The sequence below is a fragment of the Arabidopsis lyrata genome (genome assembly GCF_000004255.2).
Source record: "Arabidopsis lyrata subsp. lyrata unplaced genomic scaffold ARALYscaffold_1, whole genome shotgun sequence".
Classification (NCBI taxonomy): Eukaryota; Viridiplantae; Streptophyta; class Magnoliopsida; order Brassicales; family Brassicaceae; genus Arabidopsis; species Arabidopsis lyrata.
Window position 1 is genome coordinate 15,095,627 of NW_003302555.1, and position 123,070 is coordinate 15,218,696.

Here is a 123,070-nt window from a genome sequence, read left to right on the forward strand (position 1 = left end):
CTGGCCAAATAAAAGAAGCTTTGATCGAACTCCTAAGGAAAAACAAAGCATCATTTGCATGGTCAGCAGCGGACATGCCGGGCATAAATCCGAGTATAATCTGTCATGAACTGAACGTAGATCCAGGCTTCAAACCGGTGAAACAAAAAAGAAGAAAGCTTGGAGTGGAGCGAGCAAAAATAGTAAACGACGAGGTGGATAAACTCTTGAAGATAGGATCCATAAGAGAAGTGCAATATCCGGAGTGGGTAGCAAACACTGTCGTTGTCAAGAAAAAGAATGGGAAAGATAGGGTTTGCATCGATTTTACAGACCTGAATAAAGCATGTCCTAAAGATAGTTTCCCGCTCCCGCATATAGATCGACTTGTAGAGTCCACTGCTGGAAATGAGCTGTTAACGTTCATGGACGCCTTCTCGGGTTACAATCAGATAATGATGAACCCCGAAGATCAAGAAAAGACGTCATTTATCACAGATAGAGGTATCTACTGTTACAAGGTAATGCCTTTTGGTTTGAAAAATGCAGGAGCAACTTACCAACGATTGGTGAACAAAATGTTTCACAATCACCTCGGGAAGACTATGGAAGTCTACATAGATGATATGTTGGTTAAATCATTGAAGAAAGAAGATCATGTTAAACATTTGGAGGAATGTTTTGATATTCTCAATAAATATCAAATGAAGCTTAACCCGGCGAAGTGCACATTTGGAGTCCCATCCGGAGAATTTCTTGGCTATATCGTGACAGAAAGAGGGATTGAAGCCAATCCAAATCAAATTAACGCCTTTCTGAACATGCCATCTCCAAGAAACTTCAAAGAAGTACAACGGCTGACTGGGCGGATTGCGGCTCTGAACCGTTTTATCTCGAGGTCAACAGATAAGTCGTTGCCTTTCTACCAAATTCTAAAAGGGAATAAAGGATTTCTTTGGGATGAGAAGTGTGAAGAAGCTTTTGGGCAGCTTAAGGCATACTTAACTACTCCACCTGTACTGTCCAAACCGGAAATAGATGAAAAACTTTACTTGTACGTGTCAGTTTCAAACCACGCGGTTAGCGGAGTCTTGGTTCGGGAAGACCGTGGGGAGCAGAAACCAATTTACTACGTGAGCAAGTCAATGACGGATCCGGAAACCAGGTACACAATGATGGAAAAGCTTGCACTTGCGGTAGTAACTTCGGCTCGGAAGCTGCGTCCATATTTTCAGTCCCATCCGGTTGAAGTATTGACTAACCAACCACTCCGAACAATACTTCATAGTCCAAGTCAGTCCGGACGTTTGGCGAAATGGGCGGTGGAATTAAGCGAGTACGACATAGAGTTCAAAAGCCGGATCAGTATGAAGGCTCAGGTCTTAGCAGACTTCCTGACCGAACTACCAATACCCGGAACGATAGATCAGCCGGAGAACCAAACTTGGAAATTACACGTAGACGGGTCTTCAACAAAGCAAGGATCCGGAGTGGGAATTAGGTTGGAATCTCCGACATCAGAAATTCTAGAACAATCATTCCGATTGTTATTCAATGCCTCCAACAACGAGGCAGAATACGAAGCCCTTATTGCCGGACTTCGACTAGCACAAGGAGTTGGAGCTAAGGAAATATTGGCATATTGCGATTCGCAATTAGTAGTTAACCAATTTAATGGAGATTATGAAGCTAAAGATTCAAGAATGGAAGCGTACCTCGAAGTGGTAAAGGATTTATCTAAGAATTTTTCGAAATTCGAATTAATCCGAATACCTCGGGGAGAGAATACAACTGCAGATGCACTTGCCGCTTTGGCGTCAACATCAGATCCTGAGTTAAAGAGAGTTATTCCGGTAGAGTGCATCTCGGAGCGAAGCATTCAAGACAGCAAGGAAACCCTCGTTGTTACAAGGTCTCGAGCAGCGGCACGCGACCGTGGCGAACCAGAGATCGAACCGCCACCCAATAAACGAAGGAAGTCAAAGGGATCAAATACATCTAACAAGGAACCCGTTGTCCTAGCTGAAGAAATGATTCCAGAAACGATGTTAGGAACCGAGCCATTACTCGAGGAGAATATTCTTGAGCCAAACGAACATCCCGAACCAGAGCCACGGATATTTCACAAAGTTGACCAAATTCCGGCTAAAGACTGGGGGGCTGACTGGAGGGAGCCAATAAAGCACTACATCACGACAGGCGAGCTCCCAAAGAATAAATGGCAGGCCAGGAAAATGAAAGTCGTTAGCGCGAAATTTTGCCTATCAAAAGATACGTTATATAGGCGAGGTGTTAGTGACCCTTACCTATTATGCATTTTTGGGCCCGAAGTCGAAATCGTCATGAGCGAAGTGCATGAGGGATTATGTGGAAGTCATTCATCAGGAAGAGCTATGGCTTTTAAAGTTAAAAGAATAGGGTACTTTTGGCCCACTATGATCACAGATTGTGTTAAGTTCGCCCAAAGATGCAAGCGTTGCCAACTCCATGCGCCATTAATCCATCAACCGTCAGAGTTATTCTCCTCCATTTCCGCCCCATACCCGTTTATGAGGTGGTCAATGGACATCATTGGACCATTGCACAAATCAACTCGAGGTGTACAATACCTTTTAGTCCTTACGGATTACTTTTCGAAATGGATTGAAGCTGAGGCGTATGTTGGTATCAAGGATTCGGCGGTAAAGACCTTTATTTGGAAAAACATTATATGTCGACATGGAGTTCCGTACGAAATAGTCACTGATAATGGACCACAATTCATTTCACACGAGTTCGATGCCTTTTGTGCGGATTGGGGAATCAAAGTTAGTTATTCTACTCCACGATATCCGCAAGGAAACGGACAAGCTGAAGCCGCGAACAAGACAATATTAAGCAATCTCAAGAAACGCTTAAGTCATCTAAAGGGAGGATGGTATGAAGAACTCCAACCCGTCTTGTGGGCCTATCGTACAACCCCTAGGCGACCTACAGGAGAAACTCCATTCTCTTTGGTTTATGGCATGGAGGCGGTAGTACCAGCTGAACTCAATGTGCCCGGACTTCGTCGAACAGAAGCACCGTTAAATGAGGAAGAAAATTCAGCAATGCTTAACGATTCATTAGATACCATAAATGAAAGGCGTGATCAAGCTCTAATTCGGATCCAGAATTACCAACAGGCAGCAGCCCGGTATTACAATTCAAAGGTTAAAAGTAGGCCGTTCTTCGTGGGAGATTACGTATTAAGGCGCGTCTTTGACAACAAAAAAGAAGAAGGAGCCGGAAAACTCGGTATTAATTGGGAAGGACCTTACATTATTACCGAAGTGGTTCGAAACGGTGTTTATAGATTGAAGGATCTAGAAGACAATCCAGTGAAGCGACCTTGGAATGTGATCAACTTAAAGAAGTTTTATATTTAAAGCTATATGCATTATTTTTGTACATGAACTACGATTTGGCTTGATCCCGAAATGGGTACGTAGGCAGCTCGAAAACGGGTTCAGCTATTAATAAAATTTTTTGTTTTATTTCTTTATTAAAGGAAGAAGGTTCGGCTATGCGAACATACAAGAGATTGGAAATAAAGCGTTTATTCAAAAAAAAAAGGAGGGCGAAGTGTCCCTCATCGTACACTTTGAACTACGAAATCCTCGTTGACGAGCAGAACACTTCAATTCCTTGACCAGCAAGATCGAGGATTGACATCATGCAGTCCGGAATTCGAGCAAAGTCAGAGATTCCAAGCTCAATCCACTCTCCGGGGTGAGATTCAAGGATGTGAAGATTTCTTGACACCGTAGTAAGCCTGCGCTGCATCCGGTTAATCCTCTTCCGGAGCCTCCTCCTTTCCGACGTAAGCTTCTGGTGTTGAAGTTCAAGTGCCTCTATGAACGCCGTCGCTGTTCCTTGGTCTCTGATTGGGAGATCCCTGATCAAAGCACATGGGGCTCGGATCTGAGATCTCGAGAGGCCGCGAAGTGGGGAAGGCTGCCAGTCGGGCTCACTTGGAACATCTTCAATCATCATTCCGATTCTGGAGAAGTCGGGCATAGATTCTGAACAGCGTAGATTGAACTCCATGCCTGCTAAAATAAAAAATGGTGAGGAGTAAAGGAGAGTTGAACCTATAATTTATAGGAACCCCATATCCTTGGCAAGCTGCGGATTCTATCCAAGGAACGGAGTGATTCGCGGAGAGATTCATGCCCTCAAACAGATCCTGCATTAAAATGTGCATCTCCGAGAATATTTTAAAAAAGGAAAGTAGCAAATATTTCCATAAATAAAAAAAGGGCCGAAGCCCATTACGAGTCTTTGTTTTAAAAAAAAAGGGGAAAAGAGTGAAGAAATTGGAGAACATTTATGGGAGAGGCTCAGGAACAGGCTCCTTCATCGCCGGTTTAGTCCTCGAAGTGGACGCCTTGTTTTTGGCATCCACTTCGGAACGATCCCGAAGACGTTTCCGACAGTCGCTGGCCTCCTCCTCCAAGTCCTCTTCCTCTTCATCGTCGGATGGAGTGACGAAGACGGGGGCGTTCACAGGGCCCGGGACTCCTCTAGCGCGGAGATACATCCGAAGCATCTTCGGGATCTCAGCAACGGAGTCGAAGTTCCGCCACTCCCATTGAAAGGGGTCGCTTTCCAAGGCCCGTATCTTCCTCTCCACTCGAGCGATGCGAGCCTCAAGTGTTTGCCTTTTGAGGCCCAGCCGCTGCCTCTCTTCACATAGGCGACGGTGCTTGTCGGCGACCTAACAAAAAGAAAGTGAATAATATGAAGCAAAAAGTTTTTAAGTCAAAAACTTTAAATATTTACCTTGTCGATGAAGTCGCAAGCCTCTTTCTTCTCCTTTGAAGGGAAGTGAAAGACGGCGTGAGGAAAGAGAACGCCAGCCGGTTCAAATCCGTCGCCGGACAAGAAAAGCGGGCTGCCGGGAGCGATGGGGGCTACTTCTTCGTTTTCCATCCTTAACATATTTCTCAAGTGAGATTCTATAGTCATGTTTAATAAAGCCTAGAGGTAGGTAAACCTTTATTTATAATGATTTAGGGTTTGTCTTGGAAACATAAACTCATTAAATGATAGCGTGCCCAAGTGGTTTAAACCATTTTTGGAAAATCGAGAAAAGGCAATTATTGCATTAAAAGACGAGCCGTTTTCTTGGAAAAGGAAAAGGCAACCGTCACATTAACTACAAAAGTTTCTAAGGCTCAAGCCCAACAAGTTTACCGAGTTGACTAAACCCGAAGTGGGGAACTCGCTTTAAGCCGAGCTCAGTTCTCGCATTCTAAAGAGAAAGGTCTGATCAGCCTAAAAATCTCGAAAGCATTGCCACAAGGCCACAAAAGGTTAAAAGCGGACTTTGCAAACCCGCATTTAATTTTAACCAAACCCCCTTGGGACACAACCTAGAAAGGTTTAAAAGCCTCCTCAGGCAAATATCTTGTTCGAAAGAAAATAATAATAAAGCCTCCTTAGGCAAAAATAGGTTTGAAATTAAGTCTTAAAAATAACGGGACAATCCCCAATTTAAAGTGGACACAGCCACTACGGAACAGCAGCCACCTCGGAATCCGGCTCGACAGTCGACGCTTCATTCGCGTCCTTGGCAGCTGCTTGATCAAATGAAGCTCCTTGACCACCCTCCGCAGTACAACCAACCCCCGGAGTAACCTCTGGTACCATTGGAGCTGCGGGCGGGACAACGTCTTCCGTCTCACTTGAGCCTAGGAATAATAATTCCAGTCAATCAAAGGTGCAAGAAAAGGAAAGGTAATAAATGTCAGGAGCCAAGCATTACCTGCCCAGTCTAAGCCTGATTCGCTTATAGGAGGCGATTCGGTGAAGAATTCCTCGAAGTCCTGAGGGTTGAAGGTCGAAGTAGGAAGAGCGGCCAAGCGACTCCGCTTTTCAGAAAGATTAGCCGATAGTTCGGTTCTCTCTTGATCCTCGGAGAAATCTGCATCATGGATTTGATCCAGCAGGATCAGGTTGCTCTCGTGCTCCTTGATGTCAGATTCCAAGTCAGACCTAGCCTTCTCAGTCTGCATGAATCGGATGGCCCCTTGGATCAACTCCATCCCGCGTCCCTTGACCTCTTTTCTGGCTTTTGATGCCGACCTCGCCAACTCGGAGTCACGCAATTTGGCGATCGCCTTGTACTTCGCGTGGAGCTCGATGAGTTGGTTGTTCAGGGAATCAGCGTTTGATTCGGACTCTTGAAGCCTACCTTGAATACCAGAAAATTCTTCCTGGAGTTTGAAGTTCTGGTCGTACTGACCCTGCAGCTCCCCCTTTATCTGCGCAAGCTCGGATGTTAAATTGTCGACTTTGTCCTCCAGTTCATGCTTAGAGCCGGCAGAAGAACTGAGTTCGGCCTCAAGGGCGGAGAGTTTCTTTGTCAACATGTCCATCTCCTTCTCCCGGCCAATGATCAACCCTTCGTAATGTTCGATCATGTCGTTAAATTCGCTTTGAGCCTGGCGTTATGCATGAACCCGGGATGACGAGTCAGTTCGCAGAATGGCAATACAATAAAAAATATACACAAACGAAAGCGGGACTAACCCGAGATGAGTGATGCGCGTGAAGCAGATAACGTTCACGAATCGCAGGGCGCCATTTGTTGAAATCTGGCAAGATCGAACCCGAACGGGTCTTGAAGCATCGGAAGACACTGCCTTCTGTCTCCATAGCTGCGAAGAAGGAAGAGTTATAAAAATTGGAACTTCAATAAAGACAAAAGTTTAAGTATGAGTAAATCAACAAACCTGAAAGCGATTTGACTTGAGGTACAAGAGCAGGCTTCAGCCTCGAAGGAGCATCTCGAGACTCAGAATCTCCTTTTTTCGGGGATGCGCTCCGGGCGGTCTTTCCACTGTCAGGCTGGGAAGAGGAGGACATGTCAACCGGTCGTGGAGGACCCATTGGTTCAGCAGGAGGGGATGACCGAGGTGAGCGGTCAGTCCGGGCCCTTGACGATTCCCTCTGCGGGGAAGGGTCACTACGAGAGGATTTGTCTCTCTTTCGGCGAACCAAATTCTTAATTGGCTCGTTACTAAAATCATCTCGGGAAGGACGGGGTGAATCGCGGCGAGGAGATCGATCCCTCCGAGGAGAACGTGAGTCGCGACGATCGCGACGAGGAGTGAATCTGAAGGAAGCGACAGATCGAGCTCCCTCGGTGCTGCCATCATCAACCAACAAGGTTCTACTGTAGTCCTTCTTGTCTATGGAAGTCGCGAGAAACTTTTTCTTCTCCTCGCAAGCCTCAGCCATCGGCTTGGAAAGCAACTTACGCTTGGCCGCAAGGGCCCGAGATGACATTCCCTGGGTAGAAGGAGGGGGAGGAATTTGGTGAAGGTGACCAGGCGGACTCATCCTGAGTCTGTGGTTAGCCTCTATGAATCGTTCGAGAGTGAAGGAATTCCAAAGGGTTTCCCCTTCAAGAATTATTTTGAAGAATTCGATGAACTCTTCAGATGGGAGATTGGAAGCGATGAAAGCTGCGAAATGAAACAACGATGTTAGTTAATAAAGATAGAGAAACAACCGGGAAAGATACGGGCGACCTAATCTCTACCAGATTTCGCCGACCACTTCGAAGGGAGGAAATCTGCAAGATTTCCAATCGAAGCGGGAGTTTTCCTAATCAAGAACCAAGGATGATGCCAATTTTCATCCTTGTTTGGGAGATGCGAAATGATGTTCCTGTTGGCGTTAGGATATGCTGAGAAATACCCCGTTTTCTTCGACGAGCTTCTCACGCTTAGAAGCTCGTTTAATTCGGCAACTCCGATAGCGTAACCGGCCTCCGCCGCGATTGTTATAATGCCGAGAATAGTACGAAGAAGATTGGGGGTTAATTGAGGAAGAGCAATTTCAAGGGCCGCTAGGTATAAAATTAGGGCTTCGGGAAGAGGAAAGGTCAGCCCGCAACCTTTGAAATAAATCTCATACACACAGAAGTAACCATCGCGATGGTTCTCTGGAGATTCTGTGGGGGAGGCTATTTTTGCCTCCGCCATAATTTCCGGCGAGATCCGGCAAAGCTCTCTCAATCGCTCGAGGGATTGAAGAGTACAAGTGGACCTATAGTGCGGACCGGCAATGTCACCAGGGCGGGTGCACTCGTCGTTACTAGAACGCCTCTCATCGAAAGACGGAGACTCGGGTCTATCGGAATCAGAAGTCATTGTGAAGAAAAAGAAATTCAAGATCCGGCGAAGAAGGGTTTTGGTGAAGAAACGAAGAGAGAGGTTTTGATTAAAGTACAAAAGTAAAGAAGAGAGTAATGGTGAAAAGAAGTTACCTCAAGCTAATGATGAAACCGCCTCGGAAGTCGTGTGGGTAGTGGGAAGGTTTTTCCCGTTTTAATAGTAATTAATCAATATACGGTCATAATGATGACAGATGTCACTCGGTTAAAAATGGCTACTTGCCGAAATTAAAGGAGTGATGGGATTTTCGGCGGGAAATCATAAAGATTTTCGAGCGCAATCTTTGGCCACTTGAGCATTTAAAGTCCTCCGAATTGGAATAGCACTTCGAAGAACTTGGGGGGCTAATTGTTGGTGTCGGATCCCGCACCAGAAGTACGAGACCAACCAAAGATTGCCACGTAGTCAAGCGGGTGGCCCATAAAGGATGAAGCCCATTGGGCCCATGAACCGAGGGGACGGTCGAAGTGGTTGTCACCACTTCGAGAGTCCGAAGTGACTGCACTAAGACGTGAGTTCGGAGTAGAAGATGCGGGTAGGTCGGCTCGAGGACACTTGGGCCAAAAAGGCGAGGCCCATGAAAATCAGAGTCAACTCAAATTCAAACGTTGAGCATTAAAGTCGAAGAATCAAAACGGACACATTTAAGAAGGAATAATTGTACTTAATTGTCCATTTTAATGTCGCTTATCTATGTATAAATATAGAGGCCAATGGCCATGTAAAGTGGATCTTCCTCTCAAGAGAGAAATATTATAGCAATTTTCGTATCAATTTATAAGCTTTTTACATATTTATTTTTGTCCCTCAAGAATAATCTTTCCCACCTAACAAAATACTTGAGTGTGTGAATCCGACATCCACAAGTGAGACGATACAAGAGAGAGAAAGAGGGAAGAACAATACAGAGAGATTAAGGAGAGACAGAGATTGAGATTGATTCTAATCTTCTCCTTCTCCAAAATCAATTTTTGAGAATTTCAAAGTAGGTTTGCTAGGGTCTCTGTAGAGGTGTGAATACAGAGATCGATTGTTGTATCCTGCAAGATAGACGCCCACAGAAAGCTACTAACACCATTGTAGGGGCGAAATTCTGTCTTAGGAGATTGCTTATTGCAAGCCTCAATCAATCTACACTACAAGAAAACATGGGATTAGCGACTTAATTCGGCGACTAATTTTGCAGTCGCTACAGCTAGTGACCGTTTAGCTACGTTTTGGCGACTAAATATGAACCAAAATACGATAGTCGCTAATTAGTATCTAATATGAGACTGATTTATATTGTCGTTATATTGTCGCTAAATATGGCGACGGATTAGTTATCGAATATTTAGTCGCCAACTGGAGCGACTCAGTGGCTACGAATTAGCGACTGCGTAATTCTAGTTGGACATTCAAATTGGGCCAAGAAACCCAACGACCCAGTAACATTAGCCCATAAGCCCAAGTATATATTTCGTTTTCCCTTCGCAGAAAACCCTAATCCTCTTTTCCCTTCGCAGACGACTAATTCTTCACTGAAGAACCCTAATTCCCCATCAATTCTTCTCTAAACCCTATCAATCCTTCATCTTCTTAATCCTTTTTTGTATCTTTCTCGATGGCTCCTCGTGGTGGAAAAAGTAAGAGAGGAAGAGGAGGAGGAGGAAGGGCTCCGAAGGTTTCCCCAAATCGACCTGTCGCCAATCGACCCACTGCTTCTGGGACGTCAAATCGAAGACCCAATACTCTTCCTAGCCAGTATACCTTCACTCCGGCGAATCCTGAAGCCCCAGAGACTCAGCAAAGTCCGGTAAATCATGTAGCCCTAGAGTCTCAGCCTCTGACTCATAGAGACTATCCTCCTCCGACGCAGCTGTTCCAGTCCGGCGATGATTCTCCTCGAGGCTCTGGGTCGTATCCATTTCGGGCATCTGGATCTACTCAAGTTCGAGGGTCTGGATCTGTTCAAGGACGAGGCTCTGTAGGATCTATTCATCGTCTAGCTTCTCGGGTCGAATCAACCTCCTGCGCCGGTTCAACCTCCTACGCCGGTTCAACCTCCAGCGTCGACTCAGCCTGCAGCGTTAAATCGACAAATACCATCTCGTCAACAAACACCTTCTCCTCAACCTCGAGCCTCTGTATCGCATCATAGTTCTCAGGCTCAAAACTCACACGAGGAATCTGAAGATGAGGAAGCTGAAGGTGAATCTGAAGAAGATGTGTTGAGGGATTCAACACTCCCAGAAGATGTCCTCGCAGATTTACATGCTACACTTCTCATCCCAGGCCGTGAGAAGTACACCACCGTCATCTCTCCCAACCTCGAGCCTGAAACCACTTGGTAAACATTTTTAATTTTGATTGTATATAGGTCTGATTGTATATAGATTAGGTAAATAGGTTAGCTTGGTAAACATTTTCAATACTTAAGTAGAGTCTTCTTATTGTTCTGCATGTTTTGGTCTTATAGTCTGTTAGGTTTGCTTGTTAAGAATTAGTTTATATATTGGTCCGCTTGTATAGTTTGAGTTAGAGTCTGTTAGTATATAGTATTAGCTTTATTGGTCTGCTTGTATAACTTAAGTAGAGTCTGCTTGTATAATTTGAGTTAGAGTATGTTTGTATTTGATTAGGTCTACTTGTTTATAGATTATGGATGGTATCAAAGCTAACTGGTTTATGTGATTGTAGGTTTGGTAATGACAATGGAAAGCTGACCCGGAAGATCACTAAATGTTTCACAAACAAGTTTGATGGGCCATATTATAGTTGGAGCTGTGTTCCTACTGGTAGAAGAGAAAGATACTTCCTCGAATTCGCGGTAAAATTCTGTCTCCTCTTATACTTATGTAATTACACTTTTGTTTTGTTTTTTGATCACTAACACCAAACTCTACTCTTGTTTTGTAGAAACTACACACCTGACATCCCTCAGTGACAGGTGTTGTTGAAGCTAAATTCTACAAGATTTGTCAGCTGCGGATGAAAGACATGGTTAGCAAGGCATGTTCAAAACGAGAGAGGCCTTATTGGATCGAGAAAACACTTTGGATAGAGATGTGTGCCTATTGGGACACTGAAGAAGCATTAGCAAAGAGTTCAACCACATCAGCAGCTAGGATGTCTGACCGTAATGGTCTTGGTCCTCACAAGCATGTTTCTGGTCCAAAGTCGTTTTTACAAATAGAGCAAGAGATGGTACATTTTGACCTATTTACTTTGTTTTAGTTTTAGATTACTTAGTTACATTCTGACCTATATATTTACTTTGTTCAGGAAGTTGAATTGGGAAGACCTCCTACTATTGGTGAAGTTTTCATCAGGACTCATACCAAGAAGGATGGGACTTTTGTGTATAGGAAGGCGCAGGAAGTCCATGAAACATATCTCAAGAACAAGGCAGCTAAGTTGGCTGCCCTTCAAGAGAATGATGAACAAGTGTGGATGTTGGATTCACACACTCAAGTATTTTATTAAGTGGGAAAGATTATTCTTGAGAGACAAAAATGAATGTATAAAAACTTGAGAATTGTTACGAAAGTTGATATCTATTTCTCTCTTCCGAGGAAGTCCCCTTTACATGGCCATTGGCCTCTATATTTATACATAGCTAAACGACATTTAAAATGAGTAATTAAGTACAATTATTTCTTCTTAAATGTGTCCGTTTTGATTCTTCAGATTTAATGCTCAACGTTTGAATTTGAGTTGACTCTGATCTTCATGGGCCTCGCCTCTTTTGGCCCAATTGTCCTTGAACCGACTTACCCGTGTCTCCTATACCGAACTCGCGTCATCAGTGCAGTCACTTCGGATTCTTGAAATGGTGACAACCACTTCGACCGTTCCTTCGGCTCGCGGATCCAATGGGCTTCATCCTTTGCGGGCCATTGTCCTGATTACGTGGCGATCTTTGGTTGGTCTCGTACCTCTGGTGCAGGATCCGACACCAACAATTAGCCCCCCAAGTTCTTCGAAGTGTTATTCCAATTCGGAGGACTTTAAATGCTCAAGTGGCCAAAGATTGCGCTCGAGAATCTTTCTGATTTCCCGCCGAAAATCTCATCACTCCTTTAATTTCGGCACTAGCCATTTTTAACCGAGTGACATCTGTCATCATTATGACCGTATATTGATTAATTACTATTAAAACGGGAAAAACCTTCCCACTTCCCACACGACTCCCGAGGCAGTTTCATCATTATCTTGAGGTAACTTCTTTTCACCATTACTCTCTTCTTTTACTTTTGTACTTTAATCAAAACCTCTCTCTTCGTTCCTTCACCAAAACCCTTCTTCGCCGGATCTTGAATTTTTCTTTCTTACCAATGACTTCTGATTCCGATAGACCCGAGTCTCCGTCTTTTGACGAGAGGCGTTCTAGTAACGACGAGTGCACCCGCCCTGGTGACATTGCCGGTCCGCACTATAGGTCCACTTGTACTCTTCAATCCCTCGAGCGATTGAGAGAGCTTTGCCGGATCTCGCCGGAAATTATGGCGGAGGCACAAATAGCCTCCCCCACAGAATCTCCAGAGAACCATCGCGATGGTTACTTCTGTGTGTATGAGATTTATTTCAAGGGTTGCGGGCTGACCTTTCCTCTTCCCGAAGCCCTAATTTTATATCTAGCGGCTCTTGAGATCGCTCTTCCTCAATTAACCCCCAATCTTCTCCGTACTATTCTTGGAATTATAACAGTCGCGGCGGAGGCCGGTTATGTTATCGGAGTTGCTGAACTTAATGAGCTTCTGAGCGTGAGAAGTTCATCGAAGAAAACAGGATATTTCTCAGCATATCCTAATGCCAACAGGAACATCATTTCACATCTTCCGAACAAGGATGAAAATTGGCATCATCCTTGGTTTCTAATTAAGAAAACCCCCGCTTCGATTGGAAATCTCGCTGATTTTCTCCCTTCGAAGTGGTCTGCGAAACCCGGTAGTGATTAGGTTGCCCGTATCTTTCCCGGTTGTTTCTTTATCTTTATTGACTAACACCGTTGTTTCATTTCGCAGCTTTCATTGCTTCCAACCTCCCATCTGAAGAGTTCATCGAATTCTTCAAAATAATTCTTGAAGGGGAAACCCTTTGGAATTCCTTCACTCTTGAACGATTCCTGGAAGCTAACCACAGACTCAGGATGAGTCCGCCTGGTCATCTTCACCAAATTCCTCCCCCCCCTTCAACTCAAGGAATGTCATCTCGGGCCCTTGCGGCCAAGCGTAAGTTGCTTTCCAAGCCGATGGCTGAGGCTTGCGAGGAGTAGAAAAAGTTCCTCGCGACTTCTATAGACAAGAAGGACTACAGTAGAACCTTGCTGGTTGATGATGGCAGCACCGAGGGAGCCCGATCTGTCGCTTCCTTCAGATTAACTCCTCGTCGTGATCGTCGCGACTCACGTTCTCCTCGGAGGGTTCAATCTCCCCGCCGTGATTTACCTCGTCCTCCCCGAGATGATTTTAGCAACGAGCTAATTAAGAACTTGGTTCGCCGGAAGAGAGACAAGTCCTCTCGCAGCGATTCTTCTCCGCAGAGGGAAAAGTCGAGGGCCCGGACTGACCGCTCACCTCGATCATCTCCTCCTCCTGAACCAATGGGTCCTCCACGTCCGGTTGATATGTCTTCCTCCTCCCAACCTGATAGTGGAAAGACTGCTCGGAGTGCGTCTCCAAAAAAGGGAGACTCTGAATCTCGAGATGCTTCCTCGAGGTTAAAACCTGCTCTTGTCCCTCAAGTCAAATCACTTTCAGGTTTGGTGATTTACATACTTCAACTTTTTGTTTTTTATTAAAATTCCAATTTTTTACAATTCTTCCTTCCTCGCAGCTATGGAGACAGAAGGCAGCGTCTTCCGATGCTTCAAGACCCGTTTGGGTTCGATCTTGCCAGATTTCAACAAATGGCGCCCTGCAATTCGTGAACGCTATTTGCTTCACGCTTACCACTCATCTCGGGTTAGTTCCGTTTTTTTTTTTTTTTTTTTTTTTTTTGCATTGCCATTCTGCGAACTGACTCACCATCCTTGGTTCGTGTATAATGCCAGGCCCAGAGCGAATTTAACGACATGATCGAACATTACGAAGGGTTGGTCATCGGACGGGAGAAGGAGATTGACATGTGGAAGAAAAAATTCTCAGCTCTTGAGGCTGACCTCAACTCTTCTGATGGCTCTAAGCACGATCTGGAGGATAAGGTCGATAGGTTGACGTCGGAGTTGGCGCAGGTAAAGGGGGAACTGCAAGACTACTATGACCGGAATTACAAACTCCAAGACGAACTGTCCGGTGTTCAGGGTAGACTTCACGAATCCGAATCAACCGCCGACACCCTGAACAACCAACTTATTGAGCTTGACGCGAAGTACAAGGCGCTAGCCAAGTTGCGTGATTCTGAGTTGGCAAGGTCGGCATCGAAGGCCAGAAAGGAAGTTAAGGGACGCGGGATGGAATTGATCTAAGGGGCCATTCGCTTCATGCAAACTGAGAAAGCTAGGTCGGACTTGGAGTCAGACATCAAGGAGCACGAAAGCAACTTGATTCTGCTGGACCAAATCCATGAAGCTGATTTCTCCGAGGAGCAAGAAAGGACCGAGCTGTCGACTAATCTTTCTGAAAAACGGAGCCGCTTGGCAGCTCTTCCCACTTCGGCCTTCAACCCGCTTGACTTCGAGGCATTCTTTACTGAATCACCTCCAATAAGTGAATCGGGTTTAGACTGGGCAGGTAACGCTTGGCTCCTAAGGCTTTCCTTTTCTTACCTTGTACCTTTGATTGACTGGAATTATTATTTCCAGGTTCAAGTGAGACGGAGGGCATTGTCCCGCCCGTAGCTCCTGTGGTACCGGAGGTTACTCCGGAGGTTGGTTGTCCCGCGGAGGGTGGTCAGGGAGCTTCATCTGATCAAGCACCAGTCAAGGAGGTGAATGAAACTCTGGTTGCTGAGCAGGAGCCCGAGGTGGAGATCGCTCCGTAGTGGCTGTGTCCACTTTAAATTGGGGATTGTCCCTTTTTACTTTAAGACTTAATCTCGAACTTACTTTTGCCTAAGGAGGCTTTATTTTCTTTTGAACAAGATATTTGCCTGAGGAGGCTTTTAAACCTTTCTAGGTTGTGACCCAAGGGGGTTTGGTTAAAATTATATGCGGGTTTGCAAAGTCCGTTTTTAACCTTTTGTGGCCTTGTGGCAATGCTTTTGAGATTTTTAGGCTGATCAGACCTTTCTCTTTAGAATGCGAGAGCTGAGCTCGGCTTAACGCGAGTTCCCCACTTCGGGTTTAGTCAACTCGGTAAACTTGTTGGGCTTGGGCCTTAGAAACTTTTATAGTTAATGCGACGGTTGCTCTTTCCCTTCTCAAGGAAAACGGCTCATCTTTTAATGCAATAATTGCCTTTTCTCGATTTTCCAAAAATGGTTTAAACCACTTGGGCACGCTACCATTAATGAATTTATGGTTCCAAGACAAACCCTAAATCATTATAAATAAAGGCTCACCTACCTCTTAAGCTTTATTAAACATGACTCTAGAGTCTCACTTGAGAAATATTTTAAGAATGGAAAACGAAACAGTAGCCCCCGTTGATCCCGGCAGTCCACTCTTCTTATCCGGCGACGGCTTTGAACCGGCCGGCGTTCTCTTTCCTCACGCCGTCTTTCACTTTCCTCCGAAGGAGAAGAAAGAGGCCTGCGATTTCATTGACAAGGTATATGTTAAAGTTTTTGATTTAAAACTTCTTGTTTCGTCTTATTCACTTATTTTTATGCTAGGTCGCCGACAAGCACCGTCGCTTGTGTGAAGAGAGGCAGCGGCTGGGACTCAAAAGGCAGACGCTCGAGGCTCGCGTCGCTCGGGTGGAAAGGAAGATAAGGGCCTTGGAGAGTGATCCCTTTCAATGGGAGTGGCGGAACTTCGACTCCGTTGCTGAGATCCCGAAGATGCTTCGGATGTATCTCCGCGCTAGAGGAGTCCCGGGTCCCGTGAACGCCCCCGTCTTCGCCGTTCCATCCGACGATGAAGAGGAAGAGGACTTGGAGGAGGAGGCCAGCGACTGCCGGAAACGCCTTCGGGATCGTTCCGAAGTGGATGCCAAAAACAAGGCGTCCACTTCGAGGACTAAACCGGCGATGAAGGAGCCTGTTCCTGAGCCTCTCCCATAAATGTTCTCCAATTTCTTCACTTCTCTTTTTTTTTTTTTTTTTTTTAAAAAAAAAAAAAAAAAAAACTCGTAATGGGCTTCGGCCCTTTTTATTTATGGAAATATTTGCTACTTTCCTTCTTTTCCAAATATTCTTCGAGATGCGTCTTTTAATGCAGGATCCGTTCGAGGGCATAAATCTCTCCGCGAATCATTCCATTCCTTGGATAGAATCCGTAGCTTGCTAGGGATATGGGGTTCCTATAAATTATAGGTTCAACTCCCCTTTACTCCTCACCACTTTTTTATTTTAGCAGGCATGGAGTTCAATCTACGCTGTTCAGAATCTATGCCCGACTTCTCCAGAATCGGAATGATGAATGAAGATGTTCCAAGTGAGCCCAACAGGCAGCCTCCTCCACTTCGCGGCTTCTTGAGATCTCAAATCCGAGCCCCATGTGCTTTGATCAGGGATCTCCCTATCAGAGACCAAGGAACAGCGACGGCATTCATAGAGGCACTTGAACTTCAACACCGGAAGCTTACGTCGGAAAAGAGGAGGCTCCGGAAGAGGATTAACCGGATGCAACGCAGGCTTACTATGGTGTCAAGAAATCTTCACATCCTTGAATCTCACCCCGGAGAGTGGATTGAGCTTGGAATCTCTGACTTTGCTCGAATTCCGGACTGCATGATGCCAATCCTCGATCTTGCTGGTCAAGGAATTGAAGTGTTCTGCTCGTCAACGAGGATTTCGTAGTTCAAAGTGTACGATGAGGGACACTTCGCCCCTTTTTTTTTTAAACGCTTTATTTCCAATATCTTGTATGTTCGCATAGCCGAACCTTCTTCCTTTAATAAAGAAATAAAACAAAAATTTTATTAATAGCTGAACTCGTTTTCGAGCTGCCTACGTACCCATTCCGGGATCAAGCCAAATCGTAGTTCATGTACATAAACAATGCATGTAGCTTCTAAACATAAAACTTCTTTAAGTTGATCACATTCCAAGGTCGCTTGACTGGATTGTCCTCTAGGTCTTTTAACCTATAAACGCCGTTTCGAACCACCTCGGTAATAATATAAGGTCCCTCCCAATTAATACCAAGTTTTCCTGCACCTTCTTCTTTTTTATTGTCAAAGACGCGTCTTATACGTAATCTCCCACGAAGAACGGCCTACTTTTAACTTTAGAATTGTAATACCAGGCTGCTGCCTGTTGGTAATTCTGGATCCGAATTAGAGCTTGATCACGCCTTTCATTTATGGTATCTAGTGAATCGTTAAGCATTGCTGAATTTTCTTCCTCATTTAACGGTGCTTCTGTTCGACGAAGTCCGGGCACGTTGAGTTCAGCTGGTACTACCGCCTCCATGCCATAAACCAAAGAGAATGGAGTTTCTCCTGTAGGTCGCCTAGGGGTTGTACGATAGGCCCACAGGACGGGTTGGAGTTCTTCATACCATCCTCCCTTTAGATGACTTAAGCGTTTCTTGAGATTGCTTAATATTGTCTTGTTTGCGGCTTCAGCTTGTCCGTTTCCTTGCGGATATCGTGGAGTAGAATAACTAACTTTGATTCCCCAGTCCGCACAAAAGGCATCGAACTCGTGTGAAATGAATTGTGGTCCATTATCAGTGACTATTTCGTACGGAACTCCATGTCGACATATAATGTTTTTCCAAATAAAGGTCTTCACCGCCGAATCCTTGATACCAACATACGCCTCAGCTTCAATCCATTTTGAAAAGTAGTCCGTAAGGACTAAAAGGTACTGTACACCTCGAGTTGATTTGTGTAATGGTCCAATGATGTCCATTGACCATCTCATAAACGGGTATGGGGCGGAAATGGAGGAGAATAATTCCGACGGTTGATGGATCAATGGTGCATGGAGTTGACAGCGCTTGCATCTTTGGGCGAACTTAACACAATCAGTGATCATAGTGGGCCAAAAATACCCCATTCTTTTAACTTTAAAAGCCATAGCTCTTCCTGATGAATGACTCCCGCATAATCCTTCATGCACCTCGCTCATGACGATTTCGACTTCGGGCCCAAAAATGCATAATAGGTAAGGGTCACTGACACCTCGTCTATATAACGTATCCTTCGACAGACAAAATTTCGCGCTAACGACTTTCATTTTCCTGGCCTGCCATTTATTCTTTGGGAGCTCACCTGTCATGATGTAGTGCTTTATTGGCTCCCTCCAGTCAGCCCCCCAGTCTTTAGCCGGAATTTGGTCAACTTTGTGAAATATCCGTGGCTCTGGTTCGGGATGTTCGTTTGGTTCAAGAATATCCTCCTCGATTAATGGCTCGGTTTCTAACATCGTTTCTGGAATCACTTCTTCAGCTAAAACAACGGGTTCCTTGTTAGATGTATCTGATCCCTTTGACTTCCTTCGTTTGTTTGAAGGCGGTTTGATATCTGGTTCGCCGCGGTCACGTGCCGCTGCTCGAGATCTTGTAATGACGAGAGTTTCTTTGTTGTCTTGAATGCTTCGCTCTGAAATGCATTCTACTGGAATAACTCTCTTTAACCCGGGATCTGATGTTGACGCCAATGCAGCAAGTGCATCCGCAGTTGTATTCTCTCCCCGAGGTATGCGGATTAATTCGAATTTCGAAAAATTCTTAGATAAATCCTTTACCACTTCGAGGTACGCTTCCATTCTTGAATCTTTGGCTTCATAATCTCCATTAAATTGGTTAACTACTAATTGCGAATCGCAATAGGCCAATATTTCTTTAGCTCCATCTCCTTGTGCTAGTCGAAGTCCGGCAATAAGGGCTTCGTATTCTGCCTCGTTATTGGAAGCATCGAATAATAATCGGAATGACTGTTCTAGAATTTCTGATGTTGGAGATTCCAACTTGATTCCCACTCCAGATCCTTGTTTTGTTGAAGACCCGTCTACGTGTAATTTCCAAATTTGGTTCTCCGGTTGCTCTATCGTTCCAGGTATTGGTAGTTCGGTCAGGAAGTCTGCTAAGACCTGAGCCTTCATACTGATCCGGCTTTTGAACTCTATGTCGTACTCGCTTAATTCCACCGCCCATTTCGCCAAACGTCCGGACTGACTTGGACTATGAAGTATTGTTCGGAGTGGTTGGTTAGTTAATACTTCAACCGGATGGGACTGAAAATATGGACGCAGCTTCCGAGCCGAAGTTACCACCGCAAGTGCAAGCTTTTCCATCATTGTGTACCTGGTTTCCGGATCCGTCATTGACTTGCTCACGTAGTAAATTGGTTTCTGCTCCCCACGGTCTTCCCGAACCAAGACTCCACTAACCGCGTGGTTTGAAACTGATACGTACAAGTAAAGTTTTTCATCTACTTCCGGTTTGGACAGTACAGGTGGAGTGGTTAAGTATGCCTTAAGCTGCCCAAAAGCTTCTTCACACTTCTCATCCCAAAGGAATCCTTTGTTCCCTTTTAGAATTTGGTAGAAAGGCAACGACTTATCTGTTGACCTCGAGATAAAACGGTTCAAAGCCGCAATCCGCCCAGTCAACCGTTGTACTTCTTTGAAGTTTCTTGGAGATGGCATGTTCAGAAAGGCGTTAATTTGATTTGGATTGGCTTCAATCCCTCTTTCTGTCACGATATAGCCAAGAAATTCTCCGGATGGGACTCCAAATGTGCACTTCGCCGGGTTCAGCTTCATTTGATATTTATTGAGAATATCAAAACATTCCTCCAAATGTTTAACATGATCTTCTTTCTTCAATGATTTAACCAACATATCATCTATGTAGACTTCCATAGTCTTCCCGAGGTGATTGTGAAACATTTTGTTCACCAATCGTTGGTAAGTTGCTCCTGCATTTTTCAAACCAAAAGGCATTACCTTGTAACAGTAGATACCTCTATCTGTGATAAATGACGTCTTTTCTTGATCTTCGGGGTTCATCATTATCTGATTATAACCCGAGAAGGCGTCCATGAACGTTAACAGCTCATTTCCAGCGGTGGACTCTACAAGTCGATCTATATGCGGGAGCGGGAAACTATCTTTAGGGCATGCTTTATTCAGGTCTGTAAAATCGATGCAAACCCTATCTTTCCCGTTCTTTTTCTTGACAACGACAGTGTTTGCTACCCACTCCGGATATTGCACTTCTCTTATGGACCCTATCTTCAAAAGTTTATCCACTTCGTCGTTTACTATTTTTGCCCGCTCCACTCCAAGCTTTCTTCTTTTTTGTTTCACCGGTTTGAAGCTTGGATCTACGTTTAGTTCATGACAAATTATACTCGGATTTATACCCGGCATGTCCGCTGCTGACCATGCAAACGACGCTTTGTTTTTCTTTAAGAGTTCGATCAAAGCTTCTTTTATTTGGCCAGTCAAAGTTGCTCCAATTCTAATTTTCCGGTCCGGCTTGTCTTCTTCCAGTGCCACTTCGACTACTACATCCTCTTTCTTCTGCCCACTAGGAAATTTTGTTTTTAGTCCTTCTTTCGCGGACTTCGTTAATTGCTATTGAATCTTCATACGGTGGCTAGCTAAGTAGCATGTTCGCGAAGCTTCTTGATCTCCCCGAATTGTTTCCACCCCATTTGATGTTGGAAATTTGATACATTGATGGTATGTAGAGGGAACTGCTTTCATTCGATAAATCCAGGGAGTCCCAAGGATGATGTTGTAAGCTGCGGGCTTATCGAAGACGACGAAGTCCACAATTTTCGATACTTTTTTGGCAAGGACCGGTAGCTTGATTGTCCCGAGAGACATGGCTGATTCGCTAGTGAATGCAACTAATGGAGACGGAGGTCCTACTATGTCTCCTCGGCTGATTCCCATTTTTTCTAGAGTACTTAAAAAGATCAAGTCGACCGAACTGCCTGTATCTATAAGGATCCTTGATACTTCGAAGTTTGCGACATCAAGAGTAATGACTAGAGCATCGTCATGCGGTCTTTCGAGATGCCGCGTTTCTTCTTCATCGAATGATATTGATGCACCCTGAAAATCGACTTCTTCGCTTAAGCTTGCTTTGAGTAAGACATTTCGTCGATGCTTTTTGATTGAACTTATTGAATCTCCGCAAAATCTGGATCCTCCTAGAATCACATTGATCTTCCCCTTCAAACTTCTTGGTTCTTCCTCGTTGGATAACCTTGGTCTTTTGGAATCTTGATCTTTGGAGTTTTCCTTTGCTTCGTGGTATTCCTTCACAAAATCTTTTATATCGAATTTAGAAAGATCACCACTAGCCCAAAGCTCTGCGAGGTGCTTTTTAAGAACGCTGCAATCCTTGGTTAAATGTCCGGTTACTTTATGAATGTCGCAATATAGACTTTCATCACGGACCCAAGTGTTTGATCTTCCTTTCCCTTGGAATTGCTTCCCGACGGAATTGTTGAAGGGTTGCGACCCAAACTTCCTTGGTCCTTTGCTCTCTCTAGGCTCGAACTTCTTGGTAGGGACGGTGACTGCCGGCTTTTCTTGTTTATTCCGTTTGGCAAAACTTTCTTTTTCGTCTTCTACCTCCATCCAATTGTTTGCACGGAAGAGTGCATCCTGAATTGTATCTGGTTTATGAAGTATTAAGTCTTCTTTAAACCTTGAATCATGTCGCAATCCCTTTCGTAGGGCACATAAAGCTGATTGCTGTGAGATTCTTGGGAGTTTTGATAGCACTCCTTTGAATTTGGTGATGAAAACTCGAAGTGACTCATTAGATCCTTGCGTCAAGTTCCAAAGATCGGCATCCGAAACGCTTTTATCCATAAGGATAGAATATTGCTTTAAGAACACGGCTGACAGTTCGTCGAAATTGCTGATCGAACCCGGCTCTAATTGGGTGAACCACATTAGAGCTTGGCCACATAGATTCTCCGAAAACAGCTTGCAATAGCCTGCATCCTCATCAGCTTCATCCAACTCGACTCTTCCTGCAGCGATCAGAAAGGCTGCAAGATAGCTTTTTGGATCCTCCAATCCGCTGTAAGGGTCCAACTTGAGCTTCCGGGAATCTTTGATCCTCAAACTTGCAATTCGCGGGATAAAAGGGGTTCGCCTTGCTTCTTCAATGACTCGATTGATGTCTGGCTCCGAACTTGTAGCCTGATGAAATTTTGATTTCATTTCTTTTAATTCCTGGCTAACCTTCCTCATGGTCTCGAACTGGTCGAGGTTCTCCTGCTCGTACTGAGCTGCAAGTTGTTCTTCATCCCCGAGCTGCGTCTCTTCTTCCGACGTCTGAGCTACATTATTAGTAGCACCGGGAGTTGTTTGTCCGCTGGTTTCATTTCGTGCAGCGGAACTTGGCGAGTTGAATATCCCTCTTCGGGTTCCCACCGGGTTTCTTGCACTTAAAGAGCGAACACGAGTTTGTATATTATTGACGTTTTGGCTAAGAGATACCTGGGATGTTTGCAACGTATCGACGGCCTTCTCCACATCCGAGAACTTTTGTGATATGTCCGACATGGTTTGCTGCATAGCTTTGAGGGTTTCGGCCAATGATGTTTCAACGGCGTCTCCTCCGGACATTGTCGCTTATCTCGGAAATGTAGAAAAGAAAAAATCTGACCACTCAAGAATCCTTCTCTCCCCACAGACGGCGCCAAAATGTGGATGTTGGATTCACACACTCAAGTATTTTATTAAGTGGGAAAGATTATTCTTGAGAGACAAAAATGAATGTATAAAAACTTGAGAATTGTTACGAAAGTTGATATCTATTTCTCTCTTCCGAGGAAGTCCCCTTTACATGGCCATTGGCCTCTATATTTATACATAGCTAAACGACATTTAAAATGAGTAATTAAGTACAATTATTTCTTCTTAAATGTGTCCGTTTTGATTCTTCAGATTTAATGCTCAACGTTTGAATTTGAGTTGACTCTGATCTTCATGGGCCTCGCCTCTTTTGGCCCAATTGTCCTTGAACCGACTTACCCGTGTCTCCTATACCGAACTCGCGTCATCAGTGCAGTCACTTCGGATTCTTGAAATGGTGACAACCACTTCGACCGTTCCTTCGGCTCGCGGATCCAATGGGCTTCATCCTTTGCGGGCCATTGTCCTGATTACGTGGCGATCTTTGGTTGGTCTCGTACCTCTGGTGCGGGATCCGACACCAACAACAAGCAGATGGGACTTCGCGACGATCTGAGCTATCTCAAGAGGAGGATGATGAGATCTTCCTTCAGGTAAATAGTCTGTTATTTATGGTTGCTTTTGTTATGCAGTCTAACTGTGTAATACTCTTTCTTTTGGTATGCAGTCTACTGTCACAAACGACAGAGGAGAATACTTTGGTGTTAGCAGCCTCGGGGTTTACATCAACGGGAAGCGCAAGTACCCAGGAAGCAGTTCTTCTTTCACAACACTCCAATCACAGCTTGAGGATGCTAACCGGAAGATAGAGGAACAAGCATCGCTCCAAGTAGAACGTGAAGCAGAGGCTTTGCGGGTCGCAGCTGAGCAAGCAGCTGAGATCAAGCATTTGGCGATGGTGAAGAAGTATTTGAGCGAGACTGACCCAAAGTTTATGGCCTTCCTCAAGTCTCAATCTGCTGCCACTGATACTACTACTGCTGCCACGACTGCTGCTGCCACGACTGCTGCTACTACTGCTGCTATTCCTACTGCTCAACAACCATAGGTCCCTCCTTCTCTAAACTTTCCCTCCTTCTCTGAACTTGCAAACATTTGTGTTGCTTTGAAAACTTGTGTAAGTTGTTTGGTTACTTGAACTTGGTTCTTATGTTTATAATGTATGTTTATGTTGTGTTTTATTTTACAATGTTCTTATGTTTTAAATAAAAGTCTTTTTGCTTATAAATTGGTAATAACAATCAAATTAGCAACAATTTATTCTTCCAAAATTAGCATTCTAAGTCGATAATAATCAGTCGCAAAGTAGTATCAATTCAGTTACCAAAACATTTAGAAAATAGTCGCCATGTAGTGACATAACAGTCGCTAGATTCGTCACAAAACAGTCGCCAAAAGAGTCGCAAACTTAGCGACTGTGTGACGACTGAATAGCGACTGCAAATAATGGTCGCCTATTAGTCGCCAAATAGCGACTGTTATGCGACATATTAATTTAGCGACGCAAAGTTCAGCGTCTACGAGTTTTAGTCGCCAAACAGTCGTAATTATGTATTTAGCGACGATTTTGTTACTATTAGTGTAGTCGCCAAAACCATGTTTTCTTGTACGTTGTTCTTACGTTGAAGTAGAGAAGAGAAAGACAGTGTACATACTCGTGTACGTATTTCAGGTTTCAGTTCTCTACTTGTTATTTATTCAATAAAGTGTGCGTATTCGTGTATATGTATTGTGATCTGCATCTATATTTCTGAGACAACAGAGGTCCAACACTAAAGTCCAATCAGATAGACATATATATGATCAATTTCGGATTTCTACCTAACTTACAATCATAATCTCTAATTAATCATTTTTATTAGGAATCTTTACAAAATGTTTTCAAGATACTTTCTCACAATGCCAAACCGTAGGATAGTTAAAACACAGCTACAGTTGACTATTCGAATCGAGTATACACACATGTACACCGCCACTCGTAACTCAAATTAAACCCTAATCATATTGAAACTATGGGAAGAATTAAAGAGCTAATCATAAGAGGTCATCATTAATCAAATTACACACACATAATCAATGATGACCCGTAAAAAACTTGTCGTATGTAATAGTTGGCTAATTAAAGAGTAATAAGAGTATGCTAATCGACTCTATGGGAAGAATTTTGGACCAAAATAAAAATAAAACCTCTTAGTAATATCTTTTTTAATTAGGATTTTTACATTAAACGACATTTGAACATTAACTTTGGATCCATGACAAACGTCTATCTTGCCTATCTCTAGAGATGGGACTGCTTGTGCATCGAGATAGTAGCTAGTACTATTGATTAAGGGGAAAAAACCCGAAAAATATCCCATCTATTTTTAATTTGGACGTTTAATACCTAACTTTTTTTTGTTGGAAGAAAAATAACTTCTTTAATTATAATTGGTCGAAAAATACTTTATCTTTATATTATTGGTAAATTCAAACCTCTGATTTAACGGTCGTTAACGGACGTTACGGTATCAGTAAACGACGTTATATTATAACAAAACAAATAGCCGAAAAATGCTTCATCTATTTATTTTTTGATTTTTAATACCCAAACTTTTTGGTTGGAAGAAAAATACCTCATTTAAATATATTTTTGTCTAAAAATACCTCATTTTTGAATTGTTAGTATATACAATATTTATACAAACATTTACAAATATATTACTTGATCTAATGGTAACACATATGATTTTTAACCCTCATAGAACTTCTTTTGATCTCCTATTTTCTTTAATGAATGACATACAAATTTAAATACATCATTTGCTTCACTCCTACAAATTTAAATACATCATTTTTCATTCCTAAAGGCATCGTTGGAGTTAGAAGGGTTTTGCAACTAACAAATGAGAGATTCTGCAAATTTAAATACATCATTTTGATGATGGAATGTAACGATTCTGCAACTAACAAATGAGAGATTGTGACAAAGATGACGACGACGATAGATTTGTCATTTTTGTGGTCGTGGAGTAGCATAGTTGCGGAAGTGGAGAAGAATTTAGGTAAAAGTGGAGAGATGAAAGAAATGGTTCGAGAAAGATTGAGTTTTGATCGTATTAACGAAGTAATATTGAGTTTTGATCACACCAATATATTTGTAAAATTTTGAAAATAAATTGTATATATCTATTTATATAGACAGGGTTAATATTTAACGTCGTTAAATGTTTCTGTAATATTGTTAACGATTGTTAAGTCGCATACTTGAATCCACTAATAATTTAAAATGAAGTATTTTTAGACAAAGATATTTTACATGAGGTATTTTTCTTCTAACCAAAAAGTTGGGGTATTAAAATTCCAAAAATAATTAGATTGAGTATTTTTCGGCTATTTTCTGTTATAATTTAACGTCATTTACTGATATCGTTATGTCCGTTAACGACCGTTAAATCAGATGTTTGAATCTACCAACAATTTAAAAATAAGGTATTTTTCGACCAATTATAATTAAAGAAGGTATTTTTCTTCCAACAAAAAAAAGTTAGGTATTAAACGTCCAAATAAAAAATAGATGAGGTATTTTCGGGTTTTTTCCCATTGATTAAGAAAAAGATAATTATCAAATTATGTTATTTTATTCTATTGCATTTATGATTTGTTAAAATGCAACAAGAGAAAACTCATAGAGATCGGTTTCAATCACTTGGTGCAACAACATTTATTTCCGAAAGGAGAAGAGGTAAGACATTGTCCGGATGAGAACCCAGCCTTCCTACAGTCCGCGGAACATTTACCATTCCCGTACGTTGCCGAACACATCTGCTTGCATTGATCATGAATTCTCCCTGTAGGTTTGATCTCTGCATGTCCACAAAGTCACCACATGAAAATCATATATAATCATACATACATATCAATGTTCTTGCTTTCAAATGATGAAACCTAATTAAAAATAACAACATATACAAATAGAAACATACCTGAAGCCAATACATTGTAATTGGACACAAGAGCAGCCAATATTATTAAGAATAAAAAAGTCACTAAATTCTTTGTGATGCCCATTTAAATTTTTCTTTACTCTGTTGTATCAAGTGTAAAGTGTATTAAAAAAAATATATGTTCTGTGATTTTCTAGAATGTAAGTAAGAGCTCAATTTATAGAACATTTAGGTTCTTTGATTGTAATAAAGAAAAGGTTGGCATTTCTCTTTCTTACCATTGATGGATCTTCCATATATATACACCAACAATATTTTATTTTTATAAGGGGATGTTATTGGTTTGTGATTTAAATAGTGTTTTAATTACTTTAACTGTTATGTAGAATCTGTTGTTATTTAACCAAAATTTTATTAACTTTTTTAAAGTTTGGTGTTATTAGTTTTCTATTTGTAAAAGTATTCTAAAATCTTCATAAATCTGGGGTTATTGGATTCAGAATTTTATAAAGTCAATAAAAGCTTTTTGTTATTCAACTAAAACAAAAGAATCTCTGATTGTTAATGAATTAAACATTATGTTATTAGTATATTATTTACACTTTTCTTCTCAAAATAAAATAATGAAAAATATCATCAAAATAGAGAGATTGTTTGAGAAAATTTACAAGATTATGAAAAAACTAATCAACAAGATTATAAAAAACTCTATAGCAATCATTTAGATTCTTTCATTTATTTACTTTCTATGATTTTATTAGAGTCATCAAAATACTATTTAAATCACAAACAAATAACACCCTTTTAAGGATTTGTTTCTTAACATTGCTGGATATTCTTTCACATATATACTAATCATATTTTATTTTGACTATAAGATATTTTTCTTTTAAAAAATATATTTAGTAAATCAATCCACAGCTATTTTTAAATACAAAGATGTCCCTTTTAATTTTAAAAATCAAGGTTAACCAGATCCTAGAATAAATCTAGACGAATTAGTTGAGTAGTAATGCGAAAACCAGGTCAGGAAAATAATTGAACTGCATTGTGAGCCTTTTGCATTGAAGAGTATATAGAAACCTTGTTCCGAACGCACAAGTCGGTTGTCTTGTTAATATTAACCGGTCGAGGTTGAATCTGCTTAAAATTGACCAAGTGGGAACATACAAAAGTGATTTCAATTATTCATCACTTATGGATACCAATGTCATCTCTATAAAGGACAAACAAAAAGGTAATTTTCAAGCGAGAGCTACTGGACATGTTTTTTAACCAGGTTTTGGAAAAGTCAGATTGAAATAAAATTATTTAAAATATTACTTATTAATTTATTAATGTTTACATACGATAATAAAATTTTGTATCTCTAACAATATATTTTTTTCCTGATTAATTAATCGGTGAATAATCTAGGCCGAAACCCAAAGTAATCGTATGACCTATGGAAATTTGAGATTTTTCACCACTAAAATTATTTATCGGTAATTAAGCTCTGAAATAAAATAAAATTTCTGAGACTCTTAAGATGAATCGATCCCTTACCTAGTTACCTATGTCCATAGAGAAAATACACATTTCAAGTGTAAGTCACTAGTCACCACAATTTGATTTTCAAATATTTTAAAAATGCAATAAACATAGTTTTTAACAACAATTAGTGCAAAGTTGTTTGTGTCTAGCAATATTAATTCATGCAGTTTATAATGTATAAGTCGAAGATGTGTGGTCGAATATATGTCAAGAAGATGTGTGGTGCAATTTTGTCGGCATAACCCAAATTTTGAGATTGCTTTCATAGATGTCTTCTTCAGAATGATTACTACTAGTCCTAATCAGAATGTTTGAAAACTATATAACGGGTCTGATTGGTAACAAGCTGTTAGCTGTTAGCTGGAGCGGTTAGCTGGAGCTGTTAGCTGTTAGGGAATAGTGCAAAGCTGTATAATGTTAGGGAATAGTGCAAAGCTGTACAAAAGAATAAAACACGAAAGCTGTACAAAAAAAATAACGCAGAACAAATTTTAAAAATTTATTCTGATTGGAAACATCATAGCAGTACACATAATAAATAATATTAAGAATTTAGAAAAAAAAATTACATAGAAATGTACTTTAGTATATAATTACATATGAAAATTAAGATTATATAGAATGAACAATAATTTATTGTTAGAATAATAATATGAATTTACTAGTCCTATAATAAATAAAAATTTTCTTCATTTTGAGAAATATAACATTCCAAATTAATTGTTTGAGAAAAAAACCATTATTTCTAATGATATTTTTCATAGGCTGTATTATTTACTTTTTCGGAAATCTTTATCTGAACATTCGAGACTTTTTTTTTTTGCATTATACATAGTTACAATTATATTTTATAAAGTTTAATTATGCGGTTAATAATACGGTTAACCGTGCGGCTAATCGTACGGTTAAATAACGGTTTTGATACGTTTCCGGTATATTAACGGTTACGGTTAGTACATTTTTTTAACCGTAACTAATCTAGTTTTACGGTGAATGGTTATGATTTTTAACCGTTTTATACAGTTACGGTTGAAAAACGGTCCAGTTATGATCTAAAATACGGTTACGGTTAGCTTTTGGTCTAGTTACGATCCAAAATACGGTTACGGTTACGGACCGTTTCTCAACCGTAACCGTATAAAACGGTTAAAAACCATAACCGTTAACCGTAAAAAATAATTATTTACAGTTAAAAAATATATTAACCGTAACCGTTAATTAACGGTAAACATATGAAAACCGTTATTTAACCATATGGTTAACCGCATAGTTAAAACTTTAAAAATATAATTGTAACTCCATATAATGCAAAAACAATTATCGAATGTTCAGATTAAGATTTTCAAAAAAGTAAATGATACCGCATATGAAAAAATCTACGTTATAAAAAATGGTCTTTTTCTCAAACAAATATGTTATACTGTTATTTTGCTCGAAATGAAGAAAATTTGGTTTGTAACATACTTTTTGATTTTATGAAAAGTATTATAATAAGTTAGGTAACTCGTAAGATTTCGCCTCCGATATTAACCGTATTGTAGTCATTAAATAACTATAACCGTAATTATCCGTAACCGTATTTAACCGTAACCGTTATAACCATATTTAACCGTAACCGTTATAACCGTATTTAACCGTAACCGTTATAACCGTATTTAACCGTAACCGTTATAACCGTATTTAATCGTAACCGTATTTAACCATAACCGTAATTAACCGTAACCGTTTTAATTTGTTTTTGTTTTTGTCCAAAAAAAACTGTTTATGTTATAGTGTACCGCTTTTCATAAAGTTTTTGTGATTGGTAACTGTCAAAGCTGTACAAAGCTGTACAGCTTTATTTTTGTTCACCAATCAAAGCCAACAACTCTATTGTTTTGGTAAAAATTCAAATGGTAACAAAAATTTGTGAGATTATGACATACCATCTGTTCTAGTCTTATGGGCTCCCATTGTTTCAATATTTTTCCAGAATCGTAGACAGAATAATGACCCTCAATTTATTTTGTTGTAAAAAAATAGTAATTTTAGGGAAACTCAGCAATCTTTTCACAGTGAATGTATATTATTATATGGGTTACTTAGTTCAGGAAAAAAAATATTTTCCTGAAAAAGTTTGAGCAATTTAGATCAAATATTGATTAAGATTAATTTAAGTAAAATTTTGTTCATAATTCTTAAATTATTTTGAATGAGAATGTCTTTTTAGCTTTCTTTGTCATCTTTCTAGCTCTTTCAAATGTTTTAGACACATATCTCTTCCAAAAGGAAGTAAAGTAATCCATAAGAATTTTATTATTGTCCTGATCATAATATTTATAAATGCATGATTTTTTAAGCATCTTAATTTTACTTGTTAGTGTATTGGAAAGGAAAATGATATATAAATGGTTTGGTTATTTATCAAGCAAAAATAAGAAACAACCAAGGGTTTAACTATTTGGTAGCCCACTATTCGATTCGGTCTCTTACCACCAACAATGCCCTACGCCCTTTTGAAACTGAACAGCCCACTCCGACTTTGATTGCTAAAATGTTGATGGCTATGTTCTCCACCGACATGCCGAAGCATCAAGCTGATCTTTAATCTCACAATTAATGCAAGTCTCCTTATATACGATTTGGAGACAATGCATGACATATTCTATTTAACTAAATCACAGCCAGGACTGGCCCGTGACATAAGCCACATAAACCATGGCTTAGGGCCCAAAATTTTTATTGCCCATTAAGTTTAACTTATTTTTACAGTTTTTGATTTATTTTTAGTAATTAAAAAAGGTAAAGAAAAAACAGTTGATCTTCTCGACAGTTTGTCATACTAAATTAGGGTTTCTTGGTTTTTGAACTTCTAGTTTGTTTGGTTTTGATGCTTTATATTTTTCTTATACTTTTGAATTGAATTTCTATTTCTTTCGTTTAAGTTGAAGAAATAACAGTTGATATTAAACTATTATTATATAGAAATTTAAATAGCAATTTAAAAAGAGAGAAATTATTTTTTTTGCGTAGGATCTTAGTAAACGTCGGACCGACACTGATCACAGCATGTAGTCTCTCTCATTAGGACATCGTTCCAATTCATTCGAGCCAAATTGGATCTATTATCTTGCGTTTAAACGAATTCTTGATCCATATATAACCATACACGACTGGTTTAGTGTGTTCCAATCGGCATACTTGCACTCAACTGTTGCAATTTATCTTTCAATTTTCATTATGAGCCTCTTATTGTCCTACATTTTGCTCGTGGTAACTCTTTATAAACTATCCATTTGTAACCCAACCTTTTTATAGTAATATTAGTCAGAAAATCAAAAAGAGAAAAAGAAAACTAATGGTTACGCAATTTGATAAGTGATAATTGGATTTTCGTATTTGCACTAAAAATATATATATATATATATATATATATATATATATATATATATATATATATATATAGCGTAAATAAGTATTATATCTACTTATTTACGACATATATATTCTATATGCACGAGAAAAACGATATGAGGATTTTCCAAGGAAAACGAAAAGATAACATAGTTACACCAAAAGTCGAATTAATGCATATAGAATATATATGTCGTAAAAAGCGAGAATCTTATAAAGCTGTCGTTATTGTTTGGCACACTTTACTTAGATGAAAGTCAAAATAAATATCACTTCATTTATTATTTACAAGTCTTTTGTCAAAATGACAATGATACTTTATCCAGATAAATGGCCGTGTTATACGCGAGTTTTGTTCATGCAATAAACTTATATAAATTACTAATTATTACAAAACATTTTTATGAATATTACAAGGCATTTTAGTTTTGAATCAAAACAATTAAAAATTAACAAAATTCAAAAATAAAAATATAATAATTTTTGAATCCTTATATAAAATAAAACTAAGGTTCTATTACTATCATAAACTAACAATATTATAATATTTACAGTATATATATATATTACTGTAAGGTTTTAGTTTTTTTTTTTAAACTAAATTTTTGTTAGACTTTGTCTATAATTTTTATTATATCAAACAGTTGTTATTTGTGTTGTCAAATATTGTATTGTAACACCGTCTATAACTGTCTATTTAGAGCATCTCCAATGATGTTCTATATCTTGTTTTAAACTCTATATTTGGAGCAAAATCATTCCAATGGTGCTCTATATCTTGCTTTAAAAATAGAGATATGAATTTGGAACAACACTATTTATATCTCTATTTTTAGAGCACAACTTTTTTATTTACAAAGTACTCCCTCAATTTAATATAGTATCATTTTATACATAAACAAAATTATATAATTAAATTACATACATACATAAGTGTATATTAAAAATCATAGTTACTAAATTAATTAAAATTTAAAATATAACAATAAAATTTATTAAATTAGAAAATAATGTCATCACAAATGATAAACTAAAAGTACATAAAAAAGATTAAACTTGTCGTTAAAAAAAAACTTAACACACCATAACTAGTGATTTAATAATTCGGTAGGTCACTTCTGGATCGACTAATGATGATGCTTAAATAAAAATATATTAATCATTCGATCTTCTATTTATGTGTTGTAATAAAATTTAATTTTAATAATATGGTTATACTAGATATTTGTTTAAAAACTAACTAAGTGGATAGAATTTGCAAACTTTGAAAATAAAGGACTATGTGAAAAATTAAACAAAATATTAAAAAAGGAATATTAATTTTAGAGCAAAAGATAGAGCCAACTATTGGAGCAAACCTCTGCTCTATTTTTAGAGAACCCCAAATTTAGAGGAAGAAATAGAGACAACGATTGAAGATGGTCTTATATTTTTTAAGATATAGTCATATAGTGATATTATAAGGATTACATAATCTTTATAAAAGGCTATTTTAGTTTTTATCATATATATGGATCCACCATGTGCATTATCAAATTCTACCGAATATTAACACTCATTATTGGTTTCATGATTCGCCAGTATAAACTAGGCCTGAGATTTATATCCGCTATCTGCGGATATCCGTATCCGTATCCGGTTTTCGATCCGAAAAAACGGATATCCGGCAAAACGGATATGGATAGTAAAATGACGGATATTCCGGATACGGATAATCCAAAAATTTGGGCCGGATAACGGATATCCGGCAAAAAAAAAAAAAAAAAAACTTTAAATGCCTTATGAGTTCATTTTTCAAGTGTTAAAGCCAATTTTTTAATTGGGCAACCAAGCAAGGAGTTATTTATTAATTAATGTGTGGTTGACAAAAAAAAAAAAGCCAACTTTTTAATTGTTTTTTTTTCTTAATGTTAATAAATAAATCATACGACAAAAAATAAAAAAGAAATTTTTAAGAAGGATTTAAGAAGTTGATTAATGTTTTTTTCTTTTAAGAACACCACTTAAATCTTTTAAACTTTTTGCTACTTTAATAAATTCTTTGTTAATGTTTTGTATGTATAATCAACTTCTAGCTATTTTGTGAATTTTTTAAGCTTCTTATGTATGACATTAATGAATTTAGGATTTTAAAATACTAATTCCGGTTTGTCCAAAAAAAAAAAACACTATTTCCGGATATTCGTGGATATCCGGATTTTCAACGAATATCCAGAATTCTGAATACGGATACTAAATTGGCGGATAATGCGGATACGGATACGGATACGGATATCTTAAAAAAACTGGATATCCGCTCCGTTTACAGCCCTAGTATAAACGTTTAATGTGATAAAACACGAAATGATTAATAAATCTTGATATTAACGATATATATATCGTGTGGTTTATACAAAATACGGCCATTGTCATATCATATTTTGGATTTAAATTCAGTAGTGTGCATGCAGGAAATGTAGATTAAAAAAATGAATGATGAAAAATGTAAGGGATGTGAAAGTTATACAGGTTAGCTTTTTTTTTTTTTTTTTTACATCTCTACCATTTAGCTTATAAAAATAAAATAAATGTAATATAGACGTTAGAAGTACGCAACGGAAAGAGTCGTTATTCAAGTTTTCTATATATAATATCATTCTTTAATTTTCGTAAATTATGATTATAATATTTAAATGGTTTGCCCTCTACCATTATTAATGTTTTCACGACTTATTTGGAGGCGATTCAAAGCGACAAAAAAAGAGTTTGATTTTTTCTTTATCGCTAATTTCACGAAATTTGAATGTGAAAGCAGATAAACTGGCACGAAATGTTCGTACCTTACCGCATCTTTCTACTTATGTAAACAATATTCCTAAACATTGGCTAATTTGAGTCAATCCAATAAAACTGTTGACAAAAAAAAAAAATGATAAACCCCAAAATCAAGACATGATATCATAGAGCATATGAGACATTTTTAACAAACTTTATTTTTTATTACATGAAAGTAATATATATTTTATTATTTTGTGTATGTGTATGTATATTTGGATAGATAATCATACAGATAAATGAAGAAGAGGGTCTAAAGACGAAGGAGACGAAGAAGACTCTGTGAAACTACTCCAGAGATCGACATTATCATCATTATTCCAATGAAGATCCCATCGCTGCATCATAGTATCACCAATTTCTTCTTCTTCATCAAAACTCTTACGATCACACGTGTGACGACCATTGTTCAATTGCCAAGCCACAAGCCGGTCAAGACTAGCCCAATTACTGCAAACAGGTCTGCCGGTTATAATTTTCTCTTGAACCGGAGAAGAACCAAGTTGGTTTGAAGTCATGAAACTATTGTCGACCGGGCTCTCAGATTTGGGTGTCTCAAGACTTGGAAGTTGCGTGAATAAGACATCGTCTTGATGTTGAGTTTTGGTCGTTGTTTGCCTCTCGGGCATGCAAATGTTAGAACCGGTACGGTCCATGTAGAGAAGAACATGATCTAAAACGGTGCTGTTTTGAGTGTTGTGACAGGTGGGCCTCTTCTCTTCCTCCGTGTCATCAATTGAAGAAGATAGAGTGATTTTAGGACAATCGTCGATCTTTTGATAGTTCTTCTTCCTGAACACTCGACATACCACCCAACCTTCTTCGTTGTAGTTCATTGGATCTTCGGTTACAACATCAGAATAGCCCTGATAATGGAACAAATCAATCTTATGAAATGCAATAAGAGATGACTAAATCTTTGACGACATAAATGCGACTTTTTTTTTGGACATGCAACCATTGATAAACATTATTTGTTCAACGCTTTTTGGTCGCATTATAGAGCCGTCTTAAACTATTTTAAGCCTTATGCAATTTATTTTATAATATAAATGTATATATAATGTGTTAATTTCCATAAGAAATTATTTTATTTAAAATCAGAATCATATTCTATTACTTTAATTGCACATGCTAAAAGACGGCTCTAGCTAGTACTAAATGAACCAAAACCTTTTATAGCATGAAACGAATATAGCTAATTCTTTGACTATAACTTAGGAATGGTTTCTTCCAACCTAAAATGAATATTGATGATAGCTATACACTTACATTCGACATTGGAGTATCGTCGAGGCGATATTCATGCATGATCCAATCGGATTTCTGACCGTGAGGAGCTCTTCCTTTGTAGAATACGAGTGTCTTCCTCAATCCAATCCTCCGGATGCAACTGCAGATGATCTTGTCACGTCCGGTAGCTTTCCAAAATCCAGCGACTGTTGCCCGGTTTGTCCTGGTCCCGGTTGGATACTTCTTGTCCTTGTGGCTGAAGAAGTACCAGTCGTTTTGTGGCGTCGAACCGATTCTACATTCCTCTGCATTTGCATAACAAAATGATTCAATAATAAAGAACAAAGAAAGAGAGAGAGATTGGTAGAAATGAAAAATGTTCTTCTTATTAGGGTTTATTAATGTTAGAAGAACCTTGAATATCCCAAGGCTCGAGCTTGTTGAGATCAATTTCACGAATGACATCAAGATCGATCTTCTGAGAGTTAACTTTCTTACGGAGATAGTAATGGAGAAGTTCTTCTTCGGTGGGATGGAATCTGAAACCTGGAGGCACTTTTGATTGTCCATTAATAGACAGATTTACCTTATTATCCGCCATTGACGATGATGGCGATATCTTTTTGGGGTTTTGCTCTACAAGAGTAGAGAAGTTGTATGATTACGAGTGGAAGTGGTTACAACTTAGAACAAGAAAGCAAGAGATGAGATTATTTATAATGGTGGTGGGACTCGACGAGACATAGCCCCCAAAAGGGGGAAATTATTATTTAAATAAAGAAAGTTGTAAATTATCATGCATTAAAGTGCCTTTAAGGAATTAATATATAATTTAGTTAACAACTTAACATATGTTTCTTTGTTTAAATCAAATTTGATCATACGTAGGTTCTGACGTAAGACTTATTTCTTTTGACGTGTAATGTCATGCATGTGTATGTATAAAAGGAAAAAATACTGACGTAAATAAACGGGTTTAGTGGGGGAGAAATCTTTGTTTTTCTTGCAATAATTTATTATAGAATTTGAATTTTTAATGCATGAAAATATAAAGTATAGATTTTCATATAAGAAAATAAATTACATTATCTTCTAATATAAAAGTTACGTACATTAAAATAAGTTTCAAATAGTTATTATTCAGCAAAAAAAAATAAAGAAGTTTCAATTATTATAATTAAGATTAAAATATCACACACTCGTTTCATGTTAATTTGTTATCTAACTTTTTCCATGTTTTTGGTGTATGCTCGTTCTTTTCGATGTATCATAAAAAATACATCACAAATGTTTTTCAGAATATATCATCTTCCATTCTAATATCTTGTGTTAGCTATTCAGACCATCTCCAATGAGGATGTCTCACCCAGTGTCTTGCAATTAAAATAATGAAAAAATAAAAAAAAAGAGGAGAGAGAAGGAAACACGTTTCTCCTGCCAAATCTTGAAACACTCTTAGAAAACAATTTTGTCAAGTGTTTTAATTTGATTGGTGTAATTTAATTAATTATTTTAAATATAATTAAAAAATAAAATCATAATAACAATAATATTTTTTATTCCTCAAACACTCTTTTTTGAGACACTCACTGATGGAAATGCTCTCAATTAGACTTATATGATAATGAGTATATATATAGATCTTGTCTTTACTTCCATGTTTTTAATCTTTTTTTTTTTTGCCATGAGATCAAATCCTTGGATTATACAATTTTGAAAAATCTAAACAAAAATTATTTTCAGTGAATATTTGCATTTTTAGCAAAAAGAAAAAGAAAAAAAAACCCTCGATGGTTTTCTTTTTTGGAAGATTTTCAATGTTTTAACTGTAGTATCTTTTTGGTGTAACTAAGTGACAAAAACGTGATGAAGTCAAAGAAATTGAAACAAGCGGAGGAGAGGAGGGGGACATGCTTTTTGCACAAACTGTGACATTCCATCTTCATTTCATCATCAATTCACCTCTGCCTAGTGTCCAATTAGTGCATGTATATTTCAATCTAGCTATTCATCTTAAACCGGAAATAGTTATAAATCAGACTTACCTTTCATACAATAAGTTTTAGTGAAGAAAAATCTAACTAATGTATCATTTACTGTTCCAAAATTTAGCAAAAATGTCACAAAACATATATAAATCTTTCCAAATGTGCCATAATGGTGGACAACATTTTTGTCTAACCAAATTTTTGTAAGTCGTTTCGAATTCTTGTCCACCAAAAGTCTGTTGTTTCAAGGGTGGACAAATTTTTTTGTCCACCAAATATTTTCTCAATATGTTGTTTCAAAGGTGGACAACATTTCTTGTCTACCAAAATTTTTTGGTTCAAAGTCTTGTCCACCATTATGACACATTTGGAAAAATAAATGTTTTGTTGCAATTTCTGTAAGTTTTGCTACAGTATATGATACATTAGACCAAAATCCCTTTAGTGAATACCAGTAGTTCTATAGTTATGGGATGTACCAAAAAAAAAAAATTAAAATAAAGGGTAAGGTTATATAGCGATCAATATTTAACTTTAGATATTGAAATAGCTAAAAAGGAATAGAGAGTAGGAAAGTGGGAGTGACAAGTTGGAGTATCCACTCCCAACTAAAAAGGCGATGGTTGGATTATGTACACACATATTTGAATTAATTAGCCATATTTTTTATGAAATTGTTTGTATATATTCAACCATTTAACATAAATATATGTGTATATGTCTAATTTATGGACTTAGTTATTGGAATTATGCGTAAGGATATAATATGATTTACAAATCGAGGCTGGAGCAATGGCATTTTAATCGTTTTCTTCTTATATAATTGTAAAATAAAAGTTGTTACCCTACAAGCACTGTACTTATCATTTGTCTGTTGATGGGATCTTTGTGTTTCAACATTAATAATGATGTTTTATTTCTCTAAATTCTATGCTTAATCATGCTTTTGGGTACACAATTGATGGATTAACTAATACCACATAATGATTAACCACATTTGACCTCTCATTCTTTCACTTTTTCCATTTCTTTATTCTAATTTTAATTGAGTTGAGTGTGAAGTTTCACCTCGTAATTTGTTGATTTGTTCCCATACTAATATTGATCTATCATTTGGTCATTCCCTTTTGTTTAATCATGTCCCATGTTCACATGTATGTTAATAATTGATAAACTAGTTTGGAAAAAAAAAATACCACAAAAATTAATTCACACTAAAGTTGACATATATTGAAGCTTGAATATTTAATTTATTTAACATGCTAACTAAATTGTTGAAGGCGCTCCAAAGTTGATCTTGCTGGAGGAAGTTTTTTTTTTTTTTTTTTTTGATAAACTGCTGGAGGAAGTTATAGAGCTCACATCACTAGAAATCGTTGTGGAGAAGATGGATGTGACAAAGGATGGAACCGGTTTAGCCAATGTGAGGATTTGTTGGTTTTGATTCTTGGTTTAGCCAGTTTGGTTCAAATGGTCTAATTATTTGGAATAGAAGAGAAGTGTTGGGCGCGTATGTTGTTGTGCTCAGCTTGAATTATTATTCTGTTATAAAAATTCATATATTTTAAGAACATATCAACGCAGCTTTGTCTTCTTCTTTGCTTTATTCTTCTTCTTTTTTGTAAAAGAAACATGTGAGAGAGAAAAACAAGAGTGGGAGAGCTATAATTTGTAAATCAAACTAGGTTTAGTGGATGATGCAGAAAGAGTTATGCCAAGATGTACTCATGTAAGTGAAGATCTAGTGGTAAGGGAGAATTGGAGAAATGTTGGAAGGAACTAAACCAAGTTCGATCCACCCTGAAAACAAAAATCACATTTGTGTGGAAAGTCTGGGCTTGGGCATTGGCCCAAGCAATTCACATGGTATCCGGGATCATGCTAACTGGATACCCCCGGGCATTAGTCGGAAAGCATTCCAAACTTGGGGTTAGGCAGTGTGGTAGTCCAACACCTAGGTGTTGGCGACGAGTCCACATGGTAGCACTTCGGTGCGTTCCCCCGAGGCCGACCGGATCAGCCGATCGGGTATATCAAAAAAAGAAAAAAAAATCGTTTAACAGAGAATTCTCGAGAATCAAGGTTCCAAACTCTACTGTTAAAAAACCGTGTAAGAAAATAACCAACTGGCCCAAGCATCTATGGTCTAGTGGCAGAGGAATATTTGGAAAATGGTGAAACTCCCAAACCTGAGTTCGATTTTCCCTGGAAACAAAACATTTGTTTCTGTGAGTTGGGCCTTGGCCTGCCTGACTACCCCCTGACATTAGTCGGAAGACATTCCAAACTCGGATCAGGCAGTATGGTGGTCCAATTCTGGACCTCATGGATCTCATGAATCTCATAGTCCGTTCGACCCGAGTCCGTTCGGAGCTCATGGTGTCCGTTGAATCGGTTAACCGTTGAACCGCGGGAGAAGTCCACTCTGTAGTACTTCCGTGCGTTCCTACCGGGGCTGACCGGATCAGCCGATAGGATTTATCAAAAAAATAAAAAATAATAACCAACTCATGGTGGTGGAATGGCCAATCTTCAAAATTGTGGAATTATGGTCAAATTATTATACTGTGATTTCAATTTTCAGGTATATATGCATGTATAGCACTAGATTTTACCCCGCGGTACACCGCGGGTCAATTTTTTTATAACTAAAAATTATTTAGCAAAATTTTAAATTGTATTTGTTTTGTTAATATTGTTTATTTTGTTTAGTGTTTCTGATTTTATAATTAAATTTTGATTTTAAATTCTAAGATTTCATCCATAGTATATTGTTTAATATTAATATCGATCTAAACCCGTTGCACCATATAACCCCGTCCCGTAAAATTAAACATCATTTTTTTTATTTTTTTTGAATAATATTTTTATCCACTACGGGTCGCAGGTTCATGCGGATAAGCCCGTGGAGAGTTGCGGGTTTGCGTGTCGACCCGCCAAAAGAGAAGCTATCTTTTGAAACCTTTTGTTTTATTTAGAGGTTTTGAGAAAGTATCCCTAAAAATAATTTTCATTATATGAAAAAAAAAAAAGTAGAAGAAATTGTAATATCAACATTCCCGATTTTTTACATCACTCGTTACTATTAATTTTTTTCTTTTTTGCAGATAAAAATCAGAAGTTAACTAAGTCGAGATTTTTAAAAAGATTGTGTAGAGATTTTTGGTAAATTGTTGAGAACATATTTGATTTCAAAATCTTTACTTAAATAGATAAAGAAAGATTTTGTACAGACTTTTGCTAAATATATGAGAAATGAATTTCATTTAACAATCTTTACTTAAATAAAACAAATCTAAATAATTAATGCTAATGGCATGCCATTGTAAATACTTCTCAACTTCAGGATTTATTTGCTAATTGTGATCCAAAAATGTATATATAGATATGTAAATGTTTTAAATGACAAAGAATACTCTGCTCTTCCACAAATTATGAGGATTAGTTTGAGTTTCCGTTCAAGATTCTCATATTATTATATTTTGTTTCCTTCAAATTTTAATCTCACCAAAATTCAATTAATACATTTGAATGTGATGAGTTGGTTATAGTTGCATATGGTATGATTGGTGATGAAAGAGAGTACTATGTAATTCCATCAAATAACGTTTTGAATGATTAACTGATTAGTGCTTAGTTAAATAGCCATAGTCAATAGTTAATAATTAAGTGAAACTGCATTGGTTGGTGAAGCATAGCAAAGTTTGCATGTCAAGCAATTCCGACAAAAGTCATGTAAACCCATGCTCATACTGACGTAATTACCCACTTTCTGCTTTTATTTGAATTACAAAATATCCACGTAGTTATTTGAATAGTTTGGATATACATCTTGCATGAGCAATATCTACGTAGAATTCGAATTCAATTGCATTTTTATGATACAAATTAAATCCGTAATATACGACAAATTAGACTGGAGTATATAATATTGTGAGTTTTGAATTTAAATAGAAGAGACATCCACACATAGTTTCAATGAGTAATCAAATTATTTTGACTTATAAATAAAATTATGTGGTTCATAATTTCTAAGTGTAATAAGTCGCAAGTGTTCGTTTTTCTTGCTCCTTCAAATGTCTTTTTATGTCTAGCTCTTTAAGCTTCATGTAACACATGCTTATTTTATTTTTTTTGTTCTTTAATAAAACATAGCTAACTAAAAAAATCATCTATATTGTATATAAGTATTTTGTGGTTAGTTATAACTCAGATATTCACATATAGTCAATTATATATATGACATATAACTCTAGATCATTTGAATTTAACTGAAATCAAATAATCCTTCAGCACAAATAATGGCGTTATTGATGATGCTGATACATATATATAGGTATGTATATATATATATATATAGGTAAGACAGTAATGGATAATGCAGTAAAAATAAGCGTTTGTTGGGTAAATTATATATAGTGTAGTAAACTTTGTGAATGTGTAGAATCATCTCTTGAGTAATTTAGAGATTTGGAGAATGCATCGAAGAGATTTTCCATCGCGAAGCAGCTGAAACGCATCGTTTATCTTCTCAAATGGAAGCTCATTGGTAATAAAAGGTTCCAATTTCACAACCTACAAATCAAAGATTCCAATTAATATCACCAAAACGTAAATTAATTCGATTATTATTATTTTATATTTTAAAATTATCATAGAATCTAAAGATAAAATTTCAGACCCCTTTCATGCATTGTTGGGCGAAATTTGGAAGCTGAGATTTGGGCTTGAAGCCGCCAAAAACAGAACCGATGATTGAACGGCCGTCGAAAAGCTCCATTGGGTGAAGAGGCAATGTTCTAGGCGTCGGATAGATCCCCACAAGTACCGTTGATCCCCAACCCTATCATCGAAATAATGTTTCTCATTTACTTCTTTGTCAAGTAATCAACTTGTTAATCAAGTAAACCAAATTAAGATTTTGATCTCAATTCATAATATTATTTAGGACTTACGACGTGAGTGGATAAAAAGGCTTCGCGAAGAACATCAACGTTTCCTGTGCATTCGAAGCTATAGTCCACACCTCCTCCCGTTATCTCTCGTATCATCTTTTGTGAAATGGTTAAAATTTTAGTTAACACTAACTTCTTTATATAGTTACTGAAATTTTAGTTAACACTAACTTCTTTATATAGTTACTGAAATTTTTTTCGTTATGAAATTGGTGTAATATACCTGATGTACTGGCTTAGTTAAGTCTTTAGGGTTTATGAAGTCTGTTACTCCCATCAGCTTACCTGCAATATTTGATTGAAGTAAATCAGTAATATGGTGGTTATATGGACATAGTTGTAGACGAGTAAACTCCTCAAAATCTAGTACACCTTATAATCAGTCCATTTGGTCTCGTAAAATATCATTTTGTTTCTGGTTCAAGATCGCGTATAAACGGAAATTATTGCATTCGCATTCCTAAGTTATTTGCTTCACTTTTCGAGATGCTTAATTCGATTAGGCGAAAAGAGATCAGGCAATTTGGTTTTGTTTTTCGAATATCAACCTTAATATTAAGAAAAGGAGAAGCAGCATTGATAAAAAAGAATTAGAGGACGTACCTTTCTCAAATTTGGAAGCATTAGCATCAACACCAATGATCCTAGAAGCTCCTCTTGCTCTTGCACCTTCAGCAACCTTCAGTTTTCATTCATGAAATAAATACATCATTTTGGAGTCATATATATAAATGAAAAATTGATTGATATATGCATCAATGAATTAATTAAATTTAATCTTACAGCGAGTCCAACAGAACCCAATCCAAAGACAGCAGTGCTTGTTCCTTCCTTCACTTTTGCAATGTTCCAAGCTGCTCCAACCCCTATTTTTTTTTTCCAAAACGACGTCGTAACATTAACAAGGAAACACCTCATGACACTATGCATGCTTCTTATTTTTACCTCTTATATACATGAGGTGGTAAATGGACCACGACGATATGTAACATTAAAATCCAAATTTAATTGAAAGAGACAAATTGAAATAACTGCGTTTTGGAAAGGGAAGTGAATGTGTTTATGAAGCAAGGCCCTATCTTCTCCTATATATTGATATACCATTTCTAAAACAACGCAAATTCTCAATGTTCTGGACAAAATCCATGAATTCAATTGCTATATATGATAAATTAGTAACTAACCAGTTGAGACACCACAGCTCAAGAGGCTCATTTGCTTGAGAGGAGCATTAGGATCGATCTTGACGACACAAGCCGAGTCCAAGACGGTGTATTCGGTGAACGTGGAGGTGTTAAGGAAATGATATATGGGTTGGCTCTGGCTTGAGCGACCGTCCTTGTCTGTTGTGGTTGAGAATCTCGTCCCTCCATCACTCACCATCACTCTCTTCATAGGATCCACATGATATCGCTCACAGAGATTACTCTCTTCTCTCTTACACACTCTACATTCACCACATTCTCCATTGAAAGTCGGAATCACATAGTCTCCTTCTTTCACATCTTTCACTCCTTCTCCAACACTCTCTACAATCCTATTAAATTAACATATACCCGAAACACAGAAAACATGTTTAGTTAGCGACACTGGTAGGTGGTTATAAAAGAGTTTAGATATCGGGATATACCCGACAGCTTCATGACCAAGAATCCTTGGAAATGCTCGTTCAGCTTCGTTCTTTTACACACCGAAAAACGATATTTTTGATTAGATTGTAATCAAGAAAGAATGCAAGTTTTGTACTGATTGGAATATAAATGCATATGAGTACCGTGCCGTTCCAACATCCGAGATCGGTGTGGCAAATGGAAGAGTAAAGGATTTTGAGCCGGACTTCCATTTTCTGAGGAGGATCCACACATATTTCTTGTATTACAAGCGGTTCTTTTGGACCCCATACGACAGCAGCTACATGCACCACATACATTCAGCATTACTATCATAATCATCATGCATCAACATCATATCTCATTGGTGAGTAATTAATTACCTTTGCAAGTGATGACCTTCCCTTGAGTCTCTGCCATCTTCTTGATATTTATTTTTTTATTAGATTTGTCTTTTATGAATGTAGATCTATATATATACAGAATTCAGATCTATATATGTCTAAATATAGTGAGGATATTGAGTCACATGTATAAATATCCAAATCGAGTCAATAATCCCGAGAGAGGTGGCTTTGATAAGATTGATATGACCAATCTCTTTACATAAACCATCATAATGCTAATCTCAATGCCAATTAAAGACCGAATTAAGCAATGGTATATTAAATTTTGTTTGTGCTCCAACTAACTTATATTTCATGCATAAATTAAAACTACTATCTTCACATAAGATTTGTGAACTCTTAGCATTGAATACTGTCATTGAATACCGCCTATCTTCGTGATTTACACGGCGTCACGTCAAATTTATGTACATTGTTGTAAGAGTATTTAGTGTTTCAAACGTCAATGAAACTGTATAGATTTTCATAAATATAAAATACAATAATTGCAAATTTGTTAATGTATGGTGGAGAAAATAAGTGGTAGGTTTTTGCGGGGACTACTTTACTTGATATTAAATGGCTTTCAATGGCAGAGCAATCAGAAAATGGACAGAGTCTGGTGACAGAAGTGACTAGAATTTGGTGATGATGTGTAATGTATGTGCACCAACAGCTAAAACCATTAAACTCGTGTGTGGTTGCAATGTAATATTGGGATTAGAATCAAAGATGTACACTAGGCGCATAAAACACTTAAATTTTGGCTCGAATGCTTTAAATCATCTCCAATGTATTCCTCTATTTTTAATCTTATTATTTACTCTATTTTAGAATAAGATATAAATTAGGACTTGCGAGAAATTCCTTGCTAAAAAGCATGTCCACCTCATGAATTTGCTAAATATTTGACCAAAACTTAAATATTCGGTGTTAAATCTAAATACATATATAGAACTAAACAATCTTTCATGCCATAAAAAGTAAAAGCTCATTTTATTAAATTTATTTAGTTATTTCAGTCTCAAAAACCAAGACATAAATAATTAAAAAGGAAGGATTAAAATAGAAATAGAAATGGCCTCTGTTAATGTGGAGAAACACATTTTGCATGGATCTTCTAACTAACCGTAGGAGTAGCGAAATTAATATGAGCATCGGTCATAGGAGTTAGGAAGCCAAGACTTGTGAGTTTTTGAACACCGTAATTGGATCTTACCGTCAAATTATACGCACATTTCTCTAGGTTTGTTAGTCTTATAAAAGTTTAATAAGCTCAAAATATCACAAATTCTAACAATCTAGAAATATACTAAGTATTAGAGATTATTTTAATGATTCGCTGAATTTTTGGTTTATCCAGTTAAATCACAAATCATAGTATTGATTTTCTTTCAACATACGCAATTATATCTTAATAAACTAAACAGGTTTGATGCATTCAACACCTAACACATTCAACATCTTTTCATAAGTGTATATTTACCTTATAGTTTTGGGGTTGGGAAGATTCGGACATCCTAGGGGATTTAGCCGACACCAAAGAAAAACAAAAAAACTTGATTTAAAACAAGATTTACGAAGAAGAAAATATATCTAAGTTAAAAAATATATATATATATATATATATATATATATATATATATACATATAAGTTTTTATTTTTAAATGATCACTTTGTTACTTTTATTTTCAATATAATACTAACAATAATTTCTTTTTAGAGTATCTATACTCCATAACTACATAAGAATGAATAATTAGTTCTCTCTCCTCGTTACTATTTGGCATTCACTGGAATATGTAAAAGACAATACCATCCTTAATTTATTTATTCAATGTTTTATCTCTTTTCTTTTATTTCTTTCTTCTTCAAACACTAGAACACAACTTTAATAATGAAAATTAAATCAGACTTTTTTTCTGCAGAGAACCGAAGAGCAAAACCAATGATTTGTGTGGTTCACCTATGACAATAGTGCTTTTGATTTGGCAAAGATGAAGATAAGGGAAGTTTTTGTTTTGTTTTTCTGCGAAGGTTGGTTAAGTTTATGCGGTAAAAAATAATGGTAATTGATGGTGGTTCTGATTTGACGATGATGAGATTTACCGATGATGATGATAACAATGATATTGTTGGTGGCGGTAAGTATAGAAAGAAGAAGATGAAAGAATATTTTGTTATCGTGTTAAACCAATAGATAATCATTTAACTCATCATATATTCTTACTCAGATATTTGACGGACAATCTATTCATAATTAAATAAGAAACGTCGATAACTATTTTATTATATTGTTAACTAATTTGTTATATGCGGAGGGGCATTTTTGTCCAACTTACAGAAGTTGAGAAGAGAGAACTAATAATATAAAAACCATGGGTATATTTCTTAATTTTTTGGTCAATTGTGATTTTAAATTAATATAGCCCTTGTTTTTATTGGTTAGTGCTTCTACCCATTTTCGGATTTTCCTAATATAATCAATAATGGTTTTACTATTTTGTTTAAATAATACATAAAATCATTAGGAAATTTATAATACTCAAATTGGATATTTGGCCCGTTCAATTAATTTCAATTTTTGTTTATAATATCTACATAGAAAAATATAAAATAAGATTGGATTGCTTACTGACCGAAACGATCTAAGTAGGTGAACTGGAATAGTACAATATTTAAAACGATCGATGTCTTGTATCTATCTCAATAATATTTGGATGAATACTTGAAAATAAAATCTCATTCATAATTTATTGTCAAAGAGAAAAAAAATTCTCATAAATAAAGATAAATTCTCGCTTCACCAATTTCCTAAAAAACAAAAGTCACAGTACAAAGTTAAAAAAATCTTGAAATGCACAAACATTGAGTAATCGTTGTACCTAGACCGCATTTCGTACTTCATGACGTCACAAATTCAGAAAACCACCAAACCCTTTCCTTCTTTGTAATTATTTTCTCGGAATTTCCCAAAGTTGACTTTTTGGATATTAAGAACTGACAAAACAGCTGTACTAAGTTGACTTGTTTTTTATCTACATACTCCTACACAACACAACTGTGTTTTGTTCGGACAAAACTAAGAACATCAAAATTTGATTCAAACTCTTTTTGTCATAAAATCATTTTTTTTTCCGACCCCAAATAAATAAAGAAATCATGTTTGACTTTCGTGAACCAATAACACGATTGTAACTGTAAGAAGTAAGTTTGGGGATGTGATACTAATACGTTTTAAGCTCTTTTTCTCTTAAGAGATAAATAAAAATTCTCTACGAGGTTTTTTTTTACCCAAAAGATTCTCAGGTAACGGAAGAAGAAAGAAGCATCATCAGATCCCAGAATTACATTTTCGAAAACAAGAGATGAGAGATGCAGACAAACATCTTTACATGTCTGTGTATGCTGTTTTTAGACGAGACAGCGATATATATATTGAGACATGAGATATGTGGAAACCTGTAAGCTAAGATCAATGCATTGGATGCCTCGGTGATCTCGGACGAACAGGCGTCTTTGAAGGACTCACCCTGCGAAAACCCCGTCACAAACACGAAAAAGAGATTGAATTGTGTAGCGATGATCGTTTTGTTTCACTGACCTTATTGGTAAAGAACCAAGAACAACTCCACTGCAGTTGAGAGCCGCTATTGCGCTTTCAGCCTATGAAGATATAAACGATAGATTACTCAGAATATGACTTAAAGAAATCAAAGAATCGTGCAGAGGTGTATCCGATGTTTACCATTACGAACTCTACAAAAGCAATACGAGTTGAGTGTTGGTAATCTCCAAGCAGCCTCAGGCGATAAACCTGTATTAACAACACCTAATCAGTGAACTATTGCACAAACGAATAACAATTTTGTTGCATTTTTAGAAACTACAAGATTTGTTCACCTCTCCGCAGAAGGATTCGAAAAAGATCTTCACATCTGATTGAGTCACCTGTAAGCAATTTTTACACTTGTGAAAGGGAGATACTTCATCAGTTAAGGTTAGATAAGAGAAACGATTCAAGGGAGTCACCTTCTTGTCAATGTTAGTACAGTAGATAGTTCTCGCACACATCTCACGCTCATCTTCAGTCTGCAAAAGACACGGCTAAATCATTTTCCGAGTCGCAAACCACCAGAAACTTTGCATAGTAGAAGAAAATCTCACCCTGGGCAAAAATGTCGGGTTAACCGGTGCTATAGCTGTTTTGGATGGCAGAACTTTCACAGGATAAAATCCCAACATAGTCCCCGATAAATTCAGAGCAGTCATTGCACCCTCTGAAAAAAACCAAATTGCCAACACAAGACACTTAACCACTGTAGTACACTGATGATACTCCAAAACTGACATAATTCATGAAATAATACCTTCATCAGTGAACTCGATGAATGCAAACCGAAGCACTGAGTTTGGGTCACCACATATGCGACAGTCAACAACCTGCAAAAATTAAACACAGTTAAAGCACACAAGCAAGCACAAAGATAGAGTTTATCGATGAGAGCCTCAAGGAAATATTTTCAACCTGTCCACAGCTCACAAACAAACCAGCAAGCTGCTCTTCAGTGACCTATAACACCCAAAACACACTGAAAAAGTCAAGATCAAAATTCTTGTTGATCGAAGAAGAGAGAAAAGGAGCAACTTTTCAACCTGTTGATCGAGATCAGAGACATAGACGGTTCTACGGATAACATCTTCTCGTTGAGCCATGCTTGTTCGAGCATTCATCCTTCGTTTCCCTTGACCAAAGCTCTTCTTCTACATCACACACACAACATACACATACACACACACAATCAACACGAATGATATGGATTTATAGTAGTCTCATTAAGCAAAATTAAAACTTTCAAATGTACAATCTTTCTATTTCAATGATCTCCAACGAAAATGAAACACAACTTTGATCCAAAGCTATGAATCCTAAACTAAACAAAACAACAAAAAATCCTTTGAGAAAACCATCAATTAACAAAAACCCAAAGACAATTCAGTGAAATGAAACCTCAATTCACCCAAAGATCACAACTATGAATAGGAAAATCGACGAAAACCAGTGTCTCTTACCCGTCGAAAACCACCGTTTTCATTACCGTAGCCACCATTTCCAGTACCAGAGAAGCCATTGTTACGGAAGAAGGAACCAGCAGAAGTGAAGAAACCACCATTAACACCGTTAAGTCCACCGTTACCTCCTTGTTTAGTCAGAGAAGGAGGAACAAACTCTTCAGCCATAGGATTAAGCTTAGAGAAAAGCTCCTGAAGCTCTCTCATATCACGCTTAAAGCTTTCACCACCGTCAACGCCGTCGGATCTCGCCACGTGTGACCCGATCTTGCTATACAGACCAACATCACCTTGATCGTGCCGAAGAACTTGATCGATCCTAGAGTGATGGTTCTGATCATCGGAAGAAACGCCGGAATCTTGACTTGTCATTGAAGAAGGTGGAGAAGACGGCGGCGGCTGGATCACGACTCCTCCTGCATCAGCAGCAGTAGCAGCTGCTCCAGTCTCAACAACCGCCATGATCAGAGAGAAACCCAGATATCAAAATCGGAAATTTAAGGATAATTGAGAAGGAATTGGCCGATCGGGTTTTATGATTTGAGGAAGAAAAAGAAAGGAATCAGCATAAGGTGCTCTCGAGGAAGAAGAAGAAGAAAGAGAAGAGAGAGAAAAAGGAAATAAAGAGAGGATTAAAGAGTGATTAATCAGAAGATCGGTGATAATTAATGGTATTTGATCAGAGTGATTAAGTAAGGATTCGTTGAGAAACCAAACTGGTAATGAGTTTAACTTCACTTTTTGTGTTTTTAACTGCGGTGAAAAAATGAGTGTGATTGGATAACGTAGAATCCGACCGTACCGGAGAGTGGAGTGTTTGGTCTCTTTTATTAGTCTATTCTTGGACTCAACTACATTGTAGGGAGCCAGGGTAGAAAGTCCAGAGTAGAGAGTTCAGAGTAGAGAATAGAGACCTTAAATCTATGTGTATATTTTATGATTGAAAAAAAAAAAAGATTTCTCGAAATTATCTGTTTAATTATTTATTTTTTATTTGATTTATCCTTAATCGATATTTTTTAATACTGAAAAAACGAAAACCAAAAATACGGATTTATGTAAAAATATATAATACAATAGAAAAATACGACGATAAAGAATAAGGATACACTAATATTTGATTAGAGATATTAATAACAGATTTTAGTACATAATATAAGTTTAATTGGGTAAAAATAGCGGTATTTTATTATATATAAAACTTGATTTTCAAAATTGTTAACTACATAATCATAATAAGTGTTAAGTCTATCGATAAGATTTTGATTTGTGAAAAAAACTTCAATTAATTAAATTTAGATACTCACTCCATATCATTTAGTGATATTTTTTTAAAATTTGTTTCATTTTAATTTTTAAGTGATGTTTTCAACTTTTTATGTAAATATTTTTTTACCTATAGTATTTTACTGTATACAGACATACAGACATGTAAAGATGTTTGTCTGCATCTCTCATCTCTTGTTTTCGAAATGTAACTCTAGGATCTTGATGCTTTCTTCTTCTTCCGTTACCTGATAATTTTTTGGGTAGAAAAAAACTCGTAGAGAGTTTTTATTTATCAATAACATATTTGCTAAGGAACCTTCTTTAAGAAAACTATCAGGGACTTTAAGACCCAATTCCCAAGGATGTATTTGAGACAATTTGACTTGAGAATACATTTAAGAAGAAGTCTTTCCCAACCAAATATCAGCCCAAAAATCCTTCACAAAAAACTTTTGGTGACCTTAGTAGTCAATCCAGACTTCGTGAGGTTTATATTGAGTCTTAAAATGGTCATTAAATCTATGGTTATAGACACATGTGTGTGGTTATATACACAAATATATATTGTCTAAAGGAAAAATATCAAAAAAAATTCTCAACTGTAATAAAATGCCAAACAAAGGCCCAACTTTGGCTCATGTAAAATAATTTGCTAATTTTATTGACTTTTATTTTAATTGTTTTTTTTTTTTTTGTTGATCTTTTATTTTATCTATAAAAAATGATTTGCCTTCAATCCACATAATGTCAAAAACCAATTTTAGTTTACAAGATTTGGCGAGACTAATGTTTCCTTCAAACCTCACGGGCTTTTCATCCTTACTATCCATTTGTTTTCGTCATCTTTTTAACCCTCACCAATTTAACCCTATCATCTTCTTTCTTAAACTAGTGTATATCTTATTCTCTATCTCCATTGTTTTCTTTAGATTTTAAACATTTTTTTACCCGTTCTAATTAGATCATTGCGCCTTAAGTCAAATCGTTCCTATTTTGCACTTAACTTACATATCTACTAGTGAAGTTTGGGATTCAGTGTTGAATTTGCTTATGTTTCTCAGCAATTTGACTAACTATTCCGCTTTCTTCCGCCTTCAAATTCGTTTTTTTTTTTTATCACTTTTGAAAATGGAGTTCTTTTGGAGCAATATAATAAAATATGCTAAATGCTAATAATGTGGAGCAGTCTAAAATGTATATGGCCCTAAGTCCTAATCAACACTCCTAATATTATTATAAACCAAGTCAAAGCAAGTTTCATAAGTTGGAATAAACAACATATTAAATGGGTCTGACTTCTGAGCCCGGCCCATAATTACATAAAGCCCAAAAAGAGCTCGACGGACTTGAGACGGTAAATTAATTTTGTTAATTGCCAGCGACGGACTTCAAACGGAAAATTTTGTTATAGCTTCTTTCTTGTTCAGTTCCGCTTCCGACAATCAAACACCACTTCTTTGGATGATTTGGAATCTCTGTTTCAGCTTCTCTGTTACTGCCGCAACTGGAGATGCATAAGTCGAGTTCTTGTTTCTGTCAGAATCTGGAGTTTAATTTCGTCAGGTGATACGGTTCTTGTTCTTGAAATCCTGAGCTTTGATTCCTAGGGTTTGTTAGAATTGGCGAATTGGGTTGTTATAAAAATAGGGTTTTTTTTTAGTTTCGTTTTCATAGCGTCTTGTTCTGTGTAGTTTAGGCTAAGAATTATAGAAATTGGGGGTTAGGGTTTTGTTAGATTAGAGTTTGCGAGATGAGAGGAAGATCGTATCGGTTTTCGAGTACGGATCCTCATGAGGATTGGGGTAATGAACTTTGGACTGTGGATTGTGTTTGTGGTGTGAATGACGATGATGGAACAGAGATGGTTAAATGTGATGATTGTGGTGTTTGGGTTCATACTCGTTGTTCTCGTTTTGTTAAAGAAGAAGAGCTTTTTACTTGTGATAAGTGTAAGAGCAAGAACAATGTTAATGATAGCGAGGAGACTGAGGTTGCTCAGTTGTTGGTTGAATTGCCTACTAAAACCTTGAGAATGGAGAATTCGTGTACTCGGGGTGTTCCGCCGAAGCGTCCTTTTAGGTTATGGACTGAAATTCCGACCGAGGAAAAGGTTCATGTGCAAGGAATCCCGGGTGGGGATCCGGCTCTTTTTGAAGGGTTGTCGTCGGTTTTCTCCCGGGAGCTGTGGAAGTGTACTGGTTATGTGCCGAAGAAGTTTAACTTTAAGTATAGAGAGTTTCCATGCTGGGATGAGCAAGAGAAGGATGAGATTGAAAATGACGGTGCAGGGGTTTTGTTTTCTATGTCGAAGGAAAATGTGATTGCTGCTCCTGTGAGTGCTTTGGTTGGAATGAAGAGCCTAGATGGTAAAGGAACCAATGATTTGAAGCTTGGTTGTGCAAAAGACGGCAATAGTGGGGACTCTGGCGAAATGGATAGAAAACATTCTCAGGGTGCCATGAAGAAGAATAAGAGGTTGCTTCGTCCTATGATCACGAATAAACGAAGAAAAGAATTGTTCGGAGCTTCAAAAGAGCGGATGAAGAAGAAGGTTGAAGGTGCAGACAAAGAAGAAGATGATAAGAAAGGGTTTGTCGGTAAAACAGGTCAGTGAAACAACTTTTTGGACCTTATGACGCTATTAGCAGACTTTCATTTGCCATTATGTGCTTCACTTCTAGAATCTTATCTCCATTGTTCTTAAAAACCCTCTTTTTGTTTTTTTCAAATTACTAGGAATTCGACCTGCCAGTGATTCTAAACCATCAGAATCTCGTAAGGACATAGAAGCAGAAGGTTTTACAAGCGACATTGGGATCACGAAGAGTGTAAAGGCCAAGAAAGCTTCTTTCGAAGAATCTAATAGTGGTGGCCTTGCTCTAGAAACTGGCGGTGATGAATCTGGTAATACAGAAATTGGTGTTGAATGCTCCAGAGAACAGAATCTTTCTGACGTTCATGCCAATGGTGCTGGAAAACAGGAAGAGAAAGCTGGTCATCATTTTCGAATTGTGCTTAAGAGCTCTGCATCTACTGATCCTTCTGTCCTCGGAGGAAAAGATGTTCCACACAATGAGGCTAATAAGGAGGAGGAGGTATGTCTTAGATTGGCTTAAACTTATAGCAATATGAATTACTTTGAATGATTCTTAATTAGATCGATATTATTATATTGTTAGGGGTTCATCTTGCAACAAATATTGAAGTTCTTTCAATAATTATCATCAAGTTGGTCTAGGTCAAACCTATTTGATCTCTTCGATATACATGGCCTCCTAGAAAAGGCCTAAATTGGATCTATAATGAGTTATTATATGATTAATTTGCGGTAGTAATAGGGAAGCTTAAGTAGCAAGAAGTGCCTTGATTTTATCAAATAAAAAGATTTGATGTCTTGTAGACTGTAACAACTGTTTGAATTGGCAATTGGGTTTTTTTTTGTACTTTTGTTGAAAGGATTTTACTCTTGCTTAAGAAAACAATGGGGAAGCAACTGATAATTTGTAATGGCGATTTACTTATTTTACAGAGACAAGGCACAGTAGCTGACGTTCCGGAAGATAATGCAGTTGATTCTTCTGAAAGTTCCCAGAAGCCTTCTCCTGTTTCCACGGTTGGTAAAACACGAGAAGGTGAAGAAAAAACACACAGTGGGAAAGTCAGTTCTAGAAAGAACAAATTCCAAAAAGAAACAGCTGATACTGGTGCCAGTGGAGCTGTAGGCCTGCAGACTCTAGACCCTATGGATTCTAAAGTGTCAGGGAGCTCTGTATCTCAGATCTCTGGAGCTTCTGAACTTAACAAAATGACACCGGGCAGTTCACTTCCTGATGATCACAAACCGCAGCCTGTTGATGTGGTATCAGAAGGAATAAGTAGTGGCAATAGAAACAAAGCTATGGAATTAAAACGAGAACTGGTGGTTTCGGAAGCAGAAAAAGATATTCTGGAAACAAAGCCTGAATCTGGTTTATTTCAAGAGCCAACAAAGCCTTTCAGACCTATTCCCCACACTGTTTCAGGAAATGGTAGGCCTAAGATGGTAGTATGCATTGGAAAAACATCGTCAAGTTCAGCCACGGAAAAGTCTTCCCGCTCGAAGCAACAACCATGTGATGATGCTGATGCTAATACCAATGATGAGGACTGTGTTTCCAGTGATGTGATCCGAGAGAGAGATGGGGATGATGAACCTTCAGAGAAAGCTCCGAAACATCCTAAATTTTCTATTACCTCTAAGAAATCGATGCAGCATAATCGTATTTCCCATTCTTCAGTTTCCAAGACTAGAGAGTCTTCCTCTGCTTCAAAGACATCTTCAGCAGCTCGGATTAATGGTGGTTCTTCCGAGGCTCCTAGTAAACATTCGCTTTCAGGGACCTTCCCGAAAAATGAAAAGCCTGGACAATCAATATTCCAGTCATCAACTAAGAACCCTGTGCAGTCTATAATTTCCCTTGCTCCAAATCTGAGCGATGAAGAGGTGTGTGAGATGGAATTCTTACTCTTTTTGTTTGTCTTCCCTATTCTTCTACTGTTTGACATGTTTTGTTTGTTCCATTAATGACCAGCTTGCGTTAAGACTGCACCATCAACTCAATAGCTCTCCGCGAGTTCCTCGTGTACCACGCCTGAGACAGCCTGGTAGCTTGCCCCTGTCTCCAACCGCTCCTAGTTTTAAGCGCACTTCTAGTTCTGGTAGCAAGGATCACACAACGGTATGATATAAATTCTATCTTATCTTTTAGCCTATGCTCTCTTTTAGGCTCAAGCTTGTTGGCTGATTATGTATCTATTTGGCTAGTTTTCCAGAAGGAAAAACAAGGATGCATCCAAAGAAGGTTACCGCAATTTACGTGATGATGATAGATGCAGTACAAGGAGTGCCAAAACGCGTCGCTCTCCTGATAGGAGAACACAACAAGACAGTGGAAGCAGAGGGGGGAGTTTGTGTTCCAAAGGGGAAGAAAATGAAACCCCCAAAACCTCTTCTTACTCCTCTCGGAAAGTACTTCTCCCGCCAAACTCGGCTACAAGCACAAGCAGCGGACCGTGTTCATCCAGCGAGTTGAATGAGCATAATAAGCCTTCTCCACACAGTTCCCCTAGGAATAACGGCACTCCAGTACATCGAACTTTGCCAGGCTTAATCAATGAAATCATGAGCAAAGGCAAGAGGATGGCATATGAGGAGCTCTGTAACGCAGTCTTACCGGTATTATTACGTCTCCTTACCAAATATTTCTGATCTGAGACATATCATACTCTAGGTCACAGATTAGCTGTTCTAATGTGTTGTGTTGGTCTCGTTCTTGTAGCACTGGCCTCACTTGAGGAAACACAACGGAGAACGATATGCATATTCAAGCCATTCACAGGCTGTTCTTGATTGCCTGAGGAATAGGCATGAGTGGGCTCGTCTGGTTGATCGTGGCCCCAAGGTTTTTTGACTAACCCTACATAATGTTTCTTTTCTGTTGTCTTCAACATATAACCTTAAAAGAAAATGATCTTAATATTTGCGGTTGTTTCAGACTAATTCAGGGAAAAAGAAACGGAAGCTTGATGCAGCAGAGGAGGAGTCAGATGAGAACGAAAGCAGTAAGGGAAGAAGGAAGAGACTGCATCAACATCACTCTCAAGGAGAAGAATTTCCTAAAGGAAAAAGGAAAGCAAGAAAACGGAGAAGGCTCTCGCTTCAAAGAAAAGGCATTAAAGTGTTGAGAAAAAAGAGAAACCAAGAAGAAGACGAGGTAAGCGAAGAAGATGAGGAAGGTGCGTTCTCGGAAACAAGTGACGAGAGCATCTTCTGCGAAGAAGAAGAAGAAGAAGAAGAGGGCCACGCTACTGCTACTGGTACTGGACAAGTCTCTGCTAGTAGCTCTGAGGAAACTCAAGCCACTTCATGAGCCTCATTTCTCTTCTCTCTATGTAATATATAGAAAGTATATGTGTATGCATTATGTAGCTCTGTGTATTATACCAAAAAGCTTTTTTCTCAGTAGACAATACTAATAATTTAAGCTTGTCTAGAGGGACATATTGGGAATGGGATGATCTTTTTGTGAGCTTGTATTTACGTTTTTGACTTTTTGTGGTAAAATATAAGTTAGGAACAAAAAAATCTAATTTGATGTTTGTTTTCTTCCAAGATACTTTGCTATATAGGTTAACTCTTTAAAGAAAAAATGGTTGAAAGGAATAATATTTTCACTGTTTATGATTCCATCTAAAATGAGAGTAAAATTCATGATTATTGTTTTGGCAGTTCTATTTAAATGAGAAATTAGTTTTATATACTTCTGATTTGCAAATTCTTTTCCTATTGGTCATATTTCTTTTGATATATATTATTTTGATGTAAACCAAACTCAGTCCCTAACCAACACAGAGACCAAAGAGAATGTCACTGCCTATGTGGACACTACATCTTGTGAAAATACAATGGAAGCTCCTGACAATGGTTGCGGCAATATATCGAATTTACCGGTTAAGTACTATCACTACTACTGCGGGAGCACCTTCAATATTTGTGAGCTGTAATAATGTTTTTGTGGCATGATATAAAGTTAGGAACAAAAAATCTAACTTGATGATGTGTGCTTCTTATTGTCTTCTTGAAAATAAAGACTTTTAAGATTCAATTTAAATGATTGATCAGATATAATATCTCAGTTCGTGCTATTAGCATTTAAAAGGAGTTCTTTTGAAAGTAAATGACAATGATATGCAGTTTTTAAGATAGAAAAATCTATATTATTATATCTAACAAAGACATCTTTTTTCACTAAATCAAAGACAATTTATATATTTAACAGAAATAAGCCAATTGTAGAAATAGTTTATTATCCATATTCCTCTTCTGGCCTCTGCAAACTTCCAAAAGAGATAGGAGGAAGTATTCTAAAATGCAATTTTCTAACAAGGTAATATATCTATTTTTCATGAAAAAAATACCATTTTTATTACTGAAAAAAAAATGAAAAAGTGTCCAATTTTTTATAGGATGAAATTGAATTTACGCAAACTAAATAGGAAAACTTAGAGAAAAAGGCAAATAATAATATATACTTTGCTTTACAAATGTTAACTCTTTAAAGGGAAAAATTTCTGGTAAGGAATATAATTCTCAACTGTTTATAATTCCATCCAAATCTAGTAAAATTCAATATAATTTTCTTATATAAAAAGATAAAAAAAATGTTAAAGTAAGAAATAAAAATCAAAGCATAGTGACATTAATATGAATATATATATCGGTTAAAAATAATAATAATAAAAAAATGAATGAGAATGGCCGTTGTTTAGTGAAGACGATCAAAAGACATAAAAGGGATCGTCGTTTCTCTTCTTATCATCTCTGCCGATTTCTCTCCGCCGTGGTCCGTTTTCTCTCTCTTTTCCTCCAATCTAGAGTCTCTCCGATTTGACAATTTCTTTCTCTTTCTAATAATTCTTCTTTGTTCACAGAGGAAAAACTGCTTATCTCGATTTCGCTTTCCTTCAATTTCTCGAATTTGTTCTGTTTCTTCCGATTCCACTGTACGTTGACATATTCCCGATTGGCAAATTTTGAATCGTCATTGACTTTTTCTTTTTCTTTTTTTTTTTGGTTTGACGGATCTTGATTTTGTTTTTGTAGTTTGATTCGGATACGATGACAATCCCTGATTCTGAATCCACCGGAGTTTGTGAAGTTCCTTATTCTCCTGAGGAAGAGAGACGTATTGTGACAGAGCTTAATAACGAAGCGGAGGCTGATTTGAAAGAGGGAAACTTGTATTTCGTTATCTCAAATAGGTCTTTGTACATTGCGATCCCTTGTCCTATGTTGTATATCCTTAGACCAGATTTGGATGTATTTCAACGTTTATCTGTTGTTATCACAGGTGGTATACAAGGTGGCAGAGATTTGTTGGCCTACTAACAGAAGAGACTTCAGAAGTTACCAGGCCTGGTCCAATTGATAATCATGATATAATTGATAGTGAAAGTGATGCTAGTGATCCGCAGCTTCGTATCATGCTGGAGGAAGGCGTCGACTATACTCTAGTTCCTCAACAAGTTTGGAGAAAACTCGTTGAATGGTGATTCATGTTATAATTCACCAGTTTATTGGGTTTTTGTTTTGAATGATGACATGACCAACCGTTCTCCTCTTGCATCTACTGTTGAGGGATGCTTTCAGTGGGCTAATTTGCTTCTATATCTCTCAGGTATAAAGGAGGTCCTCCATTACCAAGGAAGTTGATCTCTCAAGGATTTTACACTAAGAGCTTTAGTGTGGAGGTTTACCCACTCTGTCTTAAGTTGACAGATAGTAGAGACGAAAGCACTACCATCATAAGGTTGAGCAAACAGGTACGATGCCCGCTGCGTACCACCTTGCGTATGTATTTTAGGCTGTGAACAACTATAGACCATTTGGAGTGTTTATGAAATGGGAAAGACTATGTGCGATTATTGTTTATATCTGATATGGATTGTTGATGTTCCAGGCTTCTATAGGTCAACTTTATGAGATGGTTTGTGCTGGAAGAGGGGTAGCAAAAGAAAAGGTGTCTACTCGAAAGCTTTTCTTTTCTTCTTTGTCTTAGGCGATGATGATATACCTCATTTTTTTATTCAAAGATGTATTGGTGGCTCAATATTTGATTTTGTGTAAGCAGGCTCGCATCTGGGATTACTTTGAGAAGAAGAAAAGTGTACTCTTGGATCCTTCATCTGAAAAAAGCGTGGAGGAATCAGGCCTTCAACTAAACCAGGATGTAAGTGTGACTTGAAAACTCTCTCAGTTACATGAAAGCTTTTGATGGATTGCCTTTTTCTCTTACTTTATTATTGTTTATACATATAAGGTCATTGTGAATTTTTTTTCTCATGAACTTTTTATTGGCTGAAACTCCTTGGATAGATGCTTTTTGCCGTTGGTCTATGTTTGTTCTCAATATTTCTGTTTAATTTCGAGCTCTTAAATTGTCACTGAACCAACATCTCGTTTTGGCTAGCCTTTATTTACAATAATTATATTTGTTTAGCATTGATGTGTGCATTCCATGCAGATTCTTCTTGATGTTGATGGTTCTGCATCTTCTCAATATGACATGAGCTTGGCCGGAAATGAATTAGCTCTGGTACCTCTAGAGCCTACGAGGTCAGATGCTATGGATATTGTGCGTGGTGGGGGGAACTTATCTAATGGTCACTCCAACGGTTCCAAGTTTAGCCTCTTTGGGAGAAACGCTTTCGAAGATGATGTTTCTTCAAGTACTTTTGGGAAAGGAGAGAGGAGAGGTTTAGGAGGATTGCAGAATTTGGGAAATACATGCTTCATGAATAGTACTCTTCAGTGTTTGGCCCATACTCCCCCTATTGTTGAATATTTTCTACAAGATTACAGCTCCGACATAAATGCAGAGAATCCTTTGGGAATGCGTGTAAGAGCTTGAGAGTTTTTGTCTCTGTTTATATTCTCCCATGTGAAGCCATTCAAACGAATCTATATATCTAATGCAGGGTGAGCTTGCAATTGCATTTGGTGAGCTGTTGAGGAAATTGTGGTCATCTGGACAGAATGCAGTTGCTCCACGTGCTTTTAAGACAAAATTGGCTCGATTTGCTCCACAATTTAGTGGTTATAATCAGCATGATTCTCAAGTAAGTCCTGTTCTCTAAAATGGTTTATGGTGCATGGTTAATAGTTGGAGGAAATCTGTGTATCTCTTGGATTTTTTACTTCCTTTCCACTAGGAAACCAGTGCTTCTTTATCTCTTGATGTATGATATGTTAGCTCATTGTTCCAGGAAATGCTTGCTTTCTTATTGGATGGGCTCCATGAAGACTTGAACAAGGTAAAACGAAAACCTTATATTGAAGCTAAAGATTCAGATGGTCGTCCAGATGATGAAGTAGCTGAAGAAAAGTGGAAATACCACAAGGCCCGAAATGACTCAGTGATAGTTGACGTCTGCCAAGTAAAGCATTTCTTACCTCTCTTGTAACCTTTTTCCATCCTAAATGTATATTAACAAGTATTTGAGGTTATTGTTAACCCAAAATGTATTTGAAGTTACTGCCTCTTCTTTGCCTGTTCTGACCATTCCTCATGCGGTCTGTTTCACTTCAGGGACAATACAAGTCAACACTGGTCTGCCCAGATTGTGGAAAAATCTCGATCACCTTTGATCCCTTCATGTACTTATCTTTGCCGTTGCCATCGAGTCGCACTCGATCAATGACTGTTACAGTGTTTTATGGCGATGGAAGCCATCTTCCGATGCCATACACTGTAACAGTTCCTAAAGATGGTTCTTGTAGAGACCTCAGTAATGCATTAGGCACTGCTTGCTGCTTAAACAATGACGAAAGCCTTTTACTCGCAGAGGTAATAATTTCAGTGAGTCTCTTTCTTATATTTGTTCTCCTTAACATCTTGTAAAAAAGACTCAACTAAATTGTGGTATTATCTTCCCAGGTATATGACCACAAGGTCTTTAAATATTTTGAGAATCCCCTGGAGTTGTTGAATGGGATAAAAGACAATGAACGTATTGTGGCATATCGGTTCAACCAGATGCACAAAGGTTTAGGAAAAGTCAAACTTGAAATTCTTCATGGGGAGCAGGAAAAGTTAGCTTGCTTACTTTAAAATCTGTCATTCAAGAATTTTTCTTTTTCCTTCTTGAGTTCTACTTCTAATGGATTTAAAATTCTCAAATTTCACAGGTATGATAGTGGCAGAGGCCCAAAGCTTTTTGGAACTCCCCTTGTCACTTATATCAACAAAGAACCACTTACTGGATCTGACATTGCTGCAAGCATCTTCGGATTGCTGTCACCTCTACGCCGGGTTCATATGTCATCCATAGTTCATAGTGAAAACGAGAATAGCCACGTTCCAGATGTTGCAGATGAATCATCCAGAAGTGCATCATCTAGAGACACTGAAACAGAAGATAATGCAGTTGATGATAGAGAATTATCTTTCAGCCTCTTGCCAGATTACCATTCTTTCAGTCTCCAGCTACTTGATTCCGATTCTGTTGTGAATCCTGGTAGTGTTACAAAGGTTCTAGTCAAGTGGAATGAGAAAGAGCATGAGAAATATGACTCCAGCTACTTGAATGATCTACCTGAGGTTCATAAAACAAGTTTCTTGGCAAAGAAGATAAGGCAAGAGGAAATATCTTTGTTTTCGTGCTTGGAAGCTTTTCTAGCGGAAGAGCCTTTAGGACCAGATGATATGTGGTATTGTCCTGGTTGCAAAGAACATAGACAAGCGAATAAGAAGCTAGACTTGTGGAAGTTGCCAGATATTCTTGTGTTCCACTTGAAACGGTTCACGTATAGCAGATATTTCAAGAATAAGATTGATACATTAGTGAATTTCCCGATTCATGGTCTAGATTTAAGCAAGTATGTAACGAACAAAGACGGTCAGTCATATCTTTACGAGCTGTATGCCATTAGCAATCATTATGGTGGCCTGGGAGGTGGTCACTACACTGCTTACGCTAAGGTTTTGTGCCATTGAATTGGTTTTTCTTGTTATCTATTTTTATTTTGCATTCCTAATGAGTCTAATTACAATTACATGGATCTAATATGTGGCTGTTTGCTTATGCAGTTGATGGATGAGAACAAATGGTATGATTTTGATGACAGCCGTGTTTCAGCTGTAAATGAATACGAGATCAAGACTCCGGCTGCTTACGTTTTGTTCTATCAAAGAGTGAAAAGTGAATCAGAGACATCGGATATGAAAATGGATTAGTCGGAAAATAGCCATTATTTCTTTAGGATTCATGATAGAATTTATTTACTTTGCTCAAGATCCATTCATTGATCCCATGCTCTAATATTTTCTTCTAAAGCTGATTGACTAATAGAGTTCAGATTCTAAAGCTTGTTTTGTTAGGGTTTATTATTATTTTATTCCCAGTGAGTTGGACAGCGAAAAACATATTATCGTGACTAGGTAGGGAAGAAATTGGCATATTGTTCTTATTTTCGTTGAGATATTCAAAGATATAGTTACTAATCACATCGGTTTTGTTTTACACTAGTTACTATTAAGTTCGTTCAAGTAAATGTCGCTACATGTTATGTGGGAATTGGTTTACTATTACTGATTTTAGACCCAAAAATGAATCTTCTCCTCTTAGCTATTGTTGTATAGTTATGAGAAAGAAAAAAAAAAAGCTATTATTGTATTTCTTCATATCAAAGAACATAATTATTTTGAAAACTACTTGGACATTGTCTTCATTCATAAAATGAAGAAAGAGTAAAAGTGTGTTCTACGTTCCCAAATGTATATATGTAAACTATTTTTTTTTTTTTTTGTCGTCAATTACCATTTCATTAGTAAACATCAGAATACATTGTTCCACTTGATTGCATAACTTGATTGGTTTGTTCTTGCACTCTTAGCTAAAATATCAGTGTGGATCAAAGAGTGAGTGAGTTAACTTGCTAAATAAACAAACACAGAATTTGATAACCGAGTTCACGGCCCGCTACGTCTCGGGGGAGATCTCTTGCTCCCAAAGCTTCACTATGTCAAAGAGGTTACACACACACCACAAACTTGTGATGTTGTTTTGGTTTACAGATTTTTGCACTCAAGAAGAACAAGATCAAAGATCAACAAAGAGAAAGAAGAAAGCTTGCTTGGGAAGCTCTTGTATCTCTCTTCTCTAGAACTCTCTTTAGATTGTCTTGTCACTCTCAACTACCACCACTACTTCTTCTTCTCCCAACGTAGAGAATATATAAGTGTTATGATGGACCACTTTTGTTCTTCTTTTGCCATTTTCGTCAGGCCCATGTAGGCCCAAATTGTTGGTTTTGTCAAACCCATTAACAATCAGCAACCAAGTTTGCTTCTCTGGAGATCTTCATAAAGTTGAATGTGGTATCACCATTGATCATCTGCAGAATGTCTCTGATGTACGTAGAGACTGTATTGTGATTCCATCTTTCTGATGGTTGTGTAGCTTCTTTCCTTGCTAACAGCTTATAAAGATCGACATTATCTCCTGCAAAAGTAACTTCAGTGTATCCCAAATTTCTGATATGATGAACCGCCAATCTTAGAGCTTCTGCTTCTGCTTTAAGAGGTGAATTAGTTGGATCTATAGCTGACGATCCTTTTAGGACAAGATTGGACTGCTTGTTATAAAGTGCCCATCCAACCCCAGCTTGATGTAAAGGAGAGATCCATGAACCATCTACAAAGCAGCAATATTTGTTACACTTACTTATTGCCTCTTCAAACGTATGAGGAACTGCATTGATGAACTGTTGGGTAGCGTTGTGGCTCGCCTTTACATTTTGATCCAAATCACATGCTTTATTCCAAAGAGAAAATATCTATCAGCCCCTTATTTATTGTGTCTGGAATAGAATGCCTTTTATTCTGAAAAATTAGATCATTCCGCATTTTCCAGATTCTCCATCCAATAAGGAAAAGGAGTTGCAGATTATGTTGGTGATTCTCATTGAGCCTTAAGATCATCTGTATATTATCCAAAAGAGAATAAGTGTTTGGAGAGTAACCTGATAGATTTTGTAACGGTGCCAGATCCCAGATCTCCTTAGATAGTCTACATTGAAACAACAGATGGTTCACCGTTTCATCAGCTTCTCCACACATTTGGCAAATGCTGTTAACATTCAAACTCCTTCTCCTCAGATTGACTGCAACAGGTAAAGCATCATGTAAAACACGCCACCAAAAGTGTTTAACCTTTGAGGGAACATTCACATGCCAAATATCTTTGAAAAGATTAGAAGAGGCATGATTGTTTATAGATGATGCCTTAGCACAAGCCTGTTGACGCAGCAAGCAATAACCAGATTTAACAGTATAATTTCCATCCTTAGAATGAATCCAAGAAATAGTATCAGAGACACCTTTTAAAGATGGCCGAATAGATTTTATCAAAGGCCTATCTTCAGGGGCAATAATACTACTTATGAGATGATCATTCCATCTATGAGTTCCTGGGATCAAAAGATCTTTAACCAACTGCAAAGATATATCGGGATCGCCATTGTGTTTAGCTGGTCTAGGAGGATTAGATGGGACCCAATTATCATGCCATATATTGATTTCCTGCCCATTTCCAACAATCCGTTTAATACCTTGAGCAAGAAGTTTATTTCCATATATGTAAACTATTTAATTCCATTGTATTTACTTTAGGAAAATATATATAGAGAAGTCACAGTTACAAGTCTAGTAACTGTTCATTTCTAATCACATTAAATATTGAGTGCAAAAACTAAATTAACTGTTCATATTTTTTGTAATGTGATTTTCGGACAAGACTGAGATTTTTTATTTTTTTACTTTCATCCTTTAGAAGAATATTATAAATTTCGGATATATTTGTTATCATTTGTTATATTTAGATTTGATTGTTAAAGCAGATTGTTAATTTTATTGGATGTAATATACTTTACTAATGCATTTCACAGCTAACATTTATAGACTTCGAAACAATTTACAAAACTAATAGTACATATGTAGATTTAAGCAAGTATGCAAAAAACTAAGACGGCCAGTCATATGTTTATGGGCTATATGCCATTAACAATCATTATGGTGGCTTGGGAGGTGGTCACCACACATCTTATGATAAGGTTTTATGCCACTGAATTGTTCTTTTTGTTATCATTTTGATTTTGCATTCTTAATGAGTCTAATTACAAATACATAGAAATGCATAGGCGGAGATAGTGATATAGAATTGGGGTCAATTGACACCCATGAAAATTTTAAAACTAGTCTAATTATAATTAACTATTATTTTAAATGACCCCTATAAAATTTTAATTTAAGTGCAACTCACTAAGTGTTTATATACTAAAATATATTTAGCTCAATAAAAATCATTATAAATAAATATTAGATGAAAATGAAATCATTAAAATGAGTGAAAGTTAATTATTTATATTCTCTCCATAGATTTTGCTTTTCTTTGTCATACAAGTTTTATTTTTATTTTAGATCACAATTATCTACTGAAATCAAGTTAAATTTGAATTCTAGAAAAAAGAAATGATATATATGTAAGTTTTAAGTAGGTAAAAAATTTGGTGATTTTATTCGTCTAATGGTGAAAACAAAGAAATACATATCTCATTTTTGGTTTATCTACTTTTAAAATCTTATTTGATACTCCCTCTGTCCCACAAAGATAGATTTTTTAGAAATTTCACATTCTTTAAGAAATAATGTATAATAACAATTTTAACCTTTTAACTTTTTAACACATTTTAAAGAGTATATTATTTATTGTTGTTTAATAAGGGTAAAATAGATAAATTGTTTTAAATTTGACATTGGAAACACAAAACTTCTATTTTTGTAGGAAAATTTTTTTTTCTAAAAAATTCATCTTTGTGGGACGGAGTGAGTACTTCCCATTACAGTTGCAATGAATATTTGTCAAAAATAAATCTTGTAATCAATTGTCTAGTTTTTTTTCTATTAAAAACATATACTTAACACTGTAATAAATGAATCAATTATCGATATATCAGTTACAAGAGTGAATATGAAGTTTTTAAAAAAATATATATATTTCACTTTTAAGGAAAAATATATAATATGAAATATATCGATCTCAAAAGAAAACACTTTCATTCTTTCTCGTTAAATCTTGGGATTCTGTTAATTTCTTTGATCGATCTCAACCCTAATCTCGTCAGTTTCAGAATTTTTAAACCCGAAAATTTTCAACGAACGAAAAAGATGCGAACCAAACCCGTCGCAGAGATGAAGATCGGTGAGGACGTGCAGCTAGCAGGTATGTCTTACTCTTTTCAAGCATCTAGGGTTATTGGAGAGTATTTAGGGTTTCCTCTGACTAGTACGTAATTTGGTTAAGGTGACGAGGCTCTTGCTGATGTTATTGCACCTGTGGAAGTTCTTGAACAATTCTGGAAGCCAGCTGACCCGAAATTTCGGGTCTCCATATTAGTTCAGCGGCGTATAGAGACTCTTGCCTTAAATTCCGGGTGAGCGTTACTTATTCTATCTTTTGTTTAGAGTTATGCAATTTTCAATGAGAATTCTTTATATTTTAGGAATTTGATAGGATTTACTTTGTTATCTAGGATAACCAGTTATTTGTTTTAGTCGATTGTATTCATCACGTCTACCACTTTCCTTCCCTAGAATCTAAGGAGCTGTTTACTTCCCCTTGTTTTCTCCTTCTTCTTTGTTAATGGAGTACGTCAATTTCCCACATTTCTTCTTTGAGTTTAACAGAATTATCCTTCCTGTGTGATGCAGACCTGATGTTGAAGAGGCCGAGAGACTCATTGGGAAGCCTAAACCTACAGGAGACGTGGATCCAAATTGTCCATTCCACATCTTACGCCGTGATCTGCTTCGGTTCGACATTGTAAACTATGCGGTCGCAAGCTTGGGTTTCTCGCCTCTTATTAGCCAACAGGTTACTATACCCCGGCCCGAATTATTCTCTTCTTTATTCTTTTCAGTAGACTCTCTGCTAATCATTCTCTTTACAGGTTTCAACTTTAACATGGCTTAAAGCTTGGCTTAATAATGATTTGACCAGTGTGCCCAAGCTAGCGATTTACAATCAGAACAGTGTTGTCCAAGGGTATGACCTTCTTCTACCAACTGGGGATTCACGTGTTGTTCAACAAAACGGCCCTGCTGTTCTAAGGTTTCTTCAATCAAAATGCAAAGGGGATCCTGGAGTTTACTGGGTAATTCTGCCAAACTATTACTTTTTTTTCTTGGAATTATCATTAGTAGATGTCACTACTTACTTTATGTCTTCTTCTTTTTCAGCTCTACAAAAGCGCTGAGGAAGATGAAATTAAGCTCTTTGACTTTTCCACTACTTCAAAGAACCACTCTTCATGCGCAAGCTCATTGCCACTGGTAGTGTTCTGTCATACGTTTTTTTTTCTTTCTTTTTCTAAATATCATTAAGCTTTTTTTTTCTGTTTTTAAACATTGATGGGTACTAATTAGTAACACCATGCTGAATAGGTTCTTCATGCATGTGCACGCGAGCAGTTGGCAAGGCTCATAATGACTAACAAAAAGTTGTTTGAGCCTAAAACAGCAGAGAAGGAATCATTTCTAGCAGTTGACCATATTTCACAAGCTATAAAGTTTCTCACGGACATGCAGAAACAACTACCGTCTTCAGAGCAGGAGGGTGATTGGCTTTCAACATCTATAATAGACAAGAAGTTGTGGGGTTTAATTATGCTTCTTGGTGAATCTTATCTCTCTTTGGGTGAAGCTTACAAAGAGGAGGAAAAGCTGGACCAAGCTCTGCGTACTATAAAAGAAGCTTGCTCCATCTATGGATCACTACCACACAGTTATGACAAGACTCTGTTTGATTCTACGCTGCGCGATTCTATTTCACGGCCTTTTGATATCCCAAAATTTGCGAAGTGGGTCAAAGAGGAGGAATACTCAACAGAGGAAGTGAAAGACGATACCAGTTTGAAGCAACTTTCACCAAAACACCTCTTCTGGGCTAAAGTGTGGCTGTTGGTTGGTGATATCTATGCGAAGTTTATAATAATTCCTCTTTCATCAGAGGGGTCTGAAGTGGTAACGGAAAAAAAAGTGGTAAAGGAAGAAGTGCGGCTTCATAATGAAAAGGTAGGAAACAAGTTAAAGAACAAGTTAACGACATGCAGGCATGAATGTGCCTCATGTTTGTTAGTGAATTGCCTCTGCCCGGTTGATAAAGGTAAGGGCAAGGGCGGCAAGAGCAAGAGCAAGAGCAAGAGCAAGGAGGAAGAGAGCAAGAGCAAGAGCAAGAGCAAGGAGGAAGAGAGAGGTGGGATATTCAAATACCTCAAGGAGTCTAGGAAGAATGATGCAGAAACAAACCTGTTTACTGCGTTGCATTGTTATAATCAAGTTCAAAAAGCATTACCAAGCGGTTGTAAGTTGTTGATTTCTCTTCACGTAAGGAAAGCGTGGGTATGGCATAGAATTAGTATGGAATATTACAAAATCGCAAACTTCAAGGAATGTGAAGACGCAATGGTTAAATCTGCTCAGGCATGTATGGACAGCGGTGATTATGCTAATCTTATAGGCTGCTACTGCAGTTTAGGTTCTCTACGCCAAAATCTGGGTTCAGAAAAGGAGGAGCAGATGATGAAATATAAGCTTAAAGCTCGGAAAAAAACTCATCTGGAGCTTGCAACAAAAGAATACATCCGCTCACTCCAGTATTACATGGAAGCAAAGAAAGGAGTCAGTCGTGCCCTTGAAAAGCGTAGAATGCTTCCAGAAACGACAAGAGATGATGTCCAGTTGAAACTTGCTGTTACGTATCTTGTGCTTGGTAGATTATTGTGTGTAAACTTCACAACTGTTGATGCACCTACTGAGTTGAAGAGCACCTCGGAAAACACTCAGGGTTCTTTACGTCTTTCAGCCGATGACGCTGTAAAAGAGGCATCAGCTTTGTTAGAGTCTCTCGGGAAAGATAAGGTCGCATACGCACATGATATGTTGGCGGCGCATCATGGAAGTTGCTACGCCAGTATTTTGGAAGCCAATGAGCAGGCTGGTTTGGCAATTAAGAAATGGAATGATGCAGCCAATGAGCAGGCTGATTTGGCATTTAAGAATTGGAATGATGCAATGGAATGTTATGGTCCCGAGATAAATCATCCCGACTCGGTCTTTGTGTCAATCGTGACAAAGAGATCTGCTTTATACTTCAAAAGTCAACGCCAATCAGAGTTTGTAAGCGAATTAAAAAATTGATCATTCATCAAGTGAATAATATGCACATGATGAGGTAAGTAATGTTCTCTTTTGTTTAGTTTCAGATGATCGACCTTGAATTGCGTCGTTTTCTTGTCTGTCACCGCATTTTTGAAGAAGATGAGAAAAAAATAGATGGGAAGGATGTCCAGAATTTCTTGCAACAACTGCGAAATATTCTAAAGGAAATGCTGCTCAATGGCAAATCTTCAAAAAAACTGGAAGACCTGTACTGCAAATCACAAAATGCAACGAGCCTGAGCAGCTTGAAAGACATGCATGACACATGGACATCATAATGTTAAGGACCCCTCCAGATGGTGTTTTCTTTTGTTTTCAAGTTGGTGTTTTTGAGTCTATTGTTTCCAAGTATTCTTCCTTGGTGTTTTGGAGTCTTTTATTATTTATACAGTTTTGGGGTCTTAAAATCTAACAAACTTTGAATTTTGAGATTTTTATTGGTCACTTTATAATTCTGGGTTTTCTGCTTATACAGTTAGTCTACAGTATTTTAAATTAGAACGTTTCATTTCAAGAAGACTCGTCGCTAACAGCGTCGGTCCCTGACTCGCTGAATTAGATTAATCACAACTCCAAAATTCACATCCAAGTCATTAGTTTTTTAGGCAACCAACTTATCCTAAACATACATATTATCAACTCTCTGTAAATCATCAATGACTAGATCCTAAACACCTGTCGACTTAGATCACTCGTCGTCAGAAAGACAAACCACATCATTGTTTCCCTGCAATCCACTGCTCAAGCTTTGTTGCGGTTGTTGTTCTTGCTGCTGCTGAATTAATACAGCTGAATATGTTAAAGCTTGAGGAGGCAACGACAAGGTTAGAGTAGCTGTGTCTACGGGAACTGAAGGGGCTGGCCTATATGAGCTTAAGTGCGGTGCAGGAGAATGTAGACTTGCATTGGCAATTTGATTAGTTGCAGGAGAATCTGACGGAGTTGGAGCCGTGTTGGATATGAGTGGCTGTCTTGGCTGAGGCATTGGGCAGACCGTAGAATTCAGAGGAAGGCCTGATGGACGCGAGACTGAAGAAGTAAATGAAGATGCCTGAGGCTGCAAAAGAGCCGGAGCCGGAAATGACGATGCCTGAAGCTGCAGAAGAGCCAGAGCAGGAGTAGGAAACAAAGATGACTGAAGCTGCAGAGCCGCAGGAGCAGGAGCAGGAGCAGTGTAATTTCTCAGCGCGTTCACTTGTGCTGCTCTCTGTGCTAGGTGCTGAATTCAACCTGGACAAAAAGTGCTATTGTGAGTTCATCGCCTTATATCTCTAACCAATTTGCTCTATTATTCGAGCACTTACCACTTGGAGCTGCTGAGGGAGATGCCTTCTTGTCGGTACATTTGGACAAGAACGCAATACTCTTATCAGTTTGTTCATTATCACAAGATTCTTACTCGCCTCTATCTTTGTCGACTGTCGTTCTGGTGTTATGTTCGGCTTCTACCTCATTGATTTTTTTTTTTGAAACTCTGCTTGTACTTCAGCCATCTTTCTCTCTAGTTCAGCTTTCAAGATTGATTTATGCTCACAAGCAGTCAATGAATAGTGAGAAAATAAACCAAAACTAGAGGCAACTGAGTATTGAGGACAACTGACTTTTTCTTCAAAAGTCTTCTTTGAGTTCTCTGATTCTCTCTGCAACTTCTCCAGTTCATGCAGAAACGGGTCGTCGAACACACGGAAAAGTATTTGAGGAACAGGTTGAACGGCACTCTGTCCAGTACCATTGTTTAGAAGTGATGGAACAGAAGCTGTAACACCTGCTGAAAGCTCCACACCACCTTCATGGACAAGATCATCACAAATACATCATTTGTCAGTAGTTTGACAAACACCTACGTAATATTTAGATGCACAGGGCAGTTACTGACTTGCATAGGTTGACTGCTCTACTTGATTTGATGCAGCACAATCAGTAGTCTCTACTGTTTCTGATCCAGCACACTGGGGCTCAATTGGTGCTTCAATATTCTGGCCCTGAGTGTTTATTGTTTTCCAGCCGGTGAAGAAGGCATAGGACATTTATCTTGATCATCCTGTCCAGAAAAGCGAGTTTAATAAGAAAATAAAGGCATCTGATTGGTACCCGCTATTTTGGCAGGAAAACATTAAATGAACAAAGAATCAAGTATTCTATAGGGCCAGTTAGTACCTGATCCGATTCAGCAGCACCCTTCGTCTCTACCACAAACGCAGGGTGTGGCATAGGCAACCCTAACTCATCAGGAATTTCCTTGTCAAGAGAACGAGCTTTCCTGTTCTGCTGGTACAAAATGTTATCAGCATCAGGACCCACATGACTTGTTCTATCATTTTCTCACTTTTGATTTCATCAAACTTTCTTTCAAATTCATCATCCAGCCGTTTGAGATCATCCACTTGGGTACCGGTCCGTGAACTGGAAATACGAATTACTGCTGCTTCCAACTTTTTTCTAGTTTCAAGTTTTTGCTTCTTGTCTACATATATATTCAACAGCTCCGTCTTTTTTTCCTTGTGCTCTTGTACAAGCTTTTGCACTTGCTTCTTGCATTTCTTTTTTTATGTAGCTAATAGTCTTTTCGATATCTTTTGTTGCTGTGCTATAGTGGCTACATCTCTTCTCAGTCATGCACTCATGCATTCTTCACCCTCTGAGCTACTAAGCATCGACTTCGTATTGTTCTTTTCCTGATGCACTGTAGCCCCGGAGAGACTTTCGTTCCCATGATTCGTACTAACCATTGACTGTTTCGAATTAATACCAAAGCAATTGGACTGCAAACCTTGTGTGCGCCCCAGGAACAGACTCTTCATGCAGGACAATATTGAATATATATAATTTACCTCTACCACAGAGCAATCAAAAGCTAATTCAGATTTTGCACGGACCAGAGGTTCTTTCTGCCTAGGATTTTGCTTATCTTCATATATATTTCATATTATATATTTTTAAAAAAATATATATATAAACTTAGGGTTAGTAATTAAGGATTCTATCATTAGGAATGGATTTGTGGCTAGGATTTGATTGGAAAATTAAAATTCTAAGCATAGACATTTTATGCATACAAAGTGTTTGACGGAATGTCAATTTCAATCTTAAAGAGCAAAGCATAATCTTGCCAATAAAAGTTGATCTTTAGAGTGCTTTGTAGGGTGTTTAAGCATGAAGTTAATGATCACTATGTTTCTTAGCATGATTAAGAGTAATTACTAATTAGTGAATAAATTAGTACCATGGAAGTGGATTAGTTTATAATTAGGAGCTTAAACCACTAGATTGAGGTAAATCATACCCATATGAACCAAACCCCAACTAATGATCTCCCTAGTGACAATATACCTAGCTAAAAAAGACTCGTATGCCTTTTATCTTTGAATTTTTGTTTTTGACTTTGTGTTGACTTATACGTTGATTTTTTGTTGACTGTTATAATTTACATTTTTATTATTTAGTTTGTTATTGCTTTATGGTTATGAGATTTTTTTTTTTTGGAATACTCAGAGTTTCTGGGCCAAAGCCCGTAATCCTCTAGGCCTGAAACCACAGCATGTAATATGAATAATTGTTTAGCTTAGAAATTTGTTTAGCTTATATTTTTAATGTGCAAACTCTATGTCTTATGGATCAACATTTAAGTGCTATAAACGATAACCATTAGATTGTGGTTTATGCACTTTAAAAAAATATTAATTGATATAAAACCTCGTAAACCACTTACAATACTAATAACAACAATAGACGATAGATCGCTGTTTATTGAATAGTGTAATAGACACGAAGATAATTAAACCGAATGTGATCCTCACTAACATAAGAAGCGTATTATTGATGGTTGAAAAAAAAAGAGTATTATTGATTGGGGATATATAAATTAAATGTGATCCTCATACTACATAAGGTGCAAAATGAATTTCTAACATAAAGATTATAGGAGTAAAAAAGACAAAAAAAAAAAAAAATAGCCGTGAAAATAGACAGTATCTGGAATTTAAGAAGAATGCAAAAAAGCTTGGGGACAGCTTTTGCTTCTATAAGTTAACTCAAGTTTCGTGTAATCAAAGTAAGTGTCTCGCCAGTAACATGCTCACTACCACCATTGACAATATTGCCCCTTTCCCTTTTCTTCTCCCCTGCAACAATTTCGCATAAAAGCATTTGCTTATCACTTAATACTCAAAAATGAACTTGGCATTGATTAGATTAACCACAACAAAAGTTATTTCTTATCAATTCAACAACAATTTATATTATTTTAAAGGTACTTTTATGGAAAATGATAGGAGAAATGTGGTATCATATAGTATAAATTTGGGTCATTATAATAAACTTTAAATATAGCAAATAAAATTGATTTAAATCTCATTTAATGTAGGAAATATACTAATCTTGGAACTAACCATTTCTCCAAATTTTTTTGGTTGTGATTCTTAAAATGGAATAACTTTTAGTGCATAACAAAGTTATAACTTAAGGTTGAAAAAACGAATCTTATGCTTTACTTAAAAAAAAGATGGAAACTTTAACCAAAAAGAAAATTCGAAGAATCTTACCGTTACTGGAGAAGCAGAAATTGCCAAATAACCAGTGGACGCACTATCCGGCGCCACCGGAGAAACCGGAAACACCGGCGTCTTTTCCCTTCCTCCACCACTACTACTATTGCCACCGCCACCGCCACCGCCACCACTAGCCCCTCTCACGACGTCGTTTAAAGCAAACCCAAGTGAATAAGCCTGAGTCCCATCAGGTTTAAACAACCCATAATTCCTCTCCGACATCGGACCAGGTTTCAAATTCTCATTAAAAAGGGCAAAAACGTAAATACTAAGATCATTATTAGGCTTCAGGGGTGTTTTAGTCTTTTTACCACTCATCATCAGCTTAATCAAGTTTCCGTTATACCTCTTCGCATTCTCCGGCGTAGCTCCAACCTCATCGTCGTCTCCTTTCGACGGCCATCCCGTCTCCGATATCTCAACTCTCAACGACTTATACCCCGCCGCCGCTAAAGCAGAGTACACGGCGTCGATTTGAGCGAACAACATGTTATCGTAGTGAAATCCGGTGGCCGGATCTACGATTCCTTGATTAGGTTGAAACAGAACGAAATCGAGAGGTACTTCTTTAGGGTTTCCTTTGTAAGCGAAGAAAGGATACGCGTTGATTAAGAACGGAGAATCAGTTTTCCGGTGGAATTCTAAGATCGGTGTTAGTGAATCGAGTAGATCCGGTTGAAACTCGCCGGCGGAAGGTGGGAATGAGGATTTGAGGATTGAGAGAGAATGTGCGGTGGTGACGGTGATTTGATCGGAGAGTCCGGCGGTGATTAAAGCAGAGTGAACTCCTTGCATCGCCGGGAGGAGATTGCTTGTGAGTGAAGAATCGTTAAGAGCGAGGATTTCGTTTCCGATGGTGATACAGGTGATGTTAGTCGCCGGTAAAAATGGAGTTACGTTTTGTTTGATCCATGTTAGTGCTTTTGAAGGATCTTTCATTTTGGAGAGATATTCGTTGCCGAGTCCGATGATGAATTCGATTCCGGTGTTGGAGAAAGCTTTGAGGATTTGTGGATTTGCGTCGTAGAGTTTTACTTTTGTTGCTCCGATTGATTTTATTAGTGGGATTACGTCGGTTGGTGATGGGAGGTTGTCTCCGATTTGACCGTAGTTTACTCCGATTGAAGTCACCGTTGCCGGAAGAATAACCGTCACTGAGAGGAGGAATAAGAGAGAAGAGCGGTGGATGGTGGTAAGCTTCATTGTTTGGGACGGGTTCCGGCGAGAATGCCGGTGGTGGTGGCGGGTGGCGGAGAGGAGAGAGGAATAATGATGGAGTTTGAAGGGAAGGAGATGATTGGAGAGGTTTGAGTTTTATTACAGTGAAGGTGGTCGGAAGATGAGGTAGTGATTCGTTATTTCGCTTACTATTTTTTAATTATTAAAGTATTGATTTGGGATATTTTTTGAGTCGGTAGTTTAAGGAGGGAATCTCGATGAAGTTTGTGTATATATTTTAAAAATAATATTTGTAAAAAAAACAAAAAAATTACTTCTTAAATCTCCAACAAAAAAATTTATAGACAAGAAGTAAACTACAAGACTACTCAATTATCATACACAATTTAAAGTAAAAAATAGGAATTATGTTTCAATGTTGAGGTGTCTAAGTAAAATACTTATAATGCATTCTCAGATACTTATAATGAACTTGCGTTTTGATTACAAGACAAAGGCATGAATATATTAGTATGTGTTTGCCCAAAAAAAAAAGAATATATTATATGTTAAAAGAAAATAGAAACGAATGTAGAGAGAAGTAAAGAAAAAGAAAAGGAATGTAAAAACTAAAAAGCAAGAAAACAAACTTCACATTGAAGATTCATTCACTAATTGAAAATCTAAAAAACTTAAAACCTTTTGAATTTTTATTTACTTTTGGGGAAACTGACAAAGGTTGATGAAAATATGCATTGGTTTATATAATCAACGGTTCTGATCTGCTCTGAACTTTCTCTCATCTGAGTTTACGTGTCTTTTGCACCGGCATAGGTCCGCTCTATATATTCATAATTGAATTTTCTACCAAGAAAGTTAGATATTTATGTTTTTTTTCTTTATTATTTTTTTTTTGTCTCAATTAAGATATTTTATTTTCTACTAAATAATATATTATTTTAGAAAGAGAGAGTTTAAAACTTTTTAGTTACTGATTTTTATTATTTTTTTGAGTTATTACATTCGGATAATAAAAATGTTGGTCTTCTTTGGTGTAAGACTGTAAGTTGTCGCCTTTACAACTTTACAGCTTTCACGTTCGGTTCAACTCAAAAACTTTAAAATAATAAAAAAATATATACTTCTTTTAACGGTAAATTTCTTCTGCATACATATTTTGTTGCGAAACTTTTATTAATTAGACAAAATAAATTTCACTTTATAATATTAAAAAAAAGGGTAATTCCAAAATGTTTTGATAAAGAATATCAGCTTATTTTTAGGTTGTTTAATTATCGTTTTTTGTTTGTTGGCTATATACATTCCGATTTGCCATCCACATATTGGTGCATTTATGTTGAATAAACATATATTTTCCTAGAAAAATAGTTGAACAAATATCAATATTCAGCAAATATGATTGTAGGAAGTAGGAACTATAAATTTTGACATATAGCTGATTTTCTTGATTTGCAATCACATTTATGCAAAGACTAATTTATGACAAAGATAGCTTCTCCAAATGTTGTCCTTTGTCCATCCTAATTCATACCAGTAGAGTATTAACCTAATTCCACAAACCATTTCAAGTCTCAAGATAGAAGAATCTTAACACAAATATATAAGATAAAACTCAATCCTTCTTCACATCTGATGCAGCTTCGTCTTTCTCTCCATCTCCTTCTTCTATAATCTTCTCCGCTACTTTTGATTCTGCCATAATCTCTTCCTCCATATCACTACCACCTTCTGCAAAGAACATATCATCGATCATCACTAAGCCGAATCTAACTCTCAAATGTACTCAAGACATAACATGTTCCTATACATGTCCAAATCCTTACCTTCATCCCCAATGCCATCAGTATCTCCCATGTTAAGACTCTAAAAAACAGAAAAGCAACAACACTTCATTATTTTCCATGACAAGTATTAGTAAATAGGTTCTTCTTCGAAACAAAATCATTGGTCTTACATTGAAATCGAAATCTCCAAAGTCCATATCCGCTCCTCCTCCTACTTGTAATAAATCAAAGATCAGCCAGCTAAGTTAAGATAACCAAAAGCTCTTCCACGGTTAAGTAATATAATCATTCTTGTACCTTTATCTTCATCTTCATCAACCCATTTATCCCAATCAACTTTCAAGAACACAGGAGGTTTCCCTTCTTGCTTAATCAATCTGTTCCACCATTTGCTTTCAGCTTTCTTCACCATGTAACAGATACACCTCGAGTTCACACTCGCCTTACTCTCCTGCCAAACCAATATCACCACCATCTCCAAAATCCAAATTTGATTTACAAGAACACTTATAAGAATGTCGATCTTTGTACTTACATTCACATCAACGTTGTCAAACAGATCAAGATCCACCTCGTACGGTGTCTTGCTAGCTCCACTCGTAGCAGAGAAAAAGAACTTTCCTTGTGGCTCAAGCTTAAGCTTTACATCTTCAGCATCTGGTAACTCCACGGTTATGTAAACCTTATCAGACCTTTGTGCCCACTTCACCGTTGGATGTTTACTGAAATTTTCGAAAGCATATCAAAAACACTTTCAGAGCAACATCACATAATTTGGGATTAAATAAATGAAACAAAAAGTAAAAACTTCGAGTAAATGAATAAGTACCTCATTTTTGATGAGAAAACAGAACCAAAAAAACATATATCAAAGTTGAGAAGAACTAGAGAAGACAAGTGTTGTATAAATTTACACGACCAAAGCTCTCTAGATGCTTCTGTTGTGTTCTAGTTACTTGCAGAAATATCATTCACTTTTATGGGCCATCTACAAGGAAAAGCCCATTTATAGAGGCCCATGTCTAAAAATGAAATCGCGTGAATCTCACGCATTTTGCAATCAGTCACTTATCCTACGTGTCGTCTCTGGAAGCCAAACCTTCTTCTCCAAGGAAAAAACACCAATTAAATTAAATGAAAAATAAAAATAATTCCGCAAAATAAGACTCTTCTTCCATTTGGTACAAAAATCCAAACTTTTTAGGTTTTTTTTTTTCTTCTCTGAAACAAAAGTGATGGACTTGACGGTTGAGAACGGAGGTTTAGCTCCAGGTTTTAGGTTTCATCCGACGGACGAAGAACTTGTGGTCTATTACCTCAAGAGAAAGATTCGTCGGAAAAAACTCAGAGTCGATGCTATCGGCGAGACTGATGTCTACAAGTTTGATCCTGAGGAATTGCCTGGTACCCTTCATTTAAATCTTCTCCTTTCTCTTCAATTCTTTCAGATTCATTTGCTTTTGCTTACGGTTTCATAAACAATTGGGTTGATTTGCTCTGTTTTCGATGAGTTCATAGTTCAAGAATCTTGATTTTAGCCACTCAAGTTTCGATTTTTATCGGTTTCATTCATAGATTTATCGATTTGAACTAGTATGATTGTTATATATATATGGTTGATGGATCTAAAGGCTTGTTTTTTCTTAGCTTCTGACTCGAAAAATGGGCTCTATTTTTATACAGAGAAAGCGTTATATAAGAGTAGGGATCGTCAATGGTTCTTTTTTAGCTTGAGGGATAGGAAACATGGAAGTAGGTCAAGTAGAGCTACTGACCGTGGCTATTGGAAAGCAACAGGGAAAGATAGAGTCATTAAGTGTGATTCGCGCAACGTTGGTGAGAAGAAGACGCTTGTTTTCCATAGAGGCAGGGCACCTAATGGTGAACGGACTAATTGGGTCATGCATGAGTATACATTGCACGAAGAGGAGCTTAAGAGGTGTGGTGGTGGTGATGTTAAGGATGCTTTTGTTCTTTACAAGATTTATAAGAAAAGTGGGTCTGGTCCTAAGAATGGTGAGCAATATGGAGCTCCTTTTATTGAAGAAGAATGGGCTGAAGATGATGATGATGTCGATGAGCCTGCTGGTGTACTCGATGTTCCTGCTAATCAGCTTGTTGTTTCGGCTGGTGTCGATAATAATTTATGGGGGAAAGGGATTAACCAATCTGAATTGGATGATAATGATATCGAAGAGCTGATGAGACAGGTTAGAGATCAGCCTGGTCGAACAGTGCAGCAGAATGGGGCGTCTGGACTGAACTCTCATGTCGAAACATATGATTCGGTGAATTTGGAGGAAGATATGTATTTGGAAATCGATGATCTTTTGCTCCCTGAACCTGAACCAGCTTCTGTGGAAGTCATGGAGAAGAACTGGAACCAGGATGGTTCTGGTGTCCTGAATGATAATGATTTCGTTGATACTGATTCATATTTCCTTGATTTGGGAGCGACAAATCCTCAGTCAGATCCTGTCAGTGTTGGTTTGAAAAATGGGTTCGCACAAAGTCTTCAGGTGAACACTTCTTTGGTGATCGACCAGGCCAATAATAACCTGTTCCAGCAGCACACAGGGAAGAACCAAGCTAGCAACTGGCCACTTCGTAACAGCTATACCAGACAGATAAACAATGGATCATCTTGGATGCAGGAGATAAATAATGACGGACTAAACGCTACCCCATTTGGTGAAGCGCCTGGTACAGGTACTTAACAACTAACAGATTATTAAATACCTCTGTTTCACTTGCATACTAAATGCTCTATCCAGTGTGAGAGAAGCCTATCTAGTGTAAGAGAAGCCACTGGCTTCTCAGTCAATTAGAGCTCTTCTTACATGGATGTTTTTACTGGCTTAGAGAGATTTTAAACCCTCTAATGGGTGTATGAAGCCAGCTTAAAGAGCTCTTCTGATGATCTGAAGTATTTTATATATACGTCATTCGATTGCTCATATGTAGGCCATTTTTCCTAATCATATTCTCTTGACAGGTGATGCATCTGAATTCATAAACCCTCTTACTTCTGGTGTAAGTATAACTAAGGAAGATGACGCGACAAAAGACGAGTCTAGTAAGTTTGCTTCTAGTGTATGGACTTTCCTGGAATCCATTCCTGCAAATCCAGCATATGCTTCAGAGAATCCATTTGTTAAGCTGAACCTTGTCAGAATGTCAAGCAATGGTGGTCGTTTCAGGTTTGCTTCTAAGAGCACAGGTAACAATGTTTTTGTCACAGCTAACGATTCAGCGGCAAAGAGGAAGAAGTATGGAGGAAACAACGACAAGAAGAAGAACAACAAAGGTTTCTTCTGCTTATCGATCATTGGGGCTCTATGTGCTTTATTTTGGGTGATCATAGGAACAATGGAGGTTTCAGGGAGGTCTCTATTGTGGTGAGAACCCAAAAGTCCAAGAGTTGTCGACATTAAGAGAAACAAAGGCTCAGTGTTAAAATAACGGTTTAGTGTGAGTCATTGTAATTATTCTCTTAGCTTATTAGATTCAGTAACTGTTTGGTATCAGGTTTTGTCTTTGAGAGTTTTCTCTCGTAATGTTTAAAAGTTGTTTTATTTGTTTTATTCGTTGAGCGTTTTGATTTGTGTGGTTTCTTTTCACAAACTTTTTATTATTATATAAGTCTCTTAACATTTCCCATATACATTACCTTTCCTTAGACCTTTTCTACTCCTAGCTTCCCAACGCTTTCTTCAACCACTTTGACACAAACAAAATCACATTCTCAGGGCGTCGCTACGTTCTCCTTCGCCAGAGGAGCTATCTCTTCACTCTCGATTCCGGCTTCACTTCCCACCACATTAAGGGACAATAATACCTTCTCCCACAACCTCGCAGGTCCCTGCATCACATCAAATCAAGATTGATTTCAACAACTTAATATAAACAAAGTTTCAAACTTTTAGATGAATTGAATCACTAGCTAACCTTCCAGGAGAAGTCTTGGTCCATGCAGTTCTTGACCATCTCTTTCATTGCGGATGTTCCATACACTGCAACGGCTCTCGTCACAGCCTTTGCTGTTGCAATCACATCATCTGGATCCACAACTTCACACTGTAAAACAAAGCAAAATTGTAACCCATTATTTGATCAATTTGTTGTAATGTCAAAAAAAAACTGTTATAGAAAAAGCGCAAATAGCTGGTGATTTTGAGTTACCTTGACGTTGAATCTTCCAATGTGGAAACCTGTGTAGCCATCTTTCACAGTGTCCACAAGCCCACCAGTAGATGCCACAATAGGGACGGTTCCATATCTCATGGCGTGCAGCTGAATGAGACCACACGGCTCAAACCTGCTCGGGACAATGATGAAGTCAGCTCCAGCAGTGATCATATGAGCCAATGGCACGTTGAATTTCGCCACTCCAACCGCCTTCCCTGGGAATTTCTCTTCTAGTTCCAGAATCTGAGCCTCCATCTTCTTCTTACCAGTCCCCTGTGAAAACATGAGTCAAGAATCAATAAGTTTGTGATCGTAAAGACGTTATGATCACAAGTCCACTGCTTTGTGTACTCACAAGGATAACCATCTGAACATTGAGCCCCATGAACTTGGAAATAGCTTCCACTAGAATATCTGAGCCCTTCTGCTCCTCCAATCTCCCTATGAAACCGATAACCGGAACATCCCTGTCCACTGGAAGTCCAACAGCAGCCTGAAGTGCTTCTTTGATCAATGGTTTAGCATCTGTAACCTGTAAAAACGAGTAACAAGATCGGTAACATTTCCCGTAACTTCTCCTATCTTAATGCACTGATCTTCAAGAGAAATCTTACAGTGGTAATATCGTATTTGATATCGATGTATTTGTCAGTAGACGGGTTCCATTCTTGAACATCCATTCCATTAATAATTCCGGAAACTGTTTTCATTCGAAGATATGTATGCAACTCCACGCCTCTATCGACTCCAGAGATGAGTTCTTGAGCGTAGTATGGACTAACTGTTAAGACACGGTCAGCTTCCAGAATTGCAGCCTTCATCCAATTAATTTTCCGTCCTTTTACGGGCTTTTCATAACTGAAAATAGAACAAAAAGTTACAGTAACTTAAGCATTGACACATGAGACAAATGGTGTCATGATCTGTTCTTCTGATGAGAAAATTTCATAGAAACCAGTACCCGTCCATGAAGTCAAAAGAACTTTTAAAGCTGATGGGCAAGTTGAGAAGAGAATAGTCATCAAAGGAAAATCTTCCTTGGTAGGCTATGTTGTGAATGCAGAAGACAACCTAAAAAGTATCAAAGCTAGAGTTTCAGTTCAAGGTTTGGTAAAGTTTGCTACTTTAAACTCACTAGCTAATTAACATGATGAAGGAACAAAAGTTATATATATACCTTTGCATTCATGTAGACTCCGCGGGATTGATACATAGATTTGAGGTAACATGGAAGGAGAGCAGTGTGCCAGTCATTGGCAACAAAGACTACATCTTCACCTATAACATCAGAGAGATAGGATTTGTTACTTTTCAGAAATCGAAGTTTTAATGTTCAGAAGAAATCATTTTCTCACCATATGGTCCAGAGAAGTACTTGCTGCTATTCAGGTTCAGAACCTGTGGTGCCTCAAGAGCAGCCTACCAACCATCAAAAGTAAATCAAGTTAGTCCTTATGCCGCATATACGTTATTCAAACACAGATTCTGCAGTAGCTATGAAAATTATCTCTCTAGGCTACATGTTTCAATCAAATGAGAACCCACGACTCAGAAACAACACAACCCTCAGAGTTCAACTATAGAAGTAAAAGGAAAAGAGTGTTACCTGACACAACAAACTGAACCGGAGTTGGTTGTCATTGTAGTCTACTCCAGTTATAGGACCATAGATTTTGGATCCTGTTTTACCCACAACCTGCATTATTACCATTCTTCATGAGCTCAAAGCACAACACACCCTTGTGATTAGCTGACCAAGATAAACAAACCTTAGCAAGAAAGATTGGATGGTCAACAAAGACACGATCAACTCCTCGTTTATAGCAATGGAAGAAACGAACATTCTCAACTTTATCCCCAACTTTGATCTGCATCAGATAACATTACAAAATAACTTAACTAACCATCATAAACTCATCATTTGAATAACATCTTAAGAAGCATAATATTCATCAAGGTCCATACAGAGCAAAAGAAACTTGAGAGAATTTTACCTGAACCACAACACAAGTGTCCCAAGCATCTTTATATTGGTCATACCGAGGGCAAATTGTCATCACACGGTGACCTCTAGCCTAACAAAAACCATAACATTTAGGTTCATCAAAAACCAAGTAAAAACCTCAAAATCAAGCTAATGTGTATATGAACTTACAGCAAGAGCTGGAGGTAGACCACCGAGGACATCACCAAGACCACCAGTTTTACTCCATGGACCAACCTCAGCTCCAATAAAGATCACAGACATCCCTTTCTCACACACAATCTTACCACCAGTCTTAACTTTAGAAGACCCCTTTGAGGATTTAGCAGAAACAGATTTAGCTTGAAATCTCCTCTGAAGCTTATCCAGCATATTGAAAGATCTTAACCCACAGTGAGTCATGGATGGACCTTTTAAGGTAATCTGAGACAGATCAGAGCATGAAGAAGCTCCATGATTGTTGAAAAGTGAAGTTCTTGACACAAAGTGTGAAGAAACAGTCACAGTTGCCATTATGAAAGAGACCCTTTTGCCTGAATTCAACAGAGGAACAATCAAAATCGATACTTTAAGTAGAAAGATAGAAACTTTGCGATGATTCTTTGAAAAACTCACACGGCGACTGAGGAAATTAGAGCTAATGGAGGAGATGAGAAAGTGAAGAAAGCAGAGGAGAAGAATGGTCCGTTATGTAGTAGAGAAGAAGAGTGGAGGCTTGGACTGACACGAGTGACACGTGTCGTTGTTATAGTTGTTGAGTGGCGATTTTCAATCACATGACATGAGAGTCACAATGGCATTACCCGAGAATATGTGAGAATCTTGAGGTTCTACTTGGGAGGACGATATTTTGATGCGTACGTTTTGGTCCGAGTGGCTAAGAATCGACGGCTGAGATTTGTTGGTTTTGGGAAACTGGGTTAAGTGGGTCATTTGCTTATACAAGTGTTTCTTTTGTCGTCGTGCACCTCATGAACGACATCTTTTCTTGGCCCATTTGTTAAATTCACGGTCGACAAATTTTGTCATGTTTTATTTATTTTAGTTTTGTGTAAGTATAAGCTTAATCTGCTTAACCAATGATTCTTTTTTTCGTAAGTAACTAAGTAAATTAACCAATGATTCTTACTTAATTTGAATCAGTTTTAACATTGTGGAACGAACCGTTGAAGTGTTAATGCTTGCATACTTTTCAAGTTTCTTGTGTTGCATGCATGTGTACATATGTATAATTTAGGAGGGGTTATTGGTTCATAGATTTATATGGAATTAGAAATCCAAACAAAAATCATTTGTTATTCAATCATTGATTTTAAAATCCTAATTAAATTCATGTGTTATTGGTTCTATGATTTATAAATACTAGTTAAAATCATATGTTATTCGTTTAGTCATTTGTTTTTGGATTTGAGAATCCAAATTATGTTTTAAATGGAATTGAAAGAGAAAAATAGAAAGATTCAAATCCATGGGTAAACACATGTTATTTCAAAATCTATATATCTTGATTTCATAATTAATAGAAATTTTCAAATTCTATATGGATTTACAAATTAATAAACCAATAACACCCCCTTAGATTCACTAAGAGAATCGGCAGTTCCTTAATTTCAGTATCTAAACTCAAGTGTGAACACAAATCTAAGTGTGAACACAAATATTATAAATATTTAATTGAAAGTATTTTAACTAAACCAATGATTGAATGACAACTGTGAGAAACGTTGTGATGGGTTTCTCTTAGGTCATCTACATTGCAGGACCACCCCCTGATCTAAGCCTTTTTTTAATCCAAAATAATGGGTTTATGGGCTTAAGATCAGCATGCCCGCTCTCATCCTGGATCAGTTCTTCTTTGTGTTGCGGGGTGACGTGGCGAGATGGCATTGGTTGGGAGAAAAGGGATAAATTTGGATAAGACGATGTTTAACGGTCCATCTTCAGGCCTGATCTTAGAGTTTAATAATAATAAACTTTGTAAAAAGTGGGTTTAGAACACTTCTCATGTTCTTGGGCTAGAACTGTTTTTGGGCTGATCTTGTGGTGACGTGGCATGGTCTGATTCGTTGCGATTTGTGATAACGAAAATCTTTCAAATATTTAAGTTTTTTTAACTTTGTATTAATTAAATAAAATGTTTGTAACCTTTAATTAATATGTTTGATTGTTTTTTTTGTTTTTCATTTATATCTTTAATGTTTTTTTTTTTTAATAATTATTTGGAATTGTATTTTGTGTTTCTTTTTATTTTCAAATCAATGTTAATATAAGTTTACTTTTTTATGTTTTCAATTTTAAAACTAATTTTTTAATTTTATTATACTTTAAAATGTTTTGATTATTAAATTATTAATTCATATGATCTAAACATGTTCTACGTACCAATAATCAATTACTTTACAAAAGATCTTAATTAAAGCTATTATAATATTTTAATATTTTTTCTCCCTTAAGATCAATCTTTAAAGATGCACCCTTGCATATGCCCTAATAAACTATGTATTAATTAGATAAAATGTTTTTGTGCTTTTATTAAGTAATATGTTTGTTTGTTTATTGTTATTTATATTTTTAATGTTTTTTTCATAAATATTTAGTATTGTGTTTTCACTTTTATTTTCAGTTTTTAAAGTTTGCAATTTATATGTTATTTTTAAATGTTTTAATAATTGTAATATGTTTTAAAATTTGTAGATTATTATATTATATTATTAAATCTTAAGTTCTTACACATGTTCTCCCACTAATCAACTTCTAAACAAAAGATCTAAACACATGATCTTACATTATTTTAACATTATATTTTCTCTAAGAACACTCTCACATGATCCCCCATTGATGATGCCATTAATAAGAAATGTTTATCTACCTCTCTCCTCTTTTTCATATTTTTTTCTTTATTTTATTGGTAAGAGATGGTGTGAGAAACCATCGTTGCTGTTGCTCTAAAGCTCGCTTTTTGTACATGAATCTATCAAGTTGTGCTAAGATGTCACTGCATATACGTTAGACCAAAATACTAACTAAGCATATGATACTTTCTAGGAAGTCACCAATCTATATAAAAAAAAAAAGTCACCAATCTAAAATGAGTTTGGTTTAAAACACACTTCTTTCTAGAGTTTTTTTCAAGATATATTACCAACAAAAAAAATAAAGTGTGTGGATAATAGAAATACTCAAATAAATTCCTATCGAGATTCACATCTTAAGTAATTTTGTTTAATATATCTTGGAATGTTAGAAAGGAGTTAGGCCTTGAATGTTTTGTAGTTTTTGAAAGAGATTTTAGTTTTTGTTTTTCAAAAACTGATTTCACACCAATCAAGTTTTTTAAAATTTGGTTTCCTATAATTTATGAAAACTTTTTTGTGGTGATCTTCCATTCAAGATTTTAGATTTTTAGTTCTCCTATAATTTAAAGAATCTAGTTTTTACTCCATCTACGTTATTTTTCTCAAAAACCAAAAACCATTTTTTTGGGGTTTCCAAAACAAAATTCTAATTACAAAATCTAAAATTAAAATCTAAAACCCAAAAACTAAAAACAAAATCCAGAAACCAAAATCAAAAACAACATCCATTCATGACCTTAATGTCAATTGTCATGATTAACTTTTTGGTTATTGTGAACGGTTAGGAGTGATTTGTCGCAACATAGGAGATCGTGTGATGTTGCAATCTCTCCAAGACAGACAGCTTCACGCATCCACAATATATAACATGCCCTCTGGTCCGTTTTTAAATGTGTCCATATCGGTTTCTTTATCTTTAGAACTAACATTTTGGAAAATTAGTCCATTCACTATTTTATATTCCAACTTGTATCATGTTTGTAGTTGAAAATGCGCCACTAGTTTGTATGTGAACTAAACGAAAATATCATCGATCGGTTCATGAACATACATGTAATCGTGTTCTGCAACTCCAACCAAAAAATACTAATTAAGTTACAATTTTGAAATATTGACGGATAAGGCTCATATAGTATTTGGTCAATTGACCTTTTATTTGACGAATAGCTTAGTCAAACACAATCAAAGTTAAAAAGAATTTGGTTATTTTTCTTAAATGAGATACGAGATAAATTACTTGAATGAAAATTATGAAAATGTGTGACAATTCACAAGTCGAATATAGACCGTACGTACGTAGATATGTGGGATTAATGTATTCCACAAAATCTGCAGTTTCCAAGTAGCCTTGCAAGTTGCAACGTTTATTTCCCTTCGCTTAAACATTTAAGTCATTTTCTTCATTGGTCGGTATACGCATTCGCCGAAATTAAAAGGTACTATGTACGTAGTCACCGACCGCACTAGTGGACTAAAAGGAAAAAGAAAATATCGGAAAATTTTTTGGAAATAGCCATAGTTATAAATTCTCCGACTCACACAGTAGCTTACCAACAACACACCACAGTCTCTTTCTTTTTATATCTTTCCTACAAAACAACATCGTACAATGGGAGATGCGGCGGAGCAAGCACGTGGTTTCCACGTGACCACCACAAGGAAGCAGGTTGTCACGGCTGCAAGACAATTGGCTTCCTCTTTCAAACCTCGATCTCCTCCTCCCTCCTGTCCACATCAGCGTTTGCTTCTGCTACAAGAAACCTCATCATTTCTTATCAGTGGCTGAAACCCTAAAAGCTTCCTTGGCTGAGGCTCTCGTCTCCTACTACGCCTTTGCTGGCGAACTCGTGAAAAACTACGTCGGAGAACCAGAGATTCTCTGCAATAACCGTGGCGTGGACTTCCTTGAGGCGCTTGCTGATGTGGAGCTCCGAGAGCTTAACTTGCATGATCCTGATGAAAGTATCGCCAAGCTTGTTCCGAAGAAGAAGCATGGAGTCCTAGCTATTCAGGTAACATAACACTGAAATCATACTTTCATCGATTCAGCATCAGACACATATTGTTGCAACGACATAACTCTCCTTTATGTCTAGTTAGGTCACTCAACTTAAATGTGAGAGCATAGTGGTTGGATGCACATTTGATCATCAGATAGCAGATGCTTTCTCCATGAACATGTTCCTTGTTTCTTGGGCTGAGATCTCTCGATCCGATGTACCGATCTCTTCTGTCCCATCGTTCCGGAGATCAATGCTGAACCCGCGACGACCTTTGATTATCGACTCATCTATAGACAAGATGTATATGCCTGCCACGTCTTTGCCCCTTCCACAAGAAACCACCAATGACCCAGATAATATTCTCACAAGCCGTATCTACTACATCAAAGGAAATGCGTTGGAAGATCTCCAACGTCTTGCAAGCAGCAGCTCCTCCAAGAATGGTTATAGTCAGAGGACAAAACTCGAGTCGTTCAGCGCGTTTCTATGGAAACTGGTGGCGAAACACGCATGAAGAGAACTAGTATCGAACAAGAAATCGAAAATAGGCATCGTCGTTGATGGAAGGAGAAGACTTATGGAGAAGGAAAACAGCACTTACTTTGGAAACGTTCTTTCCATCCCATTTGGTGGGCACAGTATCAATGACTTGATTGACAAGCCATTGTCTTGGTTGAGCAACGAAGTTCACAAATTCTTGGAAGAAGCAGTGACAAAAGATCATTTCTTAAACTTGATCGATTGGGTTGAGATTCACCGCCCGATACCGGCAGTGTCGAGGATCTATAGTACCGGAGCCAACGATGGACCCGCTTTTGTGGTTTCTTCCGGGTTTCCGGTGACCAAGGTGGATTTCGGTTGGGGCTTACCGGTTTTTGGGTCCTACCATTTCCCATGGGAAGGCAGCGCCGGATATGTGATGCCAATGCCGAGTCCCGTGGACGACGGGGACGGAGATTGGGTGGTTTACTTGTATCTTACGAAAGGACAGTTAAAGTTCATTGAAGAGGAGGTTGCCCATGTGCTTAAACCCATAGACAATGACTATCTCAAGATTAACACCATCTTTTAAGTAAAACCCTCATCTTTTTTTAGTTAATGTGTAAGTTACACTGATGCCATCAAGAGTATGATGTGGCTTCATCTTTATGTGAGATTGATACCTTGAAGGTTTTCAAGATTTGCTATTAACCTCAGGAAATCATTTTTAATCTCCTCAATCAACATATTGTCACTCATCTTGTAGCCCTATACAGAACTGGCCTTTGGGCCAAAGAGAGCTTATCAAAAAACTTTGCAAAAGTTACGTTGGTCTAGTAATTTATTTACTGAAGATTTATCATCATCATCTTCGAGTTCGAAACTTCAGTATGGCTTTATTAATGTTCTTTTTCATTTTTCAACAAAATAATAAATTAAACAAAAATGATGCGGCCCATTTGTTCCTCATGTTTGTGGTCTTACAAAATTCAGGGTCGACACTGGCACTATAGCCTTTGTTTCTGTTGAGGATTCTTCGCCGACCTTAGACAGCCCTCAAGCTTTATGCTATGTCACACACACACCAAACATCATAACAGACCAAGCAATATAGAGAGAAAGAAGAAGATAAAACAGAGCAGAGAAGAGGGAAGAAGAGAAGCACACAAACGATTGTTCACCCTGAGTTCACCAAGTTGGCTACATCTCAGGGGAGGGAGACTGTCCCCCAACTGCATCCACTAATAGAAGAAGATAACAGAGATTACAAGTGATTCACTCTCAAGACTCACTCGTCGGCCACTCTCTGTTCTACTTGAGAAAATCCCACCCAAAGCTTAAGCCTTTACATGTTTTCTCTCACCCTTCTATCTCCTAGAGCTACATTGTGTCTATCTTCTTGTGGCTTCCTATCTCTCATGTCTTCATATCACTTTATATATGGGAGACAACCTCAAACCCTAGTGCAGCTAGCAAACGAGTCCTCATCTTATTCACAAGAGGACAAAGTATCCTTCTTGACCATGAATTCAAATGATCCTCCTTGTGGTCCCAAAAGCTCTTCTAACTTTAGTTAATATAATCAACCTTGGTTAGGACTTGAGTTTACCTTTGGTTTGCACATGATCCTTGTTTGGTTGCTCATCAAGTTCTCATATCTTCACAAATCTCCACCTGAGAACATGATGATCAAAACCAAGCAACCTGCACAAACTTGAGAGAGTACCTTCTTCTACTTTCTTGGATCCCAATCTCGGCTCTTGAGTATCATTACTCTGCCTTGATACTTAGCAGTTTAAAATGCCATAAACTTGCTTGATCCTCGCTGCATTTAGCTTACGTTCAATGCACTTCAGCTGTGACTACTCACATTGCTGAACCTGAGCCATCAACACATCCTTAGATCACCAGAGTTGTGAAAACCAGCTTCATACAAACTTGTATTAAGCTCAACTCTTCAGTGATCACTTCATGATACATTCAACACTTGAATTATGATGTTACCACTCAGCAAAAATTTATTAACAAGTCAAGAAAACACCTCCAGCTTGTCAATCTCAACAGAAAACTCCATAAGCTCCACCACCTATGAGCTGTTCAATCACACATTCTCCACCACGGCTTCTGTTAATGCCATAAGCATGTTACAGTGATTGAAGTACCACTTATCCCTCTGCAAAACCTGATTCCCTTGCTAAAGCTTCTAGGATTTACTCATGCGCATTGAGATCAAAATCCTTTGAATTCACTTGAATCAATTGCAGAAAACTGAATCAACTTAGCCTCAGACTTGAAGCTCTTGATTCACCAGGTGAACAGCCTCACCAACCAGCTAAATATACACTATATAGCTATAGACTGAACCTTTCACCTCCTGTTTAAACAACCCAGTCTTGAACATAAACCTTGATCAAACTCTCTGTTAAAACAGAACCACCACCAGCAGATTTTAACCACTACTAGTTATCTTTACACCTGTCTCATATCAGCAAAACCTTGTGATATCCCTGAGACAAACATGTACAGCTACTTCTGCACCAAATCTAGAACCCTTGGTGCCCTTCCAGTTGTAACCACAGACCTGCAAAACCTGCAGAACTCCACCAAACGACTTGAACCTTACCTCATTCAATTTCAAGACTTAAGCCAAAGCCTTTCCCTTCTTTATCATCAATACTTGAAGATACTTTACTTGAATGACCTGCAAGCGTCTGGTCAAATGCAATTTGAATTTCCTGCATTTGCGTCTCTTCTAAGACTCCATTTCAGTTGCTAACACCAGCCTTGAGATGAGTTGTTTATCAAGCTTGATACACAACACTTTCACAGTCTTGAAGTGAATAGCCTTGAGACAGCTCCTGCAACACTTGCAATTGTCTCTTTCAGTTTCCTCCTTAGAGAATTCCCCTGAACCACTTCATTTTCTTCATCTCACACCTTAGTGTCTTCTCTGAAATTTTCAGAAAAAAACCTGCAACTCACTTTCAGAAAATCCACAGTTCACAACTTGAAACCTGCAACTTGTTTCTGAAATCCTTACCAATCAGCCAGCTTCAAACCAAATATGTAAGACCCTTTTTTTACCTTCAGATTATAACCCAATCTGAGCTGAACACCTGTTGATAACCACCTGTTCTTGGCTTTCCCTTCTTCTTGATACAATGAACTTCCATGAACCTTAAACAACAGTGATATCCAGCCTTTTAACTCCATGCTACTGAGCTAAACACCCAGACAACCTCCACAAATAGCTCCACCAGGAACCATAACCATTTGAGTTACAATGTCTATGTAAGCTCAGCCTCACTTCTCTGAGTTAAACTGTTCTTCTGTTCACTCACACTTTCTTATGTATTAGAGTGAGTTCCCATGGCCTCTTTCTTGAGAAAACCGTACTATAACTTGTAGCACATCTTCTTCTTCATGTAACCACTCCATCTTATTCATATGTACCCAAAGAACCACCAAGAACCTTCTTTTATTTCCAGCAGCCTTGTCATCTCTACTTGGAGCATTCTTCATAATCTAATAGTGCAACAACTTAAGCTGATACGCCATCAAATCATACCTCCATCCTAGAAAACCAAATCTTGTACTCTTCTTTAGCAAAATCAACATATACATATCTTGCATCGCTGTTCAAATGAATAGAACACGCCGCCTAACTCTCCTAGCTAGGAAGAATTTCGACACGAGAAAATAATACGGTCAATTGCGTACCATCATATACTTCTTTTGTCGCTTGAAGATCTGATTCAAAACACAAGATAACCACTGAGAATTAAATGCTCCACCCGAGATAAGAACTCCTTGTTCTCTTACATTCATTCCAACAGAATCATCATGTGTTATACCAAACACAAATCTGTAGAATTTATGAATCTTTGCTACTGCCATCTTGTCTCGAAAACAAGAACTCTTACGCTATCCAGCTTACACCAAACAGTAGATTTCCGGAGCCACACTGCATTCCCTCTGAAAATAGCAGCCTTGTAGCTTCACGATCTCTAAAGATCCACCAACTGAAGACTTTTAGATTCACAAGAATCTAACCATTACCACTGAGACAGAACTCTGCAACAAATCATCACCCAAACTCAACCAACCACTGAAGTCTTGTCTTTAGAACTGAATCCAGAAAACCCTTTTACAAATACCCCACAGCCTAATACTCATAAAAATTTCCAAGCTTCTAAGGCGTCCCTCAGTCCCATGGAATTCTATGAGTTTCCGAGGCTGTGGTAACACTAGTATTCGAATACCAACTGTAAAAGACTGTACCAACCAGATTCAAAACTCCATGAAAAAACCAGCATGAAACCCAATACTGAATCTTTTCAATCTCTTGCGATAACAGTGGAACGAGACTTGAAGCCTCCAAATTTTGAGTCTTGAGAAATAAGAATGATTCTGATCCAAAGATTGTAGTCAAAGAAATCCGACTTACACGTTTCAAGGATCTTAATCAAACTTCAGCCGATGATGTTACTGTCTCTCTTCCTTTCCAAACAAGAGTAAACGAAGACACAAACTTGTGGCATCGTCTTTCTTACTCACTGTAACCTCCAATTTCTTTACAGAAAATCAGAATTTCTGGATTTACCGGAAGATATCCGAGCCTTGCAAGCTCCAGTCTTCAAATTTCTTTAGCTAATTTGAGCTCCTTTCTTCTCGAGAACACTTTCTTCTTCAATCGTCACTTCCTCCTCCGACGAGAATCTCGATATGGTTTACCGATCCATCTTCGACTTCATCGCCGAACCTAATCGCTCCCAGTCATAAAACCTCAACTTACGATTTGACGATTGCTTATGTCGTGACTGTCTCTTAGCTTCAGCTTCAACACTTCCGAGAAAGAAGCATCAAGAGAAACGTACCATTGTTTCTCTTTCTGACTTTTGGGCATTTATGAACTTAGCCCAAAAAACAAAATATTCATTAATGGGAGGACAGGCCCATCTTGGCCCAACTGAAGAAAGAAAAAAGAATTTGTCGTGACCCATCTTTTCTCTTCTTCTCACCGTCGCTCACCATCAAACTTTCTCCGGTGAGAATCTCGGTGCTCTCCGGTGACGCCTTGGTCACCACACCTCCGCGACTCTCTCTCACCGCGTGTCTCTTCCTCGACAGCGAAACCCGAAGCTTCTTCTCCGACTCGTTCTGCTTATGACAGTGCCGTCTGCTCTTTCACGACGTCATCGGAAGCTCGAGCCACTCCACCGTAATCTCAGCCTTCTCCGGTAAGAATCTCCACACTGTCTCTGTCATCGAACTCTCTGAGAATCACCTGAGCTCGTGACAAACATCCTCTGTTAGCATCCGAGATTTCAACAGAAATCTCTATCTTCCTCCATCTTCTCTCTCAATGCTTCAGCAGATCTAGTTCTTCTTAGATGGACAAGACACGCCGTCTTCTTATGAGATATAATCTCTAAATCCATCGTTCTTCTCTAGAGCTGCACTTCCCGAAGCCATTGCTTATAAAGGTGTGATCTTTCTTGACAAAGCTTACATTTTCCTTGTAAAGCTTGAATCTTTCTCACCGAAACTTGAAGATTCTGGATAAAGCTTGAGTCTTTCAGCACTAACCTGTGCTCTGATACCATTTGTTAAGGATTCTTCGCCGACCTTAGACAGCCCTCAAGCTTTATGCTATGTCACACACACACCAAACATCATAACAGACCAAGCAATATAGAGAGAAAGAAGAAGATAAAACAGAGCAGAGAAGAGGGAAGAAGAGAAGCACACAAACGATTGTTCACCCTGAGTTCACCAAGTTGGCTACATCTCAGGGGAGGGAGACTGTCCCCCAACTGCATCCACTAATAGAAGAAGATAACAGAGATTACAAGTGATTCACTCTCAAGACTCACTCGTCGGCCACTCTCTGTTCTACTTGAGAAAATCCCACCCAAAGCTTAAGCCTTTACATGTTTTCTCTCACCCTTCTATCTCCTAGAGCTACATTGTGTCTATCTTCTTGTGGCTTCCTATCTCTCATGTCTTCATATCACTTTATATATGGGAGACAACCTCAAACCCTAGTGCAGCTAGCAAACGAGTCCTCATCTTATTCACAAGAGGACAAAGTATCCTTCTTGACCATGAATTCAAATGATCCTCCTTGTGGTCCCAAAAGCTCTTCTAACTTTAGTTAATATAATCAACCTTGGTTAGGACTTGAGTTTACCTTTGGTTTGCACATGATCCTTGTTTGGTTGCTCATCAAGTTCTCATATCTTCACAGTTTCAATTATGTTCGATTAGGTAGAGACTTTGCCATAAACAGTTGATCCAAAACCTTGAACATACCTAAGGTTGGCTTATCCTTTATGATTTTTTTTATGAAGTTGCACTCCAAAACTTAATATGATGGTAACTCTAGACTTTCATTGCTTCTTCTTTAGAGCTTAATTTGTCTTCTTTTTTTACTTGATGTGTCCCTTGTCATGTCTTAGCCATCTAGAGTCTTCTGAGTTAACTCTTTGCTTTGTCTTGCGTTTAATTTTTTTTTCTCTTTTCTTGTACGTATGGTTTGTTTTACTTGGAGAGTTTCTTGCACTTAAGACGAAAAATTACAAGATACTTGCATACCAACTCTAGATCTAGAGGACTTTTCCACAAGCTTAACCGCCAATTGTGTTTAAAGGATTTTTTTGCGGTTAGGAATTTCTTACGGACATGATTTTGGCGGAGCGGGTAAAAAGCTCGGTTTAACATCCCTAATAACTAATATTGGTGATCGATCAACAAAAGTTATGTATCAATATTTGGCTTAGCTGAAAGTCTACTAGTATATCAGAAAAACTAAACACAAAAACACCAAAATCCATACACAACATGCGTTAAGCCGTTAACATGTTTGGTCGAGTCAAATGATCAAATAGCACCATCCTTCTCTGTCACGCCTAAATGTGCGGATACCAATAAACATATTTAAAAAATACTTACATGGATGAATCAAAAACGTTTGAACAATGGCCCAACGTTCAATAAACTTTTTTTAAGTTTTCGAGGTTTTTAAAAGACGCAAAGAATTTTAGAGTCTTACTATTAGTTATTACGACATGGTCACATGTCTAAACATGAGAAGGAAAAGCCATGTGAATGGGACCCCTCCTACTTGGAAAACAGAAGGCAACAATATAAGATTCAATTCAATACCGACCTTCCAATTTCATTGTCTATCTTCAATTCAATTCAACCCAACTTGGACCCCAAGATCAGCTTCTCCATCTTTTAGCGCGTGTCATCCACGCTCCAACATACATTTATCTCTATTTTTAGGCATGGGCAATTATAACGATTCGGACAGAATCGGAATTTCGGTAATTTGGTATGGTTCGGTTTTGGTTCAGCATAAAAACCGATCAGAATTTGAAAAATTTGGTAACCGGTTTGGTTTTGTAACTGATTTTTTTTTTTTTTATAATTTTTCCATAATTTTCAGAATTTGTCATCTATAGAAATGTACCAAAATATAGAAGTATACCAAAACAAACCGTTTTGGTTTCAATTTGGAATCCATAATTTTTTTACGTTCACCGAGTCAAAGTTTATCACTTCCAAATCAAACCGAATAGAACCGATCTAAAATTCGATTTTGACTAAAAATTTGGGATAAGAGCCAGTGGAAGAAATGCCTTAAAAAATGTAAGGAATTTTTGAACCGAACCGGACCAAACTTAGCGAATAGCCAAATCGTGTTGTATGTGAGAAAAAAATATTTTTAAATGAAAAAGCCACCGCTAATTCTTTTGAAAGATTCAACTTGATAGATTACACGTAAAGAAACGAATTCTAAAAACTTTGTTGGATTGATTCTCTTCTAGAACCTTCAAAACTTTCGGTGATATGTCAATATTTTTAAGATTACCGTTAAATACGGAAAAAAAAAAACATATGAATTACTTGTACATGACTCTATCATGCGAGTGAGTATCTGACATTTCCTATCTCCTAAGTTTAGCAAATTGTCATGACTTTCACGCTAACGAAAAAGATCTAAACTTTTTTTTTTGTCATCCGAAATTAATTAAAATTCAAAAGAGCCATTCCTGAAAAATGTTGTTTACATATGTGATATGTTGCAGTTCTGTACGAACTTTTCGTGCCAGATTATCCGCTTTTACATTAGCGCTACGAGAAATTAAAGATAAAAAAAAGGTAGAGAATTCTTTCTTGTCACTCTGAAATTCCTCCAAATACACTGAAAACGCCGGCCATTCGGTTGGAGAAGACACCATCTTCACCAGGTCAGAACAGTCTGTAAAGAACGCTACCTCTTGATTATCTGCACCAATCATGCACTTCATCGCCCAGAGAAGGGCCTCGGCTTCTGTATGTAGGGGAGATAGACTTCTACGGAGGTTGGCAGCTCCCATGGTTGGCGGTTCTCCACTTGATGATGTACAGAACCATCCTATACCGGAGAACTTATCACTTCCTTTCCATGATCCATCCACAAAACAACGGTACCCCGAATGAGTCGAATCAAGTGAAGCATCCCTTACTCGAGATCGAGTTACCAAATCCACAGAACCCTGATTTTCGTTAATAAGCTCGATTTGAGCTGCATGCCACAATTGTGCCTCTTTTTCCGCTAACCGTAATACCTCTAGTGGATCATTGTCTATATTTTCAAATATTTTCTCATTCCTTGCTTTCCAAATATACCAGATAATCCATGGAAAAACTGAGCAATCAAATTCCGAAGGTATTCTCCAAAATAAATGATCCAAGTTCGCAAAAATAGATTATGTGGGAAAAAAACCCATACCCGTGGGAATCTGTGAAAGCGCCCAAATCTGTCGTGCCGGGTGGCACTAGAAGAGTGTGTGATTAATTGTTTCCTCTAGTGCACCACATCTGGCACAACCTGTATCACAGTCAATTCCTCGTTTCCGCAAATTTTCCGTAACCGGTACACAACCCGATTTAACAGTATACTTTCCTGATTTTGTAAAATGTCAACCCATAGTATCTTCCTTAGTTAGCGCACCCACATGTAGGGCACTTATTATCTCGACATCTTCTGGAGCAAAGGTCGCCTGTAAGAGATCAATATTCTAAAAGTTTGACCGACTATCTATAAGATTGATAACTTTTAAAGATGGATCAACAATGGACCCATTACTTTTTGCTGGTCTCGGGAATTGAGCTGGAATCCAGGGATCCTCCCAAACTGAGATGGATGACCCAGATCCGACTCTTTTAATAAGTCTTTTATTAACCAGAGATCTAGCTGAACATATACTCCGCCATCCATATGATGGAGAGTACGATTTTATATTTTCCAAATGATTGGATTTCCGAAAATACCGCCCTTTAAAAAACTTTGCGAAAAGAGAATCTGGAACCGTAATCAACCGCCATAATTGTTTTGCCAATAAAGCAGAATTAAAATCGTCTACATTCCGAAATCCTAACCCCCTTCCGATTTACTGTTAGACAATTTATTCCGAAAAAGACCTAAACAAGAAGAAAAAAAAAAGGAAAAAAAAAATCTAAGCGCGTGGTATCTCACGCGCCAAAGAAGCAACTTGGAAATTGGAAAAAGCCACTCAAATTCTTCACGCTTTCCTTTATTCAACACGGTCTCTTTGCATATATAAACAAAACCTTCTTCGTCATTCTAAATAAAACACATAAAAATCTTTCTAAAGTTCGAAACATCTCTCTCTCTCTCTTTCTCTCTCAAAAGATTTCAAAGTCTCTTCTCTTATTTTTTATTCGATAATGAATTCTATGTTTAGTGCCTTCGACGCTCTCTTCGCAGAACTCATGGGAAAGAACCTTATGGCTTCTCCGTTTAATGCTACTACCGCCACGGCCAAACCAGCCGCCACACCGCAAACGCAAACGCAAACGCAGAAGAAGGAAAACGCAAGTATCAAGAAGGTTGGTTTGGTGCAGAAGACTCCGAGGTTTGCTTTGGAGCTTGATGGTCTTCACTGCTTTGAAACAATAGTCCGTTCTTGATTTGATTTGTTCTTGGTTCTTGGTTTCAAGATCAGAAACTTAGAATCTGAGTTTCTTGTTATTTTTTTTTATTGTATTAATTCATTATAACATGTGATTGTGAATACGTTTTGGATTATTGATCGATTTGATCCGGTTATATATACTACTTCTTGATTCTCAGATTTGTGTTCAATTTCTCCGGTTCTGGCTAAGATTGCTCAAACTTCTTTTTTGGAAATATATCAAATCAGACAAGTTATATTCTGAAAATCGACTTCAAAGTAAACAATTAAAAAGATCTTAATATGTTTAAATTTAAGAACCTATTAACATGAATTGAGAGTTTGAAGTTTAAAGCAAAAGGAGAAAAAAAAAAAAAAAGTGAAGTTTGAACCAAACCAAAAGCGAGATTAGGCTACCCTACTTGATGAAGTGGCGTAGTTAAAGTTCATGATTATTTGATTTCTCTTTAAAAGATAATTAAATAAATTGACCTTTAATCAAATGGTTGAGGCGGTTGAAACGAACAAATCCGTTTGCAAATTAGATCTTTTTTCTATGCAAGTAAGGGTATGGCGAAAGAGGTTATGGCAGCACATTTGGCTTTATCAGAGAGGAATGGTCAAATCGTGAGGGAGGAAAGACTAATTCGGTGGATTCATCCGAGAGATGACTGGGTAAAACAGAATACGGACGGTGCTTTCTGAGGGAATCCGGGGCTAGCGTCTGCAGGTGGTGTACTGCAGGATGGTACGAGGAGTTGGTATAGTAGGTTTGCGCTGAATATTGGGATTTGCTCCGCCCCACTAGCAGAATAATGGGAAGTATACTATGAGTTATATATTGCATGGGAGAGGAGGGTGACACGGTTGGTTGGAGTTGGAGGTTGATTCAGAGATAGTGGTTGGTTTTTTAGTTCGGAGATTAATGAAACACACCCGCTGTCATTCCTAGTATGTTTGTGCTATAGCTTCTTATCACGGGATTGGATTGTCCGTGTTTCTCATGTGTATAGGGAAGCTAATCGTCTTACCGACGGTTTAGCCAACTATGCGTTCTCCCTACCATTGGGATTTCATATGTTGACAGCTATGCCTGATGTGGTACGTCCGATAGTGTTAAAAGATGCTCAAGGAATGGCGATAGCTCGAGAGATCCGGGTGTAGCGTCGATTTTTCTAGTTTGTTTCTGTTTTTTTTTATTTAGTTCTTTTTTTCTAGTTTGTTGTGGGAGATTTGTCTCCTCTTTCCTTACCAAAAAAAAATTAGATCTTGTTTTATTTATCATCACTCATAAATTACAGATAAAAAAACAAAACAAAATTATGTAAATTAATTACAGACCATTTTTATTTAAAAATAAATTTAGTCGGCTACGAATTATTATCTATTCTAATCATAAAATGGTTTAGTCCATTAACGATATAGTGTATTTTATCCCCAACATCCATTCAAAGCTTAAACAAACAAATTAGCAAGATGGTGGAACCATTTTTTTGGATGCTTTTCTTTTTGTATTTAATTTAACATTATATTACAATTCCTGACATAAATAGGTTCAGTTTTGCCAAGGTGCTGGTGGTTGGATATATATGGTATGAACATGAAAATATTTTTGAACAGAACAAAAAATGAACTATTCAAACAAAACCTAATTGTAAAAACCATCACCAGATCAAATAATCAGAATTCACACTTTCAATTTCAATGATGAATCCTACAAGCATGTATCGAGCTAAAGAAATAATAGATAATTTAAAGCTTGTAGTTGAAATTTCACCAAATATTGTGGTTGAATAACTTGAAATATATGGTTTATTCTACTAATTGGTAAAGATAATAGGCGAAGCTTATAAGTTATTGGTTCGAATGACGTTTGGGGCAAAACTAATATTACATGCAGTGGTTTCGAATCTGGAGAAATACGGGATTTGGTCCAAAAAATTTTGATATTAAAAAAAAAATAGAGAATTACATGGTTTATTAGACTATTATAAGTTTTTTTAAAAAAAGTTTAATTCGTTAATAGTTAGTTTTAAAAAGTTTAATTCGTATTAGCTACCTAATTCTAACGGTAAGACTTTTGATTTGTAAAGTCAATAATAGTGCTCTTTTTTTTTTTTTTGGTTTGACATCGAGTCAATAATAGTGTTCTCAAAATAGTTGTTATTGAACTGCATTTGTTTCACACTAGAAAACAAAGGAACATAAATCAAAAGTCAATGTTCTTATAAACATTTTCGGCAGTACTATAAAAAGCTATCGAAAGACACTTCTAGACTTATAGTCACTATTCACCCACGAAGATTTTTGTGCCTGGTTTCGCTCTAATTCATTTTCATGATGGAGATGGCATGATGGTGTTTGTTGCTTTGCTCTTTTTCGGATTGATCATGCTCTCTGTTCTGTTGTGTTGTTGCTGTTTGAGCCTTCAGTTTCGTTTTTCTTCGGGATTGCCGGTCTATTGGAGTTTGCCTGTTTGGTTGGCTCTTCTGAGGCTCATGTTTCTTGGTTTCAGCTCTGACGCCAACCGTTACTCTTGGATTGTTTGCGGGTTTTGATGGTTTCGAATCTCAGATTTAGGTCTTTGGTTCCTTTTGAGCTTACCTTCTTGTATTTTTTTGCTTATAGTTTGCTTCTCTCTTTTGGGTTTAGTTTTCCGGGGATATTTATGTTTTCCGCCGGTTAGTTTCCGAAGAGTTTCGACTCTTGTCGGTCTTGTATTTCAAAACCGTATTCTACCTCGGTATAATATAATGGAATCATTAAGATGAAAAAAAGACTTATAATCACTATTCAAGAGAGTGATGTAATTGCAAGATATTGCGTAAAGCAGTTGTTTATGAGAAAAAACACTATATGATATTGAAAAAAAAAAAAAAACACTGATATTTGGAGAGTTCTTTTTTTTTGTCTGAAATTTTTTTATAGAAACACATATGAATTACAAAAGTGAAATACAAAGCTGGAGTAACAAATAACCCAAAAACTTAAACCAACGATAAAAAGAGATATTTTGAGGTTTAGGTAGTTGGTTTTCTTTAGTGCTATAACTATATATTATGTTGCAATTATGGAGAATATATTGTAATTGTGTGACTACTTTTGCAACTAAATTTTTTAACTTCAACGGCAGTAGCTAATTTATCTCAATTTGTAATTATTTTGTGAATACAAATAAAAACTCGATTATTAGTCTTAAAATAGTTTCGAATTAGAGACTATTCACCCACGAAGATCTCCTGTCGTTTTTCTACAATATTTTTAGCTTTTAAAAACTCTGTTATCGTTTATTTGTCGTAAAATAGTCACACTAGATCGTATATAACGCATGTTTACTTGTCCCCTTAAAGAAATTGGTTTACCCTTTGTTTTTTTTACCTTGCCCGGTACTTTTTTTAGATTTAAATTTATTTTGATTCTTTTTACAAACCAAACAAATCACCAAATTTTGGTTGAGTTTATTTGTTTTCCTACCCAAACAAATGACCTAATTTTTTTTTTTTCAAAAGGAACCAAATAAAATAAACAATATTAACTCTTTTTATAGACTAGTCTTTATGAACCAAATAAATCCAACCAATTCAACCCCTAACATTTATCGGAATAACAATTTACTTTTTTAGTTGACCTTGAGAGAATCATAAAAGACATAATCACAAAAAAAAAAAGCCACAAACCAATTCACATTCCTCTTCGATAAAAAGGTTACCAACTTACCATTAATTAATTAGATGATAGATAAAAATTAGGTTCACCAAAGTGGAACCTAAACAATTCGTAAGGTCGTCTTTGTCAAATCGCCACCTCTCACGCTTAACCAATTGAAAAAAATTTAGGTCAAACTCGCGTTTGTTCACACGCTTTTAAAACAACAACAAATTTTTTTTTGGAAAATTTCAACTTTGGACTAACTCGGATCCAACCCCTGTTCTAAAAATCCCCGCCTAGACCCGATTACTCCCCGCTTAATCGCTAGGCCCACCCTATCCGCCTCGATTAATGACTAATCCCTTAAAGAAATCAGTCACCCGATTACTCTCCGTCTAATCCGATTACTTCCCGCCTAATCCGATTATTCCCCGCCTAATCCGATTATTCCCCGCCTAATCTTACATACCCCGATTATTTTTTAAATTGCTAGTATAAAAAAACTTTTTATTTTTGTTATTCAATCATTTGAATTGGGAGTTTGTAATGTTTTACAATAATTTATGTTCAAATTTTAATAAAAATCATAAATTTGTAATAAAAATCATAAAATTTGTCTCAAAAATACATTTTTATGTGTTTACTGCAATTTTGAAAATAATATTAGATTAATATGTTTTAAAAATATTAAAATAACCCTAAAACTAATCCCCGATTAATCCCCGATTTTAATCCGATTTTCCGATTAATCGCTAAGCCCATGCCGAGCGCCCGACTAGCGCCTAGCGATTTTTCAAACAAGGGATCCAACTAGGATTCTTCTCTTTCCTTATCCAACACGGTCTTGTTTCGTCGCGTCTTTATAAAAACTAAAACTCCTATATAAACAAAAAAAAACCAAACCTTTTTTTTTTTCTTATTCAATTGTTGTTCTTTTCACACAAAAAAACCATCAAAGATCTTTTCTTTTTTTTTTTCTTCAATTCTTGTGACAATAATGAATTCGATGTTTAGTGCCTTTGACGCCATGTGTGCAGAGATTATGGGAAAGAAAGTCACCGCTGCTTCTTATGTCTACCGCTCTGAACGCAATTCTGCTTCTTCTTCCGGCGGTGGTCAAAACGCGTCTTTGTCGCTCAAGAATGATGAAAAAGCTTCCAAGAACATGGATTTACCGACGAAGACACCGAGGTTTGCTCTTGAGCTTGATGGACTTAATTGCTTCGAGACTATAGTTCGTTCTTGATCAATATCAAGATTACGAATTTTTGCTGAGTTTTTTCTTTTGTTTTTTCTTGTTTTGATTCCTTTTATGTAAATACAATTTTGGAAAATTCAATTTTCTTGATTACAATCATCATCATTATGTGATTGTTTAATTTCGAATTACTCGTGTTCTGCTTTATAAATTCATGAATTTGTATATATAATATAAAGAAAAAGAAAAGAATTTTTGTTTCTGTTGTTCAAGAATCGATTCTTCAAATCATGAAGGATCAAACTTTGCAAGAATTTAGGGTTTATGAGGCAAAAATTGGGGCTTAGAATGTTAAACACGGAACATCAGTCATAATCAGAACCTATACTAATGATCTATAAGAAGAAGAAGAAGCTGAAACTATACATTACAGAGAGAATTTTAGAAACTTGTGTGCCAAATTGCTCCATCGCCTTCTCCACAACGTTGATGTACTTCAAGCATTCTATCCACAGATTTGCAGATTCCGCTACAGCTCCAATCGAACGATGCTGCGCAAGGGTTTCCTGCTTGACCCTTCCACTCACAATCTGCATACAGAATAAAAGTTACCAACTTGATTCTTGAATGTAATCTCAATTGCTTATTTGATGTGGTATGAGCCAGGTTTTGTGTTTACCCAAGGGTGTTCCGCAGCAGAGGCTTCGATCATCGATATGTTCAACATCGAGACCGATGAACCAAGAACCTAAAGAGACGTCTTCATTTGCATACTTGTGAAGTAGTTGCCTGAAAAGAAGAAGGTGAAATTGTGTTAACCAACCTGTTTAGGATTTGAGAAGAGACTATGTGAAACGATTGTAAAGAAACCGAGCTGAGAGAGCTCACCGGTTTACTGAGATATAAGTTGCTAAATCTTTGGAGATGGCATAGATTTGTCCAGTTGCATGTCTGAAGTATTTGTTTCCTTCTTCACCAAACTTCCAATATTCTGGCTCATGGTATTTGACTCCTCTGCAACACATTATCCGGAAAAAAAGAGTCAACTACCTGTGTAAAAACATGATCTTGTGACAGACTTTGTTGCTTACTTTTGAGCAAGGACAGGTCCAGACTTCATGCAACCAATGTACACTCGCGGTTTTGATCTGTGGCGTGCCAATGTAGAACCAAGCATCCCTGGATGATAAGTAAAGTTTCATTTAGCTTTTCTTGGAACAGTATTAATATGATTTGAAAGACATGAACTGACCGAGATTTACGTGAACATCATCATCCACTTTGATGTAGAAGTCTGCATCCCATTTTGCAACAGCAGATGAGAAGTATATTTGAGTTTTAGATGATAATTCATGATAACCTTCTATGTGGTTCTGCAAAATTTTACTTTTGATTAACTAACGGCAAAAGGACAGAGCAATATAAGCATGTGGACAAGCGTATTTACCAGGCGAAAGAAGTCCTTATGTTGTTCTTCTTCAGCTTCAATGGTGTGGTCCAAGACTCCTCCAGGAGAAGAACTATTAAGAACAATTGACAATATGTCAATATCAAATAACAGTAAATATTTAGTCAATGTTTCAAACCAAAGACAATGTCAAATTGTACCTGTGACCTATGACAAATCTCATAATGATTCCCTTCTCTGTCTCTAGCCTTTTCAATTCATCCCCTGCAAAAGAATGAACAAAGAAAAAATCTTTTTAACACTTTTGTAACATCTGCTAGGGAAAAAGAAGAGGTGGTTTGTTCTTGTTGAGAACCTTTAGGAAGCCAGGTTCCTCTTATTGAGTCTCTTCGTTTTCTGCTACTGAAAGCAGTCATGATTCCCATCACAAAGAACATCCGAGGCCGAATCTTCGATTGGTCTGCTACTGATTTTGCAACAGCTGGAGATCCATCTCTACCGTCAGATCTTGCTGCTCGAGCTGAAGCTAGTTCTACTTCAAGAGAAGAAATTGTCTTGTCCAATGTCCTGTAGATAAAATGCATACTCAATAAATCTACTGTATAAAGCAATCTCTCATATCAAAACATGTCTCAGTGAGATCAAGAAACGTACTTGATAACATCATGAGTATGCGAAACTCGAGATAGAATGTCTCCTTCCTGATTAAAAGAAGCATGCCAAACTATGATTAAATGGACAAAACTTGGAACAAATCAGGTAACGTTAACACACAATGTCATCTACTCTACCTTACTCTCACAATCAATAAGAGGATGAAGTGACCTAGCTTGATCATTCGGCTCAGATGAACCTTTCTCAATGCCATCTACGGTTTCAAAACTTGCCAAAAGCCTAAAGAAAGAATAGATGCAAAATCAGAAGCTAGGACATTAAAGTGTTATACATCAGCCTAATGGCTTAAAAGCTCAATATATAACTAGTTGGATGGGTGAAGTAAATTAACAATTGAGTTTGTTTTATCTTCTGAAATTGTCTAACTGTGACAAAAGATCAAGCTTCTTCTAGGCACTGAACGTCAGAACCAACGAAAAGCAAACTTGTAATAAGAACTAAAAGCTACTAACACAAAAGAAGAATCACAACAAAGAAAGAAAAAAACATAATCTTTTCATTAGAGTAAGCCAGCTTTACGCAAAATTCTGCATAAGAATGTTCCAGATTCACCAATGTGGAGACAGATATACAGTAGGAGGAACAAAGTTGCAAACTTTAAAACTACATCTAAAGGAAATCCCCTAAATTTCATCAACAGTAACAGTAACAGCAGAATTAAAAAAAGCTGCTTCACATGGAAACAAGAGTCAAGATTCCACAGCATTAGCATTGAAGAATCTAAAAGATAGAGGCAGAGAGAGTGAGAATTAAAGAACCTGTTAACAACAAGAACACCAAGAAGGAAGCTAGAAATACAGAGAACAAAAACCCATCTCGCTGAAACACCAGAAGTTGCAGATTTCTGATACCTTCCCATTCCCATTTTTTCTTATTGAGAGAAGAGGAAAGCTAGTTTCTTTATTTTTAAGGTTGTCTTAGCGAAAACAACAGGTGAACTCATCAAAACGACATCATCGTCTTCCGTAATTGATTCCTCCTTTTCTTTCTTTTTATCTTTTTTTTTCATTACTCTCTGAATTTTGCAGTAGACTAACTTTAAAAAAAAAACAAGAAAAGGTGAGTTTTAAAATATTTTTTAAGTGCTTTGTTTTTATTTTCGAATATGTGTTTTTTTGGTTGATCAATCAAAAGTCATTATTGCTGGCGAAAGGAGTCGCGTGATTCGCAGCTTCACTGTTCTGTTCTGTTCTGTCCGTCCCAAGACAAAAAATGCGAACTTCCAAATTTGCCCCTTTATTCTCTACAACACCAATTTTGGTTTCTTTCTGATTTTAGATACTCTGCAACGGTTATATAACTTATCTTCACGAATTTACTTACGAAAAAACTATATTGTATGTACCAAAAACAAAAGTTATTATACATATATTTTACTATATATTATAATTTTCCTCGTTATGCATATATTTTTCTCTTTAAAATAAACTTTTTTAAAAAAATTTGAATTTTTTATTTGTAATTTTTAAATTATATATATAATTTTAATTACGTTGACAAAAAAAGGATAACTAGATAAAAATATAAAATCATTAATTGATTTCTGCCTTAACTTATGAGTTATGACCATCCTTCTTCAATAGTGAATTTATCAATACTAGCGTTCAATTTTCAAATTTTGTTTAATTGTTTTTTGTTTATATATATATATATATGTATGTATATATTTAATTTTGTTAAATTATTAAAAAAAAAATACAGTACACCTAAACTCTATCAGTTCACATTTGACAAAAAATAAAAAAAACTCTATCACTTCACGGGACAAATGAAAATAGGTAGAATCACAAAAAAAAAAAAAAAAAGGTAGAATCTCGAATATAGCAGGTTTAATGGGTCTTTTCGGATCTCTCATTCGTTAGGTGACAATTGGCTTTTTTCTCATCTATGTGATCTAATTTTTACTTTAGCTTCATCTTACATTCCTACAAAATCTAACCATACTATATACTTTATGTTTGCGTGTATATTTACATATACAAATAAAATGTCCATAACTTTGTTTAGTGTTGTGAATCTTAACCACTTTTTCTAGCTAAACTACATTGTACTATGAGACAAAAACCTGAGCGTGAGATTAGTTTAAGTGGCTCGACGTTATTAGTCTTCAGAAAATAGATCAAGGTTTTGATGCAAAGACTAATATAATCATTATTTATGTAGCTCGACTTTTATATCATTAAATTTAGACCAGAGGGTGGCCACCAACATTCATTAAATAAATAAATTAAATGATTAGTACCATTACCCATCAATTTGAAGGAATTATGGGTTGAATTATACAGATAAGCACATTAATACTATATTATTCAGTTTCATACTCATTTCGGCTAAGGTACATTACTTTGAACCAAAGAAACATGTAAGAAAGACGGTTGATTTTATATTAACATGATATGCTATATTATTCATGGACATGGGAATTGTCTCGGGCATTGTCGCATTGATTAATGATTATTACTTCATGAACTATCAAGGAACATAGATCCATTATTATTAAAAAAAAAAAGGAACATAGATCCATTATTATTAAAAAAAAAAAGGAACATAGAAGTGTTTTTTTTTCTCCTTTCAACTTTGATATTAAAAGTTACGTCAATACGGTAACATTGACAAATTACAACAATGAAAATTAAATTTATCAGAGAAAAATGATAATAACAACAATGAAATTTAAAATTAAGGATCTAACATGTATAATTTTTTTGAGTGTATTATCTAACAATTTGCTAACTCAATATAGAGATAATTGGGTGAGAGACGCTACTTTTTGAAGTATTTAAATTTTCGGTGTTAGGCCATATAACACAAGACATTGATAATAATTAACCATTCTTTTTTCCGATTTTAGCCCCACTTACCTCTCTCCTTTATGAAAACAATTGGCCCAACCTCTCTTTTCTGCAACATCTCGCCTCTTTTCTCTGTTTTCTCGGAGTTTTCTTGAGTCTAATGAAATATTTGGTCGATTTATGTTGTTTTTGTGCTTCTAGTCACCGGCGTTGGTTTTAAATCTATTGTTTCTCCGTCGTTTGCAACAAAATCCTAACTATCTATATTAGTCGTTTCTTCTTCCCAGATCCACTTAGTTCTTTACCTATTTTTTTAGATCCAGTTTAGATATTCACAAATCAGCATAGATCTATAATTTCGTGTTTGCATGTTCATAATTTTTCCGGGTGGTCTAATAACTGATGAAAATCTTCTCTCTTTTCTTCAGGACATGCCGGATCTAAATCTTCCTGCTAGGTTATTCCCCGCTCGTGAAAAACCTGTGGGTGAGCGTGTTAATCAATACTTCAAGCTACACACGATTAAAGCTGTCCTAAAGACTTTACAACCGACAGAGCTTGAATTGATTCGGCCGTGTTTTGGGAAATTGCTCGATTTCTACTCGAAGCTTGTCTTCTCCGGGAAATTGGCCCATTTCCTATTTTTTTTTCATGTTCATCTCTCTCTCAACTTTGCTCTAATTCATTCAAACCGATAAGAAAAACAGCGTCGTGTTTATTATTCACACTTCCATTGTTTATTCATCGGAAAAGATAATTTTTCTGATACAAATAAGAGTCTAAAACATTTTTTGGATCTTCACAAATAGATCTACAAAGTATAGATGCATATCTCATGTTCATCTCTCTCTTCATTCTGTTCTAATTTATTCAACCGATAAGAAAAACATCGTCTTGTTTATTACTCACACCGCCATTGTTTATCTATCGGAGAAGATAACTTTCAAGATACAAATAAGGATCTAAAACATTTTTTGGATCTTCACAAATAGATCTACAAAGTATAGATGCAGATCTATGTATGTGTTTATCTGTATACAAATATTAAAATCGTGTAAAATATTTATTGGGTGTCCATGCAACTAGGTTAGTTGTTTAAAAATTTCAAAGTAACTATTTATCGAGTGTCCATGCAACTACGATAGTTGTCTATATTCAAATTTGAGCTAGCTCGAGTTTAGATCTGTTGCATTTATTAACAATCACTTCCCATTTAATTTGAACATTTAAGTTGTGTCACTATGTTCCTTCGTTTATTCGTAAAGTCATATTCTCCTCCCCACGCGCACGACGTAAGTCCAGCCTGGTATTCTTGTAATTATTGTCAACTATAAGCCCTATTACAACTTTTTTTCCAACGTTGTCTCCGACGCTTGTCACTAATACTGATTTCCTAATTATTATCAAAAATAACGTCTCTGCACAAATTCACTCTACTATATAATATGTTATAGTCTCTGTTATATGGTAGAAAATAACTCTTAGATTATAAATGTGTTTTTGTCAACTTCACATATAAATTAATTCCTTAGTTAGTGACACTATCCAGAGGTAATTTTTTTTTACAAAGCATTATCATCAAAATATGGTGGTATGAGCTGAATATATAAGCTAAACAATATGCTTTTAATTATAATCTACATATACATTTTTACAGGGTTTTTTTGCATTAATTCATTTGGATCCGGGTTTTACCCGGGTTTAATTCTATCCGGATCTTGGATAAGAAATTTTAGGAATGTTGTAATAAAAAAAATCGCCATTTATGACTACAATTACTCTTATATTTCGGTTTAATCTTATTTCCTAATCTAATTTTTTCTCATATCTTTAAAAAAATCGTGGTATTGAAATATTATTTTAACACTGTCGATTTTATTATTGAAATTTAACTAATTACTATTAAATATTTTTGTTTCCTTATCTAGAATTTGATTTTGTTATGATATTATACGATATGGATACTATTTATTAATTATAAAACAATTCGTTTTTCCTTAATTATGATGCATAATATTCATACAATCTTATCTATCCAAACTAATTACTACCTTTAAACACAAATTTCATGGCATATTCCTTTTACATTAAACGATTACATATATTTTATTCCAATTTTGTTATGATTTCAAAGATACTATGCTTGGTCACCAAGATCTTTGTGACCTAACTTAAACCACTATAAATACTCGAGCTATTGGCCTCTTCTCACATCGTCGAACTCCAAAACAACGTTTTCCTAGCAAAAGAAACTTTCATCTCCCAATGGAAGCTTCATTTGCATTCCTCCAAGGTCTAAACCTATCAAGATATTACGTCATTAGGATGGTTATGAGACAAAGAAATCATTTCGATCTGGTATTGTGGTTGTTGTGTGGGCATTTACAGCTATATGTTTCTTCATAGCATTACCTACACACTCTTGGCTATGGCTCATCTCGATCTTCAAGTAAGTTGCTGCGCAGAGCATTAAATCTATTCTTTTAACTGTAATCTAAACAGTGTTGATGATAATGTTTTATGTGTTCATTGTTATAGCTCAATTCAAGTCGTCATGAGTCATGACAAGCGTCAGAACGGTTCCAAACCTTAATTTTTTTTCATAATTGATTGACTCTGCATTATTCAGATTCATGTGTTTTCTTTTCTTCACAGACAAAGATGAAGTTCACTAGAAAGAGCACAGTCGGATGGAGCATCGGGAATATTCTTCTCGACTTTGCTGGAGGACTTGCTAATAATATACAAATGGTTATACAATGACGGCAACACAATCGAAAGTTGGGTGAGGATCGTCACCGAGGATGGAGGAGGGCCAAGGAGTGGAGGAGAAGATGTGGTGGAGGAAGTCATCGTGGTCGAATGTTGCTAGATAATGGAGATGTGGAGAAGAAGATGATGGAGTAAAAGAGAGGAGTTCATGGCTTGTGATATTTTTAATATTTTTTGGGGAGTCAGAATGAAAATGAAAATGAATGTTGATCAAATATTTTGAGGTTTAAGGTTTTATCGTGTTTACACTTTTACCAATATTATCATTTTTTCAAATTAATATTTGGTGTTATTTTCAATTCTTGATTCTTTTAATCACCAAAAGAATCCGAACATTGAAGTCACGATTTCTTCGATTTTGTAATTCTTTATTGATAATATATTTTTCACAATTTTGTAGTAACTACAAAAAGTAAGTAAAACATATAGTTCTATAAATAATATATGAAAGATTTTCTTAGATTGTCAAATTTGTTTCTATATAAAAAGATAATAAATCTACAAATAATCTCGAATATACATCTAGCAAATAGAAACTAATTATTTTTAATCATTTATTGGTAATATTTTCAATATATTAATAGTTATTTCTATATAGAAATATTACAAATATTATTATATATTTAATGCTAACATAATTCAATGAAATATTCAAATAATCCTTATCTATATGTATACATTTTTGGAGAATATTCAATGAAAATCTTCAATAGAATCTTTCATTATTAATTGGCTTTATTCCATAAAAACATTTAAACAAAATTAAATTATTGTTATAAACCACATGTTGGATGGACTCCATAACCGTGGACCTTATGCATATTCTAGAAGGCCCATGTCCATGTCCTAGAAGGCCCATGCCCATGTTCTTAAAGATTCTCCTTATGACGGCCTATATTGTACTTAGTGGGCTTTTGGGCTTTAGGGTTTACTAGCCCAATGGGGATTTGTCTCCCCTCATCATGTATATATATGTATCGAAATCTCATTCATTAATCAATAGAACAACACAGTTTACAACACGTTATCAGCACGACTTGCTCTTAACGAAAACCCTAAAACCCTAAAAATCGCGGCACTGTTCATCGCCGACACTGTTCATCTCGGTACTGTTCATCGCCGTACTGTTCATCGCCGTACTGTTCATCGCGGCACTGTTCATCGTGGTACTGTTCATCGTGGTACTGTTCATCGTGGTACTGTTTGCGGTTCGTTGCAGCAGCGTGAGTTACCGAGGTCTTTAGCTCCCGGTTCTAGTCCATACAACCCCATAAGGTGAAAGGTAACATCAAAACCCTAAAGCTAAAGAACCAACAATTGAACTTGAAAGTTAAGCAAAGAGAAACCCTAAAACGAATGATGATTGATTAAGTGATTGCTTTGCTTGTATGATTTGATTGCTTGTTTGATCCGATTGCTTGTTTGCTCGATTGTTTGACTCGTTTAGGTTGCTAGAAAAAGTTGATTATCGCTTAAGCTAAACTCGCCTAAGTTGCTAGAGAAGTTTTAATTGTCTAAACCTAAAATCGCAAAACGAAAATACATAAGCTAATAACCGAAACTTTAAAGGTCTAAAAACCTAAAACCTAAAACGAATCTAATCCAAAAAATTCCATAAGTTTAAATCGGCTTGATTGAGATTGTTTAGGTTGTTAGATTGTTTGCTCCTTTGATTGATTACATGCTTAACACCCTAAAACTAAAATTGCATGAACCCTAGAAAACTTAGAAAAGATAATCCTAAAAGAAATCTCAAAACCCTAAAACCTAAAATCCTAAATAAAATAGGAAACCCTAAAATCTAGGAAATCTTAAAATCCTCAATAAAATAGGAAACTTTAAAATTCTAATAGAAAGCATGAAAACCTAAATAAAATCCTAAATCCTATTGTACTCTAAATCCTAATTAAATTAGGAAATTCATAAATCCTATTCAAGATAGGAAAACTTTAAGAAATAGAAAATTTCCAAATCCTAATTAAAATAGGAAATCTTAAAATCTAAAATCATAAGTGAAATAGGAAAATTAATCCTAAAGTAAAGAGGAAAGTAAATCCTAAAAAAGGAAAAGGAAAAGTTAATCCTAATAAAAAGAGGAAATCTAATCCTAAGCAAAAGAGGAAAGTCAAATCCCTAAGTAAATCGATTCATGGTTCGGTCTCAAATACCGCATGACACTAACGATTACATGATTTTGACTCAAAACTTTTCCTTGTAGATGTTGAATTACAACTTGTACTTTACTGCCCTAAATTTCTTAGGAGATAATTATTTTAAAATGGGCAATGGATACTAAGATTATCCTAAAGTCAAAAGGACTTGGTGAATGTATCTAATAAGGCAAGAATGCCAAGAGAGAAAGATAGATACAAGACAATATTAGCCACCATCTTATTGAGAGTCTCATAATCCAGGACTATAAGTCCGTGGATGAGTCTATTGCTAGATGAAAATAAAAATAAAAATAATGACTTACAGATAAAAACAGTGAGTTACGACCTCATAGATTAACCCCATTACCTAATGCCAATAAGGCCGCAGAGGATAAGAAAGAATCCAAAGAATCTAACCACGTCTAAAGTGATAGACCACACGGCCGTGACCGTGGTGGATGGAAAGGACGTGGTTGTGGCCACTATAACTCATCCGGCCGTGGGAACCACTATAACCGTGGATGTAGACCCAATTCCGGCCGTGGTCGAGGGCGAGGACGATGTGGTATTTCCAAACCACAACACTCGACCAAATGAGTATGCCATAGATGTGGTATTGAAAGGACGTGGTTGTGGCCACTATAACTCATCCGGCCATGGGAACCACTATAACCGTGGATGTAGACCCAATTCCGGCCGTGGTCGAGGGCGAGGACGATGTGGTATTTCCAAACCACAACACTCGACCAAATGAGTATACCATAGATATGGAATGGGAAACCATTGGGCTAAGATATGTAGGACTTCCAAACATCGTTGTGACCTCTATCAAGAGAGTGTAAAAGGGAAGAATCCTAAAGCCCATTTGGTATATAAAGATGGTGAACATGATCAAGATGATCTAATAGAGTATGAAACTTCTTATTGCATAAAAGAATCAAGTTGATAAATCTTACTTCGACATCAAAACCTCTATGTTTTTCTTTGCATTTTATGTGTTCATTGATTGTTATTTGCTTGAATTTATTTTATATTATTTTATGTTTAGAACATGATTCTTGTCCATATAAGAAATGGCCGAGGACAAGAACATAATTGTGGTGGATAGTGGAGCCACACAAAAGATAAGAGATATTTTCCTAAATCTCATAATGAAAAATGCCAATATTAGCACCATAGCGGGTATAGCTAGTCTTATTGAGGGCCATGGTCATGCCCATATACTTTTATCAAAGGGCACGCATCTTGAAATAAGCGATGCCCTATATTCACCCAGCTCGAAGAGGAGCTTGTCAAGTTTCAAAAATATAAGATTGAATGGTTTCCATATTGAAACAAAGGGTGAAGGGAACAAAGAATTCCTAAATATAATTGAGATCACCCAAGGACATAAGAAAGTCCTAAGAGACTATACCCGCATTATCCACTGGTCTCTACTATGCTAAAATCGATATGATCGAAGCTAATATGGCAATGAACAAAGAGTTCATCGAGAAATTCACTTTATGGCATGACCGGCTTGGCCATCCGGGTCATAGTATGATGCGTAAACTAATAACTAATTCAAAGGGGCACACCCTAAGAGAGAAAAGAGTTATCCCTAAGAATCTCACGTGTGAAGCATGTTCACAAGGGAAACTCATTATAAGGCCATCACCGGCTAAGGTAAATAAAGAGACCTTAAAATTTCTGGAAAGGATACAAGGAGATATATGTATGGTCCTCATTGATGCATCGACAAGATGGTCGCATGTTTGTCTCCTATCTACTAGAAACCAAGTGTTTGCTAGGTTATTGGCCCAGATAATAAGACTGTGAGCCCACTTTCCAGATTTTCCGCTTAAGACTATACGTCTAGACAATGCCGGTGAATTCACGTCCCAAGCGTTTAATGACTACTGTATATCCATGGGGGTAAGTGTGGAACATCCCGTAGCACATGTACATACACAGAATGGATTAGCGGAATCCTTCATTAAACGAATTCAATTGATAGCTCGACCATTACTCATGAGGTCGAAGCTCCCAGTAGCCGCCTGGGGACACGCTGTTTTACATGCATCAGAACTTATACGCATAAGGCCATCTAGTGAACATAGATATTCACCATCCCAATTACTTATGGGTCATGAGCCAGACATATCCCATCTAAAGACTTTCGGGTGTGCCATATATGTACCGATTGCTCCACCACATAGAAACAAAGATGGGACCTCAAAGGAGGATGGGAATATATGTTGGATTTGATTCTCCCACCATTATTAAGTATCTAGAGCCAACTACGGGTGATCTATTTAAGGCTAGATACGCGGATTGTCATTTGAATGAATCCGAATTTCCTACTATAGGTGGAGAGACGAACAAGCTGGGTAAAGCAATAAAAGAAATATAATGAAATCAAACATCCTTAAATTGGCAAGATCCTCGGACTCTGGCATGAGAATCAGAGGTCCATAAGATTATACATTTGAAAAGCTAGCTAATCAATTGCCAGATTCCTTTGCTGACCCAAAGAAAGTTACAAAAACGTACATACCAGCTTGTAATGCACCAGTACGTATTGATATCCAAAAGCGAATCAATGAAATTGCTACCGAGTCTAACACACGAAAGAAACGTGGTAGACCAATAGGTTCCAAAGATAAAAATCCTCGAAAATCAAAGAAAGGTGCAATAGGAATCCGAGGTTACTAAGGAAACCATCCCAGACATGGAGATAAGGCCGGCCGGCTCTAAGGTACAGGTACCATATAATGTAGCTTGGGACGCCAAGCTGCAAAGTATTAAAGGTCCTGACCATAATAAATCTCAAATCGATTATATCATGTCTGGAACATAATGGAACATATAAGAAATGTCGACATAAGATGATTTTGCATGCAAGGTAGCACTTGAATTTATGAATATAAATGAGGATCAGGAGCCCACGTCTATACTAGAGTGCACTCAAAGACTTGATTGATTAAATGGTACAAGACCATAAAACGTGGAGCTAAGAATCATTAAGAAAAGGAATGAGTTTGGTCCGACCTTAAGGACACCATTCGATGTAAAAACCAGTAGGACACAAATGGGTCTTTGTGAAGAAGAGAAATGAGAATAATGAAATCGTGAGATATAAGGCACGGCTTGTAGCACAAGGATTCTCACAAAGACCGGGGATAGATTATGAAGAAACATACTCCCCTGTGGTGGATGCTAAGACATTTAAATTTTGCTAAGTCTGGCTATATAAAGAAAAAGACTTGATTTGCGGCTAATGGATGTAATGCCTGCATATTTATATAAGTCCACTGGATGATATATATGAGATTACCAGAGGGTATTGAGCTCAAAGATAAAGATAAGAAAGGGTCTCGAGACCAATACTGCATAAGGCTGAACAAATCGCTTTATGGACTGAAACAAAGTGGACGCATGTGGTACAATAGATTAAGCGAGTACCTAGTCAGAGAAGGTTATAAGAATGATCCCATCAGTCCATGTATCTTCATAAAGAAATTTGCAAACGAAGGGTTTGTGATAATAGCAGTATATGTGGATGATTTGAACATCCTTGGAACCTCTGGGGAAATCGCCCAAACAGTCAAATATCTAAAGAAAGAATTCGAGATGAAAGACCTAGGCAAGACAAAATTCTGTTTGGGATTGCAACTTGAGTACGTGAATAATGGAATCCTTGTGCATCAAAAGGCATATACTGAAAAAGTACTCAAGAGATTCAATATGGACCAGGCCCACCCATTGAGCAGCCCAATGGTGGTGAGAAGCCTCAGATTGGATAGTGATCCATTCGGTCCAAAGAAGGATGAGGAAGAAGTTCTCGATCCTGAAGTGTCATACCTTAGTGCCATAGGAGCGTTAATGTACTTGGCTAGCCACACTAGACCAGACATATGTTTTGCCGTGAACCTCCTTTGCCTAAATTTAGTTCATGATCAACCCAAAGGCACTAGAAAGGTTTGAAGGAAGGTTTGGTTAAATTTTAAATTCTATTCTTCCTATGTTAGTATATTTGGGTTTTATTCTATACTGATCTAACCAAAGAAGGTCTAGTTTGCTTTGGTTTAGTTTGTTTTGCTGATGCAGGTAAAATCAGATTATGGCATGGTCAATAGATAGGAACTACGTGTGGCTTGATCCCTTCCAAGGGTACGTAGGCAGCCTTCTTCAAGGCGCAGCTACTACAACATCAAAGACCATCATATGAGGAGACAACACAGCCTGTATCGCTCAGCTCAAGGACGGCTACATCAAGGGAGATCGGACGAAGCACATTCTAACAAAGTTCTTCTTCACGCATGACTTGCAAAGGGATGGAGAAGTTCGAGTGGTACAAGTTCGATCCAGCGACAACTCAGCCGATCTCTTTACCAAGGCATTACCAACATCGACATTGAGGAAGCTCACGCATCAAATTGGAATGCGGAGACTTAAGGACTTGCAGGGATGACCAAAACAGGGGGAGTAATACGTGCTGTACTCTTTTTCCTTAACCATGGTTTTGTCCCAATGGGTTTTCCTGGTAAGGTTTTAATGAGGCAGCATCCCCAAGCGTATTACTAAGATCCTTTGGCATCTACACGGTTATGTCATCCAAGGGGGAGTGTTATAAACCACATGTTGGATGGACTCCATAACCGTGGACCTTATGCATATTCTAGAAGGCCCATGTCCATGTCCTAGAAGGCCCATGCCCATGTTCTTAAAGATTCTCCTTATGACGGCCTATATTGTACTTAGTGGGCTTTTGGGCTTTAGGGTTTACTAGCCCAATGGGGATTTGTCTCCCCTCATCATGTATATATATGTATCGAAATCTCATTCATTAATCAATAGAACAACACAGTTTACAACAATTATTGATTTGAAAATATAGAAATCGTATATGTAGTTATAACAAACACATATTTTTCAAATCAAATGGTATCCTATTTAAATGCTAACAAAAAAAAACAATGATAAATTTTTAATGCCATAACTAAAAAACTCAATAAATTGATATATTGTTCTAACAAATCAATATTTAATTTGATACACGCTTTCAATTTAATGCAAATAAAAAAATTAATTTGTTCTAACGTTTTTTAGTTATGGCATTAAAGATTTATTACCAAAAAATAAAATAAAATTTGAATGCTAAAAATAAACATAAATGTGATCGATTTCTTTCCTATAAAATTGGTAATCTCTATCATATTACTAGCATAATACATAGCTAATTTATATTTTTCCTAAATCATTTCCAAATATATTATATTATGAATATATTTTTAATTATACTTGCTTAGCAAGAAGTTTTCTACTCACTCAAAGAAAACACTACAGTTACGGAACTAATCATACATTAAAAAAAAAACAAAAAACAAATAGGAAACTTCCAAATAACTCTATTGACGGGATTGGATCGATATTAATACAGGATGATATACTACGGGTGAAATCCTAGAATTAACAATCAAAATACAATTATACAATCTGAAACACTAAACAAAATAAACAATATTAACAAAACAAATACAACTTAAAATTTCAAAATTTTAGTTATAAAATATCGTTTGTGGTGTACTGTACATTTAAATCAAACAAAACAATAGCATATATTTATAGATCATCCTAAAAAAAATTTTGTTTTAAAAAAATATAGGCCCGCGGTGTACGGCGTATCAATATATACATTTAAATTAACAAAAAAATTCATATATGTCAAATAAAATATTTAAATTAATAATTTAAAAAACATCAAATAATATTTAGGCCCGCGGTGTACCGCAGGTTAACATCTAGTTATAAAACAAAAACGAAACGAGTGTCGTCGTTGGTTAGTATGGTTACAACTACATATTTATTTTAGTGCCTTAGTAATTATAAATTTCTCCGTACTCAACACACATGACTTTAGGTTCCCATTACTAGCTGCTGTAGCAAAACATTCAATCACTTATCACGTTAATTGTTTTTCTTTCAATGTTAGAACAAGAACAAACAATGTCATTTTAAATAATTTTCAATCATATCAAAGAGGGAACATAGAATCACAAAGGATGTGTCAATCGATAGGAAATAAGACCATAATTGTAAAAAAAAAAAAAAAAAAACCATAATTGTTCTTATACGAGAGACAAGGGTATTAAAGTCAATTTCGCAAGTAGAGGAAGGAGTGGGGGTAATCATGCAGTGCACAATTCGAAATTCAAAAAAGTGGGTTGCATGTTCTTGAACCGGCGTCGGTCGAGTGATGACAAAATTGGATCAATTGGTAACCGAAAGAACAATTGAATAATAATATCATTATTTCAGTTTTTTTCTATACTACTTCAAAATTTCTATATTATCTTTACCTCTCTCACAATAAAAAAAATTAAACTATTAAACAACAAAAAAAATTTATTTTTTGAGTAAATTTATTCAGGAAACATAATGGTGGAAAGTTTGCAATACAAGTACATTATCCTTTTTATCTTCAGTTGAATATTAGTATTATAAATGATGATCTTATATTAAATGTAACTCTATGCAACGCAACTACACTATTCACCATTTGAATAAAAATCGAACGATTATAACAACGGATATGTGATCCATACATAATGACAAACTAAATTTTACCCCGCGGTACACCGCGGGTCGATTTTTTTATAATTAAAAAATTATTTAGCAAAATTTTAAGTTGTATTTGTTTTATTAATATTGTTTATTTTGTTTAGTATTTCTGATTTTATAATTAAATTTTGATTTTTAATTCTACGATTTCATCCATATATTGTTTAATATTAATATCGATCCAAACCCGTTGCACCATATAACCCCGTCCCGTAAAATTAAACATCATTTGTTATTTTTTTTTAATAATATTTTTATCCACTACGGATCGCAAGTTCATGCGGATAAGCCCGTAGAGAGTTGCGGGTTTGCGGGTCAACCCGCCAAAAGAGAAGCTATCTTTTGAAACCCTTTGTTTTATTTAGAGGTTTTGAGAAAATATCCCTAAAAAATAATTTTCATTATATGAAGAAAAGAAGTAGAAGAAATTGTAGTATCAACATTCCCGATTTTTACATCACTCGTTACTATTAATTTTTTTTTTTGCAGATAAAAATCAGAACTTAACTAAGTCGAGATTTTTAAAAAGATTGTGTAGAGATTTTTGGTAAATTGTTGAGAACATATTTGATTTCAAAATCTTTCCTTATCTATTGATTAAGTAAAGATTTTGTAGAGATTTTTGCTAAATATATGAGAAATGAATTTCATTTAAAAATCTTTACTTAAATAAAACAAATCTAAATAATTAATGCTAATGGCATGCCATTGTAAATACTTCTCAACTTCAGGATTTATTTGCTAATTGTGATCCAAAAATGTATATATAGATGTTTATATTCGCGCCACATCAACAATGAACAACTTTTTTTCTTTCTACAATAGATGTCAAGACCATAATAACCGACTGAACATGTAAACATGTACTACCATGTATAATTTGCATTATCATCTGGTAATCGAATTCCATATTTAGTGTAAACATCCTATATACCAAAAAAATCATTTCTCTCCATCTGCTTTGCTTACCACGTCAGCATCTAAACTCCTTTATGGAGTGATACACAAAAATTCACTCCAATAACCTGACTATTAAGGTTGACCAATAGTCTCTTAGAACTGCCCATATCTATGCCCATATGTATGTCGCTATGCCGTGAATTTTTCCGGTTTTTTGGTTTGTTTTATTTGATATTTTTAATAAATATAAAATTTAATTATCTAATTATTTACTTATATGTAATCAGCAACTCTTATGAGTATTAAAATACTTTTCTAGCAATATTTTCAACAATGCATTACTCACACAATCTTCATACAATTTTCGTGCTAAACCAAATTTATAAATTGTAATATTGTGATTATAGAAACGTCAAAAAATTGATGGTGAAACTGTTCACATACTTCTCACCCTCTGTTATATATTATATAGAAAAAATCCAAGTGAATAACCTAATTAAACTATTAGCTAATCTACTAAACTGTTAAAAAAACGAAAACTAGCAAAATAAATCTGGAGTATGAGAAAACAAATAAAATGATTTTATTAAAGAAAATAAATACAATAATAAAATAAAGTAAGTATTGATACAATTAAATAATATGTATAATTAACCATTAACTTATATTAGTTATTTAGTGGATATTTGGCAAATGCTTAAGTGATGACGTGTCACTTATATAGAGAAATTTGGCCAACTTTCATAGTATATGATGATTTATAATTAAGATTTTTTCTTAACAATAAAAATTATATTCCTCATAAAATCAAATTAGTGACATATCTAATTATACTAAATCAACAGTCACTTTATCAAAAACTGACACATTCACCATCTGACACCTGTCTTAAGTCTCCAATTTTACTCTTTTACTTTCTTTTTCTTTTTCTTTTCACACCAATTTAGGAAAAAAAAAAACTGTTCTTTATAAAAAAAAAAATTGTTCTTCCCTCCCATATCACCCACGATCCCTACAATCTCCAAGCAAACAAAATTTTTAAATCTCAAAACTGTTCACCCACGTCTCCATACCAATATTCATCTTTACTTTCACAAGATACTAGAGATACATTCAAAAATAGTTTCTTCCCCTTGAAATCATAAAAGGAGCCAATGCAATTATGGCTGTTCTATACCAAATATGTCATTAACTATTGTTATTATTTTTTCACCCAAATTGTTTTTTAATAATTAAGAATTTCATGTTATTTAATATTTATACATTGAAACTCTCATAATTGAAATTGTAAGGATTTCAAACCCAAAAAAAATTTGTTAGTTTTCATATTGATTTTAAATTAGAAAAATCAACATTGGTTTGTTCAGATTGAATTTAACATATCATTCTGAGCTCATGATGGTAATCCAAATTTGAAATAGGGAAAGTATTTTTGTTATGAACTATATAAAATCAGTTTTAGTTTTGTTAACAACTTTTGATTTCTAAATATAATAAGAGAAATTGTTAAAAATGCCCCTTTTTCAATACCCCTTTTCAAAAATGCCCCCTTTGAGAGTTCATTTTTAAGTTTGCCCTCTTTTAATTTTTAATGACCATTTTACCCTTATTTGAAACAAAATTATGTCCACCAAAAACAAAATATTTTTTGGCGGGAAAAGTGATCCCGCAATTTTCCCGCCAAAACACTTGTAAAAACCTTTAAAAAACCTTGTAAAATTTTTCCGTAAAAATTTTTCCCGCCAAAAAATTTTCCCGCCAAAAAAATTTTTTTGCGGGAAAAGTGATTCCGCAATTTTTTTTGCGAAATTTTTTTGGCGGGAAAATTTTTGGCGGGAAAAATTTACAAGGTATTTTAAAGGTTTTTTACAAGGTATTTACAAGTGTTTTGTAAGGTTTTACAATGTATTTTAAAAGGTTTTACAAGGTACTTTTAAGGTTTTATAAGGTATTTATAACTTGTAAAACCTTATAAAAAACTTGTAAAACCTTATAACTTGTAAAAACCTTATAAAATAGCTTGTAAAATCTTATAATATCTTATAAAT

The 123,070-nt window shown here is 36.7% G+C and overlaps 15 protein-coding genes and 1 pseudogene across 18 annotated transcripts; 7 read left to right on the forward strand and 9 right to left on the reverse strand.

The window, feature by feature from the left end:
• Positions 1-26,490: 26,490 nt before the first annotated feature.
• LOC9327073 (defensin-like protein 43) lies at positions 26,491-27,072 on the reverse strand. Its single transcript, XM_002893693.2, has 2 exons — positions 26,855-27,072; positions 26,491-26,734 (listed from the first exon to the last, which is right to left on the reverse strand). The coding sequence occupies exons 1-2, from the start codon at positions 26,937-26,939 to the stop codon at positions 26,574-26,576; spliced, it is 246 nt and encodes an 81-aa protein (XP_002893739.1). The 5' UTR covers positions 26,940-27,072; the 3' UTR covers positions 26,491-26,573.
• A 7,684-nt stretch (positions 27,073-34,756) lies between these two features.
• LOC9329801 (NAC domain-containing protein 12) lies at positions 34,757-36,437 on the reverse strand. Its single transcript, XM_002893694.2, has 3 exons — positions 36,203-36,437; positions 35,828-36,093; positions 34,757-35,421 (listed from the first exon to the last, which is right to left on the reverse strand). Exons 1-3 carry the CDS (start codon positions 36,387-36,389, stop codon positions 34,783-34,785), a joined length of 1,092 nt encoding a protein of 363 aa, XP_002893740.1. The 5' UTR covers positions 36,390-36,437; the 3' UTR covers positions 34,757-34,782.
• Positions 36,438-42,042: 5,605 nt separating this feature from the next.
• On the reverse strand, positions 42,043-45,074 carry LOC9329802 (alcohol dehydrogenase-like 3). Its single transcript, XM_021015261.1, has 10 exons — positions 44,725-45,074; positions 44,506-44,642; positions 44,362-44,411; positions 43,916-44,268; positions 43,515-43,597; positions 43,335-43,410; positions 42,955-43,016; positions 42,732-42,827; positions 42,458-42,619; positions 42,043-42,351 (listed from the first exon to the last, which is right to left on the reverse strand). The coding sequence occupies exons 1-10, from the start codon at positions 44,759-44,761 to the stop codon at positions 42,223-42,225; spliced, it is 1,185 nt and encodes a 394-aa protein (XP_020870920.1). The 5' UTR covers positions 44,762-45,074; the 3' UTR covers positions 42,043-42,222.
• A 2,882-nt stretch (positions 45,075-47,956) lies between these two features.
• LOC9329803 (polyadenylate-binding protein-interacting protein 11) lies at positions 47,957-50,607 on the reverse strand. Its single transcript, XM_021013333.1, has 10 exons — positions 49,802-50,607; positions 49,385-49,492; positions 49,257-49,301; positions 49,099-49,171; positions 48,896-49,008; positions 48,761-48,820; positions 48,632-48,679; positions 48,477-48,545; positions 48,333-48,394; positions 47,957-48,261 (listed from the first exon to the last, which is right to left on the reverse strand). The coding sequence occupies exons 1-10, from the start codon at positions 50,261-50,263 to the stop codon at positions 48,204-48,206; spliced, it is 1,098 nt and encodes a 365-aa protein (XP_020868992.1). The 5' UTR covers positions 50,264-50,607; the 3' UTR covers positions 47,957-48,203.
• A 1,840-nt stretch (positions 50,608-52,447) lies between these two features.
• Positions 52,448-57,194, forward strand: LOC9329804. Its single transcript, XM_002890965.2, has 7 exons — positions 52,448-53,676; positions 53,807-54,165; positions 54,600-55,553; positions 55,642-55,788; positions 55,875-56,285; positions 56,389-56,511; positions 56,605-57,194. Exons 1-7 carry the CDS (start codon positions 52,821-52,823, stop codon positions 56,977-56,979), a joined length of 3,225 nt encoding a protein of 1,074 aa, XP_002891011.1. The 5' UTR covers positions 52,448-52,820; the 3' UTR covers positions 56,980-57,194.
• Positions 57,195-58,350: 1,156 nt separating this feature from the next.
• On the forward strand, positions 58,351-63,114 carry LOC9327074 (putative ubiquitin carboxyl-terminal hydrolase 11). The gene is made up of 14 exons (XM_002890966.2): positions 58,351-58,452; positions 58,541-58,612; positions 58,713-58,870; positions 58,960-59,157; positions 59,287-59,431; positions 59,569-59,628; positions 59,740-59,838; positions 60,133-60,507; positions 60,587-60,727; positions 60,875-61,045; positions 61,198-61,455; positions 61,546-61,700; positions 61,797-62,589; positions 62,698-63,114. Exons 1-14 carry the CDS (start codon positions 58,354-58,356, stop codon positions 62,842-62,844), a joined length of 2,871 nt encoding a protein of 956 aa, XP_002891012.2. The 5' UTR covers positions 58,351-58,353; the 3' UTR covers positions 62,845-63,114.
• A 3,601-nt stretch (positions 63,115-66,715) lies between these two features.
• LOC9327075 lies at positions 66,716-70,337 on the forward strand. 2 transcript variants are annotated; one of them, XM_021010886.1, is made up of 7 exons: positions 66,716-66,889; positions 66,971-67,100; positions 67,378-67,540; positions 67,617-67,820; positions 67,906-67,998; positions 68,110-69,843; positions 69,924-70,337. In XM_021010886.1, the coding sequence occupies exons 1-7, from the start codon at positions 66,835-66,837 to the stop codon at positions 70,161-70,163; spliced, it is 2,619 nt and encodes an 872-aa protein (XP_020866545.1). In that variant the 5' UTR covers positions 66,716-66,834; the 3' UTR covers positions 70,164-70,337. The 2 variants fall into 2 exon arrangements, with proteins under 2 accessions (XP_020866545.1, XP_002891013.1); XM_002890967.2 differs by having other exon boundaries at positions 69,930-70,337.
• A 236-nt stretch (positions 70,338-70,573) lies between these two features.
• Positions 70,574-71,378, reverse strand: LOC9327076 (annotated as a pseudogene).
• Positions 71,379-73,705: 2,327 nt separating this feature from the next.
• Positions 73,706-75,867, reverse strand: LOC9329805 (glucan endo-1,3-beta-glucosidase 11). Its single transcript, XM_002893698.2, has 2 exons — positions 74,427-75,867; positions 73,706-74,006 (listed from the first exon to the last, which is right to left on the reverse strand). The coding sequence occupies exons 1-2, from the start codon at positions 75,633-75,635 to the stop codon at positions 73,932-73,934; spliced, it is 1,284 nt and encodes a 427-aa protein (XP_002893744.1). The 5' UTR covers positions 75,636-75,867; the 3' UTR covers positions 73,706-73,931.
• A 1,119-nt stretch (positions 75,868-76,986) lies between these two features.
• On the reverse strand, positions 76,987-78,329 carry LOC9329806 (uncharacterized protein OsI_027940). Of its 2 annotated transcripts, none has more exons than XM_021010929.1 (6): positions 78,225-78,329; positions 77,931-78,117; positions 77,693-77,846; positions 77,566-77,606; positions 77,435-77,474; positions 76,987-77,336 (listed from the first exon to the last, which is right to left on the reverse strand). In XM_021010929.1, the coding sequence occupies exons 1-6, from the start codon at positions 78,227-78,229 to the stop codon at positions 77,224-77,226; spliced, it is 540 nt and encodes a 179-aa protein (XP_020866588.1). In that variant the 5' UTR covers positions 78,230-78,329; the 3' UTR covers positions 76,987-77,223. The 2 variants fall into 2 exon arrangements, with proteins under 2 accessions (XP_020866588.1, XP_002893745.1); XM_002893699.2 differs by having other exon boundaries at positions 76,987-77,339; positions 78,225-78,328.
• A 199-nt stretch (positions 78,330-78,528) lies between these two features.
• Positions 78,529-80,979, forward strand: LOC9329807 (NAC domain-containing protein 13). Its single transcript, XM_021010928.1, has 3 exons — positions 78,529-78,799; positions 79,079-80,104; positions 80,391-80,979. The coding sequence occupies exons 1-3, from the start codon at positions 78,631-78,633 to the stop codon at positions 80,795-80,797; spliced, it is 1,602 nt and encodes a 533-aa protein (XP_020866587.1). The 5' UTR covers positions 78,529-78,630; the 3' UTR covers positions 80,798-80,979.
• A 26-nt stretch (positions 80,980-81,005) lies between these two features.
• On the reverse strand, positions 81,006-84,406 carry LOC9327077 (granule-bound starch synthase 1, chloroplastic/amyloplastic). Of its 2 annotated transcripts, XM_021010925.1 has the most exons (13): positions 84,183-84,406; positions 83,739-84,100; positions 83,578-83,658; positions 83,353-83,451; positions 83,190-83,279; positions 82,939-83,002; positions 82,761-82,861; positions 82,545-82,654; positions 82,198-82,441; positions 81,939-82,115; positions 81,578-81,856; positions 81,344-81,472; positions 81,006-81,257 (listed from the first exon to the last, which is right to left on the reverse strand). In XM_021010925.1, exons 2-13 carry the CDS (start codon positions 84,078-84,080, stop codon positions 81,141-81,143), a joined length of 1,833 nt encoding a protein of 610 aa, XP_020866584.1. In that variant the 5' UTR covers positions 84,081-84,100; positions 84,183-84,406; the 3' UTR covers positions 81,006-81,140. The 2 variants fall into 2 exon arrangements, with proteins under 2 accessions (XP_020866584.1, XP_020866585.1); XM_021010926.1 differs by lacking the exon at positions 84,183-84,406 and having other exon boundaries at positions 81,010-81,257; positions 83,739-84,176.
• A 3,557-nt stretch (positions 84,407-87,963) lies between these two features.
• On the forward strand, positions 87,964-89,661 carry LOC9329808 (shikimate O-hydroxycinnamoyltransferase). Its single transcript, XM_021013360.1, is given in 3 exon segments — positions 87,964-88,111; positions 88,113-88,434; positions 88,523-89,661. Coding segments are annotated over 3 exon segments (1,377 nt in total). The 5' UTR covers positions 87,964-88,031; the 3' UTR covers positions 89,498-89,661.
• Positions 89,662-98,545: 8,884 nt separating this feature from the next.
• On the forward strand, positions 98,546-99,051 carry LOC9327078. The gene has a single exon (XM_002890970.2). The coding sequence runs from the start codon at positions 98,647-98,649 to the stop codon at positions 98,887-98,889; it is 243 nt and encodes an 80-aa protein (XP_002891016.1). The 5' UTR covers positions 98,546-98,646; the 3' UTR covers positions 98,890-99,051.
• Positions 99,052-103,336: 4,285 nt separating this feature from the next.
• LOC9327079 lies at positions 103,337-103,985 on the forward strand. Its single transcript, XM_002890971.2, has one exon. The coding sequence runs from the start codon at positions 103,519-103,521 to the stop codon at positions 103,765-103,767; it is 249 nt and encodes an 82-aa protein (XP_002891017.1). The 5' UTR covers positions 103,337-103,518; the 3' UTR covers positions 103,768-103,985.
• Positions 103,986-104,040: 55 nt separating this feature from the next.
• Positions 104,041-106,815, reverse strand: LOC9327080 (beta-1,6-galactosyltransferase GALT31A). The gene is made up of 11 exons (XM_021014500.1): positions 106,561-106,815; positions 105,919-106,021; positions 105,782-105,828; positions 105,483-105,694; positions 105,328-105,391; positions 105,167-105,239; positions 104,972-105,092; positions 104,811-104,898; positions 104,608-104,733; positions 104,399-104,508; positions 104,041-104,309 (listed from the first exon to the last, which is right to left on the reverse strand). The coding sequence occupies exons 1-11, from the start codon at positions 106,665-106,667 to the stop codon at positions 104,161-104,163; spliced, it is 1,200 nt and encodes a 399-aa protein (XP_020870159.1). The 5' UTR covers positions 106,668-106,815; the 3' UTR covers positions 104,041-104,160.
• Between the last annotated feature and the right edge of the window lie 16,255 nt (positions 106,816-123,070).

What these genes read in the sequence shown, in the direction of transcription:
- LOC9329807 (XM_021010928.1), top strand. Translation starts at nt 78,631, where the DNA reads ATGGACTTGACGGTTGAGAACGGAGGTTTAGCTCCAGGTTTTAGGTTT. An exon ending in TGATCCTGAGGAATTGCCTG is followed by an intron (nt 78,800 to 79,078) that starts GTACCCTTCATT and finishes ATTTTTATACAG; the next exon opens with AGAAAGCGTTATATAAGAGT. An exon ending in TGGTGAAGCGCCTGGTACAG is followed by an intron (nt 80,105 to 80,390) that starts GTACTTAACAAC and finishes TTCTCTTGACAG; the next exon opens with GTGATGCATCTGAATTCATA.
- LOC9329803 (XM_021013333.1), bottom strand. Translation starts at nt 50,263, where the DNA reads ATGGCGGTTGTTGAGACTGGAGCAGCTGCTACTGCTGCTGATGCAGGA. An exon ending in AAAACGGTGGTTTTCGACGG is followed by an intron (nt 49,493 to 49,801) that starts GTAAGAGACACT and finishes TGTGTGATGTAG; the next exon opens with AAGAAGAGCTTTGGTCAAGG. An exon ending in TCTCTGATCTCGATCAACAG is followed by an intron (nt 49,302 to 49,384) that starts GTTGAAAAGTTG and finishes TGGGTGTTATAG; the next exon opens with GTCACTGAAGAGCAGCTTGC.
- LOC9327074 (XM_002890966.2), top strand. Translation starts at nt 58,354, where the DNA reads ATGAATGAGAATGGCCGTTGTTTAGTGAAGACGATCAAAAGACATAAA. An exon ending in GCCTTCAACTAAACCAGGAT is followed by an intron (nt 59,839 to 60,132) that starts GTAAGTGTGACT and finishes CATTCCATGCAG; the next exon opens with ATTCTTCTTGATGTTGATGG. An exon ending in CTTCATGGGGAGCAGGAAAA is followed by an intron (nt 61,701 to 61,796) that starts GTTAGCTTGCTT and finishes CAAATTTCACAG; the next exon opens with GTATGATAGTGGCAGAGGCC.
- LOC9327079 (XM_002890971.2), top strand. Translation starts at nt 103,519, where the DNA reads ATGAATTCGATGTTTAGTGCCTTTGACGCCATGTGTGCAGAGATTATG.
- LOC9329806 (XM_002893699.2), bottom strand. An exon ending in TTGACAACGTTGATGTGAAT is followed by an intron (nt 77,847 to 77,930) that starts GTAAGTACAAAG and finishes TTGGTTTGGCAG; the next exon opens with GAGAGTAAGGCGAGTGTGAA. An exon ending in TTGGAGATTTCGATTTCAAT is followed by an intron (nt 77,475 to 77,565) that starts GTAAGACCAATG and finishes TCTGTTTTTTAG; the next exon opens with AGTCTTAACATGGGAGATAC.
- LOC9327078 (XM_002890970.2), top strand. Translation starts at nt 98,647, where the DNA reads ATGAATTCTATGTTTAGTGCCTTCGACGCTCTCTTCGCAGAACTCATG.
- LOC9329804 (XM_002890965.2), top strand. Translation starts at nt 52,821, where the DNA reads ATGAGAGGAAGATCGTATCGGTTTTCGAGTACGGATCCTCATGAGGAT. An exon ending in AGGGTTTGTCGGTAAAACAG is followed by an intron (nt 53,677 to 53,806) that starts GTCAGTGAAACA and finishes TCAAATTACTAG; the next exon opens with GAATTCGACCTGCCAGTGAT. An exon ending in AGGCTAATAAGGAGGAGGAG is followed by an intron (nt 54,166 to 54,599) that starts GTATGTCTTAGA and finishes CTTATTTTACAG; the next exon opens with AGACAAGGCACAGTAGCTGA.
- LOC9327080 (XM_021014500.1), bottom strand. Translation starts at nt 106,667, where the DNA reads ATGGGAATGGGAAGGTATCAGAAATCTGCAACTTCTGGTGTTTCAGCG. An exon ending in GGTGTTCTTGTTGTTAACAG is followed by an intron (nt 106,022 to 106,560) that starts GTTCTTTAATTC and finishes TTCTTTCTTTAG; the next exon opens with GCTTTTGGCAAGTTTTGAAA. An exon ending in AGGAACCTGGCTTCCTAAAG is followed by an intron (nt 105,392 to 105,482) that starts GTTCTCAACAAG and finishes ATTCTTTTGCAG; the next exon opens with GGGATGAATTGAAAAGGCTA.
- LOC9327073 (XM_002893693.2), bottom strand. Translation starts at nt 26,939, where the DNA reads ATGGGCATCACAAAGAATTTAGTGACTTTTTTATTCTTAATAATATTG. An exon ending in TTACAATGTATTGGCTTCAG is followed by an intron (nt 26,735 to 26,854) that starts GTATGTTTCTAT and finishes GTGGACATGCAG; the next exon opens with AGATCAAACCTACAGGGAGA.
- LOC9329802 (XM_021015261.1), bottom strand. Translation starts at nt 44,761, where the DNA reads ATGGCAGAGACTCAAGGGAAGGTCATCACTTGCAAAG. An exon ending in TAACTAAGCCAGTACATCAG is followed by an intron (nt 42,828 to 42,954) that starts GTATATTACACC and finishes ATTTCACAAAAG; the next exon opens with ATGATACGAGAGATAACGGG. An exon ending in CCTTTTTATCCACTCACGTC is followed by an intron (nt 42,620 to 42,731) that starts GTAAGTCCTAAA and finishes TTTCGATGATAG; the next exon opens with GGTTGGGGATCAACGGTACT.
- LOC9329801 (XM_002893694.2), bottom strand. Translation starts at nt 36,389, where the DNA reads ATGGCGGATAATAAGGTAAATCTGTCTATTAATGGACAATCAAAAGTG. An exon ending in CGAGCCTTGGGATATTCAAG is followed by an intron (nt 36,094 to 36,202) that starts GTTCTTCTAACA and finishes ATGCAAATGCAG; the next exon opens with AGGAATGTAGAATCGGTTCG. An exon ending in ACGATACTCCAATGTCGAAT is followed by an intron (nt 35,422 to 35,827) that starts GTAAGTGTATAG and finishes TTCCATTATCAG; the next exon opens with GGCTATTCTGATGTTGTAAC.
- LOC9327075 (XM_021010886.1), top strand. Translation starts at nt 66,835, where the DNA reads ATGCGAACCAAACCCGTCGCAGAGATGAAGATCGGTGAGGACGTGCAG. An exon ending in TGAGGACGTGCAGCTAGCAG is followed by an intron (nt 66,890 to 66,970) that starts GTATGTCTTACT and finishes AATTTGGTTAAG; the next exon opens with GTGACGAGGCTCTTGCTGAT. An exon ending in ACTCTTGCCTTAAATTCCGG is followed by an intron (nt 67,101 to 67,377) that starts GTGAGCGTTACT and finishes TGTGTGATGCAG; the next exon opens with ACCTGATGTTGAAGAGGCCG.
- LOC9327077 (XM_021010925.1), bottom strand. Translation starts at nt 84,080, where the DNA reads ATGGCAACTGTGACTGTTTCTTCACACTTTGTGTCAAGAACTTCACTT. An exon ending in GGTTCAGTTTGTTGTGTCAG is followed by an intron (nt 83,003 to 83,189) that starts GTAACACTCTTT and finishes GATGGTTGGTAG; the next exon opens with GCTGCTCTTGAGGCACCACA. An exon ending in TCAAATACGATATTACCACT is followed by an intron (nt 82,116 to 82,197) that starts GTAAGATTTCTC and finishes TCGTTTTTACAG; the next exon opens with GTTACAGATGCTAAACCATT.
- LOC9329805 (XM_002893698.2), bottom strand. Translation starts at nt 75,635, where the DNA reads ATGAAGCTTACCACCATCCACCGCTCTTCTCTCTTATTCCTCCTCTCA. An exon ending in TTTCTGCTTCTCCAGTAACG is followed by an intron (nt 74,007 to 74,426) that starts GTAAGATTCTTC and finishes AAATTGTTGCAG; the next exon opens with GGGAGAAGAAAAGGGAAAGG.